This window comes from Euphorbia lathyris, chromosome 1 (genome assembly GCF_963576675.1).
Source record: "Euphorbia lathyris chromosome 1, ddEupLath1.1, whole genome shotgun sequence".
Classification (NCBI taxonomy): domain Eukaryota; kingdom Viridiplantae; phylum Streptophyta; class Magnoliopsida; order Malpighiales; family Euphorbiaceae; genus Euphorbia; species Euphorbia lathyris.
In genome coordinates this window covers 44,971,101-45,115,279 of record NC_088910.1, presented here as the reverse complement: position 1 = coordinate 45,115,279, position 144,179 = coordinate 44,971,101, and the positions used below count along the sequence as shown (strand labels likewise).

The 144,179-nt window shown below is 35.5% G+C and overlaps 2 protein-coding genes across 7 annotated transcripts; both read right to left on the bottom strand.

Moving 5' to 3' along the window:
* Positions 1-29,056: 29,056 nt before the first annotated feature.
* Positions 29,057-31,493, bottom strand: LOC136230697 (probable inactive poly [ADP-ribose] polymerase SRO5). 2 transcript variants are annotated; one of them, XM_066019869.1, is made up of 6 exons: positions 31,289-31,493; positions 30,469-30,820; positions 30,148-30,389; positions 29,914-30,050; positions 29,732-29,827; positions 29,057-29,394 (listed from the first exon to the last, which is right to left on the bottom strand). In XM_066019869.1, the coding sequence occupies exons 2-6, from the start codon at positions 30,807-30,809 to the stop codon at positions 29,317-29,319; spliced, it is 894 nt and encodes a 297-aa protein (XP_065875941.1). In that variant the 5' UTR covers positions 30,810-30,820; positions 31,289-31,493; the 3' UTR covers positions 29,057-29,316. The 2 variants fall into 2 exon arrangements, with proteins under 2 accessions (XP_065875941.1, XP_065875934.1); XM_066019862.1 differs by having other exon boundaries at positions 30,469-31,493.
* Positions 31,494-64,906: 33,413 nt separating this feature from the next.
* Positions 64,907-121,696, bottom strand: LOC136230656 (serine/threonine-protein kinase ATM). 5 transcript variants are annotated; one of them, XM_066019810.1, is made up of 79 exons: positions 121,382-121,694; positions 120,764-120,872; positions 120,541-120,684; positions 120,209-120,370; positions 119,918-120,113; positions 119,658-119,814; positions 119,436-119,575; positions 119,239-119,326; positions 118,745-118,848; positions 117,803-117,901; positions 115,978-116,034; positions 115,656-115,740; positions 114,938-115,012; positions 112,444-112,485; positions 112,209-112,279; positions 110,303-110,351; positions 109,626-109,697; positions 109,044-109,199; positions 108,852-108,941; positions 108,581-108,774; positions 106,047-106,653; positions 105,892-105,963; positions 105,589-105,747; positions 104,736-104,861; positions 104,270-104,397; positions 102,861-103,017; positions 102,705-102,751; positions 102,561-102,624; positions 102,216-102,290; positions 101,957-102,076; positions 101,685-101,876; positions 100,705-100,826; positions 100,545-100,614; positions 100,326-100,453; positions 97,948-98,089; positions 97,723-97,863; positions 97,140-97,238; positions 96,990-97,021; positions 96,566-96,758; positions 96,234-96,455; positions 95,198-95,269; positions 93,257-93,326; positions 92,924-93,041; positions 92,678-92,801; positions 84,677-84,814; positions 83,957-84,064; positions 81,548-81,595; positions 81,336-81,437; positions 80,136-80,222; positions 79,039-79,356; positions 78,582-78,697; positions 76,978-77,044; positions 76,816-76,890; positions 76,189-76,311; positions 74,608-74,772; positions 74,435-74,533; positions 73,363-73,514; positions 73,066-73,267; positions 72,945-72,992; positions 72,778-72,861; positions 71,815-71,898; positions 71,353-71,433; positions 71,149-71,238; positions 71,010-71,072; positions 70,609-70,749; positions 70,451-70,507; positions 69,569-69,628; positions 69,359-69,453; positions 69,138-69,246; positions 68,283-68,372; positions 68,104-68,183; positions 67,934-68,012; positions 67,394-67,440; positions 67,208-67,307; positions 66,880-67,011; positions 66,650-66,784; positions 66,505-66,570; positions 65,242-65,385; positions 64,907-65,131 (listed from the first exon to the last, which is right to left on the bottom strand). In XM_066019810.1, exons 1-79 carry the CDS (start codon positions 121,448-121,450, stop codon positions 65,054-65,056), a joined length of 9,102 nt encoding a protein of 3,033 aa, XP_065875882.1. In that variant the 5' UTR covers positions 121,451-121,694; the 3' UTR covers positions 64,907-65,053. The 5 variants fall into 5 exon arrangements, with proteins under 5 accessions (XP_065875882.1, XP_065875875.1, XP_065875892.1 ...); XM_066019803.1 differs by having other exon boundaries at positions 96,975-97,021; positions 121,382-121,693; XM_066019820.1 differs by lacking the exons at positions 119,658-119,814; positions 119,918-120,113; positions 120,209-120,370; ... (1 more) ...; positions 120,764-120,872; positions 121,382-121,694 and having other exon boundaries at positions 96,975-97,021; positions 119,239-119,336; positions 119,436-119,569.
* Between the last annotated feature and the right edge of the window lie 22,483 nt (positions 121,697-144,179).

Genomic DNA, 144,179 nt, shown 5'->3' with positions numbered 1-144,179 from the left:
CCCTACCCTGGGTAGATTATACGTACGTCAATATCCAAATTAATTGGAAACAAAATATGTTTAATAATGTACTCATATTTATAAAAAATAAAATAAAATAATAATAATGTCATAAAAATAATAATAATCGGTATTTCATCCCAACTGTCACATAAGAACCGACAAGTGGTTCAATTTCTGCAATGCTAATATATAAAAGCATCTCTTAATTTCACAGATTTGGTAATATAGAAAAAAAAAATCATGTCTATTGTATAAATGAACTAGTTTTTGGCTCATGCGATGCATGGATTCATCTTAATATATAAATATTAATAAAAATACAATCTAATAATTACAATTAATGACATAAATGTGTTATATAAATTAAATATTATTATTTGATTTTCACATTTACTTTAAATAATCTTTTTATAGATAAATATAATAATAAAATAAAAACTAATATATTATATATTATATTATATTTTTTATCAGTAAAAAAGGAGGAAGTGACACCTCAGTTCCATCGTCACTGTTTTATATTATATATAGATGAGTGAATTTCTTTTAAGTTGGGTTTCTACGTGAGTTGTCAAGTTTTAAGGTTGTTTATTGTATCAGATGTTTGTTGTTATTGTTTACTATTAAAAATTACTTTTCAAAAAAGTAGGGATTTTTTGTTTTTATAAAAAATTATTTTTTTTATGTATAATAGGAATTTACTAACTAAACAATTAAAATTTATATTTTTGAAGTGAAAAGATAAATATGACTATAAAAAAGAGCAACTGAACACCCCATTAATCTTAAACATTAATAGTAAAATTATTTTTTGAGATTTAATTATTTTATTGAAATATATAAAGTAGAAAGTGAGAATTTCGTATCGCAGCTTCTTGGATTGTTAATAAATTTTGAATAAAATGGAAATTAACCATTTTTTTTAACTGTTATTACTTGCTTAGCTCTTGGTTTAGTTCCTTCTTTAGGACTTAGCATATTATACCTATACCCATAAATTAGTAAAAAAAAAATCCAAGATTACGCATATTTATTTTTTAAGCACAAATATCATGAACATGGAAAAAAAGAAATGGCAATTCTAGAAGAAAATGACATCTCCACGAGAGAAAATATTGGAGGTGCAAGTGGTGATGTTGATACAAAACTTTCTTTTAAAATATTAATCTTCATAAATCTTTGAAAATAGTAGTTATCTTTAAGGAAAAACATGTATATGTTACTGACAAACTATTAATGACGTAATTTGATGACAACACTTAATTTCATCAACGGTCGTTAAATTACATTCTTAATAGTTTTAAATTTTTGTTTGGCTTAATACATCATTTGAGTCCTGAATTTATCCAAAAAGTTTGATTGGCCCCTTAAACTTTCAAAGTGTTCTAATAGTCTAATAAACTTACATAAAATATCCAGTTAGTCCCCTGAACTTATGTAAAATGTAATCAATTGATCATTCGGTCGTAAAAAAGTAAGTTAAGTACGGAAGATGTATTCCACGAGTCTTAAAAAAGTAAAACGACCAAAATCGGAGTATACGATTTTAATATTAGAGAAGACAAGCTGTATAGTTGAGCAAATAATAACTTCTTTTTTTAATCTATTTTTTTAATTATGTAATAGCATTCTAAGATACGTGGAATACATCTTACGCAAGTTGAGGGGGCTAACTGAACATTTTGTGCAAGTTCAGGGGGGCTATCGGAACACTTTGAAAGTTCAGGAAGCCAATCAAGCTTTTTGGACAAGTTCAGGAGGCAAATAATGTATTAAGCCTTTTTGTTTTGACTTTAACTTGTTCAAAACGGTTGGGTTAATGATATTCATTTGACTTCCTTCATTGATTATCACCTCGTATTTTTTCTCGAAAACTAAGTATCAAGTTCTAAATAACTAGATCATGCCCTCCTTCATTAGACATTAGCACTCTCATCAATAAATACACAATTCGCTCATCGCCATCATCATCATCATCACCTTTATAGGTATTTTAGTTTTGGCTCCACTCCATATTCCCCCGACTCATCATTATAATAGAATTTACCTTAATCATCTTCATAAGTACCTTCATTTGGCTCCACTCAACATTCCCCGGCTCATCATCATAATAGAATCTATCTTCATCATTTTCATAAGTAGTCCCGTGTTGATTCCACTCAATGTTTTGAAGCTTATCCTTATCATGATAGAACCCATCTTCATCATCTTCGTAGGTGATCCCGTGTTGGTTCCACTCAACGTTCCAGAGCTCATCCTCATCATGGTAAATTTCATCATCATAATTATATGCATTTGTATCATGATGAAATTCAGCATCATCACATAGTTCATTCTGGGGACCGTTCTCTCTCTCTTCAACCTCATTTCTGAATCACTCTCATCATAGTCAAGTTCATCATTGCGTTCTAGTTCATTCTCGGAATGGTTCTCCACTTTATCAATCTCATCTTTGATTTCATCTTCATTCAAATTTGTTACTCTCTTTATCAACAATCCACTCTTTCGCACGACCTCTCACTTCCATATGCTCCTCCCCATAGTTCAAGTCGGTTACTCCATTTTCCGTGTTGCCTGACTCAAATGACATGCTACATCCCAACATGGTTGAACCACCAACATATCTTCCATCACCATATCCATCAATCTCCACACATAAGGTGAATTTATCATTCTCCTCAAAGAGACTATCAAGCCCAAAATCACTCTCCCCTTCTTCAAGATAAATACACTCACTTTCCTCAAGCATACAAATGAAGTTATGCATAAGGGACATTTTATCAAACACATAGAGAGCGCCCCTTTCAACATGGGTTTTCCCAATGTTCTCACCTATAAATAGTCCTTCCTCCTAATTTATACATGAATTTAAATACTCATTCATAATTTCATTATCAATAAACTCACAATGAGAATCTAAATCACTATCAACACTACAAACATCCAACTCCTCATTGGTAATTGGATTACCCATAACTTCAACATAAGAAATTGAAAGTTTAGGGTTTACCTCTTCAAGGTGTAATAAAGGAAAGATTTGTGATGACACTCTTTAGGAGGCAACATGGGGTTTTCTTCATTTCTTCTAGGATGACCCCCGAAAGTGTTGTTGCAAGGCGTTTCAAATTTCTAGCTTGAAACTCTCCCAATATGCATTTTTATTTCTCCTCTCCTTGGCACACGCCCGATATTGCTCTCTCATTTCAGTTTCGAAATCTCCCCATCTCTTATCAGCATTTTCTATGGATTCTTGTGATAAACTCTGTTGAACCATTGTCGAATAAGTCTCGGGTTAGGAAAACGAGCGGCTCTGATACCAACTGATACAGATTTTTGACGAACGAGTTGATTTTGATAATAAATCAACAAAGAGGTTCTTTACTAGCTAAAACTATAAATAGTGAATCCAATATTTCACGAGCTAAACTCGGAGGAATTGTAAAATCCTCATTGTAGAAGGGGATGAACCCTAACACAAGCTTTCTGTTGTCCTAAAAGTAGACTCTAGTAAGTGCACTATGATTTGATGAGAATAATCTAAAAGTAACAGATCTTCAAAAGGTTTGTTCAGAAAATAATGATTTATCACAATAAAAAGGTGGAACAAGCTAAGCCTAGCATGAACATGGAGCTTGCAGTATGACTTTTGCCTATTTATTCATGAATGTAGTATGGTTTGGTCAAGGTCCCTGCTTTAGGTTCACTTAAGTCAACTCCCGTGTGTTCTTGAGATTCTAAGATTTACTACACATTCAAGCGTCCCCAAAAGTGGTTCTTTCTTGCATTAAACACTAAGCATCATTTCATTTTCAGAAAACCCTTGATATAAAACCATTATATTTCTATTTCAGGTTTTACATGTTCAATGATAGATACGTGAGAATGAAAGCAGTCTCCCATCATTCATCAACACTTAGATAGAAGTTAATGAAACATACATGAAAAGCATCATTAAACACCAAAGGCATAAAACGCATTCCTTCATAAATAAACTAAGAAAACTTACAGCTCTAGCCCTTAGCTGGCTTAACTCATTCAATCGACTACTCACTCATGGTACAGAGTGAACAGCCATAAAATACGCAATAACTCCTCATCAATGAAGTTAGGTTACAAATATCAGAGAGTTCCCCCTTTAAGAGACGAAGCTTGGCTCTCCAAAATTACCCAAAAAAAAGTACCTCCTCTCCTCCTTCTACTTGTCCGCTATAAATAGGAGGAAAGGTACAAAATATAAAAAGATTATTATAAAAGTAGATTGTTCAGAAAAAGTGAAACTGTTCTTCATAAATTGGTGTTGACTTTGGACACTTGAACACTCAAGGTCCGGATATTTTCATCATGTTGCTTGGTCCATCCCTACTATCGCCTCCCTGTTCTGCCGTCCTCAGCTTTTCTCGCTTTTACCTGCCAGTCCGACGAGTCTCTTTCAGTTTTTCTCCTGCAAAACAGACTGCATAACAGTTGTTTCGTCTTGTCATTTAAGATCTGCACCAAAAAGCCTTTTAGTCCTCACTCTAAAGTTTGGAAAATCATTTGGGCTTTAAAAATTCCTTACCGCATTAGGAGGTTTCTGTGGCTTGGTGTTAAGGATAGGCTGCTCACTAATTCGGATAGAAATAGACGGCATCTGGTGGATTCAGGTGCTTGCAGCAGATGCAGAGGGCATGTTGAAACTATTTGCCATTCTCTTAGGGACTGTACTAGGAGTAAAGAGGTGTGGAGAAAAGTTCTCCCTCACCACCTGCTTTCTACTTTCTTGGCTCACTCTGATCATGACTGGTTTACAGATGGAGTTAGTGGGAAGTTGTTGACTAACCTTGAGCATGGTGATATTTTCTTTGCTATTGTTTGTCACCAGATTTGGAAGTGGAGGAATGAGGAGATCTTTGGAAGAAAAACTGTTTCTATTCCTAATTTAGTTGAGTTCTTCTCAAAGAAATTATTCAATATTACTGATAGCTTCAAAGGAGATTCTCTTGCTAGGTTGACCCAGAAGAAGACTGTTCACCTCCTTGGTTGGTGCAGGCCTAGGGAAGGGGTGGTGAAATTAAACACGGATGGATCTTGCCTTAAGGATGGTAAGATTGCTGCAGGAGGTGTTCTGAGAGATGATGGGGGTGCCTGGGTGTCTAGGTTTACTCATAATCTGGGTTTGGGTTCGTCGTTTTCGGCCGAGCTTTGGGGGATCTTCTCTGGCCTTAAGCTTGCCAAGAGTCTAGGTTTGAAGAATTTGATTGTAGAATCTGACAACCTTGAGGCTATCAAAATGTTTTCCGATAAAAATGCTATTTGTTTAAATAGCCAAAATCTAATCAAAGGAATTAGAAGGTTTTGCTCTTCCTTTGATTTCATAAATTTTAGCCATATCTTCAAAAAGCAGAACCAGGTAGCGGATTGTTTGGCGGCTGCTGGGCATGAGAGGATGTTGGGCGTCACAACATTTTCTTATCCTCCTGATTATCTTTCTTCTCTTCTTTTGGAAGATGTGGTGGGGGTTAGCTTCCCTAGGCTAATCCCATGCTAGGTTTTTTGGGTTTGTTTTTTTCTTTTCTTTTCTTGTTCCTACAAAAAAAAAAAAAATTTACCCCAATTAGCCCCATTTTAATCATACATGGTATGTTTATTAGGATCAAGTATGAACCCATCACTTAAAAAAAAAAAAAATTATTAATTGATAAAAAGATACTTCTTACAAAGAAAGAGATGAAATTATATCATCTCTAAACCTAATTGAAAAATTACATAAAAGCCAAATTACATAAATAATCTAAAGGGGTAAGGTTAAGGGTAAACTGAGGTAAGGGTAAAGGGGTGACAAGCTTGTAAATAGTGTGATGGTATGAATTGTAAATAAGGGGTGACAAAGTTGTAATTAGAAGGAAGTTTGAGTGGGGGGCAATACTAATTTGTAAGACTCTTTAAAAAGTTCACACTGCATGTGGGAATAGTCACGCAGAGTATGATATTAAATTTGAAAGGACTGGTGACTTTTTATAAAGTCCACACGGCGTGTGGAACGTTTGGTGCTGAAGTCTCAGATGCCATTTTAAAAATCTACACAAGTGAGATCTATTTTTCACATAAATAGCATTCTCTTTACTCCGGTGTGTTGTCCTTTTGATCCGGCTTCTTCCACCATTCGTCTCCTCTAATTTAGTCGAATAGATGTAGGTATGAGAAAATCAATATATAAAAGAAAAGGTTGGTTACCAATTAGGAGCATGTATTGATTAAAATGTTTAGGTGTGTCCTTTGTGTTAATTACGTTATCAAAATACCAAACAGGTTATATGCAATCAACATTCAGTACACAAAACTGGTAGACAAATTGATTTTGCTTCATGAATAAGTTGGAGATCATTAAAAATATAATAATTAATTACATAAGTTGGAAGAGCCAAATTATATCATTTTAGGTTATTCACATCCAGTGATTATTATAATAGAGTACCATTACTTTGATGATTAATTAATGATATTTCCTATTCTAATTGATTGAATATCAATTAAAATGATCTGGAGGTACCAAATCAAAAAGATATCCACATTAGGTGAAGGGTTTTTTTTTAAAGAAAATGAAAATGAGAAATTATTTTTAGCTGCAAAATTTATGAGAATTTATTGGTACGGTAAAATCTCTAACATTTAAAAAATAGGTTTCATTAAACGTAATCAATATACAATAAATGTAAAATAAAATTTGGAGGATGGTACTCCATTCCATAAATTCTGAAAAGGAATGAGAAAACCTAGCATTCATCAAACATACTTTCGTTCTTCGTATGTTTTAATTATAGATGATTATAAAAGTTTTATTTCTACTATCAATGACATTTCTGTCAGATTTATATATCGTTTTGCGAATGGGATGACTCATGTTTTAGCCAGGTCTTCCCATCTCTAACACTTAAAATTGTATTATTTCTTTCCTTCAAATTTTGACATTGAAAGAGTATATGATTATTTAATTAAAAAAGAAAGAAAGAAAAGAGTCTAAGTAATTGCTTATTAATTTTGGTTATTATTAAGGTGCATGAGATTAAGACTGTGAGAGTAATTATGTTATTTGAGTGGAAAATTTTAAGTATTTAGAAACCATGCATTTATAGCGCAAGAACATACTTTTTGTAGGCTGATTCAGAAACATGACTTTAGACTTTGAGTGCAAGAAACCCTTAGTTGTAATCAAACTATTAACAGTAAGTGAAAGTGCAAAGTAACCTTGTTTTGTTGTTAGAGTCATGTTGCATTTAGATCTAAGGTTAATCTGATAGTGAATCTTTCTTTTTCAAGATTAATTTAATTACTCTTATTCAGTTAGTAACATGTCACTTTTTAGAGAAATTTATAAAACTAGCTCTTTGGAGAGTCTAATAGCATTATAAAAAATAAAGTTATGGAATTGAATTGGGAATTGGCAGGAGTATTCAACGATTTGGGAAGTTGGGGAAATAGGAAGTTGAAGAGTCTAAAAGTTTTGGGGTTCTGGATTATACGGATTGAAGAAATAGGTCTCTTCAAAGACGTAGTTTTGTCAATTTCCCTACTTTTTACGCTCAAAGTTGTTACAAAGTGGTGTTAGAATACAATATTCCTCTAAAAATAATACAGTGTATACGATGTATATTGTAATTTTACATGTAATTTATTTTCATAGTATGGGAGCAGTTGAAGTTCCAACCAGTATATGTGTTGACCCTCAAAATAAATTTTTATTTTTCAGTTTAATGTAAATAAAAAGCATATAGTAAAAATTAAAAATAAAGTTTATGAAAAACATTGCACACGTCGTGTGGAACGATTTTAGTCCATAAGTGCACATGCCAAAGCTATCAACATGGCGTGTGGTATAGCCACACAGAGTGTGGATAGCATGCCGAAATCTCTGCCTAAGAATGAGTTAATTCACATGATGTGTGAGCTATCTCACACGCCGTGGGAGACATAATCTACGCCCAAAAGACATTAGGAAAAGAAAGTCATACGCCGTGTGGCTTAGAATTCCAGCAAATATATATACACGTATGGCTAAATGATACGGGAAATCCGGTATGCATCAACGGACACTGAACCAACTAAGGGCCCACACTTGAAGTCTGATGCCTTACTCACACATGGGCACAACCATAAAGAATCTCTAACCCAAGAAAGTAGAAGTTAGTGGATTAATGTGGCAAGGTAGTATGAGTGAAAATAGAAAGAAGTTAACGAATGCAAGTTAGTGGGCTGATGTGGCAAGGTAGTGGGTAAAATTTAAGAGGAAATTAAGAGTACTGAGTAACAACCAACTAACCACCTTTCTCAAAGAAAACTCTAAATAGCACCATAAATCTTATTTAAAGACATCAGCCAATAATCCCAAAAACCACTTACTCAATGTCAAGTTCTTAGATTCTTAAGTTTTTTCTTCATAATTCCTAGTTCTATTTTTTCTTTTCAAGATTGTTTAACCTCCATTAGATTCCTTAGAAGCTCGTTTTTTAAGTTGTTTATGCTCAATCATTAAATTCCTAGTCCAAGAATTACTAATTTTTACTTAGAAATTCATTAAAATCATATTTTGTCAAGTTTTTTTATAGTTTCTGTCGAGTACTTTTCCATTTCTGTTTCAGACCTTTTACAGTCCATTTTTGCTTTCCATTTTTGCTCTCGGTTCCTTATAATAATTTGTTTCTGATATTCTGAATTCCAATTTTGCCTTTTTTCGCCTAATTCCGTATCTGGGAGCACATTTTACAAACCATTCTTCTGACCCTAAATCATTTTAGATATTATGTTTTCAGCTTTTATATAATCTGCCCACTTTTTCATTTGCACGTTCCAGAGCACTAAAGTTCGTTTCTGTTCCAAATTTCTACATCAAAATATTATTGACTTTCTAAACTTGAATTTAGCCTTTTGTTTTGCTCAATTCTGTGTTTGTGAGTTTTCATAAGAGCCTTCTAAAGTTTGGTCCAAATCTGCCCCTAACTTTAATTACTTGTTCCGTTTTCAATCCACTCAAATACTGCTTGAATCAGAGATCAGTTAACAAAGTCAACCTCATGGTATTCATGAATCGCAAAACTACGTCAATTCAACGTCTCGTCGAGATAGCCAATTGTAGCTTTGAATTTGTCGTTGAACTTTTTATTCAATTTCCTTTCAATTCATGTTCATGTTATTGATTTGTTTTATATTCAACTCAATTGATGTAGCTATATATTGACATAGAATATTCCAATTGTAATCATTTTAATTATTTGTCTTCAACACATGTATTCAGACTTATCTTTACATCAATAAATATCCAATTTTTACCAAATATTGTGTCAATTTTGCACTTTTATTTTTTTATACTTAATTATCTTTTATTTATCCACAATAGCCTTAAAAACATTAACTATTTCGCAAACTTTATAACAACGCTAGAGACCAAATAAGGATTTTTTCAATCTTTGCGTCCTCACCAATCGCCACATTTAGATTTCAAGTTTTGGTGCGCACAATCCATAAAATTAACTCATATTAATTGAGAAGTAACTTCTCTGGCACGCTCGCACCCTAACCACATGTGACAAGGTTGAACCAGCGTGCTAGTATGCTTTAAATCATACTGCTTATAAAAAAAATTTAACATCCATATTCAACAAAGTATTCTTTCTCGTAATGGTTGTACTCTCTAGATCCGGGCACAATCACCAGTTGGGAGATCATGATGCGAGAGTTACTATCTAAATATTTCTCTCCATCAAAAGACTGCTCATCTATGAAATTATAACTTAGTAAAATGTTCAAAACTGTGAATTGTTATAATAAAGATTACTTCATCAACCTAACCAATTTATACAAAATTAGTGTAATTAATGAAGGTTTTTTTTTTAAATCTCTTTTACAACTAAAAATAAAAAGTCACCTTTAAAAAAAAAAACCCATGGGGAATTTTGGAAGTTTTAATCTCTATACTATAAGTATGGGTCCAAATCAAAAAGATGAAGTCAGAGTGAGACTCATCGTTGAAATGTGTATTGATTTGAGGTAAATAGAAATCCTAAAATTAAAAAAGTGAACATCAAATATAAAGATGAAGCTTCTACTTAATTCAAAACGACTTTGAATTTTGTTTACAAAGACTTACTGTGGTGAGTCAGTGTAAACAATGCATCTTCCCCAAGTAGAAAATGCAACACTCCCCAAGGACTACTTTTCCAATTTCTAGAATATTTCGAACTAAGACAACAATGCCTTTTATTTCTTTTTCCAATTAAATTCATTCTATTATTAAAATAAAATAAAATATTTTATTTTATTTGTTACCACTATATGTGATTGATACTTTTTTATTTTTTCACAAAAAAAAAAAAAACTTTTTTATTTTTTTTGGGTATTGATTGATACTTTTTTTTATATATATATAGTGAATCTTATCATTATTTAATAGGGAAGAGTACCTCTTAACTTTACAGTCGCGAATAATTTTACCACTCACATTTAAATAGTGCAATTTTATCCTAAAAGCGGTATCAAAGAGTAAATTTGCTCATACAGTAGCGTTCACCTGGACCCTGAGTGATCAAAAGAATTTGGTCATTCATCATTAGATATAGGCTCATTATAATTCTACGGTGGATATCCAAAATATCATAAGGTGTAGATTTAATAAACATATATCTAACAGTGAATAACCAAATTCATTTGGTCACTCATGATCCAGGTGAACGCTACTGTTTACTCCTAATATTAGCAAATTGGATCAATTTAAGAAATAACTTATCAAATTATCTTCTGAAAATTCCTGGAATAAATCATACCATCTACACTTCACATGTGTATCATTTTATTTCTTATTCGTAACATATAACAATCATATCAATAGATTGTGAAAAAATAATATATATATTTTATTTTGGATAAAAAAATCCAAATATTCAATCGAATTTAAAAATATTAATCTTAATTCTATTATCAAATCAAAAAAAAATGTAAAGAAAACAAATTTAGAACCAACTGATACACAATTGGTGCAGAATAATTAACAGAATATATATGTTTTTATAATAGTGTCAGAAATTGATTCATCTTGCTAATATTAGAGGTAAAATTGATCTTGACTGCCAACATTAAAATAAAATTGCATAATTTTATATGTTATGAGCATTTTTGCTTCTTATCTCTTATAAATAAACTCATTTTTTTAGGGATAAGTACAAAAAAAATGCATGTGGTATACGCGTTTTGCGAACTCGAACATGTGGTACTTCTTTTTGCAAACAAAGGTACGTGTTACAGGCCGTTAGCAAACAGAGGCTAAATTGACTAACGGTGTTAAAATTCAAAGAGAAAAGATTTAATTTGGTCCTTATATTTATTTATTTTATAAATTAACCCCCCTAATTATCTAATTATCACAAATAAACCCCAAAATCAAAAATAAAAATAAAAAATAGAAGAAAAGAAGAAGAAGAAGAAGAAGAAGAAGAAGAAGAAGAGGAGAGGAGGAAGAAGAAGAGAAGAGGAGGAGGAGGAGGAGGAGGAGGAGGAGGAGGAGGAGGAGAAGAAGAAGAAGAAGAAGAAGAAGAAGAAGAAGAAGAAGAAGAAGAAGAAGAGAGGAGAGAGAGAGAAGTGAGAGAAAGAAGAAGGAAAATAAAAAATAAAAAATGAAAAAGAGATGAGAAGATGGTATTTTTTATTTTTATTTTTTATTTTGGGGTTTATTTGTGATAATTAGATAATTAGGGGGTTAATTTATAAAATAAATAAATATAAGGACCAAATTAACTCTTTTCTCTTTGAATTTTAACACCGTTAGTCAATTTAGCCTCTGTTTGCTAACGACCTGTAACACGTACCTCTGTTTGCAAAAAAAATACCACAGGTTCGAGTTCGCAAAACGCGTATACCACATGCATTTTTTTGTACTTATCCCTTTTTTTTATTAGAACTAGGTGTGGAGGTAACAGAACAGAGAATCCCAACTAGGTTGACACCCGCTGCTACTCTAAAAACCTCGAACCTGCTTTATTAATAAGAAAAATAAAAGTTTACAAAATAATAGAAACCAATAACTAAACAAACCGATAAACCGGATGGTCGTGAACATTCTCACAAATAAATTCTGAACAAACTGGCGGGGCGCTCTCCCACCATTGATTCGTTTGGCTGGCCCTTCCCAGATTGGCTAGACAGTCTGCCACATTGTTGCCCTCACGAAATATATGGGACACCACGACCTGTATTTGCTTCAAGTTCTCAAGACACTCTTCCCAATCTTCTTTTAAAATCCAAGGAACCTCATTCACTCGATAACGGATCTGCCTTACTACGTAGGTTGAATCGCTTTCGATCCAAAGCGGGTTAAAGCCGTGATGTCTCGCGAAGCTGATAGCCTGCTGTTAGACGAGGTGCCGCGACCTAATCTCCCGGACGGACCGGGGGGTGGACACCTCATGGCGACGTAAGCGGTGATTGGCGCCGAAAGCAACCAATCGTGGAATCAAGCTGCTCGGCAGGACCGGAGCTCGGAGTATGAAAGAGTCGCCACCCACGAATGGGAAAATGAACACCGATCCCTTGCGGGATACCGGTGAGGGTTCGGGAAACTTAGGTACGAGCCGAGAAGGCTAGCTCCTTTCCGGAGAAAGGCTACTAGGCACCCCGACATCGCCCGGTTATGAACCATCGGCCTCCTACTCAGCGTGTTAGGCGATAACGGACTAATCGCATATTTCTTTAAGTTTAAAAATCATTTGAAACCTTTTCTTTCTCATTTTGAAAACCGTTTTGAGCATATATTATCGAAAGCCATTTTGGTAAAGAATCACCCATTTACATCAGTTCAAAATACATAGGAGAGAGAGGGGGGAGAAGAAAGAATTGATTTTTTTACAATGTGATTTATGCTTCGTATTACACACTAACTCTAAACTAAACTCACTTCCCAAAAATGAGTTTATTTACATGGTTCGTACCTTAATCGCCGTGGGAACGATTTAGGTACGTTTCAAAACCCCGTTAATGACGTTCACTCGAATCGCCGTTGGAACGACTCGAGCGTTTGAAAATGTTGAGATAAAAGCTTTAACAAGAAAACGTGATTAAACATACAAGTCAATTTATTTTGTACAAAAACCATTTAATTAGGAAAACAATTCAAAAACTCTATTATTTACAATTAAAAACAATTTTATTTACAAGGTTCGCTTAATCCGTCGTTGGAACGAATTAAGGTTTTAAAACGTGATATTTTGGAAATGGTTTAAAAAATGACAAGAAAACGTTATTTACGCTTTAGGAACATCTAGAAAAGCTTTAATTTAAATAACCAAATTAAAATCTCTTTTTGTGGTTTATTTTCATCTTTTTCACTCAACTAACCTTTACTTGAACATAATTACAACAATTAGCAAATTAAGCCCAAAATTCACCCCACTAAATACATTTTAAAATAGATACATTTGGGATAAAAATGGTATTTACACCTATAGATTAAAAATAAGGTAAAACCTAGTATACACTATAGTTATGGGTATGTACCAACAAAAAGGAAAATAATACTAAGAATAGTATACTTATTATCCTAATTAAAAACTTGTAAAAATAATGCATAATGTTTATAAATAAGAAAATAGCATTTGACCCAAAAATAGTTTTTACATAAGGAAATAACCTTTAACCCCAAAGTAGCCATTATGAAAAACATATATAGGAAATAACCCCTAACAACCCAAAAACATTTATCACTTAATTGTTCCAAAGGTTTAAATCAATAACCTCCCAACAATAATAATGAAACCCACAAAACTATATATATACATGTAATTTTGCAAAGAGCCAAATTAATGTAAGTGAAGTTGAAATGGAAAATGAATAGATATATAATACATAATTATTAGTTATAGACCTCCAAAATAATTTTAATAAACATACTACATAATTACATATACATATACATATATATAAGAATCAAATGCCAAAAGGTTGAGAAAATGGGCTAAAAAGATGAATTTTCGTTTTCCAGCAGATTACCGACGGAAAATCCGTCGCCAATCTGCTATTAGTGACAGAAAAGGGAGAATTACAGCAGCAGTCCAAAACTTTTCAGATTCGTTCAAAAGCTTTAAATTAAGTCTAATTCGATCGTTTTGGATCTCCGAACTACCAAAAATGGATCATAGTCTATAACGGAGTTTCCTAAAACGACGTTTTTATTTTAAAACATTATTTGGAAATATCTTTTTAAACTTATAATTACAACGTTTTTAAATCCCGAACTACCTTTGAATCGGATCACGGTTCGTATTGGGGATATTAAAACGAGGTTTTTATTTTAAAACAAAACCGAACATTTACTTAATACGAGACGAAAATTAAATAAATACGAGAAATTAAATAAAACGTGATAAATAAATAAATAACTAAATAAATAAAATTATAACATAAAAATAAATAAATAAAGGAAATAAATTAAATAAAATAAAACGAGTCTAGTCCTCGGATAATACCTCAAGTTCGGTATTGACGGTTGAAGTCGGTTGATTCCACAAATCGTGCTTTTTCGGTGTTTTTTTGCGTTTTTTGGTAAACTTTTAACTTTTAGGAAATTTGGAATTTTTAGGAAAAAAAATGTTTTTTCCCAAAAAAATCACTTTCTCTCTCTAAAAATGTTTAGAGTGACAGAAGTTATCCCAAAAAATCCCTCTCTTTGCATTGGGATCCGTGCCTTAAATAGGCAACGGATCCCGGAGGCTTTGGGCGTCGCCCAAAGCTGGTTGGGCGAACGCCCAACCTAGTTGGGCGGACGCCCAACTTATGTTGGGCGAACGCCCAACTTTCGTTGGGCGGACGCCCAACATTAGTTGGGCGAACGCCCAACATGGTTGGGCGCGCGCCCAACCAGCGTTGGGCGCGCGCGCCCAACTGACGTTGGGCGTTCGCCCAACGAGCGTCGGACGTCCGCCCAACGTCGCTGGACGCTCGCCCAGCGGCCGCTGGGCATGCGTCCCGCGCTGTCGGGCGCGCGCGCCCATCGGCCGTCGAGCGCGCGCTCCGCGCTACCGGGCGTGTGCGCCCAGCGGACGTCGAGCGTGCGCCCCGCACTGCCAGGCGTTCGCGCCCAGCGGACGTTGAGCGTGCGCCCCGCGCTGCCGGGCGTGCGTCCAACTGTCGTCGGACACGCGTCGGCTGCCGTTAGGCGCTCGCACCACGTCGCTGAGCACCTGTGAGCCGTCCATTTGACGACCGCGACTCCCACTAATTTCTTCCATTTTTATTATATATTTTTGCTTTAAAAACTTTCGGAACCAACCGCTTCAACCGTCTTGTTACAGGTTTTCGTCACAGGTCCTCCGACTCGGTGTCTACACCTGCATCGCCGCCTTCAGCTCGGCCAGGTGCGCAAACGGCAAAGTAGAAGCCGCATCAAAAGCTCCGATTGGGTGCCCTGCGTCGTTCCTGAAGATCTCGCCATATCCAGATGAACCATTGGAAACCGACGCATCCGTGTTCGCCTTAGTCCAGCCCAAGGGAGGTCGCTGCCATCTGACCGGAAGAATTTTAGTGCACTAGGGGCCCTAGGCGTGATGGACAGATTTGCTAGGATTGACAGTTCAACAACCGAGTTCCACATCCTGCCTTTGTTTAGGCCATTCGCTTGCCTGAGCGCCATAGATATCGATGGAGAGGCTCCGTCATGAATAGTTGCATTCCTCACTTTCCATACCGTCCAAATCACATGAATAATAGCAATTTGCCAAAGAGCCTGGAGCTGTGAGCTGAAAGTAAAATGCAAGGCATGAATTAGCAGATCTCCAATGTTGTCTGTGTCAGGAAGCCTTCTACCAAAGAGATTTTCAACAGCCTGCCAGAGAGATTTAACAAAAACACAAGCAACAAATAAGTGATCAATTGATTCTGTACTAGACGAACAGAGAACACAACACGACGCCAAGCGGACGCCCCTCCTCTGCAGTTCCGTTTGCGTCGGAATTTTATAGTGGAATACCCTCCAAACGATCATCAAGTGAGATGGAGGAATGTGCTGTTTCCAAATGGCGCTGATAGGATGAGTTCGTGGGGGGGGGGATGCAACCATTTATAGAATAAGCCGACAGAGAACCGTCTGTTCACCGAAGGCTTCCATATACAAGTGTCCCCGGATTCCCAACTAATGCGGGTTGATTGCACCGCGACCATGATATCAGGAGGGAGGTCTGGAAGATCAGCCCAATTATGCAGATAGCGGAACCGTTGGATATCGTCTTCCTGATGAGCTCTATCCGATTGGGTTAAACCGAGTCTATCCGCCACCATCGGATTCAGCCATTCAGAATTCCAGAAATTAAGTCGTGAATTGCAACCCACAAACCATTTGCAATGTTGTCTGAGCTTGTCATATGCTAATTTTATCGATCCCCAGATTGAAGATAACAAAATCTTTCTTGTAAGACCAGCGCGGTTCAGAAACCTGGACCGCAGGAGATTAAAGCATAAAGAAGATTCTGCAAGTACTCCCCAAGCAATTTTACCTTTCAAAGCCAAGTTCATTAATTCTAGATTCTTCAATCCCAGACCCCCATCAGACATAGGCTTGTTACATAGATCCCAGGAAGGGTGATTAATTTCCTTTCGCCCGTGGAACCAGACCAAATAAAATTCTTCATCTTCTTGGTTAGGCCCTTCAAAAGCGTCTGTGGCCATTTATAAATAATCATTGAGTGAATAAGTGAGCTACTGGCCACATATTTAACCAGCATCAAATGACCTTCCATTGAGAGAGCACTACCCTTCCACTTGGAGAACACATTTGCGGTTTTGTCAGCCAACTTCTTGAGGTGAGCCGACCTCGGGGCGCCACAGAACAGAGGCACATCTAGGTACATAAAAGGTAATTTCCCCAGACGGATACCTGAAATCTCAGTTAATCTCTCACTTCTTCTAGTTGTGATATATTTACCAATAAACAGCTCAGATTTATTCCAACTAACCCTTTGCCCAGACAGGGTGCATTAATGATCAAAAACCTCTTTAATGTGTCTGACATTTGCAACAGTCGCTTTGCAAAACAAAAGGATATCATCTGCGTACAGAAGATGGGTAGGCAAGTGACAAGTAGACGAATAAGTTATTGGAGCCAGCAAACCTGAGTCGCACAGCTTGGTTAGAAGGCGGCTTAACTAATCTTAAGCAAGACTGAATAAGATTGGGGAAAGAGGATCCCCTTGGCGCACCCCGCGTGAACAACCAAAGTAACCCAAAACCCCAGCAGGCGTCATGATGGAAATTCTGGCTGACGATAAAATGTTGAGGATTCAATCTCTGAACTGAAGACTGAAACCAAACGAATCTAGCACTTCAAGGAGAAAGCTCCAGTCCATGGTGTCAAAAGCTTTGGTAATGTCAATTTTCATGCTTAAGTTACCCCCAAAACATTTTTTCTGCAGGGAATTCACTCCTTCAGAGGCAACATCGATGCATTGATGAATGTTGCGGCCCTTAATAAAACCAAATTGATTCTGGGAAACAATTTACTTGTTGACAAGTAAGAATAACAACTCCGTCCATTCAGACCCAATTTAGACATGATAAAATTATCATTAAACCTGAGAAAATTTACAAAGAAATTTCAATTTTAAAAATTATAATTATTCCAAAAATAAGTAAATTATTATTTTTAATATATTTTAAGAACTAGAGTTTATAAATTAGAAGTTTATGGTATTTTTTTAGTGTTTGGTATTTATGAATTTGAGTCTATAATTTATAAATTATAGTATAAAAGCATATTTTTGTTCATATTACATGTCTTTTTAGAGATTTTATTTTGTTTCATAATACATATCATTTTAATATGATCAATACACATTAAGTCATCTTATTTCTACTATAAAACATGGATTTATAAAGAGTAATTAGCATAATGGACTTATTATCAGTGTTGTAAAAGTCGCTAGGCGCTAGTCGGGCGGACATGACCTCCAAAGATTAATCGATGATTAATCAGATTTGTATTTTTCTATTTTTAAGATTTATATTAAATAAATATTATATAAACATATTTAATATATAAATTATACTATCTAAAAATAATAATAATAAATATTATATAATAGAAAAATATAAATATTTATTTTAAATAAAAAATAAAATAGTTATTAGTTAATACTAATTACTTGTATTATTTTTTACTAATTTTAATTTATAAATTGGGCCGATTTTAACCCATTTCAGACGATTTCAACTTGTTTCAGCCGATTTTTTTCGCCTAGACCGATTTTTCCCGCCTAACCCGACTTGATCAACTTAACCCGATTTGAACCGCCTAGGCGGAAGAAAATTGGGCTCCCGACTTATGCCGACCAGTTATATAAAATCGATCGACGTTTTAAAAATCACCGATATATCAGCCGATTAGTCGTCGGCTTGACCGATTTTTACAACAGTGCTTATTATAGAATAAATAAATAGTGGAAACAATAAATAAGGGACAACAAAGTTTTTTTTTTTAATACTTTCAATTTTTCCCTTTTATAGGTGTGCTTCCCAACATGAACTTCGAGTTTGTTCTTAACCAAATCTTGTATCTTCCAGGTTTGGATATTTGGTTGATCCAGTATTATGTCCCTGAAAAATTTAGCAATGAAAGCATTATTACATTGCTCGTTTCTGTTTGTTTTAAGGCATTTGTGAATAGGGTAATCTGTCTTTACAAGAAAATTTTGGCTTTTCTTCTCCAAAAAATGCCAAGGACATTTCTCATTGCATTTCAATCGGATCCTGTGGTGATAATTTTTTAGTAAACTCTAGGTCTACACCCCTCTTCACAACATACTTAGCTACTATATATCTCGAAACTTATACATACTATTGAAGACTACCCAATTCCCATAACAGTTCTTCATAAGATTGATCATAATGTACCCTTCTTGTAGCCCTTCTTACTAGTTGGTGTTCTTCATGATCCTTTTCACCATGATTAGATGCAAAGCTGTCAATATATGAGCTACAATATAATCTTCATCTTCCCCAAGCAAACCAATATATTTATTTCCCTTTATCAAATAACCTTCTAATCCTTTGTCTGCCCCAAATTCTCCTAACTCAAGAACACCATTATCTACTGGTATGTTACTCCTAGATCGCTCCCTTTTATAGCTTTTAACACTTTGTCTGACTTCTTTTACCTCTTCGTCTTGTTCACTTCCATTGTCATCATCAATTTTAGCATCATATAACTCATTATCTATTGTTTTTTAGTCTATGCCACTATCTATTGTTGTTTATTCTACATTGCCTTCACCATCTTTAGTAACATCGTCTTTATGTACATGATCTTCTTCATCCACAACTTCTCCATTGTAAGATTTTCTCCTTTCTGCATATGGAGAAATTGAAACTACATCCTCCCTTAAAGTCATTCTTATCACTATATTAGTAACAATTTCCACCTTAGCCGTAGTTTCCAACTCGGCGGACTTCACAAAATAATCTAGTAAAGCATCCACGTACACACCCATCCAATCACTTTTACCTTTTCCATTTATCATACTCAAGACACTTAAATCATTTGTTAATTTAACATAGTTACTTGAACTTTTGTCAGCATAATAAAGAGGCTCACAATTTGTATAGCCTAACTAAAAAAACACGCAAAAGTATGTCTAACCTACTTAACTTATCAAGATCTATATTTGATTTGCAATGGACCTCGCCAGCAATATACTCTCAAATTCCTCCAAGACCAACAACAAACTTTCCTCTATGGTGAATATTAACATTCACAAAGTCATCTCTGTTAGTCCCATGTAATGTGAGAATTAGTTTCAAGGGGGGTTAAGGAACTATTTAAAAAATTTCTCTTAAAGCTGACTTTCTTTTTCAACCTAAGATTTTTCACTTAGTCGTTTAGCACAGTGGTGCTGAGTAAAATCAGAGGCGACTTTAGTTAATTGATAACTAAGGATGCTTCTAATGTTGAGTCAGAAGATAGCACTGAAGTCTATTCCTAAACTTAGTACTCAAGTCACACAACTCAGTATATATGTGTTTTAGCGTTTTACTAGGCACAGTTCAAAGTAAGCAGATAAGGAGTTACGAGTTAGGAAATGTTACTCAGTAGATTTATCCTGGTCTGGCCTCCTGCCTATGTCCAGTCCTCGGAATCCTTCCGAGCTTTAATCCACTACTGAGCTCTTTCAGGTAGAGCACAAACCTTTTACAATAGTCAGTGAGTATATAGAGTACCTTCCTCTATATCCTATACCCAATACTATTTATACCACTGAGTGCTATAACCGAGCAGCTCAGTATCTCCTTCTAATCTTTAGAAATGATAAAGATTTGTTGTAAATACAAAGAACACTTTAGATGATTCTACAATCTAGACTTTTACACAAAATGAGAGTGAGTGTAAGATTTCTTTGCTTTGCTTTGGCACAAAACTTCAAGTAGCAATTTGCTCAGCGTTTCGACTTGGTGAAGATCTGAGGCATATTTATAGTGACATCTGAGGCTCTAGTTATTTCGAATTTCAAAATAACCGTTGGAGGGAAAAAAGGCTTGCTGTCGCTTTCACTCGTCAGTGCTCAATGTCTTCGGCCAATGAGAACGTTGCCTTTTCTGTCTGAATCAGGGATCAGATGCTTTCAGTCAGTAAGCGTCAGATTGTCTCTCCATTTATGGTAAAGTCTTCTAGACAGCTTTCTGTGGCGTTTGAATATTTCCCAAAGTGGAATAGCTTTGTCTCCAAGTTGTTCAGGTCAACTGTTGACCTGTCTTCTATCCGTTCGACTCAGCAGCTTCGGCGTGAAGCAGTTAGGAAGGCTTCTGGATCCTTCTTCATGTTGGGCCGTGCTCTTCAAGTAGCTTGGATCTGTTGACCTGGGCTTTGATATTCTTTTGTAGGCTTTAGGGTCTTGGTTTTTAATGTCTTTTAATACTTATTAATTAAACACTAAACATTGAACAAACACATTAGTAGTAAATAAATAAAAGCATTTAAATTTAATGTGTTGGAATATTTTATCATAGGGATTTAAATCTAATTTAAATAATTTTGTCAAATCAAAATTATTGTGGAAATGTGTTTCAACAAACTCTCCCATTTTTATGTTGGCAAAAATATTAAAGGGTTAATTACAAAAAACTACCCTGTGGTTTCGTCGATTTGCGATGTGGTACCTGTGGTATTTTTTGTTACAAACACCTCCCTGTGGTTGTCGTCGTTATACAAATCAAGGAAACGGTAAAAAAATCTGTTAAAAATCTGACGTGGCACATGGGCAATTTAGGAAATTCGATTTTTGAATTTTTTTTATTTTTCTCTCTCTCCTCCTCTCTCCTTCATCGTTGATTCTCTTCTTCTACGATTTTCTTCTTCTTCACCTTCACCTAGAATCTTTTCTTCTTCTTCTTCTTCTTCTTTCTCTTCCTCCTCCTCCTCCTCCTCTTCCTCTTTTTTCTTCTTCTTCCTCCTCTCTTCTCTTCTTCTTCCTATTTTTTTTTCTTTTTTTTCTAATTTTTTTTTAATTCTGGAATTTTTAGAAATCTGAAAATTCCAGATTCTGGAATTTCCAGATTTTCGGAAATTCCAAATTCTGGAATTTCCAGAAATCTGGAATTTTCAGAATTAAAAAAAGAATAAAAAGAAAAAAGGGAAAGATGAAGAGAAGAAATAAGGAAGAAAAAGAAGAAGAAAAGAAAGGAAGAAGAGGAGAAAATGGAAGAAGAAGAACATAAAATGGAAGAGGAAATGAAAGAAGAAGAAGAAGAGGAACGAAGAACGAAGAAGAGAAGAGAAGAAGAAGATGAAGTCAACCTAAAAATTAAGAAAAAAAAGTCAAAATTTTTCTTTCCCAAATTGCCCCTCTGATTTAACAGATTTTTTGCCATTTCCTTGATTTGTATAACGGCGACAACCACAAGGAGGTGTTTGTAACAAAAAATACCACAGGTACCACATCGTAAATCGGCGAAACCATAGGGTAGTTTTTTGTAATTAACCCAATATTAAATTAGGAACTCAGTGTTGAGCTCCCTCATGATTATTGACCTTTCCTTAACTTCTGAATTCTCCCCTCATAAGGGTTGGACTACTGACTTAGCTTTACTTTAAACATTTCAAGGTTTAATCAAGTAAGGCTGAGTTCAAGGTCAGAAGTTGGTCAGTATTGAGAACATATTTACTTTACTCAGTTTTGATACTTGTTGAATGGATTATTTTAGAAGAGTTCAATTATCAGAGTTGAAGATGTACTAAGTTAATCAAAGGTTGCTGAGTGGAGTTACTCAGTGGCTTATACTTGTATAGATTTTATGTTCTTAAGTTGAGTTATTTGTTCAATGACTTTTATAGTGATAGACATTATGAGAATGGTCAAGCTAAGTTCAACATGGCAGTTAGAGACTTAAGCAATTGAAATATAGATAGAGTATTTAATCAACATATGGTACGTGTAAGATGTGTTCTCGTATAAATAACACAACAAGCAAGTAAGCATAGCAATAATATGTTTCAACACAAAAACAAGAAGATCTAAGTCGATAGACTAAAAAGATCTATCTATTTTGTGTTGTATTGGACTTGATTAGGTTTTCGAGGTTGCTGTGAGGTTCCTTGTTGCTGAGGTTTTGGGGCAATGGAAGTGGAGTGTTGTTGTTAAGTTCCTTGTTCAGTAGAACGACTCCTTTGATCTTCCTTAGCCTTTCCCTTTTCTTTCTCCCCCTTTTTGCCAGCATCAGAACTGGGTCCAGAAGAGGAGGGGAGAAGTTGACCAGCTGCAACAGCACGAGAGAGTTGGGATGAATACAGTTGTAAGGCACTCGTACTGTCCTTGAGTCCGTTGAAGACTAACACTCCAACGTCCATATTAGATGCGGGTACATTACCCGTTGCACTCAGGTTACTGAGCATAAATTGGATTGCCTTTGCTTGCCAGGATAGAGTGTTGAAGAGCTTGGCAAAGGATTACTAGTGTAGTATCAATATTTGGGTGTCATAATTATGACGCTGTTGGGTTTGATGTTTGACATGCCCAAATGTATCTTTTGCAAAGTTGAAAATGGTAGAGGTCTTCTTTTGTTCAGTCTCCATCGCTTCACGATTTATGCTAAGTAGCCGGATGGGTTCAGCAACTTGCTCAATGGTGCATTCAGATGAATACGTGATAGAATTCTAAGCCTTAGTGAGCTCAGTAGTCATCTTCTAAAAGTGTTGAGTTACTTCAGCGGATGTGTCAGCAGTTGAATATACAACTGAGATGGCCGTAATTTTTCCTTCAAGGGAATCCATGTGCTGGACCATCAACAGTTGTAATTCAGCCATTCTATCAGTGAACGCCTTGTTGTTCTGCTGAGAGACTAGAGCAGTCAGTGCATGCATGAGATCTTTGACACTCTTGAGTTCACTTAGAAGATGCATGACTTCGCTAAGTGGAGTAGGCTCAGTAGAGGGTGTGGCAGACGTTGTGGCATGAGACTTGTTCATGTCATTGACTAGGGCAAAAGAAGAGTGTATGATCCTTTGCCCAGACTCAGTGGCATTGAGGAAAGATAGTGATTTCGGACAATGAGATTTTAAGTTCAAAAATTAGGGATTTAGTTCGTTAAATATCGTTTTTGTCGTTTGATTTTCTTTTTTATTTTTTCTTTTCAGCTAATCATCCTATATGGCGGTTGAATTTTCAACTGATTGAAAAATAATTGACATGTGGTAGTGCATGGTATTCATGCAAATAACGTACTCAAATCTGTCAGAATATAGGGGTTTGGGGATGTATTAGGCCAATTATATATACTTCTTCCGTTCCACTTTATAAGTCATTCTAACAAATTAGTTTTTATCCCAAGTAAAAGTCATTCTAGTTTTTCAATAATTTTTAGCTTAGTTTTTCGGTCTAAGTATTGAATTTTTGTCTTGGTAAATATGTTTTTTAATATTTTAATGCCTATTTTCCCAACCATTACATGAGAGAGAATTTTTTTTAGTTAATCAATATAAATTTATTAATTTGATTCTATATTAATTATATTTTTTAATTTGTGTGAAATACTCTACAATGACTTATATAATGGAATAAATGGAGTAATAACTTTACTAATAAAATAAATAAATAAAGAGTGAATATAACCCTATACAATACAATAACACATTTATAAGTTTTGGATTATTTTTTATTTTTAAATTAATTTAAGGGAAAAAAAATATTTGGTTTGTTCTATTTACAAACACAAATTTGTGGTTTAAAAGTTTACAAATTAAGCTTTATGGTATTTATTTTTTTACAAAACAAAGTATTTGAAATTACACTATTAATTTCTGATAAAAATCAAGAACATTTTTATTTCTTTTTTAAAATTACATTTATATATTGATAAAATATAAATTTTCAAATCGAATTGTAACCGTATAAAATGAATTTAAATATCAAATTAGAAACATAAAATATCTACTATATAATTTATGCTTTATGCTTTAGATTTAGAAAGTTACGTTAGAAGGAACTATGTTTTATCGATATATAAAAAAATGTTTATTTAAAAACAAAATGTCTTTAGTTTTAATTAGATATTGTAAACCATAGACATGTACGTACATTATTTTTGTACTTTTCTTCTTCTTAATTCAATTAGTTGATTTGAAGCACACTAGACACCTAAATAAGTGAAGATGCTACGTTGTAAAGATGCTACGTTGTATCGGGTGGATTAGTATGTTTCATCATTGAGACCATTAGGGTATAAATAAAGAAAAATTTACGCATACATTCAGATTCGAAAAATTATTTATAACTATGTCAAATAATAATTTAAATAATATCAAACTAAGCAAATAGAATTAGATTTTATGAATTAGAGGTCTAACATATATTTTTTAGGATTTATGATTTATAAATTAAAGATTTAAAATTTATAAATTAGATTATACATATATATAAAAAATAATGACATACTGAAAATTAAATTTTGTAATATATTTTCCTTTTAAAAAATCATATATTTAAATAATGAAGGATAAAACCCAAGAAAAACAACAATTTTAGGATGGAAGTTTGTTATTAAGATGGCCCATAAAATTTAATCTCCAATCCATGGCCCAATGCTCCTTATCGGTTGACAAGCTTTTCAATCCATATCTCTAATTTTGGCCTATTATCAGTAGACCTGTTTATGGGCTAAATAAAAGAAAAATACTTACACAACAACCCAACCCATTATTATATTATTTTGGCTTAAAAATCAATTTTCAAACTCAATCTAGATAAGCTACCTATAAAATTTATATAGTCATTTTTTATACTTAAAATTAAAAATTTATATATATATTTAATAATTAATATTGGACTTTTTACATGAAAATCATAATTAATTATAAAAATTACAATTAAATCATACTACAAAACATAATTCTCAATATATTATGTACGTTAAATCATAATCCTTAAAATATATTTAAAATAATGATATACTTTGTTTGACATTATGTAAATTTTTCCAAAATATTAATAGGACAGACTGAGTTAGATTATCGCATCCTATTTTCATAAAACTCAAGTCCATCGTACAAGGTCGGCCCTGGGCCTAGGGCCCAAGAATGAAGAAGGCAAAAAAACAAAATTATTACGTATGTATATATATGGAGTAAATTTTAGTGTAAATTACACAATAGTCAGGATCGATAAATTATTTACAAATGTCTCATTTTCTTAAACAACTTTATTAAAATATCAAATCTAGTGGATTTTTTTAAAAAACTGTTTTTTTTTTCTATAAGTGACTAACTAAAAAATTGACAAAAACAAAATTAAAGTTGTGATATTCTGATATTTTAAGATTTAAAATCGTATAATGATAAAATACATAAAAATGATTTTTAGAAATGTAAATAAAAATTAAAATCTGATTTTTGATGTAATTTTCTCAAAAATTTATACATATATTAATATATTATTTAAACTTTAAAGAGCCCAAATAATTGATATTAAAAGGGTCCAATTGTTTGGTGGTGGAGTTCTTCGGGATGCTGGTGGCGCCTGGCTGGCTGGGTTTACCCATAACTTAGGTACGGGCTCCTCCTTTACTGCAGAGCTCTGGGGGATCTTGTCTGGCATTAAACTCGCCATTCGCATGGGTGTTAAAAGACTTTCGGTGGAGTCTGACAATTTGGAGGCTATCAACAGGATTTCGGATAGACAGGCTGTTTGTGTTAAGAGTCAGAATCTCATTAAAGCCATCTTGAGGCTTCGTCCTGCCTTCGATTCTCTTACCTTCTCCCATATTTATAGGGAGCAAAACCGCGTGGCGGATCGCTTGGCAGCTGCTGGGCATGGGGGGATGTTAGGTGTTTCTACCCTTTCCGTTCCTCCTTCTTTTCTGTTACCTTCTCTTCTTGAGGATATGATTGGGGTCAGTCTTCCTAGACTGATCCCGGGTTAGGTTTTTGTTTGTTTGTTTTTTTTTCTTCCCTTCTTACCAAAAAAAAAAAGGGTCCAATTGTACTATGGCTCGAGCTATTTGGACTCTTTCACCTATTGGGGATGTGGCAACACAATTTCATAACATTTTTTACTATTGGGGCTGGATCTTCTCTAAACCAGTGGAACTTGTTGAGCTTGTAGCGATTTTATGGTGGATTATTTGGTGTTATAGAAATGATATTGTGTGGAATCAGAAGGATTCACAAGCCTCGATCTTGTACCATTCGGCCTGTTCCTTTCTGTAGGCCTGGAAGAGAGCGCATGCGTCAGTTTCTCCTTCAAGTAGTCCGGCTGTGCCAAGCCCGACGGTGTGGCAGCGTCCTCCAGCAGGTTTTCTAAAGCTGAATGTGGTTGGTGCTTCATTTGTGGACGAGAATGTGGCTGGGTTTGGGTGTATCGTTCGGGACGAGTTGGGCCGGTTTGTTGCGGCTAAAAATGGTATCTTGCAGAATTATCAAGATGCATCGTTCGTTGAAGCGCTATCGGTCCGTGAAGCTCTCAGTTGGATCAAAGATCGTGGATGGAAGGATGTTATCATTGAATCAGATTCTTTGATCGTGGTATAGTCTATGGCCCGCCCGTTAGAGGTTTCATCTCCTTTTAACGCCTTAGCCAATGACTGTCATTTTTCATTGAACGAGTTTTTTAATTGCTCTATTCAATTTGTCTGTCGTTCTGCAAATTCTGTTGCTCATTTATTAGCTAGAAGTAGTATTGTACCTTTACATCGGGGTGAGTGGTTTTCTGTACCCCTAATTTTATTTGTAATATGCTTCTTCTTGATTCTTAATATATGCTTCATTGGTTGTAAAAAAAAAGGGGTCCAATTGATTTTTTTAAATTAAGAGTTAATTTAAAGAAATTATGAAACATCGTTTTGATTTTGGATAAACTAGTGAACTTATCAATAATATATGCGGTACAATTATTAATGCAATATTTTTTCTTATCATTTACTAAAATATATTTAAAAAAAATTTATATAATTTTTTTATTAAAGAATTTTTATTTGTTATTTCGTCTAGAGCCCGTAAATTATTACGAACAGCCCTGCCACCATAGATATAAACAGATTTTAATGGACCTGGACTGGACTCGTTTAATGTCATTTTTCCATATCAACCCAGACTCGGACACAAACCTAAACGGGTTGAGTTAAAACCCAAACCCACAAACAAGTCTAATTACAAGTGATGGAGCAGATTGCAAAAATAAGAACAACCTGTGCGGGCAAAGCTTTTTCTTGCCAACAAGCTAAAATAAAAATAGCTCTTTTTTTTTTTTTTTTTTGTGCCTAAATATATGTACATTTTTTCTGCAGAGCTGAAAATCTATTTCATCTGCTAGAGTGCAAAATGATATATACCTCACTAGAAATATTGGAACTATGCTAAATTCTACTCTTTTAAATTAGTGACTAGTTTTAAGTCGACTTGTAAGCGAAATTGAAACAGGAATTGGATTTAGTGTTACAGCAAGAGGAATTACTTTGGTTCCAAAAATCCCGAGAAGAATGGATAGCAATGATGTCCCAATTCTCGATTCTCAAACCAGAAGCGTAGTTTGGGTCACAGTCTGCGAGAAGACAAACAATAAGACATGATGCTTAACACATGGGATTCAACCAAAGACGGAACGTGAACGAGCTCTTTACCGCAGATTTACTTTTGAATGTCATATTCATCATTACGTAACAAAATATCATTATTTTAGGCTTAACGTTTCTGTAAGGCTAATAATTGAGTCCAGAATAACGAAATTTGACACCCCTAATGTATTAATACTAATTATTTAATATATATTATAATTTATAAAGTTATACTATCTGAATTAATTTAGAATGGACTAAGTTTAAGCTTAAACCATAATTTTTTTATAACAAATAATTTTTTTTTACTTCAGAGTATAAGATTTACTTTTTAGAGTTTAAGGTCCATAAATTATGGTCTAAAGTTTATATCGTAGGATTTAATCGCGTGACCTAGTTTGAAAAAATCTTGTGGAGCGCCAAGACTTTCTCCAAATCTCGACCAGTCAACTTCTATCAAAAAAGTATTTTTCCATTAACCATTTTGTCAATATATCTGTTGGTATTTCATCCTAAGAGTATCCCTGCATAAACAAAACCTTGTCCTAAAAGGAGCACTATGTGGACTATCTAGGAGCCCATAGTGTTAGTAAAAAATAATCTACATATGTGTGGTCTTTTAAAACACATTGAGCCTTAAGGTTAAAACACCACGATTTTAGTGAGAATGCAAGAATGTTGTTGAGATGATTGCACATAAAATTTAATCTTCAATTTATGGCTGCGAAAATAAGCCTATTTTTCTTTTTTCTCCTACCCAGTAAAAAATGACACTGTTTTTGTCAATGGGCGGATGGAATGCCCGGGCAATTATGCCCCTTCTCCGCCTATATGGATACTAGTAGTACAAGACAGGACTTTCTTTGTCACCAATAGACAAGAACTTCTTTGTCACCAATAGTATTATGATCTAAATGAATGATCATTCTATTTAAATCTCCCACAAAAATGATGAATGATGATCCAATCCCCACGAAAATCTACAATTTTTCAGTTTTTGACTATTTGGTGCTGCTTCATTACATATTCCAATCGGATATAATAAAGAAATTTTTATTTTTCAACTATTCAGATCACAAAGTTACATATTTGCACCTAACATTTCCTCTACCATTTGTGATCCGACAAAAAAAAAAAAACTACATGCTACAACTCACTACATTACTAATTACTAATCTAAGCGCATCTATATGAACTAGTATCGGCTGAATCTCTTTTGAATTAGTAATTAGTTTGAGTCAATGTCCCACTATCCTTTGTTCTTTCATCGGTGAATCATCCAACCTGGCTATTACTGCTTTCTTCATGCTTCATATTTACTGCATTGCTCGCTATCAGTGTACTTTTAACTTGCTGCACAAACCAACAAAATAATTACATAAGTAAAACAATGTTGCATCAAGTATCGGCATTAGTATATGGGCTCACAGATAATTAAAATGAATTCATGATATGGCATATGCGACTAAATTAGATAAAAAAATGAATTGCTTGCACAGAAAAGCTGAATAGACAAAGTTTTCCTGAAATAAGTGACCAGTTCTACACATACGAAGATAATATGGAACATAAAAAGGATGCCAATTGATGCTGTAAAAGCTTCAAAGCTAAACAATCCACAATAAACATGATACCAATTGATGCAATTTTCAATTTTCAATTAATATAACATAGAAATTTATTATTATACCTTGTTTCTAAATGATTTAATTACTTCAATCAACAACCTATCCCCTGCAATTTGTCTTACACGCTGTATCAGTTCTTGTCTTGAAATTTTCTTCTCCTGCAGAGCAAAAGGGTGAAAGAATATGAGATTAAAATATAAATTGCAAACAAACAGTGGGTTTTTAAATGCAATTAACTACGTACTCTGTGATCTTTATAGCAATTGGCAAGAAGATCAGCAGCATGAGGAGGCAGAAACTTTGAAAGTGCAGAAAAAAGGGCTGGAAAAGGCATCCATGGTGAGGTTGGTACCCTTGGGAATTCTCGATCCCTGAAGAACCCTGCACAATCAAACAAGCAAGATATAAGATCAACAAATTCTTATCAAACACTTAGAATACAACTCAACATCAACCAACAAAATGCCCAATTGCATACCTTTCAAGCAACAAGGAGCCCTGAAACTGACAACATACTCTGGCAAAATATGGGTGTTCATGTGATTACTCCATATGATATACTTCTTGGGAGATGATAATGTATCAATTCCTGAATCAAACTCCCCAGAACTCGGTTGAGACTGATTAGAACCAGGATGAATAACCTCTGGCTTGCCAAGTATAACACGACATAGCAACATATGGCGTACACCATCATTATCCGCCTTCAAGTTCATCAAACTGACCCAAAAGAAGTGTTAACAAAACATCTCAAGGACTAATTTGCAGAATATTTGAAATTAGAGAAGAATTTGCTTACCTTTCAAGGGGAGAATCATCAGGAGAAAGATATATTCCACACCCGTACAATCCACTATTGTTACTAATTTGGCTTCCAAATCCATTCTTCATAATATTGCATATCTCATCTCGTGAATCGCCATACCAAGCATACTTAACATTTGCATTGCCTCCACATTTTATCTCCACTGCTTTTGTTAGAATCTGAAAAGATTGAGTCCTGGCTTTCCCAATTACGTCAGAATAAGTATTCCTATGAATGGCAACAACAGTGGCGTGCTTGCCTAGCGAACCCAAACCCGAGAGGAACTTTCGCCTGATAAGATCATGGACTGCATCTCCCTCAAACAATCGAGTCATCCTGTTGAGTTCTGGAAAGGCACAAGAATTGGTACTTTCACCATCAGAAACCATTGATTGTTGGTTGGCGGAGTCCAAATCCGAACTGAGACTTGAACATTGAACATTATCTTTCTCAAATGAATGTTTTGATGATGCATGAGAAGGTAAATCAGCGGAAACACCATTTGTGATCCCATTGGTCACTTGAATGGATGAGTGCTCCATAATAGAAATTTACAATCCCCAAAACCAAGGAAACTACTCTAAACAGAAATTGTTGTAGAATTGGAGATACAGATAAGAGTTTTCCAATTGAAGGGGGGGAAAAAGAACTTCAAATAAAAACTCAGAAGCTCGTTAATCCAATTTTGAAGCGAAATAAGGCGGTTCAGAATCTAGAAATAAAAGAGGAGGAATATATACGAGAATAAATAAAGAAATCAAAATGGTACGCTACAAAAGAATCAAACAAGGAGTAAGAATGCATTTATACACACCAATTCAGAGTGAAACGGAGGTCGGATCGACGAGAAAAACAGCAAAGGAAATCGGAAGAGTAAGAAGATAAATTGAGGACATGCGTTTGGAGAACAAGACTGCTTGGAGAAGAAGAAGAAGAAGAAGAATATAAAGGTTACTAATAACGGAACCGCCCTTCTTTTTGTTAACCGTTATTAAGTTTCCGTTTGGCGGTGCGGCGCTAATAGTTTTAATGCCCGTAGTTTCCTTCACCACAGAAAGGCGGCTCACCGGATATATGAACCTTGTGAATTTACTGTACTATCCCCAACTCGTGTCACGTGGACTAGTGGGGAAGCCTCGTGTTATATGAAGTAATTTTTTAACCGAAGGTATATTTACACCCTTAAACTTATCACGTTTTGATTATTGGTACCGTAAATTTTTAAAATAACTTATCATACATTTATAATTACAGTTAAGGAATACACTTGAGATCGGGCTATTTGTATAACAATTGGAAGGTTATTATTAAATAGAGTTTGGTAATGGAGGTTATTATCAAGTTGAGACCGAGTTTTTTTATAACAAAATAGAGATTATTCTTATACACAGGTTTTAAAAACTTATCACACACTTATAGTTGGTTTTAAAAATCTATCATATATCTATAATTGGCTCATTTAGATTTTATGCTTATAAAATGATTGATCTGTCATTTTTAACAAATGAAGTAATATACAAAGCGAATATATACATTTTTTTTTTCTATAATAAATACATGATACCTAATTTATCAAATATGACATATCAACGATTTTGTATGTAAAAAATCTAAATAAATAACTTATATATGTGAATAGACTCTTAAAACCAATTATAAAGACCAATAAACAAACTTGCCAAGTGTAAATATACATCAATATTAATATCTTTTCTCCGTCGACATCGTGCTATATTTTTTATATTTTTGTTAGTCTTCTTTCTTTGAAAAATCTTGGATTTTTTCTTATTTATATATACAAATAGAATAATATCTAATTTTTCTCCTATTATTTTCTTGGAATTACATCTATTACATGAATTTGTTTCTAACATTTTTAAACAAACTCAATTTTACTTATAATTAATATAAAATCTAAACATGTTGATTTATTGATATTTAACTATCAAATCAAATCTTTTCAACATTTATTATATTTAAAATATTTATTTTATTATTAATATAATTATAAATAATTTACTAAATTGTTAAATTTGTTATATACAAATTAATTAAAAAAAATGTCTAAATTTTTTATTATGTTATTAAAACAGTTATAAATAACCTGTAAAAATTGTATGAAACTATTTCTGTCTATCGATAAATTTATTTGGAAGGTTCAATAAAATAATTGAATAAATATCAAATCATCCTTTTTTTCCGTTCAAGTTTTTTTTTAGATTGTGATGCATAAAGTCATTCAACTTTACATTTATTAACATTATAACTCTAAAAAAAAGCAAATGACTTCAAGACAACCATTAATGACCTTAAATTGAAAATTTTAAAAATTAAAATTATTTAAAATCATATTTTTTCACCAAATAACACATTACCTCAAAACTAAAAAGTTTAAAAATTAAGAATATTATTTCTATTAACTCTATAATGCAGAGTCACGAACTATTAGAATGATTAAACTTAAATTATTTTATATTAGTAAATATCAAAATTAAGCATCCTCAAAAAAAAAATATCAAAATTAAGCGATTTATATATTAAATTTTGAAATTAAGTGATCATAATGTTAACAAATCAAAATTGAGTGGACGGAAATGTAATTTATAGGAAATATTAAATAAGAAAGTATAATCTAGCTCCATAAATGCAATTGAAAATATCAAAAGAAGAAGTAGTAGGCAAATGGAAGAAGGGCAATTGTGGTATGAACAAAAATTAAAATATATAATAGCGTGACACGTGAAGACTGGTTTTGTAAAAAAAGGATTTGAATAAAACAAAGAGCATACATAGTATAGTAAATCATATTCTGGATAAGGAATGGCTTTGATGTGATGTGTGTCACTGTCATCTAATTCTAACAATAGTAGATTTCTTTTTATAAAAGCATAGCTAGTAGATATTATATTTTAAATGAGCTAAAATAAAAAAGACAAACTAGGAAAAAAAGATAAATGATATTTTGCATGAAAATATAAAATTACCACCCTAACCTTTCTTGGAGACAAAGTCAAAAGCCTTAACTACCTTAGACACACACGTCTTTAATACAATATAATTAATTAATTAACAAAGTAATTACAATTACGTATAAAAAAAGAAAAAAATAAAAAATAAAGGGTCATAAATAGTAAAATTAAGTTTCTTGGTCCTTACTCTAGCAATTTGTACATACTATTAGTGTGAGATGCCTCAAATACCATCAGCCTAAGAAAGGAAGTGGCAATCTTAGCCTATATAAGATAAGCTTCCTAATCTTTGCACATGCATTACTCATTCAATGGGAAAGAGGTTGCATAGATTACCTCATGTTTAATTTTTGTTTATTGTTTTATTTTTCAATTTACTATATTAAATAATTAATTAATTATAATGGTATGCCTTTAATTAATTTATCGTAAAATTTAGTTGTCAATATAAAGCTCGACTGAAAAGCGTTATTTATTTTAACAGCTTTTTATATATGTGCAATTACTATAAACTTAAAACGCATTTATGATTATAAATAATACAATTTTTAGACGCAGGTGAAATAAGTTATGATTTTTGTGTTTAACTCCAAATTCACGATATGGAAAGTCAAAACTTGGAAGATCTAACTTCCGTTGCTAATCAAGTTGAAAAAACTGAATAGGGATCAAATCCTCAATTCTTGGAGGTAAGTATTTTAGTCTATAAATACATACCAAATTTGGAAGATTGAGATGTCATGATGATGACGAGATGCTTTGGAAGAGAGAACAATATATAGTTTAGAAAATACTTGAGCATGAGATTTATTAGACAAAATCTTGGGTTAATGATATGAAGTAGAGGTCTACTGGAAAGTAAAAAAGAATGTTGATTTGGAGTTCTGCAAGCATAGAGTTTTCAAAAACTACAAGCGAGTTAATTTTGGCACTGAGATCTATAATTTAAATGGACCTTTAGACTAGATTCATTCCAATATGTGGGCTCCATCGAGGAAGTCATTCATTAATAGTGTGAGTTACATTTTAATCTTTATTAATGATTATTCTAGAAAAAAGTTTGAGTTTTCTTTCTTGCAAATAAGAATTATATGTTTAAAAAATTCATAACTATGGAAAACCATAATTGAGAAACAAACTGTGAGGCAAATCAAATTAATGTCTCAAGACAAACAATAATCTTGAATTTGTTTGTGGTGAATTTAATCAATTCTGTGAGAATGAAGGAATAGTCAAACACTGCACATATGTACTTACTAACCACAACAGAATGGCATTGTTGAACACGTGCAACAGTATGCTAGTTTAGAGAAGATGTTTTGGGCTGAAATTGTTGATACAATTGATATCTTGTGAACTAGTCTCCATATGCCTTGACATGAAAACTCCCTAATGAGGTATGGTTTGAAAAACGTTGAATGGATGCTCATTTCTTGTACGAAAAATTTAAGACCTCCTAAGGTAAAGAAAGATGTCTTTTTCTTATATCTTGTAGGGGGGAGATCATTTAACTAGTTATTCTAATTTGAAAGTCTATGTCAATGATGCAAACAAATTAAAACCTAGAGCTAGTTGTTATGGAAGAAGAAATCGAATCCCTTCATCATAATGGCACATGGAATCTAGTTTTGGCACCCAAAGATAAGAAAAATAAGTCAACTACAAATGTGTGTATAAAAAGAAAAAAAAAAGTATTCCTGATGCGGATGAGACACGCTACAAGGCAAGGCTTATGGAGCATGGATTCAGTCAAGTTTCCAAGGTATACTCCTATATATGATGTTTTCTCACCGATAGTAAAGAACACAATAGTACATGCTTTATTGGCTCATGTTTCTATAAATGACTTAGAGTTGAAGCAACTGGATGTCCAAACTGTTGAAACACCTTTCCACATGATTTTTGATTTGACAAAATTATTTATGTGATTGATAAAAATATTCTAACACATTAAATTTAAATGCTTTGATTTATTCAACTAATGTATTTGTTCAATGTTGAGTTAATTTGATTTATAAGACATTAAGATAAAAAGCCTAAAGGCCCATAAGAGGAAGTCAAGCCCAAGTCAACAGATCAAGACCTCACGGCCCAGGAAGACAAAACGAAGTCGTTCTAAGCAAAGCACTAGCTCAGCATGAAGAAGGATCGAGAAGCCTTCTATCAATTGCTTCAAGATGAAGCTGCTGAGTTAAACAACAAGAAGTACAAGTCAGCGGCAGAACAGAACCAACTTAGAGACAAAGTATTTCTACTTTGGGTAAAGCTCAGAAGACGCAGTAAGCTGTCTGGAAGACTTTACTATTAATGTCGAAACATTCTGTTCATCTGAAAAAAAAGATGCTGAGCACTGCCGTAGACAGAAGATACAAGAATCTCATTGGCCAACGACACTGAGCACGTCCAGAGTGAAAGCGACAGGAAGCCGTTAGCTTCCAACGGTTATTTCAAAATCACCGGTGCTTGAAGTGTCACTATAAATAGGCCTTTCAAATGCTTCATTCGATGCAGATCTTCAATCAAGTCGAAACGCTGACCAAATTCATACTTGAAGTTCTGTGAGAAAAGCAAAGCAAATCTTACACCAATTCTAATCATTGTGTAAAAGTCTAGAGTGATTTTATTCATCTAAGGTGTCTTAGCAATTGTTGTTTAGGACAAACACTTATCATTTCTAGAAGAATAGAAAGGAGAAGCTGAGTACTCGGTTATAGTACTCAGCGGTAGTTATAGGAGTGAGTAGAGGAATAGAGAAAGGTACTCTTGTATACTCAGCTTCTGTTGTAAAAGGTTTCGTGCTCTACCTTTAAAGAGCTCAGTAGAGGATTCAAAAAGACCGGAACGAGTTCCGGGGACTAGACGTAGGCGGAGAGGCCGAACCAGGATATGTCTACTGAGTATCATATTTCTAACCTTTAAACTCCTTTATATATTGCTTGCTATAAAACTGACTAAGTAACGAACTCACGCTGAATTGAGTGCACTAAGAAGCTGAGTTCAGGAATAGACTTAAGTGCTATCTCCTAACTCAAGGAAAGAAGCAAACTTAGTCACCAGTTGACTAAGCTTGTGTCTTAAAACTACTTAGCGCCGCTGTGTAAACCTTTTTTCAAAGAAAAGAAGTCAACCTTAACGGACAAAATTTTAAATAATTCCTATCCCCCCCCTTGGAACTAACCTTGTCACGTTATACGGGACCAACAAGTGGTATCAGAGCTTAAAAGCTCACTGAGCAAGATATAACTATCTTGAGCTGATCCCCACAATGGCTGAGAACAACACTCGTTTCCTCCTAGGAAATCAGACAACTCAGATTCTTCCTGAGGGACTATCCATTACTCGGCCTCCTCTGTTCTTCGGGTCTAACTACACCTTTTGGAAGAACAGAATGAAAAATTTCATTCAGGCAACAAATATGAGTGCATGGCTTTCTATAGTCCAAGGCCCATTTGTTCCTGTTGAAACTATTGACGGCCAAACAGTTGTCAAAGCTGAGGTTAAGTGGACAGAAGATGACCTCAAGAAGCTACAAAATCATGCTTCGGCTATAAACATGCTTCACTGTGCGTTAGATGCTGCAGAGTACAACAAGATTTCAGGTTGTGAGTCAGCGCAGGAAATCTGGAAGAAACTGGAGGTCACCTATGAAGGAACCAACAAAGTTAAGGAGTCCAAGGTGAACCAACACATGAGGTTGTACGAGCTGTTTGAAATGAATGATGATGAAGGAATCTCTGAAATGAACTCAAGATTCACAAACATAATCAACAAGCTCAAAAGACTTGGCAAGATCTTTACTGAGGAAGAGCAAGTCAAGAAGATACTGAGGAGCCTTCCCAAAAGCTGGCAAGCCAAGAAAACTGCTGTTGAGGAAGCTCAAGACTTGACCACCTACAAGTACGATGAACTCATTGGATCTCTGCTGACCCATGAGATCTCAATGAAGAATTTTGAGGTGAAGGAGAAGTCTGAGGACAAGAAGCAAAAGTCTCTTGTCATGAAAGCTGACTCCACTGATGGGAGCTTAACAGACGATGAAGAGATGGCCATGTTTACTAGAAAAATGAAAAGGCTGTTCAGAAAGAATGATAAATATTCCAAGAAGCCTTATAAAAAGTTTGGCAAATACAAAGCTGAGTCTAGCGACAGCAAGTACAAGAAGGACAACTCAAAGCCCATCACATGCTTTGAATGTCATCAAACTGGCCATATCAAATCAAGTTTGTTGGTCCCTTATAACGTGACAAGTTAGTTCCAAGGGGGGGATAGGAATTATTTAAAAAAATTCCGTTAAGGCTGACTTCTTTTCTTATGAAAAGGTTTACATAGCGTCACTAAGTAGATTCAAGACACAAGCTTAGTCAACTTGTGACTAAGTCTGCTTCTTTACTTGAGTCAGGCAATAGCACTTAGAGTCTATTCCTGAACTCAGCTTCTTAGTAAACTTAACTCCGCGTGAGTTCTTTACTTAGTCAGTTTTCATAGCAAGCAATATATATTAAAGGAGTTTAAGGGTTAGAAAGATATTACTCAGCAGACTTATCCTGGTTCGGCCTCTCCGCCTACGTCCAGTCCCCGGAACTCGTTCCGAGCTTTTTGAATTCTCTACTGAGCTTTTTAAAGGTAGAGCACAAAACCTTTTACAAATAGAAGCTGAGTATAACAAGAGTACCTTCCTCTATACCTCTACTCACTCCTATATCTACGCTGAGTACTATAACCGAGTACTCAGCCTCTCATTTCTATTCTTTTAGAAATGATAAAGTGTTTGTCCTAAACAACGATTGCTAAGACACTTTAGATGATTGGAAATCACTCTAGACTTTTATACAAAGATTAAGAATTGGTGTAAGGTATTTGCTTTGCTTTTCTCACAGAAACTTCAAGTATGAATTTGGTCAGCGTTTCGACTAATTGAAGATCTGCATCGATTGAAGCAAATGGATGGCCTTTATATAGTGACACTTGAGGCACCTGGTCATTTCGAATTTCGAAATAACCGTTGGAGGGAAACGGCTTCCTGTCGTTGTCACTCTGAGCGTGCTCAGCGTCGTTGGCCAATAGGATTCATGCATCTTCTGTCTTCGTCAGTCTTCGGCAGAATGTTTCGACATTTAAGGAAAAGTCCACGAGATAGCTTTATGCGCCTTCTGAACTTTTCCCAAAGTAGAAATACTTTGTCTAAAAGTTGAACATTGTCCGCCGCTGTCCGGACTGCTTTATCGACCAACTCAGCAGCTTCTACTTGAAGCTTTTGCCACGAAGGCTTCTCGATCCTTCTCTTGCTGAGTCGTCGTTTTAGTTGATACGGCTTCGTTTTGAACTCTTGGGCCGAATGGTCTTGATGTGTTGACTTGGGCTTGACTTCCACTTTATGGGCCTTTGGGCATTTTAATCTCAATGTCTTATACACAATTAAACTCAACATTGAACAAACACATTAGTGTAATAAATCAAAGCATTTAAATTTAATGTGTTTGAATATTTTTATCATTACTTAAATAATTTTGTCAAATCAAAATCATGTGGAAAGGTGTTTCAACAAACTCCCCCATTTTGATGTTGACAAAAATATTCAGTCGAAGAACTCAGTGTTGAGCTCCCCCATGATAGTTGACCTTATTTTATCAAATAACTCCCCCGTAAGGGTTGAGCTACTGACTTAGTTTTACTCTAAACATTTCAAGGTTTAATTGAGTAAGTCTAATGTCAGTTTTCAGAGATAGGTCAGCTCATGGAACATATTCTATTTAACTCAGTTTTACGCGGAAGGTTTAAATATCAGAGAGCATTGAGTATGCTTTGTTCAATGAGTTTTAGTTAAGTGGACATATAAGAAGTGGTCAACATGTTTGATCAACATAGCAGACATATCATAAATTAATATAGACAGTGTAGCACAGTTGATTTAATGAAGATGCGTTTTAACAAATTATAACAATCACTTAAGTAAGCATCGCATAAGAGTAGTCAGTATGAAAGAGATGCATATAATTTGTTTTGAATTTAAAGTCAACACAACAGGGTTCACAAAAAAAAAGAACACAGATATAAAGGTTCAAAAAGCTAGCTATCCTAGTCAATACAAGTTAAGCTACTTCTTTTTGCCTTTGCCCTTGTGTTGTGGCTGACTAACTGAAGCTTGCTGAGTTCTTGGGGCTTGTTCTTTCTCCCCCGTTTTGCCATCATCACGTTTGGGAATGAAGGTTTCTTCAATAGCAGATTGAGTTAGGCGTTTAGAGAATGCCTTTAGCTTTCTTTTGCTTTCATTCATTCCGTCAAAGATTGGAACGCTGTCATCCACAATAGCACGAGGAATACCGATAGATGCGGCACTCAGCATACTCAAAACAGCGGCTTGAGACTTGCCAACCCAGTGCATGGTTTCAGTGAGCATTGCGAAAGTTTGATGAAACATCTTTAGCAATGATGAATCAAAATACTCACGCTGACCGTTGATTTGGCGCACATTGTTGAAAGTCACTCGAGAATACTTCAGAATCTCGTTGGTTTTAAGCTCGTCAGTTGCCATCTCTTGCCTGTTTAAGTTCAGCAGACGCACAGCCTCGCTAATTTTCTCAATGGAGCATTGGGAGGAGGTGGAAAGTTGGTGATTTGTTTTCTCTTGCTCAGAATGAAGCTGGCTCAAGAGATGATGTACTTCAGCAGAAGTGGCATATGCTGAGTTCGCAGCTGACAATTGATGAATCTGCCCTTGCTGTGAGTTCATGTGGTTTACCATGGTCAGCTGGAGTTTGGCCAGCTTTGTTATAGAGTCCTGCCTGGGTTGTTGAGATTGCAATTAAGTCAGGACACTCAAAAGATCCTTCAGACCTTTGATCTCAGTTAGAAGCTGAGTGACAGGCGAAAGTGAAGTTGTCTCAACATTAGTAGACCCAGCGGCATTGGTACTGGTTTGATGGAGGTCCTGGATAAGAGCTTGAGCTGAGTCAACGATTCTTCGACCAGACTCAGAGGCATTCAAATAGCTTAAGGATCCATCATTTGTTGACCCAGATGCCGGAGGAGGAGTAGAACCGAATAAAGGCAGTGTTTGGTTCTGCTCATCATTAGAAGGCCCAACATTGTCAGCGGCTAGCCTGGAATTATGATTGTCAGTAAAAACTGACTGGATTTGATTCTGCACATTGAGTTGTGGAAGTGGAGGATCGGCAGAAAGTGTGGCTTGCTCAGGGTCAGGCTGAAGCTGACTAGGTGATGGAATTTGAGGAAGTTCAGTGTCCACCTGAGCAGGTAATTCCTTGGCTTGCTCAATGTGTTGAGGAGAGGAATCTTCGAGCACTTGCTCGACATTACTTTGGTTGGTGGAAGCATTTAAGTCGGCATGTTCCTTCGGCTGAGAAATAGAGGCTTGATTTTCTTGTTGCTCTGGTTGAGACACAGGTGGGTTGGAGAAGTATTTAAGATGGACCTCGGTAAGGTCAGTGATCTCATCTCTCAGCGGTGAATCACCCATGAGATCAATAACGGGTGTTCTAAAAGCTTTCTTCTTTCTCAGTCTCTTAAGCTTTGGAGGAGTAGGGTCACAAGGAATAGACTCAATGGAGTCAGTGGGTGAGGCTTCCCTTTGAACAGCAGGAGCATTTACTGGGTGCTCAGTTTCTTCTTCATCAACCAACTCAGTGTTGATTGGTTCAAGATGCTCATCATCTACTGGTTCCTCAGTGTCATCCTGACCACTTTCTTCTTCATCAAACTCATCATCCAGCCTCTTCCTCAAACTGTTCATCCAGTTCTTCCTCGAAAAACTGACCACCCAATTGGTCTTGGTCTTGTTCTTCCTCAAACTGTTGCTCAGCGTCAATGCCTTGACTCTGTGCATAGTGTGAGTTAGGAGGAACGACGATATCTGTCGGAAATGCATCTATAGGTCTCAACTCAAAATTGAGCTGCTTCTTCCTCTTCCTTAATGGTTGGTCATCAACCTCTCTTTCTTCTGTCTCAGGTTTAGCTTGCCTAGGTCTTTTCGCAGCTGACCTAGATCCATCCTGACTTTGTTGAGTTTGAGGCTTTGTTCCTTTACATACAAATTTGAGCTTCTTTTGGGTAGAGGCAGCTCCTTTAGAGGTGCTTTGCACAGCTTTCCTCTTTCTTTGTGTTCCCTTTCTAGTCACCACCCCCTCAGCGTTTTCCCCCTCAGCGTTCTGGACAGCTTCCCCTTTTCCTTTCTTTGGCAGAATAGGTAGATCATATGCCAAACCGAATAGGGCAGCAGCTGTAATCTCGGTTCCCCGAACTTGGATTTCCGCAATTATGTCCACCTTATGATCCTGGAGGATTCAAGTGATGAAGGAGCCCAGCCTAAGGGTTCCTGTACTTCGTAGAAACCCACCGATTATGAAGACAGACATGTTTATCGGTGTGTAGGTCAGCATGTGCCATATAAAACACTGCTCGAAATTGGTTGCTGAGTTGGTGCAGTTAATTTTAGGGTAAAGGAAATTTGTCAGAATGTAATGGGCCATCTTTTGATGCTGACCCATGGAAGTGCTTGAAATTTCACCTACATGACCCTCAGGTTTACAGAAGGTCTGAACGTAGTCGGTTTTCTCATGGTCACCTGATTTACGAAGTATAGCTCCTTCGTTTTTCAATTTGAACAGTGAGGCAAGGTACGCAGGGTTGATGAAGATGTCTTTTCCTCGAACTCTAGAGACCAGGTAGGTCCTGTTCTCATCGGCAGCTTTTAGGTTGGCATAGAATTCTCTTACCAGCTCAGGGTAAGTAGCATCTCGAACTGAGAACAGCTCGGTCCAACTGTTGTTCTTGATCCACTCACAAAAGGGCTGTTCGGCGTCCACAAATCCTTTTGAGAACCACCGCGAGTGGTCAATCTTCCACCCCTTCACACTCTCGAAGACCTGAGTGTAGGTGCGTTCTATTACTTTCTTGCCCTTGTCCTTTTGCTGTTGTTTCCCTTTGGAAGAGGTGGCTTGGAGAGCTTGAGCTTTCTTGCTCGGCGTAGTAACTCCAGCGTGATCACGATGAGTAGGAGAAGTGGGATTGTCATCGGAGCGGTTATGGGAGAGACCGGCACCGGAGATATTTAGAGTGACTTTTGTCATATTCTCAGAGAAGTTTTGGGAAGTTTGGGAATTTTTCGAGAGAGAGTATGAATGCCAAAGATTTCTAAGCGTAAAGAAATGAAAGTGGGAATTCATCCACTATTTATAGAGATGTTGAGTTAATCCAAGGCGTTGGGTTGTCCGTTTTACCTCGAGATTCTCAATCGACAAAGATTCTGGCATTTATGACACATACGGCGCGTGTATTTTCTAATTATAGCCTATGCATCATCCTAGGTGGCTATTTACTTCGCGTGCTATGCATTAAAGTTTCCAACGGATCTTTACTCAGTGTTAGGGATCTCAAACGTTTAAGATTCTGAGTTAGACAGTTGTCACGCAAATGAATAATTCTTATGCTTAGTTGCTCAGCTTAAGATAGACACTCAGCATGTAATTTTACTCAGCATATGATAGTAATTGATTTAGCATAAGTCATTAAGCATGGTAATTCACTCAGCATGCATACTATACTTGAAATTTATTGAAGAGGATTAAACATACCAATGGCTTCTCTAAGTATGTTGAATTGCTCACGAGCCAATGGCTTTGTGAAGATGTCAGCAAGCTGCTCATCCGTTGGGACATAGGTCAGCTTGATCTCCCCTTTGAGTACATGGTCTCTAATGAAGTGATGTCTGATGCTGACATGCTTCATCCTGTTGTGCTAGATTGGGTTCTTTGATAGATCAATTGCACTTTTGTTGTCACATTTGACTTCAATTTTTTTAGTCTGAACGCCATAATCTTCAAGCTGTTGCTTAATCCATAGGACTTGAGCAACACAGCTTCCAGCAGCAATGTACTCAGCTTCAGTGGTTGACAGGGCTACTGACGCCTACTTCTTGCTGAACCAGGACACAAGACAGCTCCAAGGAAGTGGCATCCTCCTGAGGTGATTTTTCGTTCAAGCTTGTCTCGTCCGTAGTCAGCGTCAGTGTATCCAATGAGTGTGAAGTCATGAGTGTTGGGATACCACAAACCTGCATTCACTGAGCCTTGCAAATATCTAAGGATTCTTTTTACAGCTATGTAGTGAGATTCCTTAGGGTTAGATTGATATCTAGCACAATAACATACCGAGAACTGAATGTCCGACCTACTGGCAGTTAAGTAAAGTAGAGAACCAATCATACCTCGGTACAATCTGCTGTCTACTAACTTACCATTCTCATCAGCGCAGAGGACAGTGTCAGTGCCCATTGGGGTAGATATTGACTTACAATTCTCAAGTTCATACTTCTTCAATATCTCCTTGGCATACTTAGTTTGACTGATGAAGATGCCTTTTTTCCCTTGTTTGATTTGAAGTCCAAGGAAGAAATTGAGTTCTCCCATCATTGACATTTCAAACTCAGTTTGCATCTGCTTGCTAAATTCCTTGCACATTGACTCGTTAGTGGCACCAAAAATAATGTCATCAACATATATTTGAGCCAGCAGGGTATCTTTACCCTTTCTCTTAATGAATAAGGTTGTATCAGCTTTACCTCTGACATAATTTCTAGTCAGCAGGAAACTGGTCAGCCTCTCATACCAAGCACGTGGTGCTTGCTTGAGGCCATACAGAGCCTTTTTGAGTTTATAAACATGGTTTGGGAACTTGGGGTCCTCAAACCCAGGAGGTTGATTAACATAAACTTCCTCGCTTATAACTCCATTAAGGAATGCACTCTTAACATCCATTTGAAACAAATTAAAGTTCATATAAGATGCATATGCACATAAGATTCTTATAGCCTCTAGCCTTGCCACTGGGGCGAAGGTCTCACCGTAGTCAATACCTTCTTGCTGACTGTAGCCCTGAGCTACGAGTCTTGCCTTGTTTCTGACCACGTTCCCTTGTTCATCCAGCTTGTTGCGGAAGACCCATCTTGTTCCTATGGTCTTCTGGCTTCTTGGTTTTGGCACTAGATCCCATACTTCATTTCGTCTGAACTGATCAAGTTCTTCTTGCATTGCATTCATCCAGAATTCATCATACTCAGCTTCAGCGAAATTCTTTGGTTCCTAGATTGAGACGAATGCTACGTTGCTGAGGTATCTCCTGAGTTGATTTCTCGTCATCAGGGTATTCTCAGCGGCATCAAGAATGGCACTCTCTGAGTGACCTCTTGGTATCCTAATCTCTTTTCGTAGATTGATGTCTTGCGCTGGTTGTGTTTCAACAATATCTGCAGGTGTAGATTGGTCAGTGAAAGTAATTTGAGTTTCACTTTTACCTTTGGTCAGCCCTTGAGGAAATGACTCAGCGGCTGTTTCTTGGTCAGCAGGTGCTGAGTGTGGGTCATCCTCGGTCAGCGGCTGGTATCTACCTGCAGGGTTAGTTTCATCGAACTCAACATGTACTGACTCTTCTAAGACTTGAGTTCGTTTATTGAAAACTCTGTATGCTTTGCTGTTTGTTGAGTAGCCTAAAAAGATAGCTTCATCAGCTTTTGAGTCAAACTTAGCTAGGCTATCTTTGGTATTTAAGATAAAACATTTACAGCCAAAGGCACGAAAGTATCCAATGTTGGGCTTTCGTCCTTTCCAAAGTTCGTAGGGGGTTTTCTTTAATATAGGTCTAACTAGAGCCCTATTAAGAATATAGCATGATGTGTTAACAGCTTCTCCCCAAAAGTACTTTGGAAGCCTATGCTCACTCAGCATTGTCCTGGCTATTTCAACCAAGGTTCTGTTTTTCCTTTCAACAACCCCATTTTGTTGAGGCGTTCTAGGAGCAGAGAAATTATGGTCAATGCCGTTGGTTTCACAGAATTCAACAAACTGTTGGTTCTTGAATTCTCCACCATTATCACTTCGGATGTGAGCTAACTTAAGGTCTTTATCATTTTCAAGTTTTCTTACTAAATTTGAAAACGTCTCAAAGGTTTCATCCTTGCTACTCAGCAAGATGATCCAAGTGTACCGAGAAAAGTCATCTACAATGACCAAGGAAAATCTTCTTCCACCGAAGCTCATCGGTTGGACTGGACCGAAGAGATCCAAGTGTAGTAACTCTAATGGACGCTTAGTTGAGACAATGTTTTTACTATGAAAAGATTGTTTGGTTTGTTTTCCAGCTTGGCAAGCATGGCATAATTGATCTTTTTCAAATTTAAGTTATGGCAGTCCCTCAACCAATTGCTTTCTTGCTAATTTGGCCAGGAGGTCCATGCTTATATGAACATGTCTCATGTGCCATAGCCAGGAATTTTCTTCCTTTGACACTAAGCATACAGTTTTTGAAAACTTCTTTTCTAAGTTCAGCATAAAGACATTATCAATTCGAGGGGCAGTTAAAATTAACTCATTTGTTTTACCCTCGAATATTTTACATCCAGTGTCGTCAAATATAACTTTTCTCCCATTGTCACATAGCTGAGCTACGCTGAGTAAGTTATATTTGAGTCCGCTGACTAGGGAGACTGACTCAATAGTAGGATTACCACCAATGGTTCCTGACCCTACTATCTTACCCTTCTTGTTGTCTCCAAAACTTACACTTCCTCCTCGTTTACGCACAAACGTGATGAACTGAGTTTCATCACCAGTCATATGCCTCGAGCATGCGCTGTCAATGTACCACATCTTTGACTTCTCAGCACACCTCAGGCTTACCTGCAATATAGCTAGTTGCTTTTAGGTACCCGATTCTTTTTGGGTCCTTGCTTGTTAGGTTTAACAGGTAAAGCATCATATTTCATTTTATGACGACATACTTGGACAGTATGTCCATTCTTTCCACAGAAGTCACAGCTGACCTTCCGTTTAGGATATTTCACTGACTGGTCAACACCCCAGTGCTGAGCATACCAGCACACCTTTGTGGTGTATCCTTTCTTCCCACAGAAGTCACACTGGACATTCCGATGAGGATTCCATCTCTGCTGACTAGTACTTCGGTACTCAGTGTTCAGAGGAATATTTCTTTTATTCGGAACCTTAAGTTGGTTCTGAATTGATGTGAAGTCCTTTCTTAGTTTCTTAGAATCTGATTGGACCTCAGTGACAAACTTTTGTATAGTTTCTACATTACTATGCAAAATTGAAGTGTCCTAGAGAATATATCGAAGGTCACTCAGTTTGACCTCCTCAACCTCGTCACATCGCCTGCTGAGTGCTCTAACCTTTTTATTACACTTTTTGACAAGTGTGTAGAGATCACTCAGGGCTTTAACCATTTCATTTCTGAGCAAGGGTAGTGATATTACCTCAGTTGAGTGTTCCTCATCGTCAGATGCAATGGACGGGTTAGCATGCTCAGAAACACAAGGCTCAACAAGCTCATCTGCCATGAAGCAGATCTTTGCTGACTCAGTGGCATCAGCTTCAGATGATGATAAATCATCACTATCACTCCAGGTTGCCACCATTGCCTTCTTGCCGTTCTTCCTTTCTTTCCTCAGCGTGGGACAGCTTGACTTGATATGTCCAGTTTGATGACATTCAAAGCATGTAATGGGCTTTGAGCTGTCCTTCTTGTACTTGCTGTCGCTGGAGTCAGCTTTGTACTTATCAAACTTCTTGTAAGGCTTCTTAGAATATTTGTCATTCTTTTTGAACAGCCTTTTCATCTTTCTAGTGAACATAGCCATTTCTTCATCGTCTGTTGAGCTCCCATCAGTGGAGTCAGCTTTCATGACAAGAGACTTTTGCTTCTTGTCTTCAAACTTTTCCTTCACCTCGAAATTCTTCATTGATATCTCGTGGGTCAGCAGCGAGCCAATGAGTTCATCATACTTGTAGGTGGTTAAGTCTTGAGCTTCCTCAACAGCAGTTTTCTTTGCTTGCCAGCTTTTAGGAAGACTCCTAAGAATCTTCTTGACTTGCTCTTCCTCAGTGAAGATCTTTCCAAGTCTCTTGAGCTCGTTGATGATGTTTGTGAACCTTTCGTTTATGTCAGAGATTCCTTCATCATCATTCATTTCAAACAGCTCATACAACCTCATGTGCTGGTTGACCTTGGATTCCTTCACCTTATTGGTTCCTTCATAGGTGACCTCCAGCTTCTTCCAAATCTCCTGCGCTGACTCACCACTTGAAATCTTATTGTATTCTGCAGCATCTAACGCACAGTGAAGCATGTTTATAGCCGAAGCATGATTTTGTAGCTTCTTGAGATCATCCTCTGTCCATCTAGTCTCAGCTTTGACAACCGTTTGGCCACCAATAGTTTCAACAGGAACAAATGGGCCTTGGACTATAGATAGCCATGCGCTCATGTTTGTTGCCTGAATGAAATTTTTCATTCTATTCTTCCAAAAGGTATAGTTAGACCCAAAGAATAGAGGAGGCCGAGTTATGGACAGACCCTCAGGTAAAATCTGAGTTGTCAGATTTCCTGGGAGAAACCGAGTGCTGTTCTCAGCCATAGTGGGGATCAGCTCAAGGTAGTTAAACCTTGCACAGTGAGCTTTTAAGCTCTGATACAACTTGTTGGTCCCTTATAACGTGACAAGTTAGTTCCAAGGGGGGGGGGGGGATAGGAACTATTTAAAATTTTGTCCGTTAAGGCTGACTTCTTTTCTTATGAAAAGGTTTACACAGCGTCACTAAGTAGATTCAAGACACAAGCTTAGTCAACTTGTGACTAAGTCTGCTTCTTTACTTGAGTCAGGCAATAACACTTAGAGTCTATTCCTAAACTCAGCTTCTTAGTAAACTTAACTCAGCGTGAGTTCTTTACTTAGTCAGTTTTCATAGCAAGCAATATATATTAAAGGAGTTTAAGGGTTAGAAAGATATTACTCAACAGACTTATCCTGTTTCGGCCTCTCCGCCTACGTCCAGTCCCCGGAACTCGTTCCGAGCTTTTTGAATTCTCTACTGAGCTCTTTAAAGGTAGAGCACAAAACCTTTTACAAATAGAATCTGAGTATAACAAGAGTACCTTACTCTATACCTCTACTCACTCCTATATCTACGCTGAGTACTATAACCGAGTACTCAGCCTCTCCTTTCTATTCTTCTAGAAATGATAAAGTGTTTGTCCTAAACAACGATTGCTAAGACACTTTAGATGATTGGAAATCACTCTAGACTTTTACACAAAGATTAAGAATTGGTGTAAGGTATTTGCTTTGCTTTTCTCACAGAAACTTCAAGTATGAATTTGGTCAGCGTTTCGACTAATTGAAGATCTGCATCGATTGAAGCAAATGGATGGCCTTTATATAGTGACACTTGATGCACCTGGTCATTTCGAATTTTGAAATAACCGTTGGAGGGAAACGGCTTCCTGTCGTTGTCACTCTGGGCGTGCTCAGCGTCGTTGGCCAATAGGATTCATGCATCTTCTGTCTTCGTCAGTCTTCGGCAGAATGTTTCGACATTTAAGGAAAAGTCCACGAGACAGCTTTCCGCGCCTTCTGAACTTTTCCCAAAGTAGAAATACTTTGTCTAGAAGTTGAACATTGCCTGCCGCTGTCCAAACTGCTTTGTCGACCAACTCAGCGGCTTCTACTTGAAGTTTTTGCCACGAAGGCTTCTCGATCCTTCTCTTGATGAGTCGTCATTTTAGTTGATACGGCTTCGTTTTGAACTCTTGGACCGAATGGTCTTGATGTGTTGACTTGGGCTTGACTTCCACTTTATGGGCCTTTGGGCTTTTTAATCTCAATGTCTTATACACAATTAAACTCAACATTGAACAAACACATTAGTGTAATAAATCAAAGCATTTAAATTTAATGTGTTAGAATATTTTTATCATTACTTAAATAATTTTGTCAAATCAAAATCATGTGGAAAGGTGTTTCAACAAAGTTGTCCTACCTTGAGGAAGGAAAAGAAGAACAGCAAGAAGGCAATGGTGGCAACCTGGAGTGATAGTGATGATTCATCATCATCTGAAGCTGATGCCACTGAGTCAGCAAAGATCTGCTTCATGGCAGATGAGCTTGCTGAGCCTTGTGTTTCTGAGCATGCTGACCCCTCCATTGCATCTGATGATGAGGCACACTCAACTGAGGTAATATCACTACCCCTGCTCAGAAATGAAATGATAAATGCCCTGAGTGACCTCTACACACTTATCAAAAAGTGTAACAAGATGGTTAGAGAACTCAGCAGGCGATGTGACGAGATTGAAGAGGTCAAACTGAGTGACCTTCGATATCTTCTCCAAGACAACTCAACTTTGCATATCAACGTAGAAACTATGCAAAAGTTTGTCTCAGAGGTCCAATCAGATTCTAAGAAACTGAGAAATGACATCACATCTATTCAGAATCAACTCAAGATTCCGAATAAAAGAAATATTCCTCTGAACACTCAGTACCAAAGTACTAGTCAGCAGAGATGGAATCCTCAGCGGAATGTCCAGTGTGACTTCTGTGGGAAGAAAGGACACACCACAAAGGTGTGCTGGTATGCTCAGCACTAGGGTGCTGACCAGTCAGTGAGGTATCCCAAACGGAAGGTCAGTTGTGACTTCTGTGGGAAAAATGGACACACTGTCCAAGTGTGTGGTCATAAGATTAAATATGATGCTTTACTTGCTGAGCCTAACAAACAAGGACCCAAAAAGAGGTGGGTACCTAAAGATAACTAGCTATATTGCATGTAAGCCTGAGGTGTGCTGAGAAGTCAAAAATATGGTACATTGACAGCGCATGCTCGAGGCATATGACTGGTCATGAAACTCAGTTCATCACACTTGTGCGTAAATGAGGTGGAAGCGTAAGTTTCGGAGACAACAAAAAGGGTAAGGTAGTAGGGTCAGGAACCGTTGGTGGTAATCCTACTATTGAGTCAGTCTCCCTAGTCAGTGGACTTAAATATAACTTACTCAGCGTAGCTCAGCTATGTGATAACGGGAGAAAAGTTATATTTGATAACACTGGATGTAAAATACTCGAGGGAAAAACAAATGAATTGATTTTAACTGCCCCTCGTATTGATAATGTCTTTATGCTAAATTTGGAAAAGAAATTTTCGAAAAATGTATGCTTAATGTCAAAGGAAGAAAATTCTTGGCTATGGCACAGGAGACTTGGTCATGTAAGCATGGACCTCCTGGTCAAATTAGCAAGAAACCAATTAGTTGAGGGACTGACAGAACTTAAGTTCGAAAAGGATCAATTATGTAATGCTTGTCAGGCTGGAAAACAAACTAAAACATCTTTTCATAGTAAAAACATTATCTCAACCAAGCGTCCACTCGAGTTGCTACACTTGGATCTCTTCGGACCAGTCCAGCCGCTGAGCTTGGGTGGTAGAATATTTTCCTTGGTCATTGTAGATGACTTTTCTCGGTACACTTGGATCATCTTGCTGAGTAGCAAGGATGAAACCTTTGAGACGTTTTCAACATTAGTAAGAAAACTTGAAAATGATAAAGACCTAAAGTTAGCTCACATCCGAAGTGATAATCGTGGAGAATTCAAAAACCAACAGTTTGTTGAATTCTGTGAAGCCAGCGGCATTGACCATAACTTTTCTGCTCCTAGGATGCCTCAACAGAATGGGGTAGTTGAAAGGAAAAACAGAACCTTGGTTGAAATAGCCAGGACAATGCTGAGTGAGCATATGCTTCCAAAGTACTTTTGGTTTTGGGGAGAAGTTGTCAACACAGTTTGCTACATACTTAATAGGGCTCTAGTTAGACCCATGTTAAAGAAGACTCCCTACGAACTTTGGAAAGGACGAAAACCCAACATTGGATACTTTCGTGCCTTCGGCTGTAAATGTTTTATTCTAAATACTAAAGACAGCCTTGCTAAGTTTGATTAAAAAGCTGATGAAGCTATCATTTTAGGCTACTCAACAAACAGTAAAGCATATAGAGTTTTCAATAAACGAACTCAGGTCTTAGAAGAGTCAGTCCACGTTGAGTTCGATGAAACTAACCCTGCAGGAAAAGACAAGCAGCTGACTGAGGATGATCCATACTCAGCATCTGCTGACCAAGAAACAGCCGCTGAGTCACTACCTCAAGGGCTGACCAAAGGTAAAAGCGAAACTCAAATTGTTTTCACTGACCAATCTATATCTGCAGAGATTGTTGAAACACAACCAGCTCAAGACATCACTCTACCAAAAGAGATCATAATACCAAGAGGACACTCAGAGAGTGCCATTCTTGATGCTGCTGAAAACACCCTGATGACAAGAAATCAACTCAGGAGATACATCAGCAACGTAGCATTCGTCTCAGTTCAAGAACCAAAGAACTTCTCTGAAGCTTAGCACGATGAGTTCTGGATGAGTGCAATGCAAGAAGAACTTGATCAGTTCAGAAGAAATGAAGTATGGGACTTAGTGCCAAATCCAAGAAGTCAGAAGACCATAGGAACAAGATGGCTCTTCCGCAACAAGCTAGATGAACAAGGGAACGTGGTCAGGAACAAAGCAAGACTTGTAGCTCAGGGCTATAGTCAGCAAGAAGGTATTGACTACGGTGAGACCTTCGCCCCAGTGGCAAGGCTAGAGGCTATAAGAATTTTATGTGCATATGCAAGTTATATCAACTTTAAGTTATTTCAAATGGATGTTAAGAGTGCATTCCTTAATGGAGTTATAAACGAGGAAGTCTATGTTAATCAGCCTCTAGGGTTTGAGGATCCCAAGTTCCCAAACCACGTTTATAAGCTCAAAAAGGCTCTTTATGGTCTCAAGCAAGCACCACGTGCTTGGTATGAGAGGCTTACCAGTTTCCTGCTAACTAGAAATTATGTCAGAGGTAAAGCTGATACAACCTTATTCATTAAGAGAAAGGGTAAAGATACCCTACTGGCTCAGATATATGTTGATGACATTATTTTTGGTGCCACTAATGAGTCCATGTGCAAGGAATTTAGTAAGCAGATGTAGACTGAGTTTGAAATGTCAATGATGGGAGAACTCAACTTCTTCCTTGGACTTCAAATCAAACAAGGGAAAAATGGCATCTTCATCAGTCAAACTAAGTATGCTAAGGAGATATTGAAGAAGTATGAACTTGAGAACTGCAAGTCAATATCTACCCCTATGGGCACTGACACTGTCCTCTGCGCTGACGAAAATGGTAAGTCAGTAGACAGCAAATTGTACCGAGGTATGATTGGCTCTCTACTCTACTTAACTGCTAGTAGGCCAGACATTCAGTTCTCAGTATGTTATTGTGCTAGATATCAATCTAACCCTAAGGAATCTCATTACATAGCTGTGAAAAGAATCCTTAGATATTTGTGAGGCTCGGTGAATGCAGGTTTATGGTATCCCAATACTTATGATTTCACACTCATTGGATACACTGACGCTGACTACGGATGAGACAAGCTTGAACGAAAGAGCACCTCAAGAGGATGTCACTTCCTTGGAAGCTGTCTTGTGTCTTGGTTCAGTAAGAAGCAGTCGTCAGTAGCCCTGTCAACCACTGAAGTTGAGTACATTGCTGCTGGAAGCTGTGTTGCTCAAGTCCTCTAGATTAAGCAACAACTCGAAGATTATGGCGTTCAGACTAAAACAATTGAAGTCAAATGTGACAACAAGGGTGCCATTGACCTATCAAAGAACCCAATCCAGCACAACAGGATGAAGCACGTCAGCATAAGACATCACTTCATCAGAGATCATGTACTCAAGGGAGAGATCAAGCTGACCTATGTCCTAACGGATGAGCAGCTTGCTGATATCTTCACAAAGCCACTGGCTCGTGAGCAATTCAACATACTTAGAGAAGCCATTTGTATGTTTAATCCTCTTCAATAAATTCCAAGTATAATATGATATATGCATGCTGAGTTGATTACAATGCTGAGTGATTTCTGCTAAATCAATAACTATTACATGCTGAGTAGATACATACGCTGAGTGGTTATCTTAAGCTGAGTTACTAAGCACACGAATAATTCCTTTGCGTAAAACTGACTACTCAGAACATTAAACATTTAGAATTCTTAACACTGAGTAAAAGATCCGTTGCACAAATTAATGCTAATCACGCGAATTAAATAGCCACCTAGGATGACGTAAGCGCAATAATTAGAAAATACATGCGCCGATTGTGTCATAAATGACAGAATCATTGTCGGTTGAGTATCTCGAGGTCAAACTGCCACCTCAACTCTACAGATCAACTCGACACCCCTATAAATAGCGGGTGATTTCCCACTTCTACCTCTTTACACTTAGAAATTCTGGAAATCAAATTCTATTCTCTAAAAATCCCAAAACTCTAAAAAATCTCTAAGAATCATGTCTAACGATTCTCAGAATGTCTCTGGTGCCGGTTACGATGATAACCGCTCCGATGAAAACCCTCCATCTCCTGCTCAACAGGAATATAGCGAGACTCCCACGAAGTCTCAAGAACCTGGTCAGCGTGACCATTCTAAGGTCACTACCCCGAGCAAGAAACCCCAGGCTGACCAAGCTACATCATCAAAGAAACAGAAGGACAAGGGAAAGAAACTGATGGAACGTACCTGCTCCCTAGTTTACAACAGCGTAAGGGGATATAAGTTTGACCACTCCCGCTGGTTCTCGAAGGGATTTGTGGAAGCTGAGCAACCCTTCTGTGAGTGGATCTCAAAGAACGATTGGACCGAGCTGTTCTCGACTTGAGAAGCCACCTATCCTGAGTTAGTGAAGGAGTTCTACACTAACCTAAGAGCCGCTGATGATAACTGGGACTACATGGTCACCAAGATTCAAGGGAAAGATATCTTCATCAACCCTCCTTACCTTGCCAAACTGCTAAAACTGAAAACCGAAGGAGCTAAACTTCGGAAAACCGATGACCACGAAAAAATTGACTATCCCGCTGAGTTTTGCAAACCTGCCGGTCATGTCGGGGAAATCTCGAGTACCTCCATGGGTCAGAATCAAAAGATGTCCCATTACATACTGACCAACTTCCTCTTTCCAAAGGTCAATTCCACTTCTTCAGCGTCGAACTTCGAGCAGTGCTTCATCTGGCACATGCTGACCTACCAGCCGATCAACATGCCCGTCTTTCTAATCGGTGGTTTTCAAAGAAGTACTGGAACCCTTAGGTTAGGCTCCCTTATTACTAGAATCGTCAAAGATCACCAGGTAAATTTGGTTAAGGAAATTAATGTCTGGGGAACTGAAATTACCGCAGCTGCATTGTTCGGCTTGGTCTATGACCAACCGATTGTGCCCCAGAAAGGAAAAGGGGCCGCTGTTCAGGAAACAGAGGGGATGCTAACCAGATAAGGAAAGAAAGTGAGGAAACCTCAAGCTGACAAGCAGGACAGAAAGAGGAAAGCTGTTCAAACCTCTTCCAAAGATACTGATGCTCCACCGAAAAAGATTCGGTTTGTGTCTAAGGGAACTAAGCCTCAAGTTCAACAAGGTCAGGTTGGGCCTAAGCCAGCAGAAAACCTCAAAAGGCAAGCTGAGCCTGAGGAAGAAGAAAAAGAGGACACTCCTGAGCAACCACTGAGAAAGAAGAAGAATATCTCTTCTGGGTTAAGTCCTATCGATGTACCCCCACTTGGCGTCGTTATCTCTGAAGACTCTCATTTTGTGAGAAGTCAGGGCATTGATCTTGAGAAAAATCCCACTGACCAAGATGAAGAAGATTTGGGAGGTCAGTTTGATGCTGAGGAGAAAGTAGATGTTGAGCAACATGAGACAGCAGATGTTGAGCAACATGAAACAACCAACACTGAGCTGGTTGAAGAACAAGCTGAGCCAACAGCAAAGGGCCATGCTGAGCAAGGGGTACCTTCACCTACTGACTCACTTGAGTCTATTCCAGCTGACCCCTCTCCTCCAAAAACCAAGAAATTGAGGAGACTTAAGAAGAAGGCTAAAAAATCCCCAGTTATTGACCTTGTGGATGACTCACCACTACGGGATCCGATCACTGATCTCTCTGATATGCAGTTCAAATTATTCTCCAATCCCACTGAGTCTCCTCTAAGAGAGCAACAGCAAAAGCAAGCCTCTGTTTCTCAACCTAAGGAACATGCCGACTCAATTGCTACTCTAAGTTAAAATAATACCGAGCAAATCCTCGAAGTCCCTGCTGCTCAAAACATTGAGATAGCAAAGGAAACACCTGCTCAGGTCAGTGTTGAAACTCCTCAACCTCCTCAAACCAGTCAGCTTCAGCCTGACTCTAAGCAAGTAGATAATTCTGCCGATCACCCTCTTCCACATCCTCAAGTGCAGAATATCAACCAGTCAGCTTCTGCTGGCAATCTGGACTCAAGACCAGCCGCTGATCATGCTGGCACTTCAAATAATGAACTGAACCAAACACCTCGGCATTTGGGCCAAACATTGATGGTTCCTACAACTACTTGCACGCTACTGAGTCTGGTCGAAGAATCATTGACTCAGCTCAAGCCTTGCTCCAGGACCTTCATCAATCCAATGTCGATGACGCTGGGTCTATTCATGTTGAGCCAACTCAATTTCCCTCTGTCACTCAGCTGCTTACAGAAATCAAAGGTCTTAAGAATCTTCTGAAGGTCATGACATCACTACAGTCTCAATAGCCCAAGCAGGAATCAATAGTAAAGCTGGCCGAACTCCACCTGATAATGGTCAATCACATGAACTCTCTTCAGGGTCAATTTCAAAACCTGTCAGCTGCGAACTCTATATATGCAACTTCTGCTGAAGTTCATCAACTCTTTACCCAGCTTCACTCTGAGCAAGCCAGAACCAATGCTCAACTCTCTTCCTCCTCCCAATGCTCCATTGAGCAAATTAGCGAGGCTGTCCGTCTACTCAACTTGAGTAAGGAAGAGATGGAAACTGACCAACTCAAGACAAATGAGCTTCTGCAACACTCCCAATCCATCTTCAAACATGTACATCACTCGAATGCTCAACGTCAGTATTATGACTCGGCTCTGCTTAAAATGTTTCATCAAGCTTATGCCATGCTAACTGACACTATCACATGGGTTGGGAAGCCTCAAGAATACATTCTGAGTATTCTCAGTGCCTCGGTCAGGGTTCCCCGTTCTATCTTGGATGATGGTGTTCCTGTTTTTGATGGTATAAATGAAAGCACACGTAAGCTTAAGGCATTCTCTGTACGGTTAACTCGTGTTACCCTCAACGACATCTTCATTCCTCCTCCACCTGATGCTGGCAAAACGGGGGAGAAAGAACAAGCTGATAGAACTCAGCATCCAGGAGAAGCGTCTGGAAGTCAGCAGAAACAAAAGGGAAAAGCCAAAGAGCACTCTGCCATAATCAACTACAAGAAAAAAATAGCTTGACTAGAATTGCTAGATGTAGTTTTTAAAACTTGTATTCTTTTCTTGATGTATTTTGTTGTGCTGACCATTAATCCAAAACTATGCATGCATCTACTTTTTCAAATTAACTAATCTTATGTGATGCTTACTTATGTTTTATGCTAAACACTTAACGTATCTTCATTAAATCAACTGTGTTATTTGTTTACATTGCTTCATGATTGTCTGCTGTGTTGATCTATACGTTGACCTCTTTTATATGTCCTCTTAACTAAAACTCATTGAACAAAGATATACTCAGCATACTCTGATATCTAAATCTTCCGCACATCTTAACTGAGTTAAAAAGAATATGTTCCATGAGCTGACCTATTTCTGAAAACTGACCTTAGACTTACTTGATTAAACCTTGAAATGTTTAAAGTAAAACTAAGTCAGTAGCTCAACCCTTACGGGGGAGTATCTTGAGAAAAACAAGGTCAACTTTCATGGGGGAGCTCAACACTGAGTTCCTTACTAAATATTTTTGCCCACATCAAAATGGAGGAGTTTGTTGAAACACCTTTCCACATGATTTTGATTTGACAAAATTATTTATGTGATTGATAAAAATATTCTAACACATTAAATTTAAATGCTTTGATTTATTCACACTAATGTATTTGTTCAATGTTGAGTTAATTTGATCTATAAGACATTAAGATAAAAAAGCCTAAAGGTCCATAAGAGGAAGTCAAGCCAAGTCAACAGATCAAGACCTCACGGCCCAGGAAGACAAAACGAAGTCATTCTAAGAAAGCACTAGCTCAGCATGAAGAAGGATCGAGAAGCCTTCTATTAATTGCTTCAAGATGAAGCTGCTGAGTTAAACGACAAGAAGTACAAGTCAGCGGCAGAACAGAACCAACTTAGAGACAAAGTATTTCTACTTTGGGTAAAGCTCAGAAGACGCAGTAAGCTGTCTGGAAGACTTTACTATTAATGTTGAAACATTCTGTTCATCTGATGAAAAGCTGCTGAGCACTGCCGTAGACAGAAGATACAAGAATCTCATTGGCCAACGACACTGAGCACGTCCAGAGTGAAAGCGACAGGAAGACGTTAGCTTCCAACGGTTATTTCGAAATTCGAAATCACCGGTGCTTGAAGTGTCACTATAAATAGGCCTTTCAAATGCTTCATTCGATGCAGATCTTCAATCAAGTCGAAACGCTGACCAAATTCATACTTGAAGTTCTGTGAGAAAAGCAAAGCAAATCTTACACCAATTCCAATCATTGTGTAAAAGTCTAGAGTGATTTTATTCATCTAAGGTGTCTTAGCAATTGTTGTTTAGGACAAACACTTATCATTTCTAGAAGAATAGAAAGGAGAAGCTGAGTACTCGGTTATAGTATTCAGCGGTAGTTATAAGAGTGAGTAGATGAATAGAGGAAGGTACTCTTGTATACTCAGCTTCTGTTGTAAAAGGTTTCGTGCTCTACCTTTAAAGAGCTCAGTAGAGGATTCAAAAAGCTCGAAACGAGTTCCGGGGACTAGACGTAGGCGGAGAGGCCGAACCAGGATATGTCTGCTGAGTAACATATTTCTAACCTTTAAACTCCTTTATATATTGCTTGCTATAAAACTGACTAAGTAACGAACTCACGCTGAGTTGAGTGCACTAAGAAGCTGAGTTCAGGAATAGACTTAAGTGTTATCTCCTGACTCAAGGAAAGAAGCAGACTTAGTCACCAGTTGACTAAGCTTGTGTCTTAAAACTACTTAGCGTCGCTGTGTAAACCTTTTCTCAAAGAAAAGAAGTCAGCCTTAACGGACAAAATTTTAAATAGTTCCTATCCCCCCCCCCTTGGAACTAACCTTGTCACGTTATACGGGGCCAACACAAACATCTTTCCTACATGGAGTGTTAAAGAAGCATATTTATATAAAGCAACCCATGAGGTTTAAGGTTGTAAGAAATGAAGGTTATGTATGTTGTTGGTCCCTATGCACACGCACTAAGCCGGAGGCAGATAGTTCTAAATGGGGGTGAATAGAACTATTGAGTGATTATAAAACTTTTCAGCCTTTATAAAATATTTCACTCAAATCAATAGAACACAGAGGGAGATATTAGTATCAGAAAAAACTTCAGTATACGGTGGCTTTTCAACACCTCTGTCTACTCAGATTGATTCTACTCCTAAGAATTCCCAAACTCGAAGGATGACTTTTTAATAGAGCCTCTAATGAACTTTAAGCTAATGATAAGAATTATGTGCAGTTCAGGATGGATAATAATTGACTCAGAGGATGACTCATTAATATAGCCTCGGAGAAACGAAACTTCGGTATTAGATGCAATCTTCAGTCTACTAGGACTTTTCAGCGGTTCTGTATTCTGAGATTGTTTCTGCTGCTGAAAATTTCCCAACTTAGAGGATGGCTCTTTAACAAAGCCTTTGAGGAATGTTTAAGCTAAATATATAGATTTATTCACCAATACTCAGCAGTTAAAGGATGGCTCTTTAACAAAGCCTTTGAGTTATGATGTATGAGATAAATATATAGAACAATTATAAAAGTAGTAAGTAAAAGGTAAAGAATAGAACAATACTCAGCAGGGTTTATCCTGGTTCAGCCTCCAACCTAAGTCCAGTGCTCAGAATACCATCTTTTGAGATTTTCAACTACTAAACTCTTTAATGGGTAGACTCAAACCTTTTACAGAAATACCTAAGTCAGAAAAGAGTATTGTCCTCCTTCTGCACCTAACCTATTTTTACCTCAGCCTAAGCTTGAGTGAAGTATCATCCTCCACTCAACACTACTACTGATACTTATTTTTTGCTACTTATAACCGAAGAAACAAAAGACTACTGATTATAATAGAAAGATTACAAGATTCTTCAGATATGAATTTGTTTAGAACTAATCTCTCTCTAATCAATTTATACAGTTAATCGATTTACACAGATATGAATATGATTGGGTATCTAATTGGTGATATGTTTTTGCCTTGAGGAGTATATCTCTTTTTCGCGTTAAGCTCTTCTCTCATTGATCATCTATATGTGGATCTGGTTCTTAAGCTTGTATTTATAGGCATAGATTCAAAGTAACCGTTTGAATCTAGAAGATGTCCGTTGAGAAGCTTGGTCTTCTAACTTTCTCTAGGACTCTGTTTTCTTCTGACACCATATAAAAATAGAGAAAGTAGTCATTTGATTTGTAGAGGACCAATGGACAACCGTTTTATCCGATGGTTCTTCGTTTGGTCTTCTAATCTTCTTCTAACAACTCTGTCTTCTTCTAACACTATACCCTATATAGGGAAAGTAGCCATTTGACTTGTAGAGGACCAATGGACAATCTCTTTATCTGATGGTTCTTTGTTTGGTCTTTTGACTCTTCTAGTGGTGCATGCTTTCTACTTTTGGTGATTGATTGAGAAAGACATGATGATGCAGAGACGTATGTCTTCTGCTTCTTTAACAAAGAAGGAAATTTTAGGGAAGATGACAGCTTTGTCTTCTTCTCCAATTGCTAATAAGCTTCTGGTGGGAGCTTCTGGGTGAGTGGCCTCTGGGCCGCTAGCTTCTGGGTTCTAGTCGAAGCTTCTAGGTTAGTGGCTTCTGGTTCTAGTTGAAGCTTCTGGCTTCTAATCAGCTGGCTTCTGGTTCTAGTTGAAGCTTCTATGTTAGTGGCCGTTGGCTTCTGGGCCTTCTGCCTTTTGCTTCTAGTTGATAAGGGTCTTTTTGCTAAATTTTGCTTTGATGATCAGAAACAACTTATTGCTTTAATTTAAGTTATACACTTAACAAGCTTATTAGCATATAAAGCAATATAATTAATTCTGAATTTAAATCCTATTAGAGGGTTCTTATTCCTTAGTTAATATTTTTTTCATAATCGAAACTTAATAAAAAATGGGTTCCAACATATGCATGTTGAAGAAATCTTTATATGGGCTACAACAGTCGCTAAGGTAATGGTGCAAGAGGTTTGATTCTTTTATGTCGTCACGTGGTTACTCGAGATTGTCTTATGGTATTTGTGTCTATTTAAAGAACGTTGGAGACTCCTTCATCTATTTTTTGTTGTATGTTGGATGATATTTTCGTTGCTTGTAAAGATAAGTCTAAAATTTGTAAGCTGGAAAATCTATTGAATGGTGAATTTGAGATGAAATACTTGGGTAGAGCAATAAGAATCTTGGGTACATATATTGTCAGAGATAGGAAATTTGCCAAGTTATACCTTAGCCCAGAAATGTATATTTGAGAAAGTCCTTGAGTGGTTTGGCATAAAGAATGCAAAATCAATGTCTACGATTCATTGGCATCTCATTTCAATCTTTCCGCTAAATTGTCATCACGGACTGAAGAAGAGGAGATATACATGGTGTGTGTCCCTTACTGTAAGGATATTGGCAGTATGATGTATGTTATGGTATGTGCACATCCAAATCTATAGCTCAAGAGATTAGTGTGGTTAGCTAGTATAAGTCGTGCCCTAAAAATGTCACTAGGAAGCAGTGAAGTGGATATTGAGGTACATGCATTCAACTTCTCATTAATGCCTTGAATATGGCAGATCCTTTAATAGTTTAGGCTATTTTAATTCTCATTAGGTGGAGGATTTGGATATGATAAGATCATTGACAAGTTATGTATTTATAATTTAGTGATTCTTCATATGGGAAAGCTTTTCTTCACCCTACAGGTGCATTATCAACAATAGAGGCATAAATACATAATGATTTTGTTCGGAAATTTGTGGGCGAGGGGAAATTTTGGTGAAAAAAACTTATACTTTTGAGAATCTGGCTGACATGTTCACTAAATCTTACCATCTACCAAGTTCGAGTTGTGTAATAACCTTTTAGAACTTGCTACATGGATGTAGGCATGAATTGACCGAGTCGAGCCTGAGCAGGCCAAAGCTCAGCTCGGCTCGATTACAATCCTAAAACCCAGTCATAGTGATTGTGAATTGGAACAACTCCGGGAGTGGGTGACATATGAACGCCACCGTATATATGAGAATGCAGCTGATGGTAGTACTAATGAATAGATTACAGGGATGAACCACCATTGGATCATTTTCATTAATGGGCCAAAATATGTGAAAATCAAGCAAGGCAGGAAGAGGACAAATACTGATTTGCTAAGGATTTTGAGATCATTTGGCATTTTACTATAAGAAACCAAATAGAGTAAGTGTTATAAGTTTGAGCAAAGGCAATATTGCAGCTTTCACATTATCTCCTCTTGAATTTAGCAAAGAGTGAGAAATAGATGAGAGAAAGAAAAAGATAAAGGGAGAAAAAAAAGTATATAGAGAGAAAAATATGAATTTGTGAAAGAAGAAATGAATGATGCTTTTATGTTACGTTTTGAAGTTTCAGTGGTCATACCATAAAAATGGACAAAGTTTAGTGGCCATATCTGTAATTTACCCAAACTTAAACAGAAAAGTCAACATTCCGAAAACAACACTCATACAAAGAGCACCTTATTCGAATGAAGATGTGCGACATAGTTGATGAAATTGGTCAATTGAGGTGGGATCTCATTCAGAATCTTCTGCCTCCTGTTTGCATTAATTTATTAGTCGCAACTTTGCCTTGTAATCCTTTGTAGCGCACAGATCAATGTTATTGGATTGGAACTAGTTCTAACCACTTTTCAGTCAAGTCTGCCTATGGCCTTATTCGCGAGGAAGGTATTGCTTGTGTGCTTAGAGGTTGGGAGCGTATTTGGAAATGCCATGGGTCCCAAAGAATTCGTAGTTTCCTTTGGTTGGTTATGAAAGGTAAGCTACTTACAAATCTGGAGAGAAAGAGAAGACATCTTGATACGGTAGATCTCTGCGCCATCTACTCCCTTCACAGGGAGTCCATTATCCACATTTTGAGGGACTTTCTTTGGCGCGTTCAATTTGGCTTCAAATCCTTTCCCAAAAATGATTTTTAGGTTTTTATCTCCTCAAACAAAACTGAATGGTTGTATGACAACCCAAGTCAGGGAAATCAAACGACTGGCATCTTGTTTTTGTGGTTGCTTGTTGGCACTTATGAAAAAATAGGAACTTCGTTATGTTCCAACAGTATAAGAGATCTATTACGAAGATTGTGTAAAGCATTAAAGTGATTGTTAATGGCATCATGGATAGTAATCAGGCTTTCTACAAGGATCTGGCTACACATAAACCCATTAGAGAAGTGGTTTTGGTTGGGTGGAATCCTCCGGGGTCCACTTGGCTCAAACTCAATATGGATGTCGCTGTTAAATGGAGCTCATTCTTAGCTGTGGCTGGCAGCTTTATCTGCGACAGTAAAGGTGACTAGGTTCAAGGCTTTACTAAGAATGTGAGTGTCTGTTCAGTGGTTAAGACGGAGTTATGAGGTGTTATGGAAGGCTTAAGGCTTGCTTGGTTGTAAGGTTAAAAAAAAAATGTCTTTGTAGAAGTTGATAGTAAGATATGTATCGATTTTATTTCTCGACACTTTAATTCTCCAACAATGTCGCCTCTCTAGTGGACATTATGGAGCTTATTAGTAAAGAGTGAAATATTTCTTTTCATCACATCTAAAAAAAATAGAAATACAAATTGACTAACCAACTACATAGATTTGTCCCTTAGAATGCACATCCTCAAAACGCACCTCAGACTTGAGGAAGATTTTTTAGAGCAAGAGCTCTTGTATCGTCCTCTTTGCTTATTAAAAAAACAAAACCCCACCCCCAAAAACCAACTTTCGAATGTAAAAACTGATCACTCCTAACTAGACCTCATCATGGGCCGATGAGTTCGTCCGCCCGGCCCGAGCCCAAGCCCATTTAGCCGGGCCTGGACACGTAAAATTAGTGCTAGACCCGGCCCGGTCTAAGCCTGAATAAGCCCGCCTAGAAGATGGGCAGGCTTGGGCTATTATAGATACCCGTCAGGCCTGGTCTGGCCCGGCCCGTTATCTATATATATTAAATTATAAATTTAATTATTTAATCTCATGTTCTTCTACTTGTTCAGATTATTGATATGATAATTATAAAGTGATATGATAATTATAATTTTAAGTTTCAGTTGTAGCTTCCTTCAAATCTTGGCCGTAGACATTTTATATTATGCTATAAAGATGTAATGTTTTCTGACTCCCCACTGTCACTTTCTTTAAACTCAAATTTGAATTAAATGCTATAAAGATGTAATGTTTTGTTGGATTCATAAATTGTTTTGTAATAGTATACTGTTATTGGCATGTATAGAATATATGCTATATATCTACTCAGGTGCTGCTGGCTTTCATGTTTCAAAACTTGTCTGCAACTCAAAAGCTCTAATCTTCTGCTCAAATATAACACTAATTAGCACTAAACTTAACTAAACTATTATGTTTCTTATTTTTTATTAAAAAAAGTTAATATTTTATTTTTTAGACGGACAGGCTTGGGATTCATTTTTTAGACCCGCAGGTTTGGGATTCATTTTTTAGACCCGAGCCCGCCCAAGCCCAAGCCCGACTATATTTGTGTGGACTTGGACTGGGCTTGGGCTTATCATATTTAATCACAGGCCCGACAGTCCCAGCCCAGCCCGGCCCACGCCGAGATCTACTCCTAACACAATTGAAACCAAACTTTCATCCCAGAACATCCGAATGCCATCCCAAAACCCATCAGCCTCTGACAAACTCCATATGCTTCCTCTTGAACCAGATTTATTTTTATTTTTTTTAGAAGATTCAACCAGATTCGTCCTCATACCTTTGGAAATTGATTGATCGAACTCCATTTACTTTATTTGTTCACCAGTTTTACATTCATGGTTACAACACAAATGAAGATATCATAATCGAAAAATTGTACAAATTGTAGAGAGAAACTTTATTTTTGAAATGCTTTACAAAGTTGTAAACCATGTTTTTCCATTTTGCAATCAATATTTCACAAAATTAATCTTCAAAATAAACTTTTTGTGGAAAAACGAGAAAGATAGAAAGAAACGCATAAATCTGCAAACCTAATTGGAGTGACATTTTATTACCTTTACTAAATAATGTGACATGTATAAACATGAAAGAATATGATAGTAATTTTAAAATTTTGAGTTATTTCGGGTCATTTTCGAGTCAACATATCAACTTTAATCCAATCCAATAATTTATGTGTCAATTTTATATCAACTCAAAAATAACATTACCTACTAAGTTAAACCTAAACACTAAAATTACGTGTCGTGACTCGTATGTAATTTTACCAGCTCTAATTATTCATTGAGATTTTCCATATAAGCATTTTATCCCCACAAAATGCCACTGTAGAGTCCTATACTAAAAAAGAAAAGCGCCTGTATAAGATGAATGGGCATCATATATATATATATGTTACATCCAAGCTCCCCATCCAGCAAACATTTGACATAAACGGTCTGAATCAATGGCGTCTTGTATAAGCTGTTGAACCTGCACAAGATAACCACTTTGCGTCAATAAATAAACAATGCCATTTACTAAGCAATCAGCAAACAATTATGTTATGTTGATCCATCTCCTCCAAATACAAGAAAGATTACCTGTCCATGTACACTTCTCAATTCACCTTCCTCATATCCATCTAGTTTTTGCTTCACACGCATCAATGCCCGTGCAGCATCTTTATTTCCTTCATTTTCATCTTCTATTTCTTCCAAAATTGCATCCGCATCGTCATCCTTATCCTAAAGGACCCAAAAATATAACATATTTACAAGCGTTTTCATTTACTAAGCCTAATGCTAATCAGTTCAAAAATATTAATACTACATAAGTGCCAAATATGGTACTGAGCATTCTCTAGTTTCATATTCAAAAAATTCCCAAACTATTCTACAATAACTACTGACTAGGCCCAAAAAAAAATGTATATTCCCAATTTTAGCCAGCCATTGTCATTTTCCGTTGGTATCTAAAACTTTGAAGTTCCTATAAACTCTAACCATATCATTCAAAAAATATACTCCCTCTGTCACATGAATACAGGCACAAATCTAATTTTCACACATAGCAAGACAAGAAGAAACATTGATGTTTTTTTCTTCTAATGTACTCTTAAATTAATGAAGGGATCTAATGAAGAAAGCATTTTAACTTATTTTAGATTTAACATCTTTTGTGCCTATATTCGTGGTATAAGATAGTCTAGTTTACTGGAAAACCAGGCATTCACCAACTTGTTGAACTTTACTAAGTTACTTGAATAAACTTATGAGTTACTATCATTTAACTTGAATAAACGTCATTTATTGACTTGACAATAAAAGTGTATCAACTGAATATATATATAAAGTATTTAGATGCAACATGATTTTTAAAAATAGTATTAACATGAAAAAATTGGATAAAACTGAAAATATACAAATTATTATTATTATTGATACGAATATGGAATATCTGAGGTGCAAATGGACAGACAAACAAAAATTTCAAAAAGTTTTTCTTTCTGGGTATTGTTAGGCCTAAAAACTTATACCTGAAGATTTTTGGGATGGCACATTTTATTAAATAGTTGTCCAAAAGCAAGTATGAAAGCCAATAGCCTCAACAATGAGGACCCTAAAATAATAAGCCTATATTTTGCATACAATCTTCATTGTATGGAACTCAGTTTGACAAATGACAGGTGCTCGCATATTAACATGGTGTGCCTCTCAGTTGTTTAGGTAATGGTCTTAACAATATCCACAAATAATAACCAACTTGCAAACCCTTGAAGAGAATCAACATGCTATTCTATTACATCTCATATTTTCGTGGCTCAAATATTAGACTTGAGGTTAGAGGGTCAAAAGAACAGATACCTTTTGGCGTTGCAAGGCTTTCAGAGGGGATAAAGCCCATTTATACAAGGGGTCATGAATAAATACCTGCAGAAAATTCACAAATAAATAAATACAAACAAGAACACAATTAATTTTCAAAGATCGTTCAGTGAAGCCATCATACTTCAACAATTGTTAGCAACGCTTCCTTATTAGCTCGCATAACAGAAAGAGTTTCCTCGCAACATCTTCTGAAGACCCCTTCTACCCCAGTAGCGCCCATACCATCGATTATGTCTCTTGTCAGTCTAAATGGAACCTACAGTAACCAAAGAAGGTATCAACAATAAAATGGGCATCAATAAATCAAGCAAACTAAACAAAACGATTAAAAATCCCAGGAAAGAAATAAACCCGCTCTGGAGTCTTAAGCATCAAGCCTTGTTCAAAAGCAACACCAAGATCAATGTGGACGACTTCTGCAGTGGTTTGATCGATCAAAATATTCATGGAATGTCGATCTCCAAGGCCAACAATATAACCCACCTGAAATTTACCAACCACAAGAATATTATAGCAATCTGGTCTAAGTTCACCAAGGAGATTTCACTAATTATCAAGATAAGCTTCCATTAAACTATTATATATCCTCCGACTGTAACAGCGTTTCCATGTTAACACAGTATATATAAGGCTTACATAATAAATAAAATAGCGTGCCACAGAGATAGCAGATACAAACCATTGAACTCGTAGCCACACTACGTGTGTATGCAAGTCTCTTCTCAAACCAGTCAGCTGGTTGCAAGAATCTCTCCAAGAAAAAATGATGCATGACAGGTCTGCATGATGTTTAATAGGTAGAAAGCTTAACAAGGCATGTATAATTGAAAATGAAATGTTTTTCCTTCAAAAAGTAAGAGCAAACCTGAAATTGTCGCAAACTTCTTTGAATGCTTTTCGCTTGTCTTTTTCCTATTGAAAGGATTACACATTCACAAATCAGAAAATTTTGTTAAATTTGAATGAAATCAATACTTCGCAGTGAGAAATATGCTAAATTACTATCATATAAGTACAATTTTCAGACAGGTGAGAGAAAGCTTTGACAGACTTGACTACCCCTCTTTCTTCAGTCAGAAAATTTACAGCATTATTTTGGAAAATCGCAACCAAAAAGTTCTGAAAGCAACATGTCATGGTACTTGCATTAAATTACAAATGCCCCACCATCATTGCAATCATAAAACTCTAATCGTGCAGTCGGACAAAGTGTTTTTACTCTGGAGTTTATAACATTAACTATTCCCTTTTTTGAAAGAAAAGTGCTCTGCTCTAAATGGCTTTTCTATTTTAATTTTTTATTTTCATAACGTTTTAAAGTACCCTGACCCTGCATAAAATAAAAAAACTAAGGACAGGCAGTATTTTTGGAAAATAATTGTACAAAAAGAACTATGAGACTTGCATTTGACATGCAGTCTCTGCATTTAAGGAATGACCAGTCTCCAACTCCGTAACGACCATGGGCACCACCATTTCTCGCACTGAAAAGAGAGGAAGAGATAGTAATATTATTCAACTATCTTAAGGTAAATAAAGTCAAGTATAGTTGCAAACCATTGTTATCAAACTGACCTTCCTATAAGATATTCTCCAAGAGGAATAGTGCCATTAACCCATTCAAGAACCCCAGCACTGGGAGTAAAAGGGATAACCTATTTCATTAATAACAGTGCACTTAGAAGGTAAGTTGATATAAACAATTTCAATTAAAAAAAAAATAATCAAGAAGAAATGATAAAAAAACAAGGTACCTTGTATGTCCGCACACTTAATCTTCTTTTCAAAGTATCTCTATTATTCTGTAAGAAAGTGTTAACCAGACCAAAGAATTGTTCCATGACCTGCAAGATATTTAAAAGAACTAATTAACATTAATCCAAGTTTCAACACATAGATGGAATATTACTCGACATAACCTTCGTAGCACTCATCAACAATTTAAATGAACCGGATAATAGTACAAAAATCACCCTCATGGAACAACCGATATACCTTGGCATGCAGGGACAAAAAAAACGCAAATTATTTTTTGTGGCCAAATAACCTCTGCACCTTTCATTTTTTGGCCAACTTACTCCAACTAGTGTGTTGACTCACCTAAGTCAATACTTATCAAATACCAAATCTAAAAGGTTATTTGTCGAAAGTTGCAAGTTGAAGGTTATTTGTCGAAAGTTGCAAGTTGAAGGTATTTTTAATACTTGTGTCCAAAGAAAAATCTGATCAAAACATCCAAGCTTAAACTAGACAAGTCAATTAAGGAACATACTTATCATCAGAATCGTAATTGCAATAAATCCTGAAGCAGGAAAACAATCCTAACTGAACTATTTGTTTTCATTCCAAGTTCCAACTCGGAAATAAGCTGGATCAGTTTAACTAAAGCTGTAACCCTGAACTATTCTGATTGATACATCAATAGCAAGAATGAATTTTCACCAGGGGATAAAGGTTTGCGCAAGATCCCTTAGAGCCTCGAAGAATTCCAGGGAAAACTAGCTTTAAAGAAACTCTAATAAGTGTAAAATACCATGTAAATAGACAGAAATAATTCATTTGTTAACTCTAATATAAATATGTGTATATATATAGCGTTGAATTCTTACAGCATCTTGTCTAAGGTCATCGTTCCCAGATTTTGCTAACTGTCGATATCTTTTACCATCAGAACCAAGGCATTCAACTACCTTTGGGGCGTTAATGCCATTCATTACCCTAAATAATGAACAAACGTTGTGAAAAGATTAGTGTCAATTATGACTACTAGTACTACAGTATTGCAAAATAAAAAGAGAATTTGAAGGTGTTTCAAATCCTTATAACGTACATCACCGAATCTCCTAATCCTTTGAAGTGTGGGAAGGAAGCATTATGATAATTACAATTTCGATCAACCGGAAAATTAGCCGTTGCTACAGGTACCTGAAGACCAGATTAAAAAAGGGAAAGAGATCAACACAAAATTAGTAACTGTACAAGTTTCAACTTTAAAAAGAAGCAAAAATATCAGATAACAGCAACCAGGTGATGAACTTACAAGTTCTAGCTGTCGAACACTGCGGATTTCTCTTGGAAGTGCCAATCTCTTGTTTGTATCCTGCAAGACAATGGCATTTAGTGGTTGTTTGGCATCAACTGTCCTTTCTCACTGCTTTCTTCTTCAAATTGAAGGGCATAAAGTTGGTTAGCAGTGTTTCACTCTACATCCAGATTTCAAAACTTCAAAATTTTTTTTCAGTTTCGCTCATTTGTTTTCATTTTAAATTTTTATATTCAATTAACAAATCCAATTGGAAGTCCCTCTCATTCTCTCTCAATCTCTTTTCCAGTCACCAGCTACAAGATTGTATCATTATGATTGGTTTTGTTTCTGGTATTTCTGTGAATCTTCAAATATTTTATAATAGCAGAAAGTATAGGAAATTTGATGAAATCCAATAGTATAGGAAACACCCTAACTGCAGAAAGGATATGATATAGCAATAGCAGAATAAGGTATCATTCTTTGGTCAGAAGGGATGACACTATCATGGTCAAAGATCATCATCAATTCTTACAACATTTTAATCAATCTACACTTCGAAGAAGCTTGCTAAGGTTGTAAGACTGCAAATGCAACAATATACAACCTCAGCAAGCTTTGCCAAGATTGACTAAAATATTATGAAATTATATTATTATCTTTGATCATAAACAGTGATCATTTTCTGACTAAAAGCATCATGATCACTATTCATGATCAAAGATCACTATTGTGAGCTTAGACTAACTAAAATGTTATTAAAATCTTGGATGATAGATTCTGTGACCCAGTGACTAAAGAATGGTCATATTTGCGGAGGTTTAATACAATGATCCTTGTCGAACTCAATTATAAGGAAAGAACATGAATGTCAATTTTGAAATGACTTGATCGAACCTCTCTCCTTGTTTCATGTTCTGCGAGTTTGATATAGATCTCAACCATTTGCCTCATCTACATGCATAAAAATATAGAAGCAGAAGAGTTCATGAAAGAAAATTCATATATGAACAAACTTCTGAAAGAGTATGAAACAAAGTCAAAGCTGGAATTACTTGTTTAATAGCATCCCCATGATATGATGATAACTCAGCTAGAAGATTTCTAGCTGAAAGTATCTTATCCGTATCTACCACAAATGAGTTTCTACTCCGCTGTTTATCCTTGACACGGTCACCATTTTCAAGAGCTAGCAGCTAGTAATGAAAGGGAGAGAAAGGTAAAATAGCAGAACACATACCAAATAAGGTTCAATCAAGCTTTCATGAAAACCAAATTAACTTTTCGCTGATTTACTACGACAATGAAATGACTTCAGGCCTATAACTCATTTGTTAGTCAAAAGCTGATACAGCACTAAGCTTCAAAATCCATTGTCCACATGGCAGGAAGAACAATTCAAGAAACAAGATTTCCTGCTAAAATGGGTAAATCAGAAATTTGAACCTAGAAATACCTGAAAAATTGTATGGTATGGATGGTCTATGGCCATTTTCTTCACAAGGGAAGCCAAAGCAAACTGCAAAACCAACAGAACAGCTTAAGAAACTTCAACTTTTGAAGGAAAAAAGTTAAAAGTCTAAATCAGGAGAAACCTGAAAATTATGAGGTCCTGCGCCGTCCTTTGAGCTTCCCATTCTTGAAGCAATTTGATAAACTAATGGGACAAATTTATATGACTGGACCTATAAAGTAGATTCCATTCCAGAAAAAAAAAAAAAAGTAATGGTTATGCGTTTTTGAAATGGAAGGAAATGGTCTAAATACCATTCATAAGTAGAGCTTCCATTGAATATTACCTCATCAATAGTATTAAGCATATTATTGATGACATTTTGTCTAGAAGCAAGATTGAACCACAATGAAACTAGTCGAAATACCTGAGAGCATATAAATTTGACTATGAAAATGTATTGGATACCATGACTGACAACAACAATTTTTTAAATAAAAATAGCACACAATATAAAAGTCACATCCAATTATGATACTTAAAATTAATTAGAAAAATGAACTGAAATAACATGGACTACTCAAATTGGACCTCAACTATACTTTTTGGTCAATTTAGGCCAACTCATGGGTTGCTTCATCTAACATTCAGCTGGATGACTCAACCTGCTAAGTTGTGCTAAAATTGGCTAGCACTAAATGTTGAGGGCCACCTCGACGAATGCAAATCGAAGAGTCAATTTATACCTCTAGCCCATGAATCATTCAATTAACAAGCTTATATATATATAGGCATATTAAGTACATACCCCTCGTACATCATATTTGTCGCCTATGACAAGGCAACGCTTGTATCCCTCCAATGCAAGGCTAAGAAATTTGTCCCTGTCATCCTAAGAAGACAAAGATGTGTGATTTAAATATATGACTAGAATCTTTCATATAATGCAATAATCATTAAAACGATAATAACATATGAAAAACAAGGCTGGCAATAAATAACTCAATAAGAAATCATTAGATTTTTCTTCTTGTTTTAACAAAAATTGGATCAATGGTTCTACATCTTGGAACTCAAAATGGTTTATTAGCACCAAATATGGTGACCTATGTTGCACGGAAACCGAAACAGATATGGAAACTGAAACGGATACTGGGAAACGTAATTTCTGAAGAACATAGAAAACGGAAACGTGGGGGAAACGTGGGGGAAACGTGTAAATATTAAAATATATGGGCATATTTATAAATATTAAAAATATAATAATACAGTAAAAAAACAAGATTGAAGAACAAGATGAAGAAAGTCCAAGCTCAATCAAGATTCAAGAGACAAAGATTATAGGAGAAAGAAATATGGGTAAGTTCTTTAAATTAAAGGATGCAAGGAAGGAACTATCTCTCAAATAGGAGGTTTCAATTTTCCTAATCTTAGATTGAATAAGAATTGCAAAATAGAAAGTTTGAGTTTCCAGAACTTTAATCTAAATAGGTAGGGAAAACCGTTTAGAAACTGAGAGATGCGTTTCATATTTTGGGTAATTACGGAAACGTGTCCGGAAACGTTTCGTATCAGTTTCCGAGAGTTTCCGTTTCCCACATCTACCAGAAACCGGGAAACGCATGTCATGAAGAGTTTCTGTGCATCATAGATGGTGACTTAATCTCCATTGACGTGCTTTCAATAGCTCTGCAAGATATATACTTTACCTTTAGAATGACGGGAAAGGAAGGCTAGGATTATACCTAGCAGTTCCGAATAATGAAGATACCTGCAGTTTCTCAGCCTCTTCTTTGTCCATCATAAGTTGTTTTTGTAACTCTTGTATTTTCGCTGAATAGTCGATCTTGTCCCCCTATAAGTATCAGATTAAAATTTTAAAACAGTTGCAAAGCAAATTAAAGAAGTCAAGGTTCTGGATAAGATACTGAGATCTACCTTTGCGGAACTCTTGAGCCGCTTCAGAAGTGCCTCTAACTCCAGAGTCTGCAAAATCAACACGTTCACAAATATTGCTAACTAAATCTCATTCCTTTCCCTCACATGCACAGTGTAATACCTTGTGTTTCCTTAATCGCAGAGCTGCTTGCCATTCACTAGAAGTTAATCTTTCTTCATAGGACCTAAATAGAGCATCCGCATAGTGTGCGAGATTGAAATGAGCTTGGCTCTGTCTTTCAATGAACTTTTTGTCAGTGCTTTTGTGATCCTCCACCAGAGAAACTGCAGGTTTTAGATACTTCTCTAAGATGGTTCTTGAGCTGCACTCTCAAGAGACAACACCCAGGAATAAATTAGCATCCACATTTTAAATGGTAACCATAAGCAATGTTATTTAAAAAAGGCAAGTAACAACTTGCTAGATCTGGTTTCTGCCAGCCACTTTCCAACCAAGCGGTATACATCAGAAACTTCTTCATTTGAGTGACAATTTTGTGAGATATATTTTGCAAGGCTAATAGCCATCTCATGCTGACCTTGGGCACGCAACAACTTTGCTTCTTCAAGCTGCCATGACACAATACAACAACATGTCTTGATCATCCAAAAACATCTTATCAGTACATTTTATCAAATATTGCCTTTGAGGTGTGAAATATTCACAATGTGAACACTATTATCACAATAAAAGTAACTGTAAGACTAGGAACCAACATAAGACTAATGACAGAAAGTTGTAGCAAAGTAACCATGAGAGAGTGAAGAATAGTTATACATGATCTACAGCAGCTAGAAAGACAGAAGAAAAGTGTGCATATATATGTATATATGTATTACCAATCAGCCATGACAAAAAAAAATTGAATTGCAATATACAATATTTAACAATAAGTGCAAAGTTCAAAAGGTTATGTTGGTTACACATGAGTTTAGAAAAACCAGAAATTTTAAGAAATTTAAAAGAATATGCCAAGAGAATCATCAACAAACGGATACAGCAACAGTACAACACAGCACAAAGCCCGCAATGAATGGGCATCTGTGACCTGCACCAACATGAAAATATTCACTCATAGGGGTTCATAGGATTATCATCATGGGTTCACACGACAATGTTAGAAAAGCCATTAATTGAACAAATTCACAAACCACCTATAAGCAATTTCTGGATTATAGAGAACTCGATTCATTTAATTTGCTAGTATCAAGATAAATTCGGCTTCAAGAAACTCCAAATATTATTATATGGACCCTACAACAATCCACAAGAATATAATAAAAAAAATTGTATGGTCCAATATATATAACCAAGGATCATAGCGAACCAACCCATAGTTCCCAGCACATTTCAAAAGAAAAAAAAAATATTGAACCAATTTATCATGTAATGGAACAAAAGAGATCATCCAAGCTACGTCTTGGAAGCAATGAAACAATTTAAAAAGGTTCTTACTTCTTACTATACCAAGAAAGAAAAATGTTTTTACCCTTCCAAGCCAATAGGAAGACAAATGCTGTTCATCAGTGCCAGCATAAAGGAACTTAAACTCATGTAATGCTGCAGCGGCTTGAGAAAATCTTGAACCCTGTCAATCATGGAACAATATTTAATAAAAAGAAGCAAACCAACTTTGGTAAAAATTTAGTATTGTTCAGTTACCTTGCGAAGAGTGGATGTAGATTGCAAAAGATGCTTTACAGAACATTCATTACAACCCAATATCTGAAGCAGAACTCGCCTGAAAGCTATGAATGGTTCTATAAGATTCATATGCAGTTGCGTTCGTTCCAAAATGGAGCTCCAATTCTTATTCAACCATGATAACTAGATACAAACCCAGAGACTTGCATCAGAAAAATTGACCTACCTCTGAATCATAACATTATTGAAGAAATACATCAAAATGGAACTTCCCATGGAAATACAACAGCAATTTCTCTTTTCAATAACACGACAGGTAAGTGTTAATACCAATAAGGTTATGAAGTATTGAACTTGAGCCTAATTCACCCCAAAAGGCACCTTGAAGGGGGTGGGCTAAGTATCCCGTATTGGCTAAATATTAAGTTAATGTGTCATTTATAAGTGTGTGGCAATCCTCCCTTTCAAGGAGCTTACACCCAAATTTAACATGGTATCAGAGCCTCTTAGACTAAGAGGTCAAGTGTTCAAAGCTTGCCACTCCATTTATTAATGGGATTACAACACATGATCAGATGGGCCTATGTACACACTTCAAGCCCAAGGGGCATTTACGTGCGAGAGCATGTGAGTGCGAGAGATGACATACAAAAGCTATTCTTCGGCCTGACCTATCAACTTAAGACTTGATGAGGACAGCAAACAACTAGGCGTTCAATAAACTCCGAAAAAAGATAAACATAAATAAATGACAATGTGTGACCATAGACTTAAAGGTTAAAGGAGAAACTAAGGGAGTTGCAAACTCTAGAGTTAGTACAACTTGAATTTACAAAACATTTAGATAAAAAAAAAAACTAGGACAAGAGCTTCTAGCGCTACAACAAGTCACCATGACACTATAATTCTAGGAATCTAGTTGATTTTAATTTGACTTGAAAAATCATAGTCTGCTTCTAATAAAACCAATTCATACTTGGTCTTAGCTTGTCCTTCAAAACCCTAGGTCCCTGCAATAAATCCTCAGAGTTAAGAATCATATCTCTCCTAGAGTAAAAGTTGTATAAAAATCCTAAAAACAGCAATACTGGATATTTAAGTGATAGCAACAGAAATCATGTATACTAAAAAAACAAAATTCAGAATACTCTATCAAAACAGAAATATAAGAGACAGACACATATCAAAAATATACAACTCCAGTGTTTCATAAATATGGGGGACGAGTTCGTTGATTTCAACACACTTAAATTTAAGCACGACTTAAGAACATCTAAAATAGCTTGAAGTAGTTCTTTCCGTAGTCAGCATCAACATATACTAAAATCAGTTCCTAATGGAGTTTTAAAATCAGAGAAACTAAAAGTAAAAGCTCCTTCTCCCAAGAGAAAAATTATGTCCTGCTGGAAAGAATGTTAAACAAGCAAGGTAGATTACTGCATTGATGTGAAACTATTACAAAAACTTGTAACTTTCATCAGAAGCTGAAGACAGTGATATCTTCTGCATATAGAGAAGTCTTCCTTGGAGAATTACTAGTAAATTGCATAACTGCAAAACAAGACAAGAGGATCGCTTTAATAAACATTGGATGAATACCTGGTCAATTGTAGGGGACACAGGTTCTGAAAGATTTTGTTGCTTGCTAGGACCAAGTTCTGTCCTTTCACACGGAAAATTTGTCCATCGAATATGCCATGAGATGCCAAGTTGATGAAGCATCTGCATAAAGGTACAACCCACAACTTCTGATTTGCCATTGCCATATATGAAAATTAACTTAAGAATCGATCATTCTTTAATTTAGTTTAGTTGTTTGAATTTAGTTAATTCGTTATTTTAATGTTATTTATTTATTTAATATTTTTCATTTATTGTCTATTCTTTTCTATTTGTTTACTGTATGGTAGTTAGTAGCCATCCTACATTCCCTGTGATTCAGATGTTAAATAGCTAAATGGAAGAAAGTCACTGATCCTTAGGAATGATAAGAAAATAAGGGGAATAATTAGCAATGTTGATCCAACTACAGCATACTTCCAATGTTTCCATTAATCTAAAACATGAAATTAGCAGGATCAAAAGGTACTTTTGGACAAAAAGGAAAGAGAATAATCAATAAAATGATTAAAGTGCAATTAGGAAAGGCCCATTCATCCTTCATTGGGTGTCTATTGAGCTGATTCTCAAACAAAAGGTGCAGAAATCAGATCAGATATTAGATACCTGCAATTTTATCACTTTTGAGTATATGTATTCAGTGCTCTCCTCACTTGCACAAGAGACAGACAGCACAAGATCCTAACAAATGGAAACAAAAAAATCAGGATATCCTGAAAAAAAAAAAAAGTTAGAAAAACCATGAAAATTAAAGACCAAAAGAAATACCTGCTTTGAACCATTAAGTTTTCTGTGAAATTCATCAACATCTCCCTCTTTCAAAGCCTTCAAACAACTGTAGCATTCCAGTCAGTGAAGACAAAAAGATAACACTAGACATAACAAAGGATTTTTATGCTCAAGAGAACTAATAGACACTAGCTTTCAAAAAGAACTATTTATATTCTTTACCAATTGATTATTATCCAGATCAACAATACTACTAGTCCATATAATCAAATGCCATGCAGTCCAACTCCTAGTGAATTCAATGTTGAGCTCAAAAATCTCAATATACTGAAAACTAACACAAACCAAAAACTGAGACCTTTTCTTACCTTCATGATACAAAATAAAACCATTATTTTTTATGAAAAAGATCAATTACAAAAACAATAATTTCATTAACTTATGGCTTAAAGCATTATTTAGCCCTTGATCTATCAAAAAAATTGGTGTTTGCACCTGACCAATGCTTTGGTAACATTTACCCCTGACCTATCAAAATTAATAAAATGTGAACCAATTCGGACAGAACTATCACAGATTAATTGAGCTTTTGATTGTACACAAGTGGAACCCAAAACTACAAAACAAGTGGCAAAACAAACTTATTCTGTGTAAAATATTACACATTTTGATTTTGTTTGCCACCTATTTTGTAATTTTCGATTCCACTGTGTACAATAAAAACTCAATTTCACTCTGTTGATAGTTCTGTCCTAATAGATTCACATTTTATTGATTTTAATAGGTCAAGGGGTAAATGTTACCAAATCATAGGTCATGGTGCAAACACAAACACTTTTTATAGGTCAGGGCCAAATAATGCTTTAAGCCTTAAGTTATTAACAAAATACTTAATTGCATGTAGATAATACTCACTTTTCAACAGAGCAGTAGCATGTCAATAATCTCTACCACTTTGGCAAGATTGCAAATTTATTCATCAGATTTTAAGGGATGGCATAATTGTATTTTGTCAAGACTTAGTGGGAAAAATGATCTTATTCCAATGCTTCAAAAACCAACACAAAATTCACGTTTCAAGCTCATTTTCTACTTTATCTATAAATACTAAATGATTGCTGTCAAAGAGATTGTGTTATAACTAGGATGCACCAAATCTCTGTACAGAAATAGAGCAGTAACCAGAAATTATTACAAAAGCACAATCACACAATACATAACTATTCTCTTCACAATTCGTATTTTTCCTCCATGAGTTTTCTATTGAAGCATCATAAGATTTGCCTGGTTTCTTTGTCATCCTCCCTTCTTCTAGTACTACCTAAATCTTTTGCAATTGGTATCAAAACTAAAAAAAATAAACCATAAAGAAATCATTCAATGTGCCAAGTCAGAAGTAAAAACTTTTGTATTATTGAAGAGAGAAGAGAGCTTCAGATATTACAACCCATAGAGAGGATAAATCAAAAACAATACAATTATTGTTTCTTAAAATTTTCATTAGAACTTAGTGAAAGAAGCTTCTAATCAGAAAAAAAGTGACTCAAACAAGCTCTACCACAGATAAAATTTGAGAAAACAGTTATAGAAGATAGGATACATCAATGCAACTAAATCACATAAATTTATTTATGTTACATTACCTGTGCAAATTTTCATTGAAATAATCAGTTTTAACATTTAGACTTGAAGATGAAGAGTTCCCTCCCATGATGAGTGAGGAGAAATCCCAGTTTCCAGCACGCCAGGCAGCCTCATACTGCACATATAGGTCCAAAAGAAAATTTAAGTGAATGAGTATTATGCCCCAAATCAGGCCCATGACACAGCATTTTAAACACATTATCCACATAGCCATATTATTCTTCTTGGAATTATGGAATTATTGTGGTTGATCTTTCTGGTAAATATGTCAATTGAACTCCTCAGTGCAATTCAATTAGATAAAGGAAAACCTACAATAATTTATCTATTCATCCATACATACATCCATATTTTTTTTCTTATCTTGGACTTATGGAATTATTATGATAAATCAACAATTCTGCTAAATAGGTCATTCCGGCACCTCAATACACTTCAAATGGATAAAAGAAAAACCTGCAATTCGATGAACTCCAAATCATGCTCAAACTGGCCCTTCCGAGAAGTCAGCCCCTGGCAATACAAATCTAGCACATGTGTACAGCCAATCTGTTGAAGAGATCTAATAAGACCTTTGTAAGGTCTTCTTTGCCTCATCTCATCCTCTGATGCATAGAGAGATAAACAGCTTGGCAGCTGGTTATGCTCTGAGGGCAAAGCTCTAGATCCACCATTCGGTTGCAGCATGGAGTTCGAACGAACTTGTAAGTCATAGTATTCAAGGGCCTTGCTCCAGTTCCCCTCATGCTCAAAGGTCACAACTTGAGAGGTTAACTATTTCATCAAAGTCACAAAAACAACAGTGCGAGTAAAGAGCTTGTAAAACCCATACACTAAATGAATAGAGTTACAAAGATAAATCTAGAAACCAACTGGTGACTGCTTTCCATTTAGAATTCCATAATTGAATGAAAAAATAAAGGCAAACATCCATTTCAAATAGGTTGATTGCAAAGTTAAGTTGGCGAATTTTGCAGAGTTTTCAAAACACTTGCTGAAAAATTCATTGGCAATAATGCATAAATTAAGCAATATAAAAGCACAGCAACCACCAACATGTACACAAGCATGTGGTGCGTGGTAAGGCTGAAGACCTGACTGCAATATAAAAGCACAGCAAACCACCAACATGTACACAAGCATGTGGTGCTTGGTAAGGCTGGAGAACTGACTGCTTGACCTGACTTTTATCATTTTGATTTTCAGGAAAATGAACAATGTCAAAGACGCTTTCAACATCTTAGCAACCTATGCATATGCAAACAGTTGAGGTGTCCTACAAAATGTTGGAACAATAGCATAAATACAATTCTGTTCCTTCACACTCAACAAATCCGTCAAAACAGTTGTAGGCATTTGAGAAAATGACTGAATAATGACCTAGAATACAGACTATCTTCTCTGTCTCAACCACAGACAAGATTACACACAAATAAATTCGAGAATGTGTTCAAGTAACCGAATACATACGTGGGTCAGATTTGGTAACAGATACTGAAAACCTTAAAGCATAGAAGCACTAATAAAAATCAAGTACAGAAATTTCCATGGACCTTGTGTGACTGGATAATCCCATATAGGCTGTCCGGTTCATTGATTTGAGTGACTGCTGAGACAAGTACTTCAACGTGACCTGGCAACTGATAGGAAAAGAAGTTCCCAAAAAAAAAAGAGCTTTTAACATTTGTTTCCTAAAGAATCCAATAAACATAGTGGACTTTAATGAACTTAGCACTTAAGCATTGTTACATAATAATTCATTGTAACAAATGTAAGCATGCCTAAGTTAACTAAAGCATGCTTAGGCTGCTATAGGACGGTTGTAGTCTGCTGTGGGCCTACAATGTCTCCTTGATTGAAGGAGAAACTTGTATATATATGTGCATTGCTCTTAAGTGAAATATATCAATGTAGTCTCTTAATCTACATAGTATGTTACATAGTATCAGAGCCTTGTTTTGGCTTCTGTTTTGGGTTTCTGGATTAAGATTCCATAATTTGTTTTCTGAGCGGTTTGTATTTTTGGGCTGTTTCATTCAATTACTGTCCGCCTTGTGAGCAGACTATTTGAACCTAGGTTCCAAGTCTCAGTTCTTCCACCGCCGTTGTCTCTCTGTTTCCGACCTGTTTGTCCGGTTAGTTTTCCAGTGAATCTCCTTTTGTGCACTGACGTTGCTGGCAGCCTCTTGCGTGTTGCTTCAATTGAGTTTTGTTTCTCTGTTTTCGACAAAGCTTGATGTTCCGATATCGTCTCTCCTGTCCGATTTGTTCCTTTAGGTTGCACTTCCCGGATTATATTTTTATATTCTAAAGTATCTTGAGTTTACTGTCTTTAAGACTGTTATCTGTATCTGTAGCAAGCTAGGCATGATTAAAATCCATGCTTCAGCTTGAGGGGGAGTGTCACATGATAATTCAATGTAATAAACGTAAGCATGCCTAAGTCAACGAAAGCATGCTTAGGCTGTTGTAGAACTGTTGTTGGCTGCTGTGGGCCTGCAATGTCTTCTTGATTGCAGGAGAACCTTGTATATATGTGTATTGCTCTCAAGTAAAATATATCAATGTAGTCTCTTAATCTCTTAATCTACATGGTATCACCTGTATTCCTAGTGTATTACATGGTCTGTTACAACCATAGTTAAGGGTGAACCATAAGGATCCAAATTGACCCATATACTTTTTGTAATATTTTGCAATGAAAATGGGTCAGAGACCAGGTCTATCTTTGCAACACGAAATTTTGAATTTACCTCAAAATTTGAAAAATCTGGCCTTCCAAGTGTGATGCCATTGAAATTTTCTTCACACCAATATTCCACATACATCATGGAGGTAAAGTATGAACCACAAATCTATAGAGCACAAACATTATAGAGATGATGATGTGATTTGGGAATAAAAGCTACAAAAACTATGACCAAAGAAATAAATAAAAAGAAATTGAGTATATCATATCACTTACAACTGCTGATCTAGCAACAAGAAGGTAATCAATGTTTAGCCAATAAACCTGCCAAAGTTATGTCCATCTCAAAACTAAGCAGGGAGCAACAAAATATGACACATCTAAAACTAATCTATCACAGCCTGAGGTGCAAAATCTTCATCATTTTTCAGCTTTATCTAAAGCCTCAATATGCCCCCTTTTTTTAGGATACAGTCAATAATAAAACCATAATGCATAAAATAAATACAGATGAAATTTAATTTGAAGCATTAAAAAGATATTATTGCCCAAATAAATAAATTAATAAAAGCTATTTACAAGAACAAGATGAACATAAGAAGCAAAGGCATCCTCTTGATATAAACAAAAATTATAAATTGATTTACAAAGTACAGTTAAGCAGCTAGCTTTTTTATGACCACAGGTTTGTCACAAAAAAAAAATAAAAAATTCAGGCATAAACTATATCTCAAATGCAAATGCAGAAACAACAGAGACTGACCCTCTTTGCTGGCTTTTTACAAGATAAGTTCCCAATCAATTAACTAACTGCATTTTAATTGAATCATAAACAAACCTTCCAATGTTCATGTCTTCGAAAACTTTTATGAGGTGGCAACAATATTTTGCTACAAAACTGTGAAGTTTTCCAAGGTACTTTCTGTTTTGACTCTTAGGTCTATTTGCTTCAGAGAAAATAAAATATATTTCCTCGTTTATATTAATAATTACAATTTTATCTACAAACTTATAGTGTTAGTTATCTTAATTTTACCTATTCTTTGAATTTCGAATATTATATTAATAATTATATTTATGATACTAATAGGTTTATAATAATTGTATCTCAGTAAAACCATAATATATATAACACAAGAAAATATTAATATAAAACAATAAAAGGCGAATATAAAATTAGTTAAAGGACTATAATAATTTTCAAAATTTATCACATTGAAACTAAATTCATTTTTACAATATTGATAGTCATATATATGATATATTTTAATGCTTTTTTAGTTAAAATCAAGATCTAAAAGATGAAAAAAATAATAATTTTTGACTGTATAACCTAAGCATTTTGAATTTTTTTAAATAATAAGATTCTTTTAAAAAAAAAGGGCGGCCCGGTCGCATTACGCGTCCCCGCTGAGCGAGGGTCCGGGGAGGGGTCCCACCACAAGGGTGTATTGGGGGCAAGCCTTCCCTTGCCAATTTAATTGACAAGAGGCTGCCCCTAAGACTCGAACCCGTGACCTCTGGTCACACGACAACAACGTTTCACCGTTGCGCCAAGGCTCGCCCTCTAAATAATAAGATTCTTTTATTTAAAAAAAATTATATTCTGGACTTTAGAAAAGGAACTATATGGTGTATTGGTTTGGTCATATCATTCTAGCAACTAAAATCTTTTTTGTAGGAAAAAGTAGCTGGTGAGACATGGATTTTCAGTCCTCTGCTCTAACAACTGGGCTATCTCTACCAATCAAATATTCTACTTTTCTGGAGTCTCTACCAACTAGAAAACTTAGAAGAGCTTTTGTGCCAATAACTTCATTCCTATCGTCAGACCATCTGCAGCACTCAAACCTACATTCGACTAGGAAAACAAATAAAATGAAAAGTACCTCCTAAATCCTTTGTTCCCCTTGCATTTATCTTTTTCTTTACTGCTTACTTGTGTTATGTTTAGTTTCTAATCAAATTCAATTCTAGATTCTATTAAAATAGAAAAGCTTTTGTTTTACTCTACGACTGGTACAAGAAAAAAATTGGCCAAATCCACAACTTTTTGCTCAATTTCTCGTTGAGCCTAATTCTCATAAATAAAAATAATAGAAATTATAAAATATATGATTAAATATTAAAAATATAGAAAAAAGAATAAAAAAGTATAGCCAAGACTATAGAAATAATAAGACACCTAAAATATTGATATATTATAATAAAACAATTCATAAGTTAAAATCAATTTCGAAATGTTATAGAAATATAATTAGAATATAAAAAATAAAAATTGTTATTGCTGGTTTAATCCAGCAACAGCTATAACACTGTAAATAGCGTAGTATTGTTAATTGGAAGGCAATAAGTACATCATTTCTAATTTTTCATTTTATCTTCCTTTTTTGTAATTAAGGATTGAAAAAGTAATTTCTTCATAGAATTAGAAGTTACTTTCCATCGTTTTTAAAAAAAATTTCTTTGACTAAGAATTTATTTTCCTTTCACTTATATTCCTTCTATGTCCTGAACAACAGAAAATAAGGAAATATTTTCTGCGAAACAAATAGAACATTAGTCTCACTAGCTCAAGTCAAAATAATTCACAAGCTTTAAACCACAGATATAAACAATCTAGGTTATGATCCCTGAAAAAAAAAATCCCAATAGGCAATTATATGTATATCCAGAAAACAATACCTTATCCCATGATAGCGTTGAAAATGGCAAAGCAACTGATGTGGCCAAATCTTTAGCCTTCGTAGAGCTAGACCGGGATCTTGAGCCATAACTAGATGGTTTAGCATACTGCAAAAGCATATTATATGTAAATAACCATATTCCATCATATATTGGTCATCCAAGCAATAGACAATCCAACAGGTATATTTGTGAGTACCTTGTCCTCAACCCTGTACTTGTTGTTCCTTTCATTTTTTCTTATTAGGGGTCGTGTGTTATTGTTTTGACAGCATCAGTTACCACAAGCTAGTAAAAAGTCTTGTAAGATCTATGTTGCCTTTCCACAAACAACATAGCATTTAACATTTTTATTGGTCGTTTGGCATCAAACCTCTCCAAGTCATCTGTTAACTATGAACACACTTTTTCAATTTTATTCAACCTTTATCCTTGATTTTTATATTAGAAACACAAAACAAAATGAACTTTTCTTAGAAATTACTTTGCCTTTCTTACTTATCCCCCCCTTGCCTAGTCTCTCCCCCAGCCCCAATTCACCCTAAAGAGGATTCAATAAAGTTCATCTGTAGAAGCAATAGTAAAAATATGTTGTATGACATGATGCAGCCCATAATCATTCTCATCAGAAAACAACAAATCACAAAAAGTTCAAAGGAATTGAACCAAGATGAACCATAGTAAATCATGCACAAAAATTGAGATCCTTTCTATACTTGCCTTGTTACTTTCTTTCTTCGATGGTGCGGAAGATGATTTTTCCAAGACATAACATAATCGAAGTTCATTAAGGGCATTTAAGAAGACTTGAATTGATTTTATCAGCTTGTTAGACTCCGTCAATATATGCTCCTTTACCTGCACATTAATCAAAATAATCTTTCATAACACATGCACAATAAGCTAGCTACAGATTAATGCAACAATAAAATGCCAAACTTCTGAAGTCATAGCATCGAAGAATAACTTGTCACCACAATCAACTTCAAGTCAAGACTTGTCTAACTCTGATAATTGTTTCCAAACAGGCTACAGTAGACATATTGTCAGTGAGAGCACACAGAAAATGTAATAAAACAAATATTAGAAAGAAAAAAAAAATCACGGATTAAAATGAAAGTAATAAACTACAATGAATCAGTGATAGAAAGGAGAACTCTTACGGAAAAGCTACAACCCATTAAAAAATAATGGTCAGGCTAATCCAGGCAAGCCCAAAACCAAGTACTTTAATTCCATTACTATATCTTTTTTCTTTTTCTTTTTTATTTTCTCTTTTGAACTACTAGTTAATTACATATCACAAAGTTTAGGGCCTTCTTAATTTTTCACTCTATTCATTTTCTACCTTTGTCCATAATGTTATGGCATCAAGTGAACTAAACTACACCTTTTTATCACACTTAGGAAACAGGTATTAGGTATCCAGGATGAATCATTTCAAACATACTCGTTTAATGGAATGGAATGGATCTCATAATGGTATGAAACAAACAATGGAATCATTACTATGCTCGCATGCATGAAAAAACTACGTAATGAACATGACATTTTCATTTAAAAGATTTAAGAAGTAGAATTAGAAAAGTAGAAAAGAGAGAGAGAGAGAGAGAGAGAAACACATGAAAATACATAATTCAGGGTGAATGATCATTACAAAAATATTGAATGTGCCTTTACATTTCTAGATGAATAAAATATAGATGTCGTAATCTTCATTCCATTACAAGCTAATTAAGGTCTTGTTTAATCTCAGAAAATAATTTTCGTCTTTAATTTTCTTTCTTTTTCGAATTTTACCAGTTCTTAATTTTCCAAATAGAAAACAAGAAAATGAAGAGCATGTTTAGTTTATATGTGTTTTTCATTTTCTATTTCTTATTTTCCAAATATTAAATTGAAATCTGTTAAAACAATTTTACATATTGCACTAAGATGGAGCATAGTATAAGGGAAGTAGCGAAGGAAGTTCTAGGGGAATCTAAAGGTAGCATGCCACCCGGTAAGGACACATCTTGGTGGACAGAAGAAGTACGACAAGCAGTAAAGAGTAAGCGAGAATCCTATAAAATATTAGGGAAATGTAGGAGTGACGAGAACTACGGAAAATACAAAGAGGCTAAAAGGGAAGTAAAGAAGGTCATACGAGATGCTCGAGCAAAGGTGAATCGGGATCTGTATACAAGATTGGATACGAAAGAAGGGGAAAGAGACATATATAGAATTGCTCGGATGAGAGATAGGAAGACGCGAGATCTCGGAAAAGTTAAATGTGTGAAGGATGTGGACCAGAAAGTCCTAGTTGGAGATAAGGATATCAAGGAACGATGGAGGTCCTATTTTGATGACTTATTTAATGGAGATCGCAGACAAGATGTTGGAGATATAAGTATCCATCACGATATGATAAATCATGAATGCCTGCGGAGAATTCAAAAGGGTGAAGTCAAAATGGCATTAAGTAAGATGAAGTTGAAGAAAGCAGTAGGACCTGATGGCATCGCTATTGAGATTTGGAGATGTTTGGGAGAAAGAGGAATCGAATGGTTGACGACGTTCTTCAACAAAATTTGGAGAAACAATAAGATGCCATCAGAATGGAGGAAAAGTATCTTAATCCCTTTGTATAAGAACAAAGGCGATGTCCAAGATTGTGCCAACTATCGGGGAATCAAATTAATGAGTCACACTATGAAACTTTGGGAGCGAGTGATCGAACAAAGGCTAAGGAGGACGGTGAAGATCTCGGAAGACCAGTTTGGCTTTATGCCGGGAAGATCAACTATGGAAGCCATCCATCTAATGAGACAATTAATGGAGCACTATCGAAATAAGAAGAAAGACTTGCATATGGTTTTCATTGACTTGGAGAAAGCATATGATAAGGTACCAAGGGAAGTACTTTGGTGGGCCTTGATAAGAAAAGGCATTTCGCGGAAATATATTGACATCATAAAGGACATGTATGAGGGAGCATGCACGAGTGTACGCACTAGTGTTGGGAAGACTGAAGAGTTTCCTATTACGATTGGAGTGCATCAAGGTTCCGCACTAAGCCCATTTCTTTTTGCCATCGTTATGGATGAACTAACAAGTTCACTTCAAGATGGTATACCATGGTGCATGCTGTTTGTAGATGATATTGTGTTGGTTGATGAGACGAAAGAATGAGGGAAGAGGAAGTCGGAACTATGGAGACAAACTCTAGAATCTAGAGGCTTTAAGTTGAGCCGAAGTAAGACAGAATATTTGGAGTGTAAGTTTAGCGGCCATAGGAGTAGGGAGGCAGGGACAATCACCCTAGATGGGAGAGTTGTTCAGGCCTCGGATTGCTTCCGGTATTTAGGATCTATTATCCAAACGGATGGAGAAGTAGATGGAGATGTTGCTCATAGGATTAAAGCTGGTTGGTCGAAGTGGAAGAGTGCTACGGGTTTCCTTTGTGACCCCGGCATGCCTAATAGATTGAAGGGAAAATTCTATCGGACGGCAATTAGACCAGCATTGTTGTATGGTACGGAGTGTTGGGAAGTGAAACACTGCCACATCCATAAGATGTCGGTGGCGGAGATGCGTATGTTGAGATGGATGTGTGGTCATACGAGAAAGGATCGGGTGAGTAATGAAATAATTAGGACAAAAGTAGGGGTCACATCTATTGAGAATAAAATGAGAGAACCGACTAAGGTGGTTTGGCCATGTGAGACGTAGAGCGCTTGATGCGCCGGTTAGGAGAACCGAAGAGTGGCAAAGGGATGTAGTGGTGAGGGGTAGGGGAAGACCTAAGCAAACTTGGAGGAGGGTGATCGAGAGTGATATGAGTTTACTGGGAATTGAGGAAAATATGGTAGCGGATAGGACGGAGTGGAGGGATCGAATTTGTGTCGCTGACACGACTTGATTTCACGGTTTTATACGATGGTTCATGTTAGCCGATCCCGAATCATTTCGGGACTAAAGCTTTGTTGTTGTTGTTGTTGTTGCACTAAATTTTTAAACAATGTATATCAGATTTAAAAATAATAAATTCTTTATCAATATACATGTGGAATTATAGCCAATTAATAACGCTCCAGCCATTCAAATTAGCTTCAGATTTAAGTTAATCAAAGTAATAAAGATAATATATATATATGTAAAATATTTATAATTAAAAATTGAAAAAAAAAAAAAACTGTCCAAATTTAACTAACCTGATAATTATAATCATACCACCACAATTGATATGCAATGACTTCTCTAATTTCATTATATAGTTATCCATATCTAGACAATGTAAAAAGAGTATATGCATTTTCATGATCATATTAGTATTAGCTCTTTTGTTTTCATGCATATTTAGTCTTAATATTAGTTATATTCTAGGAAGCCCCGACACGGATACTCGACCGGTACGGGAATAGGAAATGGCATTTTCAAAAATAATTGAGATATGGGTACGGCAGGGACACGTATTTATTTATATATATAATCATACCACGATTGATATGCAATGTGAAAGGTTTAAAAATTCTCTGAATTTCACTTATCAATTATGTTGCATATATGCACATATATATAGTGGAAGCTGTACGTGTCTAACTAGGAGTCTAACTAGGAAACGCAGTCCTAAACAATAACCTAAAGCAGTGCTGGCCGAACAGCATAGGCGGCTGCTGTTTTAATCCTAAACAGATTCGGTTTTAGGTTAACACTCCTAAACCGACTCTGATTAGATTAACTAGGAAATACAATCCTTATGTCGCATTACTCTGTTTAGGATTAAAACAGGAAATACAATCCGTATGTCTCATTACAATGACTTTCCTAATTTCATAATATACTTATCCATATCTAGACAATGTAAAAAGAGTATATACATTTTCATGATTATATTAGTATTAGCTCTTTTGCTTTCATACATACTTAGTCTTAATATTAGTTATTTTCTAGGAAGCACCAACACGGATACTTGTGCCGCCAAATTATATATAAGGTTTGTAATGAAAAATTTAAAAGTTATATAAATACGTAAATCATAAATAACATCCATAAGTCATTGTAGAATTGGTTTGAATCGAAACCCACAGGTAAATCATTGTCGAATGCCGTGGCTGGTAAGGGTTTTAGATTTGTCTTTCCCTAAATCGAAGTGAAATCAAAAGGGTTGGTGCTGGCTTATTTGAGTTTTCTGTTTGGCTATCTCAATCGAAGACTATGTGTCAGGGTTTTAACTTTTAGATTTTGATTTCTTTTTGTGGCCCATATGTTTTACCATATTAAAAAAAGGGGCCACTTATTTGGCGTGTCCCGGTGTGTCTGTGTCCGCACGGAGTGTCCGACACTAGTATGTTAACTAAATCCAAGGATTAGGAGAAATTGAAAAAGAAAAATCAAAATGAAAGAAGGATTCCAAATTGTAAGAGAAAGCTACTAACTTTTCCTCTTCCTGTACTGTTTAGAAGAATTTGTTCCCAAATATAGAGAGGGTTAACCTCCCATTTTATGTTTTCTCTTCATGTTTCGTTCAATCAGAGGAGAATTTCCAGCAATTGTACAAGACCCAATTTGTAGAAGGAATTTGACATGGCAACATCTTCACCGATTTCTAGAGTTTCTTCTTAACCTCATCTTCACCGACATGGCAACAAACTCTCATTCTTTGTTTACATGGTATCAGAGCTGCCGCAGTATGCAGATTTTTAGTTTCTCTCTTCTCTTTTTTAGACCTAGGGTTCCAACCATTCATTTTCTGCCTCTCTGTCTACTTTGTTTATGCTTCCGGTAACTATTTCGGTGGAGGTCAGTTTCTTTTGTGCCATGTTTATTCTGCCACTGCTTCTGTTTGTGGCTGCTGAATTTCTGCCTCTATTATCTCTTTTGTGTTTTTTGGTTGATTATTTTAAGTCATTATGGATAAGAAAGATACCGTGGTTACTAGTATTATTCCGGTGTCTCCTAAGACCACCGAACACAAATTGACTGGCTCAAATTATGTGGATTGGTCCAAAACTGCTAAGATTTATCTTCGCAGCATAATTGACTGATTATTCAAATATAGATGATGAGATCGGATGGAGGACGATGCTCGTTTGTTAATTTAAATTAAGAATTCTATCGATACCATCATTGTTGGTATGATCCAACACTGAGTATGTCAAGGAACTCATGGATTACTTGCAATATTAATACTGGTAGGGGTATGTCTCACGCATATATGAAGTCTATAAGTCTACCACTGAGCAACAGATTCAACCAGTTCAGACCTACTATATGCAACTTAACCCTTAAGTACTGATATAAAAATGCTATAAACTCAACGGGAACAAATGTTTTTCTCAAATTTTACGTAGACTAGGCCCAGAATTTGAGGGATTACTTCTCATTTTCTTTCTGTTGCTGACATTCCTGGTTCTCAAGAGGCTCTTACTCATGTTCTGCGAAGTGAGTTTGTTATTTCAGCTCCTCCTGTTGTTCCCACCTTTCGTGATCTTGCCGTCACAAGAATGGGTCTAACCACTCCAATAAGGGTCCGCCTAATGGTATTACTCGAGACACTAAAAGCTCAGAGGAGTGAGGCAGAACTATTGTGTGTTATTATTATCATGAGCCCTTTCGTGATCTTGTATGGGTCTGACCGCTCCAATAAGGGTCCGCCTAAAGGTATTACTCGAGATACTAGAGCTCGGAGGAGGGAGGTAGAACTGTTGTGTGTTATTATTGTCACGAGTCTGATCATACTAAGCTAACCTGTTAGAAACTATAAAACAAGTCCCAAAGGAATCAATTTGCTCATATTGATGCTACATCCTCCTCATATGGTCTAACATACACTCTTAATGCAGAAGAATATGCCAAGTATCAAGAAACATTAGCTTCAAAGCGTTCTCCTTCGTTTATCACCGCCATTGCCGAGTCATGTGACTCCAATATGTGCCTTCTCTCTTCATCTTCAAAATGAGTCTGTTATTGGTTTTGGCACTATTAACCCAACGCCTTCACTTTCTTTTTCATCTGTCCTTAATGTGCATAGTTTTGCATTCAATTTGATCTATGCAAGTAAACTTACTCGTTCTCTTAATCAGGAGGTCTACATATTCGATACTACTCTTAGAAAACCTATTCCCTACTCTAGTACATCCACCCTTTTTATGAGCATTGTGGATTAGGGTATCCATCTCTACCTTTGTTGAAGTCTGTCTAGTTTAGATTGTGAGTCTTGTCAGTTTGCAAAACATCATCGCTTGTCTTCCTCTCCACGAGTCAATCAAAGGTCTAGTTTTCGATTTGAATTAGTTCATTCCGATGTTTGGGTTACGTCTAAATTTGGTTTCATATATTTTGAAACATTTGTGGATGATTATTCCTGAACTACTTGGTTATATTTAATGAAAAATCGTTCTGAATTAAAACTCAATTTAATGTTTCGTTTCATATCCTACGGAGTGACAATGCGAAACAATACTTCTCGCGACCTTTTCAAACTTTTATGCTCCAGAATGGTATCCTTCACCAATCTTTCTGTGTTGATACACCATCTTAAGACGGTGTAGCTAAACGAAAGAATCACCATCTACTTGAAATCGCTACAGCTCTTTTGTTCTAGACACATGTTCCAAAACACTTTTGGGCGGTTGCTATCTTGATTGCATGTTTTCTGATAAATCGTATGCCCTCCTCCATCTTACAAGGTGAGACTCCTTGCAATACTCTCTTGACCAGTAGTCCCTTTTTAAGGAATACTTTACAAGAATCATGGTCATAATACACAAATCAAATGTTTCTTTGATGCAGACTGGACAGAAGACAGGGATGATAGGAGATCCACTACTAGTTACTATGTCTTTGTTGGAGGAAATTTAGTTTCTTGGAAGGGCAAGAAGCAACATGTTGTACCTCACTCTAGTGCAGAATCTTATTATCAAGCAATGTCTCAATCTGGAATTATGTGGATTCGTCATCTCTTGTCCGAACTTGGTTTCAAGATCACTGCTCCAGCAAAGTTATGGTGTGATAATCAAGTAGCTCTTCATATTACTTCAACAGCAATGTTCACATGGACATTAATGACCAAATGAATTTGGTCATTCACCGTTAGATCTAGGCTTATTAAATCCAAGCCTTAAGATGCTTTAGGATTCTAATAAGCCTAGATCTAACGGTGAATGACCAAATACTACATGGTCATTAAGGTCCATGTAATCAAAATCGATTGCTTTTGCTTCTAACCTTGTGTTCCATGAACGTACAAATCATATTGAAGAAGACTACCATTTTGTTCATGAGAAGTTAGAAGAGAACATCATTTCTACAGCCAAACATCAGTTTGGAGATATCTTCACTAAAGCCTTAAATGGGGAGTGTTATGTTACCGTGTGAATACATTAGTCAATAGTCAATAGCAGTTGTCAGGTTCTAATTTTGCCATGGTTTGACTACAAAACAACCCACTACAGTCCAAAAGCATATAGCAAGCCCCTGATCACTTTTTTCCTACCCCTCCTTAAAAAAATAAAGAACCAGAGCATTTTATAGCACACATCAAATCATTTACGAAGTGTGTTATTGAGCTAATTTATAAAATGCAACAATAATAAATAAATAAATAGAAGAAGTAAAAGGGAGCAAATGGATGAAATAGAACACACAAAAAATGTTCGCTATGTATGTTTAGAAATCAAGCAGTAAACCACGTGAAATAAAAGTTCAACATTATTAGAGATAGGACCAAGAGAATTTTACCTGCATAGAGATCAATTTTTGAAGATCAATATCCATATTCTTCCCTCTAGCTAGATCTACAACAACACTCGGCAGTAGAAGCTCAGCTACTTCAGCTTTCAACAACACAATGTCCTGAAATAGCCTACAAGAGCAAGCCAAATAAGTTAGTTCAATAAATAGGAATTATGAGCAAGGTATGATACTTCTTAGAAAACCTAAATCTAATAACTTTAAAAACCATAATCAAACATGTAAGTGTAGTACCTCAGAATGACATCATTGCTGTAGCCAATCAGTGAATAAACAAGAGGACAGATCCACATCTGAAAGGTTTTATTAGTTGTTTCCCATACCGAAGACTCCTCCAATGAAATTGCTTCAGCTGATAAAAACTTTAAGATATCAATGTTTATTTCATAGGCTAATAGTACAGAGAATATACATAAATTCAGAGAATAACAGTAGACTTCTAATAATATATAGAGACCTACAATGAAACACCAATAGAAAAGCATTCCCTATCTAAAAACATACAAGGAACCAGGTTCAAAATTCAGGAAATAACATCTACAATCCAGAGCATTAGAATCAGTTTACCTCTAAACCTCCTTTCCAGATCCAAAAGGAACTTTTCCACAAGCTCAACATTGACACCCTTGGAGTGAATCTACAAGATAGGTTATATAAGAAATCATGCCTTTATCCTTTCTAGCTTGGTATAAATGTTTTTCTTAAGGTAAAAGGGGAAAAGGGTTTTGTGTGTCTGCTTGTGTAACCAATTTGTATTTACTGCAGAATATAATATGTCAAATCAGAATACAACTGCTAGCAGACATTCTGCTCGGTAAAAAATGAAGAAATTGCCAGCACTGAAATTGCAGAAAGAGCATGTTACTCATGGATTACAACTGAAAATCATCTACACCATAAATGAAACTGATGCAATCTCAATTAAGATCAGTTGGTTAACTGTGTATACCTTAAATTTCTCCCAACTCCAGCAAGATTTTTTAGATTCAAATTGGTTCATCCTATTGCAAGCAAATTATTCTAATCTGAAAGTCAGTGCAACATTCTCTCAAAAAAAAAAAAAAAAAAAAAAACTATGATGCAGTGAAGATAGTGCTCAAAACATAACTGTAAAATTGAAGACTAATTTTCAAAAAATGATTATCAGGAATACTATTGAGATTGGTGAGAGCTCAGAAAGAATCATTTATGAACATCCATAAAGACAATTAGTTGTTCATCTAAGAGGTCTAGAGCTTTACCACGCACGAGGAACACAGCAATTATAATTTGTCTGTGTCTTAATACATAATCTTAAATATCAAACAGCAAAAGAAGGTTCCAAGTATGTAGCTGCAGTTTAAGTTGTGTAAGGATAAAAGGAATTTAAATGACACTCGGCCTAGTATTATTTAAAGTCCAAGTTATGCATCTAAGGCCTTATATATCAGAAATTGTGCTTCTCGACTATGAGTACTTCAAATGAAAACTGAAAGACTACTAATTATTGCGCCTGCCGAGTTGTAGGACCAACTCTAAAATTTACCTATTTTCAGCTTAGCGAGTGAGTTTAAACCTAGTTCAGATATTAAATCCCAATTAATTTACACTATACCGGATAACTCTTAATGAGTGTTCAATTCAGTTGTTTTAGTAATAGTACCGAACATTTACCGGAAGGAGTTCAGTGAGCTACATAAACCTGGAGCTAATAGCTATAAGGGTACCCAATGGAAGCTAATTCAACATCAATTGAAAATTGATTTGACATCAATTTTTTTATTAAATCATATTTATCCTTTCAAAAACAATTAAATGCAAAAGAAAATAGAAAAAGAAAAAGTATTCTTTCTTAAATATCTTTCCCCTTGAACAAAATTTTATAATTTTATAATTTTAAAAAATATTAGATAAAGTTGATGAATTATTTATAATAAATAAAACTAAATATGATAATATGTTTAAATAAAATATGTGTATATTGATACATAAGATATTATTTAAAATAAAAAAATAAAAAGTATTTTTATGCGTTACACAACATATAAATAGCAACTGCTAACAAATTTTTACGGAATATTCATAATTTTTCCAGCTAACAGGTAACCCCAAACAGCTAATCAAAAGAGGCCCTAAATTGCCTCCAAGTCACTGTCAAGGGTAAAAACATCTTCCATATTGATGCTCAGAAACTATAAACAGCCTCAAAATCCTAGTTATCCAAAAGTATTCCTACCATGTATGCTTCAAGAACAATCTGAATCCATCATAAACTTTAATTCACATTCAATCCTACATCAACCTGAAACTATCTTTAGAAAATTCAGTCTGGAGTCAACATCACCATAATACAATAATACAAAAGCAGTAAATACTATTATAATAGAAGGCCAACAGCCCAGAACAAGAATTCCTTGTTTCTGTCTTGAATTGATGATGGAGGTCTTCTATATTACTGTATACATTAAATAAAGAACCAAATTGTGATACAAAATGTTATCATATTATTAAAGCCAGAAAAATGCTTACCTCAATAAGAGAGCTTTCATAAAAATCAAAAGATGCTAGAGCTCTATGTCCCCTTTCAGTTGAAAGTAACCCCTGTTTTATATAGATGAGAATTTCACTTTCTTTCAAATACTTGATGACTGCTTTTCACATTATTCATTTTTCATAATAAGATTCCTTGCAGAAAAATTGGAGCATACACACACAAAAACAATCTATATGCACAGTTGTACAAAACAGTATTGGAAGGGGGAAAAAGGCCAGATGGGGGATTCAGCCAAAGATGAATAACAATGAACAGAAAAAACATCATTAAACACAACCTACATAATAAGAACAGGCAGGTTTGACACCTGATAAGATTTACTGCATTTTTACATCATCTTATATGAACATTTGAGAAAATGAACTGTATCCAAGATGGAGTGTCAATTTGGTTCAACTTCATTAAAACCTAAACTCCAATACCAACAAGCGGTATAAAATTGCACACACTAGCTTTAGGATTATGATCCAAAAATACGTATACACTAGTTTCCACTGACTGGTAACCGTGTCCCTAACCATTAGTTAGTGCTACCTGGTAACTACTGACTGCGACAACAAAGTAAACAAACCCCAAAAACAACACCAAACAATAATCCATGTGTGTTACACAACTTTAACGTTCAGAATTTCTAATTCACAAAGTATATACAGATATATGAGAAACCACAGCTAGCCCTAGTTATATGTGAAAAAGCACAATTCCATTCCTCTGTATTTTGCAGTTGACTGATCATTGAGGTAGAAATGTCAAAACTTCACTCTCAATTTGTATGGCTTTAGCATTATGATCCAAAAATACTTATACACTAGTTTCCGCTGTATTAGATAAATTTGTAGCAGGTACTACCCACCACAAATAAATTATTAAGACACAATAACAAAAATCCAGATAAAATAACCAAGAAAATGGTCAAGTGCTCACTCTCAAGATAGCAACCAAAAATAGTATTTAAAAATCTGAATAAACAAATTCAAGAAGCAAAGTCATTAATGTCTTATTTAGACTCACCCGAAGAGCCTGAGATGTCAAATCAACTATTCTAACTGAGTCGTCCATTAGATATTTCTTCAAAAGTTTTACAAGTGTAATCAGTAGTTCTTCAGGTACAATAGCATCCAAGTTAATATTGATTTCAGCAGGGCTGCCTGAAGCTATGGGTCCACAAATATTAATACGAGTAGCGTGTCCAGAAAAATGGAAGACAACACAGTACGGGTCCCCAATACCAACCTACAATTAAAATCATAAAAATCAACATGATATAGAAAAACATTTTGTTTTCTCTTTTTTGACTGAAAAAATTGGAGTTGTAAAGGCAAGACATCTAAAGAAACATATACCCTGGAAACAAAATCAGAAACCAATGGTCTAATACTATTTGCATCATCAGATCCACACATGCGAACAAGTGTCCAGACAGCCTCTGTAATTTCTGGGTCGCAATGCCAATCTATCTCTTCCACAACGTTTTCTGTATTCCTTTGCTTCCAAAAATTTTCCGCCATGAGCAACTTCTTATGTAAAGCCTGGATACTGCAAGAGAATTCAGCGTCTCAGGCAGATTTAAAATGCCCAACTAAAATTAGCATAACAAGGATGTCATCTAAGAACATACTCAGAAGAAGAAGTGATCAATTGTATAATAACAAAATTTCTACAATCAAAACTAAATTAAACCGGACAATTTGAAATTCACTGCTCAAAGTAGTATTCATAATTTCCAATTTGAACTGTGAAAGACAGAAAAACCTGCACAGAAGTAACCTTGGTGGAAGGAAGCAAGATCTCTTCACAAACTGAAATTGGAAGTATATGGTGAAAGGGTAAAGTTTGAGTAAGAAAAGCCGAAAGACTAAGAAACAAACACATATAGCAACAATCAAGTAAAAGATGTATATTTAGATGACAGCAGACCTTCAATAAGTGATCCCTTGGAGAGTAGGCTTGGCATAACTCATGATGGAACTCTCGTAAGTCACCAAACAAATCTATCTCTGGGAAAGGTTCCAACTCCTGCCAAAGAGCATTATAAATTTTGTCAAGGAACCAACTGACCTAAAAGCTTAAGCTGATAGGTAAGGCCCAAAGAATAGCTTCTCTTATAATCTCTTACACACCCCTGCATGCACATGCCCCTTAGGCTTGAAGGGTGTACAACACAGACCCATCCTACCATGTTTCGAAATTCCACCAATAATTTGAGTGGCCTGGATTTAAACCATCGACCTGGTCTAAGAGGGTCTAATACCATGTCAAGGAATCAATTGACTTAAAAGCTTAAGCCGATAGGTAAGGCTCAAGAATGGCTTTTATTATTATTATTATCTCTAACAAAAGGGGAAAAAAAAGACTGTAGACATTCTAAAGAATAAACATAGAACAAAAGCTGTGTATTCCTAGGAAAGGAAATTTACAAAATATTATCATATAAAACATGAAGTGTTTCTAAGCACAGAATCAATTTAGCCTTCTAAATTAAAAAGTCATGGATGCCTACCCTAACATAACCATGAAGAGATGGATCTGAATTCACAGTCAGCTGGAGAAGCAAAGGCAGGACTTGAGATGATCTAGTGCCAGAAGCAGCCCCTGTGCTTTCAGAAGGAATGCAACATGCTACCAACTTTGATACCAAAAACTACACAAGAACATAGACAATGAATGGAGAAACTACAGAAAATAAGCTGGGATAATTGAAGGTGCTGTCTAAACATCTATATACCTGGAGTTGCTCACCCAGAACTCTGACACCTTCTCTGGATTGGTTATTTTTTAATATACTGAGTAATGCGGAAATTATCCGACAACATTGATCTTGTAAGGCTTGATAACCAATGAATTGGCCAACCAAATTCAGAATGTAGCTACGCAATTACAGAGATAACATGTGTCAAAACAGATTTCTCATCATATGATTAAACAGATTTAGCTTCTGCAAAAATCTCAATAGTAGTAAGATATTTTCAAACAATAAAACTGAAACGGATCACCCATAGAAGTAAACTGCAAAACAGCACAGAAACAAACAAATAGAGAAAGCAACATACGGGAGAGAGGGAGAGAGGGAGAATGCAAAGATGAGGAGAGCAAGAAACATCTATAGAGAATAATGCTTCTATAATATCTATCTATTATCATGGTGGAACGCTAGCTTCTGATAAAGGATGCTGTAGCCAAACAATAAACTGAATGATAACTCATTGAACATATGCAACTTCTACAAATAATTTCGAGGCTTCTATTATTTTTTCAGAAAGCTCGATACTAATTAAGAGATTGAGATTAACAAAGAAAGCAAAATGTACCCTGTCATAAGAGAGGCATCCTTTTTAAACAAGAGGTATGAGGTAGAAAGTCGAAAAAGAATTGATGCAAAGGAAATAGAAGAAGAATATAAGAGGAGAGCCACAATGGCCAACCATAAATCTTCAAGACTGCTAACCAGAATAGAACACAAGAAAAGCAAATCGAACATAGTAACAGTGGAGAGGAGAAAGGAAGATCGAAAAAGAACACAAATTCTGCAGAACAAAAAACATATTTTATTTAATAAAAAAACTCATAGTGGTAGACATTTTTGAAATGGATACCACGGCCAGAGCATCTAATTGGTTCTTGATTAAAAATTATAAAAGATAGAAAAATAGGGGCAGAAAGAATAGAATTAATACGCATATAGCAAAGCTACTACTAAAAACAAGGACCCCAACATTTTTACAACCAGAGACTTCCTATCTTTTCTTACATAGAATAAGTGGACTGCACTCATAGTTGTTAAAGACGCAAGGCACACTAAGGCGCTAAGGGGTCATAGAGCCTAGGCGCAAGGCGCGTGCCTGATGAACATGAGGCACAGAAAAATATATATATATATACAAAATCTACATATCAATATTTGATACTAATATCACCAATACTCTATTACTAGTTAAAGCATAATTATAACCACATAAAAACATAATATTAAATGTCAACAACACCAAGTTAAATTCATAGACACATATGCTTAACCTAAGTACCTAACTAATGCTAATAAACTAATAAGCATTCATTGTCAATCAAAAAGAACTAAAAAAAAAACTATAATCATCATCAAAATCCTCCTCAAGATTAATATTTCATCTCCAATTTCCTATTCCTCTTCATATTCTTGTTTTGTTTTACACTTTTACTTAGATTAGATCATAACACTAAATGTTACTGACGCGCACCTTGATGAGAACCTCCGAAGTCCAGGCGAGGTGAAAAAGGCAGAGCCTTTTAAACTCTGCCTCGCCTAGGGAAATTAAGGCTCACTACCTTGAGCCTTGTGTAAGGCGCGCCTTTAACAACTATGACCGCATAATATACAGAGTGACTAAAATGAAATATTAATTATGAAATATCTACACCTATTCATGTCGTTTTTGCAACTTCATCCTGATTTAAATATTGGTAGCAATTAATCCAAGTACTAAAGTTAGTTACAGTTTTGACAAGTTTTTTCCTTATATTTGGTAATCAAGGCTATCAATTTCTTAAAATATTTTGTTGCAAGTACTTCCTCCATCCCGAATTGATAGACCACTTTGCCATTTTGGTCTATCTCAAATTATACACAATTTTTCTTTTATAAAAATCAGTTATTTTCTGATCTTTTTAATACACTCTTTATTATGCATAATAATCAACAAATTAATTCAACATTATAAACACCCTACAAATCTACCGCAAATGTTGTATTGAACTAGTAGCAACTAACTATAAAAATTATAAAATAATTATTAAACCAAAAGATTTTAAGATAAAACTGCAACAATGAGAAAGCTGTTTGGATACCCTATGCCACTATACCTTATAAAAAATAATTATTTTTCTAGAAAAAAGAACATCTGCAGCCAAACATGAGCAACCCATCAATAAAAAAGAAAAGAATTTTAGTATTTTTCACTAGATACAGAATTATTTTCTTAATCTTCTAAAACTTGATTAAAAGCCATGGAAAATAGAACAGAAAAATTGTATCTTCTTGCACATTGTTTTCGCAACATGAGAAATAAATGTATAGGTTCATCAACTTGATATATATTTTACTAATAACTCAATCCTACAAAAACATACTTGCAAGTGCTTGAAACAGCAGCTCTATGTCCAAGAATATCTATAAGCACCTCAATCCCAGCCAACTTATGACATCTATGCCTGTGATGAACTGCTGCTGCTATTTTATAATGCATTTCCATCAGAAACTGCATGATTGCATGAAACGAACAAGAAATCAAAGGGATATTTGAGCAATATCAAATTATAAAAATTTAGTACATAGAATCATATTATCACCATGAAAACTCTGTCTGGCCGAAAAATGTTGATCTTGTCAAGAACAACAACGCTTGAGGGATAGTTATCCCTACATTCAATGAGAACCAACATTGTATTCACAAAATTAATTCAGAAAGAAGAATATAACAAGTCAAAGAGCAATACGAATGCACAGTACATTTCCAAGAATCCATCAACAACTGTCTGAACAGCACGTGCTACCACATCTCTTGAAAAGAGAGGGACTGCAGAATCAGATGAACAAGAAGTAAGGGACAGAATGTGGCTCACAATCGACACCTACATATACATAGAGAATAGAAGAATTACATTCAAATACAAGGAGAAGCAATTTAGTCCACTCAGAAAAGCAAGAATAAACTAGTACTGAATACAGATCATCTCTCCACACATTATGAATCAAATAAGAACAAACAAGAATTTCTAGAAAGATAATAAGAAAGTTCACAACTGGAACCTCAATATATCAAATGTAATAGTGAAATGTGAAAAGAGCTTCTAAAGACTATAACTAATGTCTCAAAACAGCATAATTTTAACTACAAAAGAGTCACAATTATGATAACAGAAATTATGGCTATAATCATAAAGAAAAAGGCAAGCTTTTTATGACAAGTTTTCTTTGCTCTGCATCGAGGTTTCAATTCTTTCCATGATAAGCTATATGCAGTTCCAAATGTGATTCATCATATATGTACCCATTCATACAGTTCAGTAATACGGCTCCTAATTTCTGGAAATAGAAAAATCTTAAATATGCATATATAGCTTCACCAGCTCAGAAGAGTGTTGGTGTTAAAAAAAAAAAATCTTGTCATGCACAAAAAAAAGGGAAAAAAGGAATAGAACACAAGTGTTCCTTCAAAATAACTAGCAGAGCATTTCATAAAACTTGTAATGTACATTATTAGAGAGAATAAATTGAGAAGTTAAGTCACAGAGACACTACAAGATTTGGTACATACCCTGCCAGACTCAAATTTAATTTCATGGGAAACATTGTTTTAGCAGACACAGATACACCTTAAAAGCAGATGTAAAGAGGGCTCTTAAGACCACTAGCCTTTAGCACTTAAAAGTAGGTACTTTTGGTTAAACTGAGACTGCAGTCTTTATATTTCAAATGAAAGAACATACCATGTGTTTTTTAATGAGTTGGTCCCTTTCATTCTCAGATATCTCAGCCAAATGCAGAATTGAACTCTGAAGCACCAGAGCTCCCTCATCCCTACCAGTTCTCTTACTTTTACTGCAATGCAATGCCATACAAACTGAAAATATAGGCACAAAATGATTTTTCACAAGAGCAGCCAGAGGTTGACAAGAAATCTGCATGCAGGAATATGTTAGGTCGTAAAAGATAATAAATTACAAGTAAGCAAATACAAATATTTTTTTGTTTCCTAAACCTTTGCCATCCAATTTAGATTAGACTTGTCTCCACACAAAACTAAAGCTGGAAGAAGCCAGTGGCAACAGTATTGCATGAAATAGCTAGGCTCAGAATCTGGAACAAGAAGTTGCCTTATCTGCAAAAGAATAAATAAAAAGATAAAATGAAGAAATAATCGCAGCACTAACTTCATTTATCATATCAGGAAAGTGGATACATAGTTCACATACTATTATAAAAATGTAGAGGGCTCACTGGTCATGAAAGTAGATTACCTCAACTAGTGCAACTAAGCTAACACCACAGGTGACCCAGCAAAAGAGAATTGTGCCAATGAGTTCCTCCAAGTACTGTATCCAAAAATTAAAAGTTCAAGTTAAACTACAGCAGAAAAGCAAGCATCCATTGGATATAATGTAATAGCGCTCAATGATACAGTTGATTTAGGTTGAAAAACTAAAATAGCAATTTTCTTCATAGCATATCAAGATAAAGATAATATATACTTTAGAAGACATTTGATATCCCATGAAATTTGAAGTACTATGAATAGCAAACCATTTAACCATCCCATATTCTTAAAGTAAAAAAGGCATTTAAAAGAGACATGTGATCACAACCTTGAACCTAGTAGCATACTGAAGCTGACTTGAAAGATTATCGAGCACTGCATTGACCAACTCCCTAAATCACAAAGTAGATTAGCTAATAACTAAAATGCTTATTTCAAATTGCAGGTTAAACAGGACCGAAGCATGTTTTACCTGTGACAAGGGTCAATAGCAGCAATTACACATATCATGAAAACAGCCTGCATGTGCCACATTACAATAAAATAAAATGCACACTAATTTCCATACGCATTAGGCCAATAATTAAAATCAGTCGCACAAAATAAACCAACAGAGCACTATAAGTACCTCTAACTCTACTTTCTCACTATGTAAAGCAACATGCATTAGAGTAATAATAGTAGTTTCTGTTCTTGGCAGCGGCTGAGGTCCAGCTGTAAGGACCTCTTTTGCAGTAACAACTTTTCCTTTCGAGTGAAAAACAAGTTTTAGGCCAAAGTTCAAACTGAAAAAACAGGTAAAAATGTAACTGCGTTAATACCGAGACGGAAGAATGGTGATTGTAACTGACAGTACCCATAAATAATATTCCAGCTTATATAGATAAAATGTGTTCAGGATATGAAAAGTATTACATTATAAGAAAAAAGAAATGAAGAAACAATATCCACTTGCAGCAAACAGAAAGGCGACATCTTATATATATTATATTTCTCCATTCATTAACATATGAAAATTTAGTGAAATTGAAATGGACAAACATTTACTTTACAAATCAAATTTCAAGCAAATATTATGGTTCAAGATGATGGAAATGACTATGATATAACTTCTAGTTAAATTAGGAAAGAATTCAAACGTACCAAATACGCACATTGTCAATCAAGTCTCAAAGTAAGAATTCTTAAGTTTTTGACCTATTCTTATTTTTTCTGTATAATTTGAAAAATCCAATAAATTGCACTTGAAAAGTGTCAAAGATAACGTATAGAGCTATTATTGAGCCATATCTATCAGCTTAAGTTTTTGGACAAATTGGTTTCTTGACATGGTGTTAGGGCCTTTTAGACAATGGTCGAGGGTTCAAATCATGGCAACTCCATTTAATAAATGGAATTTCAACACGTGATGATGGAATTTCAACACGTGATAGAATGGACTTGTGTTGCACACACTTCAAATCCAAGGATCATTTGAGTGCAGAGGTATGTTAGAGACAATACACAAAAGCAATTGTTGGGCTTTTCCAATCAACTTTAACTTTTGGTTATTTGGTTTCTTGACAAACAGCACCATATGTTGCACAACAACTAACAGGTGAAACAAAATTATTTTATTCATAATATTTAACATGTATACAAGAAAAATTTCAGCATAAGGTGCATTCTACTGTCACTTTCATTTTTCTCCACTTCTTTTTTACTTTGCATACGCATCATTGGACAAAAACCACCCCTATCATCCAATGGTGATTGTAAGCAAAAGTATAGTAAAGTTAGTTAAAAACAAACAACCATAGGTTTAACTCATCTTATGTATGTTTTTTCTCTACAGTATGATTCTTAAATGATGGTTCTCGTGCAGTTTTTTGAAACAGATCTTGATATGATAATTTCCTTTATTTCCTTCCAATCAGAATATCCTTTGCTCAAAAAAAAAAAAAAAAAAAGAATGAACACATATTTGATATTTGGATAGAAGCAACCATATTACTACATGAAGCTGATCCACAATATGAGCAGTTAAAAGAGACCCACCAAATATCTTGAAATAGGTCTTCATGGCCATCCCATGTTTCAAAAAGAACACCAATACGCTGAGCTAGGGAAAATCGGACCCGGTAATCAGGATCTTGAAGCAGGAAGAACAACTTTTCTATCATTGTCTGTAAGAAAATGCACCAAACAATCATGTGAAATCAATAAAAATGAAAGAAGGAAACGGTGAAGAATTATCAACTGCAAAAACTGAGCAGTCTCAGAATTTGCAGACCAAAAACAATGAAGACATGGAAAATAATGGCTTTTGACACATAAATGCATATTCTTGCATCATGCTACAACCCCGCAATGTCCTCATCATACAAATTCCTGCCTATGAGTCAACAGCAACAAAAACAGCAGAACTACAATCGTGGCAGATTTTCTACTTTGGCAATTCATTCCCTTCACCATGCTTCGCATAAATGGGCTATTCGTAATTTATTTCTGTCTCGGTAATCACCTGACCAACTTGAGGATTGAGCAAGACAAAATCACAAATGCAACCAATTAGCTTAACACGTCCCATCCAGTCAAGAAGACCGAATTCAGCAACCTTGATAACCAGATCTCTGAGATGCATATAACTCTGCAAATATGAATAATACAATTATAAATTTTAGGATAAGATTGACGGGAACAAAACGTACATAACTCAGTAGACTTGTGGGGTAGAACAGATGTAAATTACACCTTTAGTTGCTCAAACTGATATTCAAGTTGCTCATTCAAACTTGTATCAAGAACTTCTATTTTATCCCCAATGCATTCGGTTATGGTGGATTTATAGGTAATTCAATGAAAAAAAAAAACCAAAATCCAACATAGCAGCCTCCAGATGCATGACTACATGCCACATAAGATTTCTCTTCACTTGATATTTTCAAATTAAAACTTCATCCAAAATGTAGTTGAGTGATTGCTTTGTAGATGAAATCGAAGTTATAAGACCAAAATCAAAGTTCCATGACAACTTAAGCACCAACTTTAGAGATTAACAAAGCAATCTAACGGATAGAAAGCCAGATAAGCATCCAATCCCATTTATTAGCTGGTGATCCAAAAGGCATGAATTCACATTTGATCATACAGAACCAAAAACAAAATCCTAGTATTTAGAACAAAAATGCTTGCAACAGAGATATGAACTCATATGAAACATATACTGTATAAGGAAACACAATTTTTAAGCTAATGTCATTCCCTGTGGGAAACGAGCTGAGTTACAAATTATTCTCAATAAGCCGTAAGGGAACCGATTACCATGATGAAGCACACTCAATGACTACAAAAAAGTTGACAGATATTGAGAATACCGGATCATATTCACTTGCACTCAAAATTTGGTTGGTATTCCTTCGTGAAACATCTGGGGACAATAGCGCTCGCAATAACCATTGGGTGGCAACCAGTATACTAGTACAATCAAGTTTAGCACTCCCTCGCATCTCAATCATGTCATTCATCATCTGAACCTGCAAATTTTTCAAAATAATAAAGGAAAAAGAAAACAACACGAAAAAGAAAATGAGAATAATCTCGAAATGACAAAAGAAGGGCAGACTAATGCTTCAAGGACCTCTTATGTTTAAACACTGGTAAACATCAATGATTATTACCAAGTCTATAATCTTTGTAGCAGATAACCAGTGTGGATGTTGACAAAGGTAGCAAAGAACATTCTCATGCACCTTATAAATACAGAAGCCAACAGAAACATTAGAATGCAAACTTCAGGAAGAATAAAATTAAATGTTAAAATTATGTAATATACCTTTGTCTCACATTCTCTTCTCAATAGTTCAAAAAGAATGTCCCAAGTAACAGAATCTAAAACTGAGAAAAAACTTGACATAAGTGATACCATTTCCATCTTCCATTTCACTGTAGAAAAAGATATACCAGCAGTAGTTTTGACACCAAAAGTGAAAATGTGCACATCTTTTACATCCTCAATCACATCCAACTCCATATCCAAAATCCTGCTTGTACTGCTACCTTTTGAGCTTGATATTAGTAAAGAAGCATCAGGCGAATCGGACTGCATTGGTTCAGAATGAGAATTTTTTGCACATTCAGAAAATTGTTCATACAGTTTAACAAGTGCCTGGAAGAGTTCTTGCATTGATTGAGTTACAGCACTACAAAATACAGCATCCAGAGCATCTTTGCCTTCCCTTTTGACAAATACAGAGCAATACAGAAGGCTTCTAAATGAAGCTAAAAGGGAGTTCTTCAAATTACAGTCAGAGATAGAGCCCAAACAACCAAGACAATGGAAGTCACTGCCATTTTCTTGAACAATATTAACAGCATGGTTTAACAATTCTAATAGATTCTGGCCTATTTTGGAGAGAAATGACGAAGTCTCCTTTGTCTTCCTGAAAATGAAGTAAGAGAATCTGAGAAAAGAGATGCACGTAAGGAGTAAATCATATGTTGATAGAGAGTCTTCGCATGATAGACCACTCTATTCTAGGAGGTCCAGGGCATTGAGGGAAAAGAGATGTGAACTGGCAGAGTTAGTTTTACTGTGGCACAAAGTTTAGGAAGTTTGTTATATGGCGTGTATTTGTCAGAGGTGAGGTAGAGAATGACTTTCTCCTTTTTGGCTCATAGCTTTTAGCTTTGAAAGAGGGAGCAATCCATGGGAACATCTGGTTTGGTCATCTTCGTGTCACTGCTTTCCTTTAAGCATTTCCACTACTATCAATAAACCTTTCCTTCATCTAATGTCTATATCATTTTATTCTTTCTTCTATTATTTGTTATTCTCTACTGTTTCGTTGAGAATCTATATAGTTTAATAGACAGAAAATGGAAATTCCATAAAATAAAATAGATATCATGTTATCAAATTTTTTTCATTCGCTTAGAGTTAGGTTAGCATTCTATTTCCCCAGCTAACCTATTTCTACATCTATACAACAACAACAACAACAAAGCCTTAGTCCCGAAATGATTCGGGGTCGGCTAACATGAACCATCATATAAAACCGTGAAAATCAAGTCGTGTCAGCGACACAGATTCGCTCCCTCCACTCCGTCCTATCCACTACCATATTTTCCTCAATTCCCAATAAACTCATATCACTCTCGATCACCCTCCTCCAAGTTTGCTTAGGTCTTCCCCTACCCCTCACCACTACATCCCTTTGCCACTCTATTTCTACATCTATAATAAAAAAAAAAGGGCGGCCCGGTCGCACTACGCGTCCCCGCTGAGCGAGGGTCCGGGGAGGGATCCCACCACAAGGGTGTACTGGGGGCAAGCCTTCCCCTGCCAATTTATTTGGCAAGAGGCCGCTCCTAAGACTACATCTATAATAATAATAATAAAAAAAAAAAGGACAAAAAAAGGGTATCAAAAGAGTATAAATATAACAAGAGAAGGGGGGTTAATAGAGAAAAAAGTTCTGGTTCTACAAAGGTATATATGGATATGAAATAAAAGACTTAATAGCACTTGCATTTCATTAAGGAAATTGCCTTTGGTTAAGGCAAAGTTCCGTAAAAACCCTGCCTTAAACTTAAAATCTCAACAAAACAGTAGAGAACAACAAATAATAGAAGAAAGAATAAACAGATACAAAGATTAGATGAAGGAAAGTTTTATTGATAGTAGAAAGGATAACAAACCAGATATTCCCAAGGAAAGTTCCCACTCTGGAAGTAAAAGCTACAAGCCGAAAAGAAGAAAATCATCCTCTACCTCACCCCTGCCAAACACATGCCGCCTAATTAACTCCCACATTAAAACCTAAGTCTTTCAGCTCACGTCTCTTTTCCCTCAAAGCCCTTGGACCTCCTAGGATAGACATTCCAAATCTTAGGCCCATGAGCTGAAGGGGTTAAGATTGGTCTATCATGTGAAGACTCTCTATCATATGTTCTTGACAAATAACCGAGTGCTCAAGAATAAAAGAAAAAAAAGAATCTTCAATTGCATACCATGCGCACTGTCATAGAATTACAGGTCAAACATTAAGCCTTAAATATGTTATCCCAAAAAAAACATTAAAAAAAAAATTAAAAGTATGCATCACAGAAGCAGCACAAGCTTAGTAAAGTCAACCATGTCTGAAGTGGAAGATTTTAGAGTAAAGGCACAAGTATTCCAAGAGAAAAAAAGAAAAGAAAAAGGCTTCCATGTAATTAAAAGAAAACATTCACTATATGCAGATTATTTTTCATACACTGTAGGACCAATGCCTGCTACAAACAAGACAAGTATGTAACAAACATTCTATGACAAGTAGAAACAACTTCTTTGAATACCAAGGCGTGGTTTCCACATAAATTACAAACCTTGCGGTTGCTACCAATGAGCCATGTACAAAATTAAACAATAGTGCACACTTAAACAAGGCATCTGATAGAGGCCTCTTTTCAATCTGATTATCCTCTAGAGCCCCAAGAATTAGGGTCTCCATTTCATGTAGCAATGGGTCCCTTAATTGCCGAGGAAGACGTACATTTTGATTGCCTTGGTCTGAAGCAGTCTGATAATCCAACAAATAATAAGTGAAAACAAAAAGAAGAAAGTAAAAGGAAAAACACATTGAAAAGGCTCCAGCACCTCAACTCGAGAACCCAAATCAATTTTTGCAAGAACCTCCACAGAGCAATCAAATAGCTCAGAAAGCCTTTCATGCTCATTTTCATCTGTCTAATTGAAATGAACAGATATCAATATCCAACAAGAATAAATATACATGCATGAGGTCCAAGAGTCAATTGTAAATAACAAACATCCAACATCAACAGTTACCTTGACACAACCATCTGAAGCCTCAATATTAGCTATTAAAGAGTTTGAAAGGAGGAGACCTCTGTAATGGTGAGCAGAAGGTGCACAGCCAGTGCAAAGTGAATAAACAGCTGCTGGTAATAATACGACCATATCTTCATTCAAAATGAAAGATTCCTACAAATTAAAGGACACTTAAATGATAAATTGCTCAAGCTCAGACATAAAAACCAATGCCAAGTAATAATGTAACAATTGCAGATTCGTAAAAGACTTTTTTGGCGCAAGCCGAAACAATATGATTGCAACTAAGCTAAGTACACAAAATCAAAAAATAAAAAGTAACACTTCATGTAAGAAATTTTAACACTCTATTTCCAGATGTGAATTTGGGTCCCTCTGGAAACCTTGGGAACCATTGCCCACCATAAAAAGCATGGCAATTCTTACTGCCATTCAGTTTGACAACAGTACAGCAGAACCAACTCTGCTTATTACCGAAACAGTACCAAAGAAATCCAAACTTCAACATAACGCCTGATCCTAAGCACAAGACATGCATGAATAATGTTCTATAGTTTAAGAAGTTTCTATAAGACAGACCTTCCAGCTTAGATAGCCCAAAACTGTTGTTAAGAGATTCTTTCTTAGATGCAAAGAGTCCCGAAGGTCACCCTGCACAGACAAGAGAACTGGTAAAAAAGATTGTCTTATGTTTTTGCATAAATCTTCATTCAAATAAGGAAGAACTCATTCAGCTAACTGTATAAGTCAAGCTCCCACATGAAGGAGCTTGGACTAAGACAATGTAAATCTAATTCCCCTTTGCCTAAAATAAAAAAAACATGTAGTTGGAGTTATTATTTGAGATCTAAATGGGGTGATAAAGGTAAAGGTGTGCTGTGAAAAGGGAGGAGGAGGAGGAGGGAGGTGGGGAGGTGGGGGAGCGGGCTGGTGGAGACTGCAATTTAGGGTTTAGTATTCACCCCCAACTTATATGAGGCTTGAACATGTTTAGCCATTCACTTACGCCCAGCCATGACAGTAAAGCATAGAGGTTAGCATGAACTATATATGATTGTCTAAAAACAGGATATATAATAGTACTGGCCATAAATAAAGTGCAAAGAAAAATAAAGCAAGCTTCCAAACCAATATAAGGAAATAAAACAATACTATCACATAAAATGCAGGACCAAGAAAAGAACTCAAGTAAACAGCCAATGAACACAAAATGCAGGGGTAATGCAATTCATAAAATACAACCCTAAGTTACTTACTTGAGAACCCTTATGAGAAAAATAGCACGCAATGAAGTACAAAACTGACCTGTATAGACGTCATAACAAATTAAATTAGTTACACACCATCACATTAATAGTTATTTAAAGGCGCAAGGCGCAAGGCACACACCGCACTAAAGAATGAAAAATATAAATTATAATTATGTGAATAAATTTTATTTTCATAGAAAACGAAAAAGAATAGCACACACTAGACACAAGTCCACTACCACTTTTCTTCAGGCTAATAAAAAAAAAGTCAAAAAATAACCAATTTACTTCATAAAAGCCACCTGCCACCATTACAACCTACCCACCACGCCATCTTTAATCCACCCCACATCAAAATCGCAAAAGCATAAGGAGTCTGACATAATTTCCTTGCATGGCAAAGAATTCAATTCACAGCAGGAAAAATATTTTTGAGGAGTATTGGACTTTTTATGGGTTTTTCTCAGTTCTCCTTTAAAATCACATTTTAGTCGACTGTACTTGCGATTGTTTTACTGTTCAACACTTCTTTCCTTTCTGTTTCTTCTTTTCCTTATATAATTTCAACTGTAGATGATATAAATAGGGAAGTGTTGAGATTAAAACAGCTGCTCTTAATTTGAAACCCTAAAACACACACCTAGTTAAAAACATTGCACCTAGGCATGCCTCCGGCAACCTTCAAAGGTGCACTCAGGCAAGCACCTTCTTAACAGCACCAGCCTTTTAGCTTCTCAAGCATATCGCCTGGCGCCTTTGTGCCTCAACACGCCCTTGATAACTATGTGTCAATTACATCAACAATATGTCATAAATGATACTCCGCCCATTCTTTCTTATATATGTCGTTTAAGGTTTTCATCAGGACCAATGAAGTGTTAATTAGGCTATCAAAATGATTGCTTTACTTTTAAATTTAATACTTTTCTTCTAAAACTCTACCTATACTAACTTTCAAAGAAACCAAGAAGATGAAATCCAATTGTTCACAAAAAGAACAGAATATTTTCTACCCCTTACTAGTTACTACTAAGAAAACTAAAGAATGCAAATCAATAAAATATTTTAGAAAGATAAATTAGTTCCCAATCAAGTGCAAAGACTGCACATATCACAAGCATTCAAGTGCATTCTCATTTGTTCCAATTCCAGAATTGTCCTATTCTTTCAGAATAACTACATCAGACAGTACAGATCAGTTAGCTCCACCAAGACGCTACTCTTTCTAAAATTCCTGTCAACTTGCAGAACTCCCAAATGCTGTATATATCATGAGAACATTCGAAAGAGTTTAGGGGATTCCAAAATCCCAACCAAACATAAAACCATGAAGACAGACTCATAGTGAAAAGAAACGTGCAGCCATTGTCAACTAAGAATGGAGTAAAAGCTTCCACTATTCCCAAACACCCAGAAATTGTCCTTTGCTGGATATTATTGCCTTCTATAAGTATGATTTATAAATCAAACAAAATTGAAGTGTCCATGACATCTTTACATTCAGACTCAAGTATAACATGTGGCCATGATTTTGTCAAAAGGTGAATTGTTTATCTCCTCATTCATGTCACTGCTTTCACACCGAAATACAACCAATCTTTTATTTCTTTATAATTAACAATTATCACAAACTAGAATCATTTTACTATTATATTTACACATGCATTGAAAAACATCAAACAGGATAACTAGTGAAATATTCCACCTAAGCAATATTAAAGACATTCAACTTCTTGCTAAATCATACACATTTGGCCTTTATCTTAAAGATGATAAACCACTAATTTCATGGGGGTTTCGCAAAAGATCAAACAAGTATTCAAAAAAGATCTGCATTGACAATTTTTTAGAAGACATGCATCGTCGATAACTCTCTCTCTCCATTCACAAAATTAACTGAATCAGTGCTCACCTTGATGGAATTTGTTTGAATAATTTAAGGTCCCACACATCTTGAGGCACAACAAATATATTTATTAAATCCTGTAAGAAAAAATTTAATGGAAAAGGATGTCAGGTAACATAGATGAGGAAAATCCATTAATTCGTTTCAACAATTAAAAATCCTCAACCTCAGTTTGATGGTAATAATTAAAATCCGCTAACTACTAAAAAAAGGCTTAGAAGGAGAGATACATAATCCTTACCCTTGATATAATGCTCCCAAGTAGCACTAAGCTAGAATCTGCCTGCAAGTTTAAATAAATGAAACATGAAGTATTTTTTGTCAAAAACTAGCGTCCAAATGAATATACAACAAAACTACTAATACCAAACTACAAGAGTGTTCAGCTCATAAGAACCTTACCTACCCCACCCCACCCCAACTTTAACAACTATATCCCAAACTGCAACATGCGATTATCATCACCCCAAAAGAAATAGGAAATCATCATGCCACTGCCATCATTCAATGCAAGTAAAATTGTACAATCACTTCATTTAAATGTCAAAAATCTTGAGAATACTATCAGTCTCCTCCAAGTCTTTTGTAGCCTCTTTAGACTCTGTTGTTGTCCCTTCATCTGTCGCAGAAGCATTGACTCATCCGGGTCGGGTGGAAGCAATGAAAGAAGAGATAAAGGCTTTGGATCTTGTTTCTCTATCGGCCCAGACAAAAGCTATTGGTTCCTGTCAGATTTTAATATGAAGTGGACCTTTAACTATCAGCTTCAACTTTTAGTTCAATTGGTTCCATGACATGGTATCAGAGCCAGTGTGACCAAGTGGTCCAGGTTCGATTCTTGGCAGCCCCATTTGTTGATTTAATTGCAGGACATGGTAATATGGGCCTGTGTTGTGCATGCTTCAAGCCCAGTGGGCATTCGCATGTGGGGGGGTTCTAGGTGCATTCTTTTAGTGGTGTATGTTGATGACATAGTGAAGTACAAAGTTGAAACATTTCCTTGGTACTTGTTTTCAAACAAAGGACTTAGGACAATTGAAGTACTTCCTGGGAATAGAAGTTTTCCACAATAGTAAAGGAATTTGTTTGAGAAATCTGAGAAATACAGAAGGGTTGTCGGGAAGTTGAATTATCTAACAATCACTCGCCCTGATATTGCTTTTGCAATGTTGTAAGTTAGTTCATGTCTTCACCTAGAAACATCGCACTGGGATGTTGTTCATATTCTGAAATATTTGAAAGGAGCTCATGGACGAGGTCTTTTGTATCAAAATCATGGTCACCATATTACAGAAGAGTTCACAAATGCAAACTACGACTGGTTATTGTGTGCTTGTTGGAGGAAATCTTGTTTCTTGGAAAAGCAAGAAACAGAGTGTGGTGTCTCGATCCAGTGCCGAAGCTGAATATCGAGCTATGGCACAAACTACATGTGAGCTTGTATGGTTACATCGTCATTTCGATGAACTTGGGTTTGTACAGACAAACCCAATAAACTTATGGAGTGATAATGAAGCAGCTATCTATATTGCGAACAATTATGTGTTTTACACGGGAAAAGTTAGAAGACAGTACAATCACAACTCCACATGTCCGAACAGGAAGCCAACTTGCAGATGTGTTTACCAAACCTTTACCAGAAACCGGATCAATTATATCTGTACCAAGCTGGGCATGATCAATATCTACGCTCCAGCTTTGAGGGAGAGTGTTATAGTATGTACAGCTGTATATACGCTATATATGGCTGTCAGTATTAACATAGGTTATACTGCTGGCAGTAATATGTATGGCTAGCAGCATTAATATAGGTAATATACTGTTCATATTTGTATATAAATATGTTGTGACCTATCATTAAGAATTAAGAAAATATAGAAGAATATTTCCTTCACCTCTCTCTGTCTTCTATCTTCTTCACTTCTCTCTGTTTACACCAATAGTCCTATACAGTAGTTGCCTATTTTCTGTCTCAGTAAACAGTCATCATTTGACCGCTTCAGGGGCCAAAGAAATACAGAGACATTTGACATTTGGAAACCCTGACACAACATGGTAATCATATTGTGACAAAAAAAAATCCCAAGTGTGAAATAACAGAGAGAAAAGAGAAGGCAATGGCTGTAATTTATTGATAAAGATAGGATAGAATGACAGAACGGGATTGAAGGTAACAACCCCCACAGGAAGGCAATAACCTTCCTTCCCTATCAAAGATAGAGCCCTGCAATAGTTGCAGAAAAGAAATCCAAAACTCAACCTACTCTCACTCCAAGCAGTAAACGCCTAAAATAACAGAAAGAAAACCACCCATACAGCTCATCATGAGTAATAACAAACTCTTTCCAGAACCACGCCTATCAATAACTAACTGATTCAATTATCACTATGCCCTCCCTTGGTGCTTTCTACGTGTATAAACCCTTACGGTTTTCGGCTGTGTAGGCATTGGATCAATAGTATCAGTGGGAATAGCATAATCTCTATCATATTGGCAAGCTAAAATTCAATTTCAAAACTGCTGCTATGTTAAGTACTTGTAATTAATCAATCCACATTCCACTCTCCATTTTGCGAAACCCAAAGTACTGCCCTATACAAGTTACAAGAAGAAATACCCAGCACGTAACTGATAATACATAATAAGCACAATAATGACAACGATAGAGAATAAAAATAACCAAAACCATCAATGAGTAGACACCACTACATCTAATTTTGAAAATAATACTTACAACTGCAGTTAGATTGCTGAATAATGGCAATCCATGTGTCAGACAGCTCCATATTAACTGCCAACCACAGTTCAACTGCAACATTGACAAATAACTAAGTTAACAATGCTGACTTCAACAATGAGAACCAACCATGCCTTGCAAAAAGACACAAAAATCCAGTAATGGCATTTCAATAGAAATATGAATTCAGACTTTAGGATATGTCAATACCAATCTCCATTCGGAAGATAAGAACCAATAAATCTTAAATGCTAGGTGACAAAGAGTTGAACTTGATTATTTTCAACATTGCATTCCACGCGAAACCATAACAATTTATAACAAAAACCTGTCATATAAATTCCTTCAATTGAATGGAAGAACGAAGATTTTTTTTATCACGTAACATATTAAGATCTTATTTAGATGACATCCCATTTCAATTGAACAGAACAAAAAACATATAGAAACAGAAATAAAATATGAAAAGATGACAACCCACTTTCAATATGAACATAACACAACAGAGAGAGTAGTACTCTTAAAATCACATTATATCAGCTACTCTTTGAAAAAACAACCCAAGAATCCTGCCACTCAATAGGCAATAAGCCAAAGGAAATTTCAAAATTTTAGTGTTCATCATTAATTAGTCAAAAGTTTGAAATATTTGTAAACAGAAATGAAGCTATAGGAATATAAAAAAGAAAGACAAATGAAGAAAAAAATCACATACCTCATTTGAGATGGAACAAGAACTTGAACTAGTGCCCACTTGAGAACATGAAAGCAACAAAAAAGTAGATAGCTCCTGCAAACTCCTTCACACGCCAATAGATGCACATATAAGCTCATAGGGAAGAAGAAATAAAGGGGGGGTGGAAGAGGGATTGAAATCTCATAAACATCTTCGCATACATATAAGGAATTAGATAAAATACATAAATGTCCACTTTATGTTACAAGCACCTAACTGCCCAAACATTCAATATATTACATGTTAAGAGAAGAATTGAGTCAGCATGTAACTCATGTTTATGTAAACGAGAAAAACGTACCGCAAAGTCCAAAGCAAACTATCATAAGCACGCTGCATATTTGCATCACTCAAAATCCTGCAACAAATCCCAAATTAACAATCCAACAATTGTAATTTGTAAAGTATCTAATAAACTCCATTCAACAAAAACAGAAGAAGAAAGGAAGTGATGACACAATATTGTATGCACAGATGCTTAGATAAGTAACATTGTCGACATGTTTTATTTGGTGCACTTCAAAGACGCATAAAAGAAAATATACCAGAAGATTTTATGACAAGTAATCTTAAATATACATAGAATATAGATGACGATCTCATCAAGCAGTAACTAGAATATTACCACCAGAGCCTACTAACTGACACATAAACTTTCTTCAGGGAAACGAAATGCTGAGTACTAAAAGTAATCAAGAATGCTTTTCCAAAGACAAATAGGTTAGTAATAGGAGAACGGAATGTTATGGCCCTGGGATCTGCTTATGGGTGTGGAGATTAATGGACTTGTTTGTTGTTCGTCTTCCTTTAGAACATATAGTGACTAAAATTAAGGAGTCATTAACGAGAGAAGCCCTCTTTTAAGTAAATCTCACTGAAATTCATTTTTTAACTGTCTCTTCATTTCAGCCATAGTTGTTAGTGGCGATGCCATGGCGCAAGGCACACAGGGCTCAAGGTCGTGTGCCTTAGCACCCCCTAAGGCAGGGGTGTTGCTCTGACGATGCCAAGTGCGCCTTTGTGCTCCTGGACCTTTTGTGTCACAGGTTAATTTTTTAGGGTTTTATACTATTTACCCACATGTTCAATCTCCACTGTTGGATTAGACACATCCAGTGTCCAAAAATAAACATAGTCAAAAGGAAAGCAGACAGTTTCAAATTGAACAATAGCCGGAATAAAAAAAAAGAGAGAGAAATTCGTTTTGACCGGACAATTGGATGTGAATCTTGCTCTACCACCCCTTGCTTTAAAAAGAAAGAAAAAATGATAAGTGCTTTTTTCTTATAAAGAGGGGGAACGCGTTATGGCAGATATTCAACCATTTACTGTGACAGAATCTTTTTATAAGTCAGGTGCATAATGGGAAACAAAGGGAAAGAAGAAGCACACAACAACAGTAAAATACCAGAGAAAAAGCAAACAAGGACGAACTTGAAGTTGGAGACGTTTCATAAGAAGTAGCTATTAGTCAACTTAGGATTTAATATTTAGTTGAAAACTTTAAATTTAGAATATAGGGTTTATTGCCTGATAGAATTTATGATTAAGAATACAATAATGATTTTGTATTTATTGCATTTTGATTTTAAAGTTTACAATCATATTTTAAATATTATCATTTATGGTGGTTCTATATAATTTTATTCTTTTAAGCATCATGCACCAAGGCTCCAGGACTCCCTGGCGCCGCAGTACGCCTTGCACCTTTAATAACTAAGATTCTGACAAATATAATACATACAGTCCGTAGAAGAGTTGGTAACTGTTTGAACAACTGCTCCTTTGTTCAGTTATAAATGCAATAACTACAACAGAGGACATTTAAGACACTTAACACACTTGGTAAGACACCTACACACTTAGAATACTTAATAAAGACACATAGGCACTCAGGACACTAACACATACACATTTATGAAGACAATTTATAATATAAAATAATAATACTATGGCTGTCTGCTGATTGCATATAACAAGGAAATGGTGATTGCATTAAGGAGTATATAAGTAAATAAAGTTTCTTTAGCTCTTCCCAGTTCACAAATATAGCTAAAGAAAAGAGTGAAATTACCAAATTGAAAAAGAAAAAGATAGAGGAAATTAATGTATATATCCATAATTACCTCTCAAAGCTTGTAGAAATGCCTTCAAACCAGTATATGAAAAGCTCCTTATTTATGCGACTGTAGTAGTTATGAATGAGACAACAAAACGTAGCATTCCTGGAGTGGAGGGCCAGACAAGGCAAATATGACGCTTTTGTCCAGAATAGGAAAACCAGATAACATACTATAGAAACAACTAAACATTATGCAAAAATTTAAGGGAAGCTTGCATGATAATTCCACTACATGTCTCAAGGAGCCAAACTAATTTATCAACATACACAAATGATGTTGAACTAGATGCACAATAAAAATTGAAAAACAGAATGATATATTGACAAAACTCCAGTTCTCATCATTTACTTCATGATATGTCAAAAAGACGCAATACAAATGAGCATATAATTCTATTACGAAACAAAGACTTGCATTCAAATGAGCTAACTGAACAAAAAAATCTCCGAACTCAGGATTCTTAGTTTACTTTGGATGGCTTTCTTACATAAGGTGGAAGGATTAACAAAGTAACTAAGCACAGGAAATAGGAAGCATAGAAGAAGCGTATCTGAATGAAACTTAAAAATTTAAGTATTAGATAAGGGATGAAATTAGCTTTAACTGTTATTCAAATACTACAAAACTGAATCATGGTAATCAAAGTAGCATTACTTATTGCTACCTTTTTCATCCCATTCACACTTTCATATTTATTTTATGCAATAGCTTTATCACCCGTTCAGAATTGCAACTCAGCTCATAGAATAGCAGAAAATTACAAAGCAAAGATATCATGCAATACTAAATCCCATTTTAACAACCACAATGTGCAGTTAGCATAACTGCCATAGCATAAATAACTGCTACACCCATGTGAACTTTGGTAACAAATTGCAGATATATTTCTGTTAAGTGAATACATGATAATATGACATGTGAGAATAATTGCAGGATTAGCCATACCATAACCATTTTCCTTTAACAAGTGCCTCTTTTAGAAGGACAGAAGCATGCTCCTTCTTAGCCCGCTTTTCAGTTGATTGTCTTTTACTTGTGCCAAGACATGCCTGCACAAGTCTTAAACATGTTATATGATGACTTAATTTGTAACCAATCCCCAAACATGGAAATAAAAATTTAAATCTGCAATTCAAAAGTCAGCTCTTTGGCAATGTAGTGAAATCTGCAAGCATAACAGTTTGCACATTTGACTGGACATTAATAATTTCAACAGTAAATGACCAAGCCACTAAAATGTAACCTTGAATCTGATACATATCCAGGACACTTTGCAAGAAGCAACCAATTACTAGTATCGTGACTAAATACATCAACCCCACTGTATGATTTCAGAAGATACTTCTGATAAATAAAATAAAAAATCCAAAACATAAAGCATACGAGTGATGCATGCATCATTATTTTTAAAACAATAAGATAGTTCATTAGTTATATACCTTGTAAAATACCAGGGCCGCAAGCTCCACTAAACCAGATTGTGAGCCACTCAACGTTCCAAACTTATCATCCTTGCTTGCTTCTGGCCTGAATACACCTTATAAGACAGTGCATCAATATTGCACCAATAAATTCCATAACAATTAAACCGAATGGAGGAAATTTTCACAGCAATTAAAGATAGAAAGGAACTAACCAAGGGACATTTGTACTAGGTAAACTGTTTTGATCAAGTTCTCTACATATTACATCTAGAAATTGTTCTACCAAAGAACTTCCATCAACAGCACCTCTTGTTAGATTTAGCTGCAGCCTTGCATAAAAAACAAGTGCGTCCTGCAAAAGTACAATTAAGATTTAAGTACACATGAATCAGAAGATTAAACACAAAACAGCATTAAGTATGAAAATAAGAAACCTTCAGACCCCGATCATGGGTTGTAAGCCAACACTGAAACACAAAATGTTGCACGGCATTATGGATATCCAAGGACTGACAGCCCAAATTTGGGCCATCTCTTAATAAGAGCACATTAACACACTCAATAAGTTTACGTGAAAACTTTCCTTCCTCCCTGAGAACATTACAACAACGCATAACAGCTTGTGTCAATTATGATCAGCAGTAAGTGGTAGAAAGCCAAAAATATAGTACATTAAGGTCAATTGTTGGTGCACCTTACAAAAGAGAAAATCCGACATAGCCCTTTAACAATGTCTTCCCTGAGTTCATCTGGGAAATCTCCAGGAGGGTTTTCTAGGAGTGAATGGAGTGTCAAAACACAGCGAAATACCTCCTCTTTAAGATTACCTTGAATATCACTTTTCCCTTCAATGCTTGTTTCTACCTTCTCTATATACAGCCGCATCAAACCTTTGCCAAAATGGAAGAAACATATTACATTGAAACAACAAAAATTTCACCCAGCAATCAGAAGGATCATGTAGGATATGGACAATGAAACTCACTGCAATAAACACGATTCCTCAAGTGAAACCGATAATCTTTAACTGCCAATAGATGTCGGAGTATAACCCCATATTCTGACTGAAAGCTTGGAACATTGCTTAAGACATCGCATAGGTGACCAAAGAGCATTTTAACCACAGGTAACAAAGGCAACATGTTTCCTGCCAGTTTATCATAATACAAGCATACTATATCAGATAACTATTCCAAAATAAAAATCTTAGTTTTCGAAGGAAGCAGAGTATGGTATGTACATATACTTCCTACTTAGTAACAACTACATGCAAATGCACCTTATACTAACCATAGAAATCAGTCCTCAGAACCAAACCTGAAAATTTAGCATCCCCTGCTCGTTGGACAACAATTCGCAGAGTTTTTGCAAAATTTGCCTTGGGTAAACGGCGCTTGCTTGAAGATATCTCCAGTGACACACATTGGATGAGCAATGTGATTAAAAAGGGCCACGTTTCAGCTGCAGAAACAAGTTCAAACATTTCAAAATTGCAACTTAAACAATGTCTTTGCCTGAAGTTTTCAAACAAAGTTCTTACAGTTAGGAATATCATTCGGCTTAAGTTTTGCAGTGTTCTGTCCGAGGTACTTGCAGAACTCAATCGATTTATCTCCTTCTAACCAGGTGTTCAACAACTTTAACCCATCCTGAATGTGTATAAATGCTAACTCAATTTCCAATGAGCACAAAATTAAATCAACTGAATGAAACCTACAAAATCAATTTCTCAAACAGGTAGGTATATAAGTAAAAAAATTGTATGTAGGTAACATGGTATCTTGATTTGGAGTAGAAAAAAAGGAAGACATTAGTTAACGAAACTTTTCGTCTCTAGTGAACTTGCATTAGTTACTTTCTTGGTTACCATTCTCATTGTTGAATAACATTCTGCTTACCAAGTATAAACTTTAGTTTCACTTTAGGTATTTGGGAAACATGAGGATTAATTAACAATTGGAATTCCCAAAAGAATCAATGAATAATTGGAATCCACAGTTTCATTTCCGCATTGTAGTACTGGAAAACAAGAGCAATTAATAAAAGCAATGCCAGTTTAATTTTCTGGTGGTCCTTTCCTTTCCATTTCTCGGTAAACGTGATAGAGAGATAGAGCGAGAGAGGGAGGAGGGTGAAATACTATAGTAGATATCGTTACCTCCCGTGGTTTAGCTTTATCAGAGGAGAGCTTAGAGGTGATTTCTTGGACGTCTCTCGACGTGATCATCGCCGATTGACGGAGGGCCTAGAGTGAGAAACGAAGAATTGGCGGGAAAATGAAGCGATGGTGAAGTAGAGAAAAGAAGAGGACCGCGACAAGCAAGCAAGAGGGGTTTAACACTTTCACCGTATAAATTGTGAACTACATAAACCCTTTCGGCTGTGCACTGCCCAATTCTTGATATGGCGTTTCATTATAGGCACTCCACACGAGCAGCATTCGCCAACGTGTCACCGGGTGAGACCTTTCCTTTTCTTTAACCTTATTTAATTTAGGTTACTTTCGTTAACTACCAATTTACAGGTTAGAGTTTGGATGTTAAAGGAAGTAAACATTAAACTTTTATTTACTTTTAAAAAACAACTTCCAAATAAGGTTAACTTGATATTTAACCTTTCATTACTCTCATTTACTTCCATTAACCCCCTCCTAAACAAGAGCTAAAGGTGCACCAGGCTACACAATACAAACCGTGGCAAGGAGACACTAGACAAGAGGCAGAAAAACCCCACTCCTTACCAAAGCTCCACAATGACCCTACTAGAGAAGCCATCTTGTTGAGAGAATAAGGTGCCAAGACATAAAGTCGGTATAGATTTTGCTATCAAATTCTAAAATGACTTTTTTGTAGCCTAGCGACTAAGCATTCTCAAACCTTCCATAACGCCTCATAATTCCACTGTGACTATTGAGCAGACATCCACATTCTTAGCAAAACCTTGGACCCGGTTACCTTTGCTATCGCGAATAAGGTCGCCAGCCGCAGCTAAGAAAGAGCTCCCTTTAACAGCACCGTCAATATTGAGTTTAACCCAATTGGTTCCTGAAGAACTCAACCCAACCAAAACCTCTTCTCTAATGGGTTTTTGTGCAGCCAGATCCTTGGAGAAAGCCTGATTACTATCCATGATGTCATTAACCGTCGTATTAATGTTCTGCACAAGCTCTATAATAGATCTATTGGACTGTTGGAACATAACGAGGTTCCTATTTTTCCATAAGTCCCAACAAGCAACTGCAAAAAACAAGATGTTAGTCGTTGTAGGAGAACCGATTTCCCGGACTCAATTGTCATAGAACCATTTGGCTTCATTCAAGGCGATAAAAACCCAAAAATCATTCTGGGAAAGGATTTGAAGCCAGATTGAATATGCCAAAGAGGAGTCCCTCAAAATGTGGACAATAGACTCCTCATAAAGGGAGCAGATGGCGCAGAGGCCTACCGCATCGAGATGTCTTCTCTTTTTCTCCAAGTTTGTAACAAGCTTACCTTTCATAACTAGCCAAAGGAAACTTGGGATTATTTGGGGGCCAGGTCAATTCCAAACACGCTCCCAGCCTCTAAGCACACAAGCAATACCTTCCTCGTGAATAAGACCGTATGCAGGCTTGACTGAAAAGTGTCCAAAGCTAGTTTCAATCCAATAATATTAATCAGTGTACTGTGAAGGGTTACAAGGAAAGGTTGCGGCCAACAAGTTAATGCAATCTTGAGGCAGAAGGTGTTGAATAAGATCTCACCTCCATTGACCCTTTTCATCGACCATGTCGCACACTTTCATCTGCATAGCGTGCTCACTGATGGGGCTCGTCGCCAGGAGTTTGAAAGGCCCGAGGTCGCCCAACCAATGGTCAAACCAGAAGCTAACACATCTGTCATCCTCAACCGACCATTTAACTATGAGGATGAGGTCCTCTCTAATCTTCAAAAGGGCCCTCCAAAAAGGGGATGCGAGGCACTCACGGTTGACTGGGTAATTAAAAAGGGAGTGAATGTTATATTTTCCAGTCACAATGCGTGGGGGTGACATCGGTTTGGTTCGATACTAACCGAACAGAAATGTCGGTTAACCAAACCGAAGTTGGTTCTATTTTCATAACCGAACCGAATAAGTTTGGTAACCGAATATATAGGAGATGGCTCTTGTGAGAACATTTTTTTAGGTGAGGACACTTCCTTATGGTGAGAACTGGACCCTTCAATAACACTCCACACTGCTTACCACTAAGCCAATTGCTTTGCTTGTTTATTATGCTGCGCTCGGCTTAATATACTACTGCCATTGTAGCTTCTATTGTTTAATATTTGATGCATGTACTTATTAATATCGATTAAATATGCATAATAATGAATTATTAATAGAAAAAAAATATGCATAATAATGAATTATTAATAAAAAAAATTCAAGAACATGCTCTAATTTCTTATTTATTTAATTCCTCTATATTTTTGTAATTTATGTTTTAAAATGTTAAGGACGATATTCTAAATATTGTTAGATATGTTCTAAACTTTATAATTTGGGTTCTAAAAAATAAGTATAATGTTTTAAAAAAACCAGTAAATATATGGACCATTTTTGTATTTATTCTATAATATAATTTATAACTCATATTCTTAATAATATAACATATGTTCTAAAAAAACATAACGTATGTTCTAAAGTTTATAGTTTGTGTTCCAAAAATTAAGTATAATGTTCTAAAAAAATCAGTAGATATCTGGATCGTTTTTTCATTTGTTCCAAAAATTTAATTTATAATTCATGTTCTAAAAAACATAACGTATGTTCTAAAAAACATAACGTATGTTCTAAAGTTTATAATTTATGTTCCAAAAATTAAGTATAATGTTCTAAAAAAATCAGTAGATATCTGGATCGTTTTTTCATTTGTTCCAAAAATATAATTTATAACTCATGTTCTAAAAAACATAACATATGTTCTAAAAAACATAACGTATGTTCTAAAGTTTATAGTTTGTGTTCCAAAAATTAAGTATAATTTCTAAAAAAATCAGTAGATATCTGAATCGTTTTTTCATTTGTTCCAAAAATATAATTTATGACTCATGTTCTAAAAAACATAACACATGTTCTAAAAAACATAACGTATGTTCTAAAAACATAACGTATGTTCTAAAGTTTATAGTTTGTTTTCTAAAAATTAAGTATAATATTCTAAAAAAATCAGTAGATATCTGGATCGTTTTTTTATTTGTTCCAAAAATATAATTTATAGCTCATGTTCGAAAAAACATAACACATGTTCTAAAAAATATGTCGTACGTTCTAAACTTCATAGTTCATATTTTAAAAGTTAAAATATATGTTGTTTCAAAAAAAATTAAAATATATGTTTTAACGTATGTTTTAAAAAATATATTTTTTTATATAACATAAATTACAAAAATATAAAGGAATTAAATAAATAAAAAATTGGAGCATGTTCTTGGATTTTTTTTCTATTAATAATTCATTATTATGCACATTTTTTTTTCTATTAATAATTCATTATTATGCATATTTAATCGATATTAATAAGTGTATGCGTCAAATATTAAACAATAGAAGCTACAAGGACAATGGTATATTAAGGAGAGCGCAACATAATATACAAGTAAAGTAATTGGTTTAATGGTAAGCAGTGTGGAGTGTAATTGAAAGGTCCAAGGTTCAAACCCCATGGGAAGCAGCGTTTTTTTAATTTTTTTATACTCAAAATGACGTAGTTTTGAGTGTTCTCACTATAAGGAGGAGGTTCTCACTTGATCCCTCCCCTATATTTATATATATATATTAAGTTCGGTTCGGTTATCGGTTACACCGATATTTTTTTTACAATAACCGAACCGATAACCAATTACCACATTAAGCTAAAATTAAAACCGAAACCATAATGTTAAAATAACCGAACCAAACTAAGATTTCGATTCAGTTATCTGTTTGGTAATCGGTTACCGGTTATTTTGCTCACCCCTAACAATGCGAACCCAGATTAAGTGGGGTTGCGACATAAAGGTAAAGCCCAACTTCATAAGAAAGGCATCGTAGCCCCCGCACCCTCATCAACTATTTCCTCAGGTAAAATATTGCCCTCTCCTTCTCCCATCGCGCCCGATGGAGCCACCCATAAAGCCTTATGGCTCCTCAAAGAAAGTGTCATCCAAGACAAACTTGAAGCCACATGTCTTAGGAAAATCACCGGTTAACGGCTCCAAATCATGAGGAAATTTCAAGCGGTCTAGGGCAATCTACCAGTTTGGTGCCTTGTCCTCACACATAGGACCTGTCAAACCAAATAGAAAATGGTAAGTCACGTTAACAAACGGGTATACCCACAACCTAGTTTCAGAGAACCCTACCCTATCCAGGCGTATACTCAGCCACCGTCACCTCGGTGGACTCCAAGTCGACCAAGTCCTTCCTTTTTAAACCATGGCCCTCAAGATGTTTCCGTAAATAATCCTTCTTCTAGGTGGAGTACATAAACCACCCATTCTCCAAGTAGTTCTTGATGAACTTCCTACAATCAAACTTTGGTTCAGGGGCTATCGCACTAAACCATCCCACCAACTCCCTATTGTTTCCAGTCAACTGCCTTGGCACTAGCCATGTGCTAGGCCAACTAGGATTCAAATTCCATTTACAATGAAAAGGAATGCAAGGTCAGAGGTACTCACCTTAATATACCAATGCCGATACTCCAATGGCTTCGACTTCAGTCCCCCAATAGGCTTGAATTTTAGGTGATGAAAACTCATATTCTATGAGGAAGCTTCTTGCATCGGCATAAAGAACTGACGAAATACAACTTAAGTCAAACGATACCCCGCCTCCCTACACATAACATACATCCACACCCTTCAGTCTCCACTTGTTCCTAGTAATTTGCGCAAGCGCAAATTTGAACTCATGCATAACTTTGATGAAGAAAGGCAACAACGACAGCCTCATCCCCGCATCCAGCTAGTCTTCATACACCACTATCTCATTAAGGGCAAAGTAGTCGTTCGCTCGCTCCAAATACGATGGGACCGCCAAGATTAAAGGTTGACCCAACCAGCAGCAGAGCATCATGGCCCCTAAATCCTTGGATATGATAATGGTATATGCCTCTTCCAACATCTTCACCTTTGGTGCTCGCGGCCTTTTAAAACAGTTAAAACGGCAGCAAGAAAACGCATTGCTCGTACCAGACCCCTGTGGTGTCACACCCGACCCTAAACGACCTCAATCGGCATCGGTCATGAAATAGAAAGATCATAATCAATACTTAAGAGTCTCCAATTAATCCAAATATCATTATATTACAATTGCAATACCAAAGTTCTAACCATAATTCTAACAGTAAGCAGCCAACTTTCAAATCCCGCATAATCGGTCGCTAACCTTCTCTATATCCTGTACTTTCTCACCTAAAAACATTAAAACATTTAAAAACGTGAGACAAAAATCCCAGTAAAAAACTATCAGCTATAAAAACCAACTTTACTTAACATAGCCACACATATACATTGATAAAGGGATTTAATCAAAACCTTATAAAATATACTCAAAACTTAAGTTCATATATAGTCAAAGTAGTAAACCAAAACCATAAAAATATATAATCTTCTATCCATTCTTGAGTTCAAAATCTTATAAAATATTGTAATCAAATAAGTGTTTTATCAAACCAACTCGTATTTAATCAAACGTAAAACCTTATATCAAAATCAATCATAACCGAAAACATAATCCAAATGAACTTAAAACATTGTATCCATCCTCGAGTTTCTCCCCTTAAGTATCAATCAATAACCACATATATAGTCGAGACATCTCTTAACATTGCCTATCCCATATGGTCTTACCCAACACTTCACTGTCATACCCAATAGGTCTTCAGACTGTGTACACAGACCATGTCCCTCACTGAACATGGTCTTCAAATATAAAACCACCGATCCGCATAATAGATATAAAATCATAAAATCATAACGTGCTCAAATATCCTTTCACAATCAAATTCCAAATTATTTCATAACCATAAATCATTTGGCTTCAATTAGCCCTTTTGTATCATAAAAACAATAAACCGCAACAGATTTCTCAATCCAAAAACAATTCGTAAGAAATCATCAAATTCATTTTGTTCAATATAGATATATATTGAAACCAAAAACATATATGTATATATGTAAATCAACCAAATTAAGCCTTAACTCAACATAGTCAAGTAAAATCTGAAATTCACATAGAAGCATAATTTCAACCATAATTTCACAATAAAAAACAAAATCATGAAAAACCCCAATTTTACAAAATTCCTGCATAACCCTAAAATATCAATTTCTGAAACTTCTTTGATTATATATATATATCTATATACATAAAACTCAAAATATAGTTGCTAGTTACTTACCTTAGCTACTAATTGAAGAAAACGCAACCGTTCAATTCGTCTCTAAATTCTGTCTAAGATGTTTCCCTCCAAACACTGCCGAAACTCAAAAACTCTTTGGTTAGGACTTAGATCTATACATAAGGATGATATGGTTCCAATTTCGAGTGATTCGGACGGTCGAATCTCCGTAAATCAAAGAAACGGTGGAGAAACGGTTTAGAGAAAACTGATAAATCTAAAATGAATTTAAAAAGAAAAGAAAAGAATAAAAAAAATAGATAAGCTCTGCCTCTTGCGCAGATTCCGTTTTATATATACCAAATCTGATGAATATCCAGTTTGATCATCCATCTTTATATAATCTTTTAAAAATTATCCTAAACTTTTAATTTACACTTAAAACCATCGAATTAACTCCAAACTTTTCCTATAACATCAAATTAACTTCACACACCCAATAATTATAATATATACTAATATCAAAATATAGATTTTAGAAATTTAGTCACGGACGTGACAATTCTCCCCACCTTAAAAAATTTCGTCCTCGAAATTCACATTCTCTAATCTAAATTTACTTCCTCAAATAATCTCCAAGCTCATGAAGTTATTTCTAATTATCACGATTACTCATAATCATCATAAGACCACAAATGCTAATATTTCCTTCCATTAACTTCACCATTAATCCATATTCACATCACTGTAACACTTATTTATACATAACTCTTAGTAACTCTCAATTTCAACCTAGTTAATTTCATCACCATAATCTACAATAAAACTTCAAATATCATTTATTCACCTTTATATAATATGATATACTTTATATTCATATCTTCCTAACATACACCAAATCTCACTTTAATAAATTTAAATCACAATTGATTCCATCAATTGCATATATATCAATTATATTTCATCTATCTCCAAGTTCTCTAGACTTCAAAACAAAATCACGTTTGAACCACTAATATGTACGATATTATATTTTTCTTAAACTTCAAATAATTCGAATCAATGATTTGCATCAGCATATAATCTTACTTCATCATAATAATAATACTTATATCTATAATTTTTCACTCCAATCATGATGCATATGAACTCCAAGTCATTATCATCAATCAAATATAAACCTTATATCGATAACATATTTTCTCTATGAATATCACCTTGACTTATTTATTTTCATAAAACCTCGATAATCAATTCCTTACAATAAGAAAAATCAATATAGATCATTCTTATACCCATTATCCTACATCCCATTAATAACTCCAAATAATTTAAGTTTCTCATCAAACTATATGGATAACAAATACGATTTACTTAAATCGCAATGTGAAAGTTTTTGAAATCTCCAAGCAATACCCTCAAACACAATAAAAGCCTAAAACTTTTATAAAGTCATTCAATTTCTTTATTTGATCTATAAAATACTCAATTTGATCTTTATGTAAATTTAGACTATAATCCTCGAAACTTCAATCTTTTCTCCAAACCATATAACCAAGGAAGATAGAGTACCTATCTTTTATATTGCTATCTCATTGTCTTATTTGACCTATAAACTCTTAATTTGATCCTCATTATATAAACTTACACTATAATCCTCCAATTTTCAACTAAAATAACTTGACTATGATAAAAGAACTATATAAATTGGAATGTCAATATATGTATCATCAACTGTGTATCGTAATTATTTCCTCAAACACTATTTAAGCTTACCAAATTTTCATATGTAATCATCAAATCATGAACTCTAATATATTCTTCCACTTTACTTCTCATTGATCACTAACCTCAGTATCTCTCTAAACATCATTTATATAACTCTCAATAATTCTAAACCTCAACCCGATAAAGTTCAACAATAGATCTGCAATTTGAATTCGGATATCATTTATTCCAATTAAGATTTCATAACTTATTAAACTCCTATCATAATCTCCAATTAATCAACCTCCAAAACAATTAATTGACATCTCCACATTTTCGCTTTCTTAATCACATATATATTATCTTCCAAACTCATCATATCATTTCAAAGTCTCCTAACCTTACTTCACATCTGAGATACGTATATTTTTCAGCCAACTATTAAACTCTCAAATATCAATTCCAAGTCATACTAAGGAGAAAAATGAAACAAAAACCAAATTCTGGTTTAAAGCTAAAATGACTAACATATGCCGTTTTCAGCATAACTTTTTCATGCGGAGTCCGATTAAGACGATTCAAAAACCATTGGAAACGTAAGATAATAATAAAGAACTTTCATTCAGGACTCTATGACAAATTCAGCCTCTATCTGGTCGAAAAATGCATCACAAAATCCAGGTACGAATCTGATTTTCCAGCAGCACCTATATAGACAATTCTCTATATCTCTAGCTCAATGTTATGACTTACTCATAACCCATATCACCAAATATCAAATAATTTACTATTTTTCGTACACCTAAATATTGCTAACCATCAAATCTCATTTTTACACCTCATTAGCTAGTTACTCAATCCTCGAAAAATTCCAAATTATTTCTTAATTATCACCAAATATCCATATTCCTCAATTACTATCGATTATTTCTTAGCTATCACCAAATATCGATATTCCTCAATTACTATCAACCTTAGGTCCGAAGAATTTAACCTAGAGCTCTGATACCAAACTGTCACACCCGACCCTAAACGACCTCAATCGGCATCGGGCATGAAATAGAAAGATCATAATCAATACTTAAGAGTCTCCAATTAATCCAAATATCATTATATTACAATTGCAATACCAAAGTTCTAACCATAATTCTAACAGTAAGCAGCCAACTTTCAAATCTCGCATAATCGGTCGCTAACCTTCTCTATATCCTATACTTTTTCACCTAAAAACATTAAAACATTTAAAAACGTGAGACAAAAATCCCAGTAAGAAACTATCAGCTATAAAAACCAACTTTACTTAACATAGCTACACATATACATTGACAAAGGGATTTAATCGCCTACACTCAAGTCGGCCTCCAAGTAGAACTCCAGCAGATTTACAATCATCATTGCATGCTTTTCACAGATTAAGCTCTCGCCCAGATATGGAAGAACCGATGGCTTTTTTTACCACAACCTTTTTTCCCTTTTTTACCTACTTCTGATGTTGAAGTCACTCCTTTCTAAGGAGGCAAACCGTCCCACATGGTCAACTTGTTCAGACCCCTCCCCCAATGACATAAGCACTGTCACCTCCACCTCTACCGCAACTGATCCTCCTCCACATGACTTTCTAGTCGGAGTTATCTACTAGACATACTAAAAAACCTAAAGGCTCCTCTCGAACTAGGGGGAATATATAGAAAACACAAAGGGAAAACGTGAAAGGTAAGAAGGTGATAAAGAACTGACCTCACTAAACTCGTATTGCCACCGGAAACCACCAACAACCAAGAAAAATAGCCAAAGAAGGAAGAAAATGCAAGGAAGAAGAAGAAAACTTACTAAAAGAAAAACAAACGCAAAATCGAAGCCAAAACCCCTTTTATACTTGAACTCGGAAGCCCAACCACCATAAGCACTAGCAATGGGGAATAAAGCAATCAGTACACACTGACAAGCACAACACACCTAAGAATTACAACTGCCAAAGCACACACAATGCCATATGTAGCCACATGGCAGCAATTTTCCTCACAAGTCACCTTTAGCACTTCCTTATGAAACCCCGCTCTCAAGCACAAGAATATCTCACTAGGCATCACACTTCGATCATGTGACCCATCCAAAGGTCCTAGCCTCCACTAGGACGGTCAACCTCGTCGCCTCACCCAACCAACCATCCCTACAATAATCGCATGTAGTGACTCAAGTCGACCGGTGAGGGGAGAGACTTATGATGAAGCATATCATACCTTCTGACGTTGTCAGATTGGTCGCATCCGAAAGCGTCCAAGGGATGTCCTTGGCTAGTTCGGGACACTAGAGGCATTTTGGACATTCTACATCCTCTTGACGCAAAACCTATAAATAAGAGGACTACACACTATAGTTGGGGACTACAACTTTCTCTCTATATTCTCATTCCCTTTACGATTTGTATATCTAACTTCACCATTAGAGTTTACCATAGAGACCGCTCCCAACTAAAAATAATTACATTAAGAGTTATATAACATAAAGGGAAAAGTATAAAAATAAAGCTTGTGGTTACACCTGTTTTCGAACAACACTCATGTGGTTTAAAAGTTTGCAAAATGGTACTATGTACTTCATTCTGTTAGCAAACACAAACCAAATTGACTAACTGTGTTAAAATTCAAAGGAAAAGAGTTAATTTGATCCTTATATTTATTTATTTTATAAATTAACCCTTCTTATTATCTAATTATCACAAATAAACCCCAAAATAAAAAAATAAAAATCAATTACACCATTTTCGCCATCTCTTTATAAATTTTTTTCTTTCTCTCTTCTCTCTCATCTTTGTTGTCTCTAAACTTAAATTTCTGGCAATTCTAATGTGTATATCATGCTTTTGGAAGGATTGCTACTAAACATAGTATTACCATTCCACAGATTTCATCCAGGGACCTAACGCCACAGACAGCAAACTTGGTGGACAGATGACGACGAAATTAACTAGTTTTAAACACGTGGTTTCAGTTGAGAGGAGGGGTAGCAGTGGTGGCAGCCATGGAGGAGGAGGTCACGCGATTGGTGGTGGCCGTGGAGAGGAAGGTCGTGCAATTGGTGGCAGGGGTGGCGGAGAGGCTATAAGTAGCAGTAATCAGGTGCGTCGTGGTCCGGATTTAATCCCTTGGTATGCAGCTGGAGCTTTGCCTCATTACCAAAGTAATCAGTATCATCGGAACGGTTCTGGCAATGGCAAAAGGTCGAGTTCGGTTATGGTACTATTTTTGGTTGTTTGATGGATTTGTTCGGTTCAGCTGTTACTGTTTACAGGGGCGGATATAGGGGTCAAAGGGGGCATTTGCCCCCTTCATCCCATTAAAAAAAAATTTAAATCCAAAAATAAGGGTTAAAGTGCAAAAATACCCCTAATGTTTTGGGTCAGGAGCAATTTTATCTCTAACATCTAAAATGGTACAATTTTATCTCTAATGTTGGAAGCCAAAAGCAATTTTACCCCTAACGTTGATAAATTGGGTCAATTTGAGAAATAATTCATCAAACTGTCTTCTCGGTCATGAATAATAGTATCTGAAATTGATCCAATTTATTAACATTAGAGGTAAAATTGGTGCCAAATTACAAAATTGATATGCAATTGGTGCAAAATAAAGAAAAAAATGATTGTATTTTATAATACTGTCTGAAATTGATCCAATTTATCAACGTTAGGGATAAAATTGCTCTTGGCTACAAACATTAGGGGTAAAATTGCACCTGACCCAAAACGTTAGGGATATTTGATGCGTAACAACCCGAGAATCCCGAAAATGGATGATTACGAGTCAGAAACATTATAATTTACGTTTTTTATAAAAAAAATCATGAAAATAATGTATGACAATTGAACAATTTTGCATTTTTCGTCACCAAAAATTGAACAATTTTGCATTTTTTGTTATAAAAAATTGAACAATTTTATACTTTTTGTCTAAAAATTTTTACGTAGAATTTTGCCCCCCGCTCCCTCAAATCCTGGATTCGCCATTGACTGTTTAATGAAATTAGTTACGAAAAATATTAATTTTAGAGAGAGAAAATTAACAAAGATGAGAGAGAATGGAGACAAAGAAAAAAAAAGAAATTATAGAGATGGGGAAGATGGTGTATTTGATTTTTATTTTTGATTTTGGGATTTATTTGTGATAATTAGATAATAAGGGTGATTAATTTATAAAATAAATAAATATAAGGACCACATTAACTCTTTTTCCTTTGACTTTTAACAACATTAGTCAATTTTATATGTGTTTGCTAACGGAATGAAATACATGTACCATTTTGCAAACTTTTAAGCCACATGGATATTGTTCGAAAATAAATGTAACCACAAGGTTTATTTTTATACTTTTCCAATATAAAACATCTGAAATGACTAAATTTATTTTAAAACATACCGTGGTATAAAATACCATAACTACATTTATTTTTAAAACATGACATAAAGTTACGCTTCTTATTTTAAATGGTTAGAAGAAAAAAATTTATAATACTAACTACATTGAAACAATAGCATTCCTTATATATTTTCTTCCAACTATTTCCCCCCAAAGTGTAAAAGAGTAGCTAACTATTTTAATGTGAAATTGGACTTAGAACACTACGTGAGACACACATAGCCACTAGAAACAAAAATTAAATTCTTTTCAGAAAAAGAAACAAAAATTAAATTAAGGGTCACACCATATGAAAACGCATAAAAATAAAAAATAAATGATGAATCACTAATTTTGTTTGGTAGCAACGTACATGTATATGTACATGCAATATAATCATAATCAATTCAAGTCTCTACTACTTTAGGTCTTCTAACTACCTCCTCTTATTCATACTCGTCAACTTTTCTATTTAAGCAAAATTACCAAAAATATTTTACAAATTTATTCGGCCAATACTCAAATCTAATCGCATATCTACCTATATTTATATAGATGCTCATATGATTATTTATTATTTAATTTTATCAGAAGGATATGAATTATAAATATAAATGTTAGAAATCTTAGATTTCATCGTAATATTAGATAAACATTAATTGCCCAGATGCTTGAATAAGATGATTTTCACAAACACTTAATAACAGTCAGAAGAGCGTACCTTAATCCATGACGATTACAATCGAGTTCTTCGGGAATCACGAGAATTGTGTTTCTCTCACTTAACCCTGTAGACTTTATAGATTTTCTAGATGGAGAGAAAATGACTTTTAGATAAGTTAGAGAGATGACCAATTCTGATTATGTTCTATAAATATACCTTCCATCAAGGTATCTCTTCATCCATAAGATACTTTTTCATTAATGAACCAATAGGATTCAACGTACCCTTTCGTTAATCAAACATGATGATTGATCATACCCTTACATGAACTGACCAATAGAATTTATTGTTTTATTTTATCAAACATTAAGTATATAATACATTAGGACCATATCATAATTTGATGTAAATTATGGAAAATCCAACATTCTCCCACTTGTTCCGTGTGAAATTATATATACAGTTTAATAACAAACATAAGGCGCGCATTAAAATAAATCCATTACCATACTGGTCACAACATAAAGTCATTGTTAAGCAATAAGACTAATAAGGATCACAGCGGTTCTATGTCAGTTTATCGGCATAGTCCCTTCCATGTATCACAATATAAATCTTATACTTAAAATGAACTATTATAAGGCTTTTTTTCATGGTGGTCCAACAATAATGTCTTTCTTAGAGACTATATCCTATTTAATTCCCTTAATGCATTCATGTATATATACTATTCAAAAGAAACAGGATTCATAAAAAATTATGTCAGAAACAATATGTAAATGAGCTCAGAGTGTCAAATACATTATAACATAAGATATAATTATAACATCATTAGTGATATCCGATAATCTTCATTCTTTCAACATGTTCCCTAAATACCTTATGGGATAATCCTTTTGTCAACGGATCCGCAACCATAACATTTGTGCTAATATGTTCTATTGACACTCTTTGTTTCTGAATTTCTTCTTTAACAACAAGATATTTTATTTATATATGTTTAGCACATTGAGAATACTTGTCGTTTTTAAAAAAAAAGATTGTTGCAAAACTATCACAATAAATTTTCAGCGGCTTGGTAATATTATCGACAACTCCAAGTCCTGAAATAAAGTTCTGCAACCATAATACATGAATCGTGGCCTCAAAGCATGCCACGAAGAATCCTTTTAATATATGCTTTCTGAGACAATCCCAATAAACTTTGTGATCTGTCATGAAATATTTATATTCCAATCACATAGAATGCCTCACCCATATCTTTCATTTCAAATTATTTTGGTTTGACGTAATAAACCAAGATCGTTAGTTGCAAGTAAGATATCATCAACATATAGAATTAGAAATATAAATTTACTCCCACTAATCTTCAGATATATACATCGATCAACAATGTTTTCCTTAAATCCAAAAGATGTGATGGTATCATTGAACATAAAATACCATTATAGGAAAGCTTGTTTTAGTCCATATATTGACTTTTAAGTTTACACACCATATTTTCCTTTTCCTTCAACCACAGATCCTTCTGGTTGAACCATATAGGAATTAAGACTGGGAACATTCTTCCACAAATTTCATAAATTCCTTAGCACTTTCATTTTTATTTATTGTGGACTTAATGTTGTTTGCTACTGTCATTTGCATAAACATTAAGCTTCGTCTATTAGATTTTTCTCATGCTTTATAGGCAGACTTCTGTTCCGCAGTGCTAGTATCAGTAAGTGCATCATTTAAGATTGCCAAATCAAGATCTAAAATGCCAAGGTGAAATTGAATTTGTTCACACCATTCAGAGAAATTAAGTTCATTGAACTTAGTTACAGACGTAGCTTGCGAATGAAGAGAAACAGGAACAGATGGTTTAAAGATATATAAATATACCCATCCATTAATGCTTTGAGTAATAAATTTAATTTCAATAATATAGATCCATAATTTTACCATCATCAAATGTACATTGAAATTCTCCTTTGGGTAAAATAACAATATACAACAATGAAACAAAACATAATTGATGCTTAATTTAATTACACGTAATTTGTAATTAATATACTCCAATTAGATATATTTGTTATCTTTGGATATACTAAACATGTCTAATCAAGCATATCAATTAACACGTAATGTTCATAAAATTATAAAATAACTAATCAACCTTTGGGCGATCCTAAAATATTTTATAACAATGAACGTCAATATACTCATGATAATCATAATAACATCTCAGTTATAAGCATCACGTACACATGAGTAATTGAAATTATTTTAACGTGATATCTTTGAAACCTTTCTAATTTGGCCACTTTGGTGACTAACAAATTATACATATCAAATAATTAAATTTAATACTATACAATATGATATGTTTAAGACTATAATATTTAGTCACTTTGGTGACTAAAATCATTATTGAATTTCAAATTGTATAATAAAATAGTTTATACAAATCACTTCAGTTTGAGTTTGGCCGGTAGAAATTTGAAAATTAAATGAATAACCAAAAAAATGAGCATACCGCTCTTAGTTCATTACAGATAAATATATAAAATCATAATACATAATCCATAGTGAATTGATCAGGTTCGGTCACCAATCATCAATCATCATCGATCATCAATCATCAATCAAACAATTAACTATAATGGCATTAATATTTGCCCTCTGATGCATGATGAAACAATTAGAATAAATAAAACAATTGTATTGATCACTCACATAATGAATAAGAGATGGTCATTGATACATGATACAAAAACTGGAAATGACTCTTTAATCATTAATTTATATAAAAATATATTTTTTTTAATTCATAAATGATCCTTTGATCCATAAATTACTAAAACAGTAATTTATATATATACTCAATCAGAAATCATAACCAAGCGTATGTTCATAATTTCATTAAACTTTCACTTGCATATTGAGCAAAAACATTAATGCAGCAGATAAAAACAAAAACATAATTCAAAATCATGCTCTTATACCACATGTTAGAAATCTTAGATTTCATCATAATATTAGATAAACATTAATTGCCCAGATGTTTGAATAAGATGATTTTCACAAACACTTAATAACAGTCAGAAGAGCGTACCTTAATCCATGACGATTACAATCGAGTTCTTCGGGAATCACGAGAATTGTGTTTCTCTCACTTAACCCTGTAGACTTTACAGATTTTCTAGATGGAGAGAAAATGACTTTTAGATAAGTTAGAGAGAGGACCAATTCTGATTATGTTCTATAAATATACCTTCCATCAAGGTATCTCTTCATCCATAAGGTACCTTTTCATTAATGAACCAATAGGATTCAACGTACCCTTTCGTTAATCAAACATGATGATTGATCATACCCTTACATGAACTGACCAATAGAATTTATTGTTTTATTTTATCAAACATTAAGTATATAATATATTAAGACCAAATCATAATTTGATGTAAATTATGGAAAATCCAACAAATGTCACTATAAGAAAATTGGAATTACCGACGAAATTTTCCGACGGAACTAATTCCGCTGCAATTCACCGACGGATTAGCAGCGCACTCGTAGCCGCTACTGATCAACGGCGGAATAGCAGCGGAATAATAAAATCGTCTTAAAACTTTAATTTTTCTAGTGGAAACGTTGAGAATTTTTTCGGCCAGAGAGATCACTAACAGAATTTATCCTGCACCGACGGAATTCTTTTGGTAATTGTTAAAAAATAATAATAAAAAAAATAAATAATTTTTATTATAAAAATATAAATAATAAATAAATAATTTTGGATTAGCGGGGAAAAGGAACAAATTTCCCTCCTTATTTTTAGTTCTCGTATATATTCTTATTTTTCTATACGCCGACCTAACCCCCTTCTACCTCAACGTTTGACCTAACCCAACTTTCTCCCTCAATATTTTGCGTTCAATCCCCTTTCTCTCTCAAAAGCTATAACACCTCTCAACTCTTTCTTCATAATGAAATCAAAACCAAAGCCCTAATTAATCATAGAACAACCAGTGACGTAATGGAATAGGTGAAATTTTTGGAGCTCTCTCTTCTTCATTATTGCATTTGGAGCTCTCTTGCTTTCATAAGAACATTACCGTATTCTACTTCATTTAGGTAAGTTATTACTTTTGAATTTTTTTCTACCTAACTGTGAATTTGAATCGATTCTTATTTGTAGTAGTCGTGCTAAATGGAGTTTTGTGTTATTATCTATACCTATAATCATGTTATTATCTTGGTCCTCTCCTTGTCTCTCCAGGATTAGCCAAACGAGGTTCGACTTAGTAGCTACTGCTCTCATTTCTGCTATCATTCCTACCTTAGACTAAGGCATTCCTGCGTTCATTCGTGAAAGAGCCTTGCCTCTGTTTGCCCACTACATATATTCATTCTTGCGCATTGTCTTCTCTCGGCGGAAAAGGGGCATCTATAGAGGTCAGAGTCCCCACAGCGGCTTACCAAAATCTTAATAAGCAAATCGGCTCTCCATGTTCACAAATGGAGGAATCTAAACATGTTTATATGTTTATATGTTGTTTGAAGATGAATAATTTTAGAACTAGAGTATTAGAATTATTGACAGTTATGGAATTGATTGATGATTGATGTCCAACCGGATTGCTAAATTGTAGTCTGTGGAGTCCCGTTTTGGACTGAATATTTTGAATATAGAAGTGTATTTTATTGCATGGTTGCTAGGGTGATGTCTGTTTTATAGAGGAGGTAGAAAGTCTGTAAAACGTGATTAAATAAATTTCAACATTTTCCTAACCTTATATAAATTCTAAAAATAATATCATCTGTTTTAGATACTCAACCGATAGGAGGAGCATCAGTACCTGAAAACTAGAATAGTCAGATAGGAGCAACTTGTGAGTTAATTATATGTTATGCATTTTTAAGTTAGTATTTGCATCCATAATAAACTATTTCAAGTTAATTATTATTTTCACTTATAAAAGTATGTTAATCTTCATAATAAATTTATATGTAATCATTTGTGGCTAAATACGTGATATGGACATGTTTCCTAGTGAGCGGCATTAGGACCTTATGCGCACAGGTACTATCGGTACTAATATTGTGAATGTTATGATATACGGATGAGCTCGGTTGAGATATTCTCGGACTATATGATATGTGAATTTCAAATTTAAGTAAGGCTGGGTACAGAATCAGTTGAGTTATTCTCAGTCCTCTAGCTATTGGGCGTATATTAGTTGAGTTATTCTCAGTCCTCCAGCTATTGAGCGTGTGGTCGATTGAGTTATTCTCGGTCCCCCAGTTATTGGATATAAGTGAAACTCTAATTATTGTTGGATTATTAGTCTGGGTGTTTGAGGTTTAAAGTCCAACACGTATGAAACCACCTATCTATTTATTTAATAAAATAATTTTTTGAAAAGCATATTGTGTGACCATTTATATTATGTATATAATTATTATTATTGCGTGTCGGCATCAATGTTAAATTGCTCATACATTCAGAGATTTGACTCCTTTTAATTTTTCAGGTGACTAAAAGTCTGTTGCAGCCCACGATCTTTCTCCTGGCAGCACATCTATCTTGTTGTGTATGACTACAAATTTATATTATAGACCGCACTACCAATTTGAGGATTATATTGTGTGTTTCTTGGAGGATTTAATATTAAATTATGTTAAGACTATTGATAAGATTGTTCGTATATTATACTAAGACTTGCTACGAGTTTTAGTAGTTTGAGCTTACACGTCCCCTAGCGCTGGTCACAATCCGCGAAATGGGTCCTGACAAGACGACTGTTCATGAGCGAAGACGACTGTTCATGAATAGAGATAATCATCGAATTAATGCAAATTAATTGTGCTAAAACATAGTAGTATTGAGAATAAAATAATGGGCCAAAACAAAAGTGGGCTAGTCAAGAGCCCTCATTTCGATGCAACATTACTTCGTGCGGGTTCGCCTCTAATCCAATAGAGCTTTGACTACTCCTTTTATACATGAGAGAGCATTTCTCGAAGTAATCGGTTAAATGCTTGTAAAACACTTTTACTTCTTTCCTATATGAGATGGAAAAACTTAGTGTAGCTTTGGTTCCTTTTATAATCTTTAAAATCATTTTAAAAGGATCACTTTGAGCATCAATTTCTCATTTATTCATGTTTGTTTTAAGCTTATAATATACAGTTAAAAAGATCTCACGGCATAGAATACATTGATGTAATTCAAGTTATTTTAAACACAAGTTATTCATTATATATTTAAACTTCAAGTTGATAAAAATTAACAATCCAAAATTGTTATTCATATATATTTTTTTTCCAACATGAACAACTAATAGCAATAAAACAATAAAAAGCAACAAATTTTAAATTTTTCAAAGTTGCTTAAAATATCATATAGTCTTTGAATTTTTCAAATTTTAAATCGTCAATGTTCATTTTAATTTTGAGGTTCTTTTTAGTAAAGCGAAAAACCTTAATCATCTATTTATCGCAAACAAAAACCTTAGTCCTTGTTTGGACAAAAAAAATAATTCAAGTAGCAGTTTGGCAAAAATGAAAGCATATTGATTTTTTTTTACTTGACCCTAAAATTAATAGGGGCTTAATACACCATTTACCTTCTGAATTTGTCTAAAAAGTTTAATTGGTCCCTCAACTTTCAAAGTGTCGTGATAGTACCTTCAACTTGTATAAAATGTTCAGTTATCCTCTTAAACTTGCGTAAAATGTAATCAATTGAACATTCGGTTGTAAAGGAGTAAGTTAAATATGAAAAATGTATTCCACACATCTTAGAATGTTATTAAATAATTCAAAAATAGATTAAAATTGAAGTTATTACTTGCTCAACTATACTTATATTCTCTAATATTAGAAATGTACATCCCGATCTTGGTCGTTTTTTATAGGGGCGTTTCGTCCCTATCTTTTAGCGTGATTTACGGTTTAATTTTAGATGAAATAAATAAGTTTAATTGCAAAAATAGAGTGTTTTAATAAAATAACGAAATAAAAATAAATTCCGTAGTTTCGGTTAATTTCCCTTATTTTTGATTAAATTAGAAAATAAAACGTCAAACTAACTCGGCTCTCGAGAATTGTATTTCAGGTACAAGCAAGGAGCAAAAATCCACCGACATACGCGGGGCGTATCACCCTTCACGCAGGGCGTGGAACACTTGGTCAGAAATAATTGTTCAATCCACAGGCACCACGTGGGATCTACTCACCGATACGCGGGGCGTATCAACCTCCACGCGAGGCATGTGACATATGTCAGAAATGATAAGCCTAATCCTGAAAGTCAGACTGCATGGTCTCCTAGAGTCAACTGCTCCTACGCGGGGCATCCCACCTTACACGCGGGGCGTGTAAGGAAGTTCTTCAACCTAAAAGACTCAGGGACTTATTTATGCGAGGCGTGCTTCAGCTACGCGTGGCGTAAAAGACCCAATTCAAGCAATAAAATCTCAGAAACTCAACCACGCGAGGCGCACCCCAGTCTACGCGGGGCGTGGTTGAGACAACAAGATCTGGATTTGGTCCACATGCAGGAGATTTCTGACGGAATGGGCAAATGCGCGGGGCATACGCCACCATACGCGAGGCGTGTCATGGGAAATCTGCAAAAAATCATGTTCCTCCATGATTGTATCTTGTGAAATTACAACTCTACCCCTAGCTTGATGTGTATAAATAGGAGTGACTAGCACTCATTTAGCCAAGCTTTGGATATACAATTCTTAATATAGTTTAAGTTCTTGTTGTATAGTTTGAGATTTTATATATCAAAACTCTATCACCTTGAGAGCTTGTTCGTTAATTCCGGCATTCCGTCAAAGTTCCGTTCCATCTCCATTCACCAAGCTCGAAAGCTCCACCTCCAAGTCCTAAGAGATGGCTTTGAATCCGGTTAGCTAGTTCGAGGGTGGATTCTTCCCTTTTCACTTGCTAATTAGCTTGTACTCTTCCTATTACTAGGCTTGGTTGTATTTCATATTTACATTCTCCATATTTATAATTTATGATTCATAATCTCTTTTTCTATATATGTGTTGATGTTTGTTACTTGTTTTGATACTCGTAATTGATTATTGTGTAGGAGAACGCGATTTCCAACGCCATTCGGGCTATCTTTAGGGATTCATATAGGTGTTGCCTTACCGGAAGTGACGCTCTGGAAACCATAGGAATTGACAAACCACGGAACTTACGGGTCCTAATTTTTGATCCTGAGCATTAGACACGCCTTGACTAGGAACCACATAGTCTAAGTACTTCACGGGTCGGTCACACTATACGTAATCGTCATTGCAAGAGTAAATCATTAACCGTATATATATTGGGAGTCATTGTTTGTCATATTTATAACTTATCGCCATCCGCATCATTTCGTAGAGTTTTTGTTATATAAATTTGTCTCACCCGTAGCTAGGAGTAGTTTGTAGTTGTTCCCCGAATCAACTCAAAGTATTCACTGCTTAGATAACGTATAAAACCGAGTCGTCTAATACTTGTAGTTATAAATCCCGTGGATTCGATACCCGGTCTTAACCGAATTATTACTTGATACGATGGGGTACAGTTGCCCCTAAGTAGTAGCGTCTAGTAGAGTTAGAGCAATTAGGAAGATCACATCCATAGTCGTAACGCACTCATCATAATATATATTTCGTCGTTTAAGAGCTCTACCACACCCCTACGCTACCCCATCAAGTTTTTGGTGCCGTTGCCGGGGATTTATAATTTCTTGCAATATTAGACAAAAATGTTTTATTGTTAGTCTAAGCATTATTTTTGTATAAATTGTTTATATATACTTTTTATATATACTTTTTACTAACAACATTTTTTCTTGTTTATAATTATTTCATTTATTTATTTTATGCACACCCGATCTTGGAGTGATACTCTCGTTCCTATTGATCTTGAAATTGAACGTACTCTTTGTAGGATTCGGAGAGAGAAAATGGCAAACCTCAACAATGAAGCTAACCAGCCCGAGGTCAACCAAAGGCCGCCGCAGCAACCCGTAAATAACAACCGCAATGGTGGAGGCAATGACATGCGCTCGATGATGGAGATTCTTGCTCCGCACCGCCCTCAAAACCGCAACAGAATCGTTGCCCCTACCATCCCGGCCAACACATATGAAATCAAGACTAGCATGATCCAACTCATCCAACAACTTGGTCAATTCGGAGGGGAACCCCATGAAAACCCTAACGAACACCTCGATAAATTTCTTATGTGTGCCAAAACTTCTCGGCAAAACGGTGTTCCAGTTGAGGCAGTCCGACTAAAGTTGTTTCCTTTCTCTTTGATAGGACAAGCGTTGGAGTGGTTGCACTCGTTGGAGGCGGGTTCGATTACATCATGGGTGGAACTTGAGAAGGAGTTCCTTTCTTACTACTTCCCGCCCTCCAAAACGGTTAAGTTGAGGAACGACATCACTACCTTTCGGCAGCTCGAACATGAAGCCCTTCATGTGGCTTGGGCAAGATTCCGAAAGTTGCTTCGAAGCTGCCCGCACCACGATATCCCCAAGCACGATTTGGTAAGCACTTTTTACCACGGATTAACACCTACTAATCGTGCCACCGTGGATTCCGCAGCAGGTGGGGACCTGTTTAGGAAGTCGGCCAGTGAAGCATATGAGCTCATCCACGAGCTCGTAAGGAAAAGCGTACAGTAGCAAGAAGATCGGCTTGCCGGACCTTCGCGACATCAAACGTTCGCCGTTGAGAAAAAGGCTCCGAAAAGTTCCATGGCGGAAATGAATAAAAAACTTGACGCTTTGATAGCCCAGTTGAGCCTTAACAAAGTTGCACAGGTCCTGATGTGCAACCAT

What these genes read in the sequence shown, in the direction of transcription:
- LOC136230697 (XM_066019862.1), bottom strand. Translation starts at nt 31,016, where the DNA reads ATGGAGCACTCATCCATTCAAGTGACCAATGGGATCACAAATGGTGTT. An exon ending in GATGATTCTCCCCTTGAAAG is followed by an intron (nt 30,390 to 30,468) that starts GTAAGCAAATTC and finishes CTTTTGGGTCAG; the next exon opens with TTTGATGAACTTGAAGGCGG. An exon ending in GGCTCCTTGTTGCTTGAAAG is followed by an intron (nt 30,051 to 30,147) that starts GTATGCAATTGG and finishes TTGATTGTGCAG; the next exon opens with GGTTCTTCAGGGATCGAGAA.
- LOC136230656 (XM_066019803.1), bottom strand. Translation starts at nt 121,450, where the DNA reads ATGATCACGTCGAGAGACGTCCAAGAAATCACCTCTAAGCTCTCCTCT. An exon ending in AGGGGATGCTAAATTTTCAG is followed by an intron (nt 120,371 to 120,540) that starts GTTTGGTTCTGA and finishes ATAAACTGGCAG; the next exon opens with GAAACATGTTGCCTTTGTTA. An exon ending in TTGGGAGCATTATATCAAGG is followed by an intron (nt 112,280 to 112,443) that starts GTAAGGATTATG and finishes TTTTTCTTACAG; the next exon opens with GATTTAATAAATATATTTGT.